Here is a 144179-nt window from a genome sequence, read left to right on the forward strand (position 1 = left end):
TATAAAAATCGATTATAGCACTGCACTCCCTCAAATATGACAGTTATGTCATACATATTAATGGTAAGTGAATAATCTGTCAGTTATCACCCTTGCCAAAGCAACTGCACATACATGAGCACTATTAAAAGCTGTTTCATAACCCACTCATAATAACAGTAACTTAGCACTTTCTTCAGGTATTACCATGATTGCTGAACTTATTTCCCTGCATCTGTGTGAATTCCAGGAACATGGGGATCGGGTGGTCAGACTGAGACATGGCCGATTGCGTTCATATACCAAGGTGGTGTGGCTCAGATCACTGTTTTGACTGGTTCAAATAATTTAACACTGGCGTTAAACACCATTCATTCACTCATTCCCATATATTCCCTGTGGAATGCACACTAAATAGGATCACGGTGATTTTTCCGGAAACAAATGTTATTTGGACATTTTCACGATTAATAAAAGTTTTATCAGACATACCGCACATAGCTGACAATTAATTGGTATATTTGCACATTCATGAAAATGGCAAATGCCGATATAGATTAGCGTATATCGTTGTCTTTACACGTACGTTAACACATTGTAACACACTGATCACGTTCAACTTGCCATAGAATTCTGTACTCAACACAATTGCTCATTAGGTTTCAACTATTTCATATCTTGTGTCATGTGAAATATTCTAAAGATTAAGAAATGTCAATAATCCTTTAAGCGAATGTTTAAAGATTAGGTCCAATCGATTTTCAATACATTTCCTTTCTTAATATTCATGTCGCGTCATGTCTGCGAATTGGACGTCTCCCTGCCAACGGGCAGGTGCGTACTATACAAAGTAGAGTTACTTCCCCGGAAGTGCAGGTTGTACACGCGCTTGTTTAGAAATGGCGTCCACCACAGCACAACAGGCTCAGGATATTATTGATGATAAGACACTAGTCGAAGAGGTAAGTTAACCGACTGGATATTGAATGAGTTATTTATATCTAAACACCAGTATTTAGGTTCCAACCACAGGCCCCTGAAGCAGGATAGGTTCCACCTTACTAGCGATATCTGTCTAATCTAGTGAAGTTCGAATGATGATGTGGGTTCAACTTTGACATTTTTTACTCATGACTAACGTCTGATCTGTGATCACACTGTGACTAGAGATGACAAGGTATCCTCGTTGTAAGGCCATATACTTTTACCGGGTTGCGGTAATTTCGTACTTCAAACGAATCCGTACCCCTAGACACTTCGTACCACTGCCAGCGATAGAAACTAAATTTTTAGTCCACTAGTCCTTATGAGCAAAACCCCTTAAAGATGGCACATTTCTACTAGTCCTCACGATACCTTAACAATAAAACTAGTGCCAATTTCTACCGCTGTCTGGAAATTTCGTACCCCTAAAAATGAGAAATTTTGTACCCTATTTAGTATTTCTATCATCAGCTTGTCTTGTTATTCCATATAACCTGACATACCGTTACCCTATTTTCGAACAGTTAAGATGGCACTGCTGATATTTCGAGTGATGAGTGAATCAAAACTCAAATTCTGCTATATACCGGAAGTTGATGTCTTCAAAATAGAATTCAGCTACTTACCAAGCGAAAGAAAAAAGTCTGATTGCCTTGTCTGTAAACTTCTGCTGCACTTGAGGGACGTAACATATTTCTGAACACCTGATTGTTTAGGTACTTTAGTGGGATTTCCTCGAATGAACAGAGATGTTTTGGCACATTTCTCATCATAATTCTTGCAGGTTGGTTTTAAAACTCAAAAAGTAATTGAAAGTTTGAAACTTATTCACAAAATATGAATATCTGTCAAATTAGTGTGTTCACACTATTTCATTCTTCCTTTTCTTCATGACACAGGCACCAACTTTCTGAATGATGATGGAATGTTCTGATAGGTGTACAGTACTTCACATGAACCCAATGTTGACAGGACGAACGTTATAATGCAACAAATCACTTTCAATAGGGCTGTTAGAAAATATGTCGTTCAAAACCTGATTCTTTTGAGGTAAATTGTAGTAAAGTAAATACCTTAACCAAAATATTGTGAGGAGAAAGGTGGGTGCCTGGGTTGGTGGTGGTGGTGGTCTGAGTGTGTGTGAAACTGCACTTAGATTAGATAAATGGGGGAATTGTGTTTAAACACTTCGTCCACAGACAAATAAAATGTAAAAAATCGATTTGTAATACAGTCTAACATACATGGTTAGACGAGAAGGACATACTATATCCACACGCCTGTACTTAGCACTGATCTTTTGGACTATGACTAGAGGGAATTCTTTCCAATGGATCCAAAACGTGCCCAATAACCAACAAGTAATTATTAATGTTTTGTTAATTTTAGCAGTTATGTACTTTCATATCAAATAATCATGGTAATGAAAATCATGTTTACCACATGTTTACAGCAACTCTGGGATGAACTGGAAAATGAGGAAATACCAGCCGATATTAGAGAGGCACGACTGTTAGCCTTCAAGAAACAATCCCAGGACTATGCCATGATGAGAGACAAGCAACATGGCTCATTCACGTAAGAGCTTATCACTTAAAGTTGTGTTACTAATTTATTGGAAACTAGTAATTTCTCTACCTCTGCATGTTATGTTCCAAAGATTGTCTGTTTTTTCCAGATATTGCTGTAAATGGTCAAGGTTCGTGGTTTTAAGATGGTTTGATGTTTTCAAAATTGTACCCCAGAAACTGTGATCAAAACTGAGAGTGATCTTTGAGATTTTCTGCTGTAGTATTTGCACAAGGACTCTTCTACTTTCATGCTTAATTTAGAACAATTTAAAAAAATGTCCATTTGAATTGGAGATAATTACATATGTACTGTATTTTGAACGGGGGCTGTCCAAGCAGAGCTAAAGGTAATATATGAAGTAAATAGAAATATGGCTTATCTCTTTTACTCCATTTTGTTTTGAAAGAGAGCTGACTGATGAGAAGGCCTTCCTTGAACTGACCACCACAGTAGACCGTTGTGTTGTCCACTTTTACCATGCAGACTTCCGCAGATGTGCAATAATTGACCAACACTTACAGGTAAGATTAGTGTTTACATGTAGTATTTTCTTTAAACCATAAAAAAAATTAAAGCATGCATTCCAACATTAATTCATGCATAATTTAAGAAGCCTGAAAGGTTCATCACAACCACATTTCCGTCTTTCATTTTTTAATGAATATCATTTTTATGGTTTAAAAGACAATATTTACTCCTAAGTGTTAAACATAAATCTAAACCTCTTAGGAAGGTTGATGTTATAATTTGTTAAACACCCTATGGTTTATTTTCTTGTTTACAAATGAGCCTACTATCAGACTATAGACATAAAGCATGTAAAGTAGAAGAAGTGTTCAATTGATATTTTGCTATCACTACTATAATGATCAATAATAATTATCATGATAATTCTCCATGCATTTTCATGTTCTTACAACGTCATGTCAAGACCACTTTCTTTCCAATTAAAACAGCCCACTGTAAACATAAATACATAGGAGAATAAGTGTTCAATTGCCATTTTGCTAATTTCAAACCACTACTATAATCATAATAGTTTCCATATCTTTTTGTGTTCTTACATGTTCAAAACCTTTTTCTTTCAAATAAAAACAAGAATTGGAAAATCCTCCCAAAATAAGGCCAAGGTCGTTTTAAAACGTGTAGTATGAAATATTTTTATTTCTTATTTTTTAATTTTTTATCTGTGGTTGGTTGGTTTGTTGTTTAACGCTGCACTCAGCAATATTCCAGCTATATGTAAATATAGGTCTGTAAATAATCCTGTCTGGGCCAGACAATCCAGTGATTGACATCATGAGCATCGATCCACGCAATTGGGATTGATGACATGCATCAATCAAGTCAGCGAGCTTGACCACCCGATCCCGTTAGTCGCCTTTTACGACAAGCAAAGTCATCTTTTACGGCAAGCATTGGTTGCTGCGACTGATGTCCTTTAATCACCCTATATCTTTATACTCACCGGGCAAACAGTTGTTTGGCATTACCAGACACATGAAGTAATTTGATCTTTTCATTTCTATTCTTGATCCATCACCCCTGTGTAAAGTCATCAGTTTTAACCATGCACATTGTTTTACAGCTTCTGGCCAAGAAGTACTTTGAGACCAAGTTTGCTAAGTTGAATGTTGATGTAGCTAAGTTCCTGGTGGAAAAGTTGAAGATCAGAGTACTTCCAGCTCTTTACTGCTTCAAGAAGGGCATCGTGGTAGACAGGTTAGTGTTCTGCCAAGATAGTGAAAAACGTGTTCCCCTAATACCATATCACAGCATTGGTCATTTTCACAATCTCATTAAAATCAGATCTTAGTTCTTGCTATCACTAAACAAAGATCTGAGGACATCCCATAACGGGTCACTACAGAACTACCTTTCATCGGAACAATCAAAGCGTTGCTGACCAGATCATGAAAATGACAGTCGGAATGTGTTTTCTAATCATTCTACCTTGAAAATGTTTACACAGGGTATTCTGAACGACAGTTACGTCCCGTACGAATGATTCCGTCAAAATTATCATCTGTCTCTCGTTTCCGTGGGATATTTCAGGAATGTTTGTTTGTTCAGTTTTCAAAATTTTAATCGAGCACTGTGTCAACATATTTTTCGTAGTCTGAAATGGATGTCACCAGGTTAAAATGAGTGTCGTAAAGCTCAAGAAAGCTGCTTTCTAATTGTCTGATGTCGACTTCTTGCTAGTAATTTCAGTGGTCGGTCAAAGTTTGCGAGAGGTCGTTCTGGCGTGACCCGTGATGGGATGTCCACAGATCTTTGTTTAGCAGCAGCGATAACTTAGATCTGACTTTAATGAGATTGGTCATTTTCATTACAGTAACTTTATAAAACGTTTTGCTGCATGTGTTGATGTCGAGCTTGTCTATGTCACATGCCTTTATCTGGTTGGAGACTCGCAAGAGTATAACTTTCAGCATGATCAGTTGGGAGATAGTAAACTGGTTTCATTTGCAACTGAAAAACATTGTTGTAAGCTGAGGTTTGATTGGTTGATTCGATTGCATTCATTATCTATTCAATGTTTACAGAATATTATCTTGAATACTTTTTTTATCACTGTTTATTACTCCTTATATTGTGAGTGTGGAGTTCATGTCTTCACTACTGTTTTGTGATTGAGTAGAGTTGTAATGTTCCTCCGAAGTACCAGTGTGTTATATTACACTGAAGACCACCTCTGTGGCCTAGCGGCATTGCGTGCACCAGGAGGGCGGAAAGTCCTAGGTTAGATGCCCAGCCACGTCATATCAAAAGACATTAAAAGATGGACAGAAACACAATTTTATTAGACTCAGGCTTTTGTGCGTGCATGCACACTTCTACTAGTCTGGACTAATGCCGATGTTATAGTGCTTGCCCACTGAGATAACATGCCGCATTTTAACATGAATACCCAACTCAGACACAGTATACGGACACCGAGCCGACCAGTCCTTGTTTTAGCCCTTTAATGCCGAGCCCCAAACAGGGTAACAACAAGTACCGTCTTTTGGTATGATGCGGCCAGGGATCAAACCCTGGACCTTCTGCAGGTGGACTCTCTACCACTAGACCACGGAGGTGGTCCATTTTGTTTGAACTGTCACTCTAGAAACCTTAGTACAGTGTTCCCTCGCTGTTGCGCTCTTCAATATAGCGCTAACATGGTTATAGCGCGGGGTGAAACATGGCTCCCATGAAACAATGTTTTCCCCCATCTTAAAAAAACATCAACTGATCACCGTGATCACAACAAGCTTGGTTCAAACTATGATTTGTCTTTTCCAAAAGGTATGCAGTTGAAGTAATACATTATTTTTTGGTTTAGTCTGTGTTAAATTCCAAGTTGGGTCGCTGTACCTGTAAGACATAAGGATAGTATCATGTTACATTTAGTTACCTAGGGTACCTTTCATTTTTACATTTTTTTGTTGTTACATTAACAGGGTTGTTGGGTTTGAAGAGCTTGGCAGCAGTGATGGGTTTGCAACTGAAGTCTTGGAGAGTCGACTGGGAAAGTCAGGTAACAAGTTCCAGGCATACATACATACATCTCAGTTATTTACAGCTTAATTTGTTTGATAGTTTTTACTTTTGTTTGTCATTGCCCAGTTTTATTAATTATTAATTTAATCTTATGAATAAACTTCATTTGACATCATAATTGAAATCAGTACTTTAAACATTGAATTGAAGGTACCTTGATTTTCACAGTTACATGAATCCCATAGGCGGATCCAGAGGTTGGGTTCTGAGAGATGATTTTGATATTTTGGACCCCTCCCTTTTAAAAATGCTTGATCCGCCCTTGAATCCTATGGATGTTGTGCTTTAAGTGGTATAATTCACACAACCAGCACTGAATGCCACTGTGAGTTATTTTTGATTTTCCTTTGACAGGTGTGGTTGATGTGCCTGAAGACCAGGATATTTCAAAGAAGACCATATTTGGAACCCGGTCAATGGGTAAAAATCATGATGATGATAGCAGCGATGATGACTATTGAGCTTATGGACTGATTTGACGCATTTTATACACATATTTTTTATTATTTATTACATTTACTACTATTAAAGTTGTCTTACACTGTTTCGTTGTTCTTTTATGTGTTAAAGAGTGGACCGGAAAAGAGGGCTCTATTCCTGTGTTGGCAGTGTTTGGTGTTTTAATTATTTACAGAGCATGTACCAAAAAAGCAGGTTATTGGTTCAAAACTGACTGCTGCTCGGCACTAAGGGGATAAAAAAAGGGCTGGTTGGCTTGGAATCAGTAGATTGTGTCTGAGTGGGGATTCCATGTTAAACTGCGGCATGGTATCTCAGTGGTCTAGCACTAAAAGACCGTCATTAGTTTGAACAAGTAGAAGCAGCCGTGACTATCATTGTTCCTTTCTGTCACACACTTGATACACATTGGCCTACATTGAAAGGGGACTAGGCTAGGGTTTATTGTTATTCCTGGCAAATTTAGATCCAGTCCCTCCAAAACAACTTTATATCAACCAATGTTACCAATTAAGTTTTTAATTTACCCTAATGTACATGGAGACAATGTCTAAGTATAGACATGGCACTCTTTACAATGTCAGACCTTGGCTTAAAATTGACACCAGACCATGGATGATGGTTCCCCGGTAATGTCCCTGTTGAAGGCCTGTGCTACAAGGTGTGATTCATTCAGTTTGTCACACTGATTTACCAGTGCTTCAGTTACACGTACACGAAAACATGCGAGACCATTGGCTCTGAACACCATTGGCGTCTGGCTAGAATATGGTGGCCTTTCACGGATTAACTGCATGCAGACAATTTCTATATGTCTGGAGCACGGGTGGCCCAGTCATCTAAGGTGCTGCGATTCACTGTGCAGAGTTGCACATGATTGTGGGTTCGAATCCTGGTTAGCCCCGATTACGTTTCTAGGTTTGTCAGCACCATACCCGTGCTTGTGGGTTTCATCGAAGTGGATGTCTGAGAACCTGCATCACTTCGGGCTTTCCTCCCTCATTAAGCTGACACACCGTGATATAACTGGAATACTGTTAAAAGTGGTGTTAAACCCAACTCACTCCCTCACTCACTCATAGTGCATCAACTTTATGTGGAAGTACATACTTGGAGTTTACAGTGACTGGCCCAAACATTTAACAATTTGGTAAACCAACATGGTGCTGGCCATCAAGGATCGTGATTGGTGAGAATCTGGAAAGCAGCGGATTCTGGCAATTATGGTGCTGCAGTCCATTTCGCCACATGTTTGTCTATTATTCTGTTATCAAATCCTTTTGCTATTATGTACCTCATGGTTTGAGTCCTTTGTGTGCACTACATACACAGGTGTGGTTTCAAACGCTTTAAGCAGGATTACGGCTACATCACTGTGTAGGAAACCAAGATAGAGTGAGTGAGTTTATATTTAAAGTCACATCAGCAGTATTTCAGCCATATCGTGACTATCAAATGTTATACATACTATATAGATGTAAACATGCACTAGAATGAGATGAGATGAGATGTGTGTTAGTATGTACTGCTATGAAGTTAAAGAACACCCGATTCCTTCAGATGTCGTAATAGGGAATAACCACGTGTTCTTTAACTCCTTTTGAGTACATAGTTGTTCTAGCAGTACATGTTTCACGTACACTATATAAAAACGATTTGTAGAGAAGTACAATTGTTTGGGACAAAAATCCAAATACTAGTTATTGAAACTTGGCACTTCTCTATCGATGAAGTGTGACATCCTATTATCATCGCTGATTAGGTGCCTCACTCTGAGAGTGTTTAAGATAAAACAAGATAGCACTTCATTATCAAACAAACAAACGTAATTAACATTAAATGTGGCACAAGCTAATAAATGCTCAACAACTATTTATCACAAAACTTATTACATAACCTGGAACTATCAGATACCTGGCACTAGCTGCTTCAGTCACATATGTTGAGAGTTAACAGATGCTTCGAAGAGTTTGTTTTAGATAAAATATGAAATTCTTTCCACCTCACATTTATTTTTGTAATTGCAATAAAAAATCCAAATATATAATGTTATTGTAGCCTATTGTACAATGAATAAGTTGCCATGGTACTTTTGGTCTCACCTGACTGACAGTCAAGTGAGCTTAATATTTCATTATCCAGCGTCAGCAAGCAGCGAAAGCGTCGGTAAAAATCTTCTGAAAAACGCTGGACACTGGACTAATGAAGTATCTATTATTTTATCGCCTCTGCGTACTCTGACAAATTCCCAAAGTGGCTGTCGCTTTGACATTTTAAGCTGTTGAATGCCGTTGCACTATATGTTTCATTTCACAAGAGAAAAGACCAGAACAGAATTTTATGAACGCAACAGCTGGAAGAGTGAGTGAGTAAATTTCACCCCACTCTGTACAGTATTTCATTTATAACCACATCATGTCAGCTTAATGTGAGAGGATAGCATGTTTTAGACTTTTACCACTGGTGAAACCCACGCGCACGGGTGTTATGCTTTCAAACTGAAAATACCCAACACAAACAATCCTGGGCCCTGTCACCCAAAGCGATCATAGCGCTCAGACGACCGTAACTCCCATACGTTAACATTACTTGCGTCAATCGTAGCGCTAAGGTCACTTTATGGAACAGGACCCAGGTGAGTCTAGGATATTATCCAACAATCGTAGTTCTGTGCATCTATTTGAGGTTCCATGGGTGATTACTAGTATGCCTTCCGTGTCCCAATCAGTTGGAAGAGCAAGGTAAATTCAAGGACTCTTCCGATAAAGTAGTAATGCCTTCTTAATTAAAGAACTGAAATTACACAAATTACTTTTGCTGTTCACCAGAGCTAAATACTCTGTGTATCAGTGTACACAGCTGCTAAAGTAAATTAGACCAGGATTTTCACATGGAATGCATGATCATGGTGATAAGCTAAGGACTAAGTCTCTTATTGTCACTCTTTGGACGACAGGGTCGAAAAATAGTCCAGGTAAGTAATGCATCCAGGTACTGTGCTCAATGGCAACCAGAATGGCGCTTAACGGTGCTCGGCATCCGGCTTACTAAAAGGGGGTTGGCACCCTCAACACGTGTACATACTTACATTGCATCAATCATGAATATCAACACCCTACAAATCGGATGTAATCCTACAACTAGGGAAAACAATATTTGCAAAAACAAACTATATAAAAAGAAAAATAGTTAGCATGATGAATACACATTCAAAAGAAGCGATTGAGGCAATGCATGTCGTTGTGCATACATCGAAGTCGTATTAGCAATAGCAAGAATGGGAGTAGCAAAAGTTACCATTCAAATATGCAAAAATACATTATTTCTGGCTTGTCCCGGTGTTCAAAACGATTTTGACCGGATTTAAACACAACTCTTCACACCGTTTATCAGGGAAAAGGAAGCGCTTGCTGTAAGGAAAACTGATTGCAGCGGGATTTGCGACATTAGTTTGAGGCACCCTGAACTGATCAGATCAGTTGTTTTCACGTGAAGTCACTTCGCACTAAACCGACAATAAGTTTGTTTAGCGCTCCATGGGGTCCGATGTTGAAGAATGTAAAAACTGAGTTTCTCACTTGAAATGAGTGACATCCATGTCAATAGGTTGAAACGAGTTGGAGGCACGTCAACAGGTAGCGTTCCTAACTTCCTTCAATCATTGCTTTGTCAAGTTTGTGGGCGTGGTGGAATGAGAGTGACAGGGTCGGCGAAGGAATTCCAAATAAACGCGAAACATGTTTTTGACATTTCCAAGATATATACGATTCCATTTATTTGGTTAAATATAGTTAGTTATTAGTCTAAATGTGAAGCAAAAACAACAAAACACTTTCCAAGACAGTTCAACTCTCGATTAGCCGACAGCCGTGATGTGAAGGGTCTAGATAGTAGGGTAATGTCTTGACTGTAGGACCCCATCACGGCTCTCGGCTACCTCTTGATATGCACTGGTTTTCTTTTATCTTTTAGTCTTTAAGATGACAGTCTGTGAAGGATATTGATAACCTACTTCATGTATTAATACTGTTATAACTTAATTACTATCTTTACAGCTTCTAAACCAATGAAGTCCCAGAGAAGCAGAGTCTGCTTGATGCCGCCCACCCCGTGCCAGTGGGAAGGTTTGTTTACAGCACTAAAGGGAAACAGGTCACTACAACAAGCTGAGTTATGGATCAAGGAGGATTTGATAACACGCTATGCAGATCATGTTCCAGCACAATGGCAGGTCCTGCTAGAATTTCTGTCTGATCAGGTTGTCTCTGGAAGCTGTGAGAAACTTGTGTTGTAAGTTTGTATTCTGTTTTATGGATCAGTATAGTTCATGTATTGTTTGGATTAGCCTATCACTGACCTAATCAATACTTCATAGTGCCAAACAGTAAAAGTGTCTTTTTCTAAAGTAGGCGAGCTACAACTGAGGTAGGCCCAGTGCTATGAAAGATTTGTGAAACAGTGTCGTGGTCTAAGGATCTGTGGCACTCAGAGTTCTCTCCCTTTGCAACCAAGATCTCAAGCCTCTTCCCAGCGCGTGACACCTTCATTACACTCTCGGTAACAACGCTGCAACCAGTGTGAGACGGCCATTACAAGAATCTTGAATTTTTTTCTCTAGCCCCAAATGTAGTAACATTTATACTTTTGTTTATGTCTTTAGGAATGCCATCATTGTTCATTTTGAAAAGGTTTACGACTGTCAATGTTTTCCAGATGAATTTACTTTGTTGCTTGTATAATCAGATCGGTTCGAGATTGCAGACTGACGGAAAATCACTTAACTTTCCCCTTACATTCTTACTATACCAATCACATGAAAGTTGGAATGAAACAGAAATTCAAATTGACAAACAAAGAAAATAATTAAGCTGGGGTAAGAGTATTTGGAGTCATGATAGTCATCACTTGTTTGTGAACACAACGGTCAGTCGGTCGAGTTCAACTCCAAGGATTGTTCTGGTCATCAATCACTGTGGGGAGTTTTGACTGGTAGCAGCGATAGTAAAAGAGCTCCATGACGAGATATCGCTTTGAGGAGCTTGCCAAGATCTGCTGCTGCTGGTTGATGATGGGTTGGAAATTATTACGAATACATTCGTCTTCTCAATTGTTACGATGTCCTGACAAAGTGACTATCAGTACTTACGTATGAGTAACATGGTGACAAATGTCTCGCTATCACACAAGACCGGCTAAGACTGTGAACCAAAAGAACTCTAGATTAGCTGTGTATTTATGTAAAATATGCAAAATACGTCACCGTTACCCAGTATTTTGAGATGCCCAAAGAACATAAATCACCATCACCAATATATTTTGAAATGTTTGAGTACAAGTTTGCATGAAAAAAATTCAGAAACCCAACAGTAAATTCACCTCACAGTTTTGTTTGTTTCTTGTTGTTATTTGTTTTGTTTGTTATTTAACGCCGAACTATATATATTCCAACTCTGTGACGTCAGTTTGTAATTAATCAAGTCTGGACCAGACAGGTCAGTGATTGATATCATGAGCATCGATCCATGCAATTGGGATATGATGACATGCATCAACGGAGTCAGTGAGCCTGACCACCCGATCCCGTTATTTACCTCTAACGACAAGCATAGTCACCTTTTGCAGCAAGCATGGTTTGCTGAAGACCTATACTGACCCGGATCTTCACGGGTCCACAGGTTGAATACCAAAGAATTTGATCAATACCCACTGCATCTGACAACAAGAAATTCTCGACGCCTAAAAGAACATCCATAACAAACTAAACATCACATCTAATTTATCAGTCTGACATCTTCCCCTAAAATAGACTGAAAAATGTGCTTTTATTGATTAAAAGAAATGATTTGATTGTTCTAAAACTTTTTCAGTAGTACTGTGTTGAGTAACCTCCCCCCTGATCTCCAGAGGAACATCCTGGCTGTTATCTACCAGCATCGGGGGGACATCAACATGGACATTCTCACGCAGTTTGTCCAGCAGGTCAAGACTACACACAACACCATCACCTGGACAACCCTGTTGTGGCGGCTGCTGGCCGAGCATGTTGGCCTTACACACAAAGTGAATCCTACCATGACACTTCCAGGACAAGAAGGTAACTGTGGTAATCTCAAGAAAATCAAATCTTTACCCGATATTGTACCTGTCTGTATTATGATCTTCTTTGTTACTTGTCATCTTTTCCTTCATTTCCAATAAACGTCGCCATACATGCCATGGCTCCCAATAAACACTGCCTTTAGCTTACATGATGTGGCTCCCAATAAACACTGCCATGCATAACATGGCTCCCAATAAACACTGCCATATGTAACATGGCTTCCAATAAACACTGCCATACATTAAATGGCTCCCAGTAAACACTGCCTTACATAAAATGGCTCCCAATAAACACTGCCTTACATAACATAGCTTCCTATAAACACCACCATACATTAAATAGCTCCCAATGAACACTGCCATACATACCATGGCCCCCAATAAACACTGCCTTACATAACATTGCTCCCAATAAACACTGCCATGCATAACATCGCTCCAAATAAAAACTGCCATGCAAACATGGCTCCCAATAAACAGTGTCTTACATAAAATGGCTCCCAATAAACACTGCCATACGTTGTTGGTTTGTTGTTAAACGCGGCACTCAGCAATATTCCAGCTATATGACGGCTCCCAATAAACACTGCCATGCATAACATGGCTCCCACAGCTCACTCACTCACTCACTCACTCACTCTCAAACTTTTAAGCTTTGGGAGTTTACACTTTTGAAACAGCACGTTGATTGGTCGCTGGTATGCTTAGCTTCAACTGAAGACCCCAATGCAACTAGTCCTGCAGAACGTGCTGACAAGATGAAAGAACTACCTGACAGGATGGTAGCCGAGACAGCAGGTGCTCCTGGTGCTCCAGCTGATGAAGGGAGGCAGAAACATGGCCTTGAAGGGAGAGAGGAGGAGAAACCCGATGTCGGAGGAACAGACATTGGTCCAGACTTCATCATCATTCTGGATGAAGATGAAGATGGTTGTGCACCACCAACAGTCAAGAAAATAAAAAGTGAAGATTGTAAGTATGTGTCTTAAAATCATAGGATTTTGGTCTTTTGATGTATCATCCAGGACTATATTAAAAGGATCACACAACCTAAATAAATTTATATTTTCTTGCCTATGTGCACTTTCATTTTGTTCATGGTCTTCCAAACAGTAGCAAAAGTGTCATAATTATGAAAATCACATAAATATCAGTCCCTGTTGCATCGACTAAGTACATGAAGTAATGTTTAATCTGAAGCAATGCAGCAGCCTTGGGTACTACCTGTCACCTGACAGCTGATTGCATCGTGTTCTTGAGAATTCAAAATGATTTGTGTGTATTTGATAGTTTGGTCTTCTATTTATTAGCAGCTGAGGAGGAAAGGAATCCCACAATGATTAGTGATAGAGAGTCTTGTGCCTTGGACCAAGAACTTATGGTAATAAAACTCTTAACTTCCATTGTACTAGTGTTTTGCCAGCTTGATGTAATGGCCTGGCCAGCTAATAACTGTGAACTGTTTTTCTAAAGCTGTCAACAATTCATCTTCCTGAGGCAAGGGAGTTAACTGACTATAAGTCCAGTTTTCATCCTTCCCGAACAAGGCCGGATTTATAGTTTGGCTGGAATAACGAGTCTAGTCCATATAATACTCCAACCAAAATCGCCTAATGAAATCGACATCTGGTTAAAAAACAACATGGCAATTGCCTTACAGATTTCAGTTGATTGCAGGATTTGCAGAGCATGTGTGCGGTCAAACTTGAGCGTCTTGACTTGGTACCTTTTTGTTTGAAGCAAATGCAAGTCTTATGAGAGGTGGAATCTGATTTTTAATAGGAAGTACCTATAGGGGATATAACTTGTAATAGCCTCTGGTGACACTACATTTGATCCAAGAAATTCCTGCCTAGTTCGGCAAGGTGGAAACTGGACTTTTACACTCAGTTAAAACTCTTGCTTTGGGAAGATGACTCCAGTTATACTGGTTCTAATTTCAATAACTAAAGCTTGCACAGACATTTTATCAAAATCTCTTTTTGAACCATTACTTTGTCATTTGTCATCGCGATTGCGGGGTCAGGCTCTCTGAATGTCATCATATCCCAAATACGTGGATTGATGCTCATGATATCAATCACTGGATTGTATGGTCAAGACTCCATTATTTACAGACAGCCGTCATATAGCTGGAATATTGCTGAGTCCTGGGTTAAACAACAAACAAACAATAACTTAGTAATTATGTTCGTTCGTAAGTTTTTGATAGTTGTTGTTACTCTGCTGGAGCTTGGCTTAACAGGGATAAAACAAGGACTGGTTGGTTCAGAGTCAGTATACTGTGTTCATGTTAAACTGCGTCATATTATCTCAGTGTGCTAGCACTATAAAACACAATGTGACTGTAATAATCTTCAATGCAACGGCAAATGTCACCTCACCTCAAGTTTCAGAATAGCATGAGTGATTTGAAGACCACACAAGCATGAAACAGTTGCTTGTTCTTAGAGTATGTGGCTGGTCAAGAATATCCTGTTCTCTGACAACCATTTGTTTTTTCAGGATAATGGTATAAGACTGAGGGAGATGCTTCTGGGGTCTGCGGATGATCGTGTCAGCATTGAGGGGGAACTTCAAACCCTTCTCCGGACACCACCCAACCAGGTATTATATCTTACATTTCGCACCCTGCTGGTTAATTTGTGAGAAAAGTAATTTTATCATAAAACACTGGTATCCAAAGAGATATCACTTCATTGAGATCACGCAATGAAATTGCATCATAATGCTTTGCAGGCTGTTGTGATGTTATCGGTAACAATGTCACGATCAAAGACATCACTTTTCTCTCTGCCACTGAAGCTGGTCAGATCTACTTTTTACACTCAAGGCATTAGTTATTTGTGTTGACAAACTGTCTTGGATGACAAATAGAATCGCACCGTTCTGTCTTTTGATATTTATTGATATCAACACTTGTCAATAAAAGTACAAACTCTATGTCAGCACGTTGGTGAAATTCTCCTTAGTTTGTTATTTGTGCATACTTGACCACCTCCATGGTCTAGTGGTAGAGTGTCCACCCAGAGAGCGGAAGGTCCAGGGTTCGATCCCTGGCTGCATCATACCAAAAGACGTTTAGAAGATGGTACTTATTGTTGCCCTACCTGGCGCTGGGCATTACGGGGATAAAACAAGGACTGGTCGGCTCTGAGTCAGTATACTGTGTCTGAGTGGGGTATTCATGTTAAACTGCAGCGTGGTATCTCAGTGGGCTAGCACTATAAAATCGGCATTATTCCGGACTAGGACAAGCATCTACACACGCACATACATGCATGCACATACATACATGCATGTATAATAATGTTGGAGGTGACATTAAACCCCATTCCACCTCAATTTGTGCCTACTATTCACCTGTGAAGCCATCCCTATGTTTCAGCTGGCAACGCTGTGTCAAGTCAGTGAGTTGACGAATCTGCCAGATCCAATCCTGGCGGTTGTGGGGAGTGTGCTGGTCAAGATGTCCGACAGCGTGACGTACAGATCTTGTGTGGCGCTGCTGGCTGGACTAGTTACCAACAAGGTGAATTTATACAAAGAAATGTTGACTGCTGCTTCCAATGGATCAGTATTTTCCCTCTCCATGAAGATCTGGGTTAGAATTAGTCTTCAGCAACCCATACTTATACCACTGTGAAGGCCTGGCTTAGAATTGGTCCTCAGCAACCCATGCTTGTACCCTTTATAGATCTGTGTTAGAATTGATCTTCAGCAACCCATGGTTGTACTGCTGAGAAAATCCGGGTTAGAATTGGCCTTCAGAAATCCAGTCATAAGAGGTGACTGACAGGATCAGGCAGTCAGGCTTCCTGACTTGGTTGATGCATGTCATCGTATCCCAGTTGCATAGATTGATGCTCATGGTGTGATTCACTGTTTGTTTGATTGGTTGGTCAAGACTCTATTATTTACAGACTGTCGTCATATTCCTGAAATTTTTGAAGTGTGGATTTAACCAACAAACAAACACGATTCTACCTGATTATGATACTTGGTTTATCAGCACTATACTGAAATATATCCCTGCCTGTGAGTTTCACTAAATGGTAAATGTCTAAGTATCACCTACAGGTCAAAGAGGCTTAAACCCAACTCATTCACTGAGCACAACCTTTTGCTCTCTTTTAACAAGTTCAATTTAAACATTTTCACATATCTTTCTTCTTGAGGCATATTCTGTCAATAATTTGCTGACCTGACTGAAGTGAAATGAGATTATTTTTTGGCATGTTGTCAGTCTTGTTGTCTGTTCGTTTTGCATATGGTTGCCATGGAAATCAAACTTGACCTCGAAAAGAAATCGTTTGAGCAACATGAGGTAAAGTTGTCGCTAGTATGGTCAAGGCTGATATAGGAGAACAAGTCCAAGCAGGCTGCAACTGTGAAAGTGGGCAATAGGGACAATTTGACAAGTGTCTCAATTTGACTTACCGTATTCGACCCATTAAGCGCCCCTTCCCCAATAAGCGCCCCCCCAAAAAAAATAAAATTTAAATAGTAATTATTTCGTTTTAAATGAAAATCGTCCGGGAACCGAGGTTTCCGGATATTTGAAGTCCGTATAAGCGGGGCATGACTGTATTCTGTTTCTTTTAGATATTTGTGACTTTGAATATTATGCGCAGAGAAAAATTACACCGTACCCCGTCAGCGAAGTCCGGCAAACGAACAGGTGATGAGAAACTTTGTCAGTACAAATTCGAAATTTGAGATAAAAAATCACCAGACATGTTGATTTACTGTTTAAATTGTATTTTTTGTTCAGCTAGGCATTGTTTTATATCCAGGGATTAAGATTACATTGTGCATTTTCTTGTAAACTAAGCCAGACAAAGCAATCAGCTGTACACACGCTTTCTTGGAATCTACCGGTGATTCGGTCAAGACACACCCAATGATATAACTTTACAGTATTTTAAATGCAAGGATCGGCAAAAGTTGTATCTGAAACTATTTTTTTTATCAGGAATAATATATTCCAATATCTTGTTAATTTATATGCAGCTTTTACTAAACATATTTAAAATAATAATAACCCTAAGCGAAGCAGCTGATCGCTATTGCCGGGTATTATTTTTCACATGGAACCAGTCTGACCAGTCACCGTCAAGGCTCCCGTGCACGTGATCGCGAGAATTACGTGTTGACATAGAATCGTCCAACAAAAACAAATATGACTTTTAACGAATCAAAGTATGGCATTTATGATATATGTATCCATTCTCTGTCAACTAAAGTTTCAAGGCGTCAATAGCTGTAATCTGACCGTGGTTGCTGTTAATAATGGTGAGTTGTGCGATTGTCCGATTGCTTCACACACGATTTCGCCGAAATTAATTAAAACAATATTAAAAGGAATTTTGAATAAAATTAATGAATTAAGTTACAAACATAAGTCCAGATATACAAAGAACACTTTTTATAGTCAGACAGTATAATTACATGAATAATTTGCGAACTTCAGGATGGATTTGTTGACATGGTATTTCTGGTGTTACGTGCTCACACTAATGTCTTTCCATGGGGGAAAAAACATCAAAACTCATTAATTCGTGTATAATGCGAACCCCCTTCTACACAGCTGTGTTTTTTGGAGAAGAAAATACGATATGGCTAACTGATGAATTTACGCCAATTTGACTCTGAATTTGTCTTTTTTTAAGCGCCCTGGGCGCTTAATGGGTCGAATACTGTATGTGTTTGACCCCTTAAAAGGTATGTGACCCTGTGACCCCCTGTAAACCCGACTCTTACCTTGTGAATGTGCTTATTTCCAGAAACTGAAGAAATATACACTTGCCAAACTCTTGTAGACTTGCTTTGGATTTTTCAGACATTTTCTTTTTCATGGTCTGTATGAAGGACAAAGGCTGACATAGTATTGACATAACACCTTGCTATGATTTAGTTGTGGGAATGTCTAAACTTGGTTCCCAGCTACATGCTCCTCTAATATCATGGTACAGTACATGCCATTGGTTCAAACTCCTGTTTGAAATACACATTCGTGTTAAAATAGTTATTCCAAATGAAGAAATTATTTGCTGGGACCGGACTGTGAGATTGATACATCCAGTGTTCTGCCAACTCTACTCTATACTTGCCTTGTTGCCACAGAGTTAATAACACTGGTAGGTGCAATATGTTGCCTGTAACTGCAGACATGTTTTCTTCCCCAAACTGACTGATCAGTAAGTGAGTTTAGTGATTTTCCCATGACTGGAGATCATCCTGGGGAAAGATACTGGCCTCAGACCAAGCACCTGGCCTCAGATGCATTGATGACGATTCCTGTTATAAGGGAATCTGTCATCAAGTTTTTCTTCATAATTTCATCAATGCATTTTTCCTTTGTGGAATGGATGTTGTGTTTCCCCTTGACACAATGGTTGCCCTTGTAGACAAGCTTTCCACCTTCTATTGTCCCATGTTCATTCTGCTGTTCAAGATAAGTACTGTGTAAGGCTTCCCCCTTCTTCAGAACCTCCAATGCTGATTTACAATGATCTGAACCACAGACACATCCAAGTCAGACTTTTGAAAAGTCAGCCATAGCTGAGACACTACAGGTAAAGTATCCATTAACAGTTGTTGCTATGAAGTCATATTGGGAAAGTATTTTGGCACAGCCTTTAGCTTTGCTGTCTCTGTGTGGCAAAGAAGGATATCAGAGCATCCAAGGATCTGTAGATTGTCTGCTCTGCAATATACACCGACAACCACAACCACCTACTTCATGAACCTCTTTGATTTTCAATAATGAATGATCTTTGTTGTTCTAAACTAATCCTGTTAATGTATCCTGGAAGTCTCTCAGGGAGTTGATTTCATTTGCTGCTTGTGAAGTGACCAGGGCCAAACGATGTGCAATACTCACATTAGCATTAGATTCACTCTAAAGAGGTAGCCAGTCACACCTTCACCTGTACCTGTCAGCATTTTTTTTCCATCAGAGCCCAGACCAATGACTTTTTTCTTCCAAAACAGTAAGTGCTTGACCCATGCTTTTACCAGTTGCGGACTTGATTTCAACATTGGTGTCTTATTAATGTGTGGATGCTGCAGATGTCTCTGTATCTATTACTCTAGTCTACACAACTAACTTCTTCTTTATGCCAATGTCTGTGCTCTCATCAGCTAACAGGGTGACCTTATCAGTTTACTGTCCAGTTGCCTGCGAATAACATGGGCCAATGACTTAAGCATATCAACAGCACTTTCGTCTTTCCACTCTTCACTTCGCTCTGGTAGGGACAGTTTAGTTGTGAAAATAGATTTGTCAAACTTGATATTTTGTAATAGCTATGTCCTCTTTTGCCATCCAGTTATTCCTTTTTGCCTTTTAGTGCTACAATAATACCTGATTCCTTATCACTTATAACTTTGTGTTCGGTATGCTTTATGTTGGTTTTGCCTAAATGCAGATTTTCCGCCTCAACTGACATTTTATGGTCAGCTGTAAGAGCATGCCTTTAAAGGAAATTAGAGTTCAATTGTGTCAGCAAATTTGTCTTCTTATGTTTTATAAATATGCAGCAACTCATAGAGTTTGTCTCTAGTGAAACTGCAACCAAGGGAAATCTCACAGCCAGCTTTGTTGGACATTTCTGTGGTTAAATTTCTCAGTTTCAAAGGTGGAACCGTCGGCGTACGAATAATTCTTTTTCAGAGTTTCGTTGCTAGTTTTAGCAGCATCATTCGATTTAGTCTCAGACAATTTTTCTTGCCATGTTTATCCATTGATGGATTTGTGGCTGAAGAGTCATGGTCTCCGTCAACATTTGCCTGTCTGGCAGTGAAAAAAACTCCAAAGTTTACTCTGCCGTTTCCATCCATCTGCTTCGTTGACCGAAATTCTCGATGTTGACTGTTTTCTGTCCTTTTGCGCCCTCGCTGTAGCCTGCAGAGCCCATGAACTAGGGCAGAGGTGAAGTCAGTCTAACTCTCAATGTACTTTAGCTTTCATTAACCATTGACAAACACCTATATAACATACAGCATTCAGCAGAATTAATTTCAGCCAATTGGAAGACCCATTACCAAGAAGTATTCAGTCAGCAAACTTAGACAGTCGATCTTTATGACATATTGATAAGTTTTCATGATAGTTATGTATCATATTTTGAGATAATAACTTTATCACAGAATTTAGATGTGGCTGACCCCCTACAGTAAAAGATATGAGTCAATTCTTATTTATTAGCGGGGATCCCGCGAGCCTGCTGCCTTGGTAGCTGAGACAGCAGGGTTTGACTGTATATCTATTTTGGGTGGTGGGGTAGCCATGCAGTATACACAAGATGGTCAGGTTTCTGTCCCTGCATACGTACATGAGTCCCAAGTCTTGTCACCTGCTGCTATGAGTCTATATTGATAAAGCAATCTAAAACCCTCATGCTCTCACCAGGGCTCGACTTAGTACCAGTGCAACCTATTATGTTACAGTGCATCCTGATATTTATGTCTACATGCACCAAGCGCATGTAAAATAACCCAATCCATAGTTGTCCACACAACATTGATCTTTAATCACACTCAGTATCACTAAACTTAGTTTACCATACTGCATCCCTGTATAAATGTGTGTAATTTGTCATGCTTTCTTGGGCGTGATGTCATCAGACTGTGGGTACTTCAAAATTATGTGCACTTGTTCCTATTATGTTTTAACAACATTACATCATTAATTTATGTAAAATCATAACAGTCATCGGAGATCTGAGATTTATTTATTTAGACTAGTTTATCCATATCGGTTCCTTCAATTGTGCCCTGCTTACTGTTACCATATTTGCCATAATAAGCACCCCGGCCACTTAGAAAATTTTGATGTTGATAATTTCTGTTTTTCAAAACATCTGTATGTATCAGGGATGAGAATTTTCCACAGATTATGTTACGTCAACTCTCACTTTTGTGATACTTGCTATTACAATATATACCAATAAATCAAATAGTCCCTCAGACCCCAGCCAAATTATGAACTGTCATGTTAATTTTTGGTCTTAGTAGGAGGCACTTATGAAGAATACTTACACATTGGTCAAGAGGTTGGTTGACAGATTGCTAATTGAAGCAGGGAGCTTAATATGAAGAATACAGCATATGATTTAGATCTCTGGTAAGAATACAAATGTCACTGCATGATTTCAGGTGAGGAGCTTGGCGCAATCAGCTGCAAGGATGCTGCAGGACACACTGATCTCACTGGCCGAGACTTTTCCTCTTCAACTCCTTGATGCAATAGTAGCGCCATCTGTAGTGCAGGAATTAGGTGGGTCATGATATTGCTCCGGGGTAGAATAGGTCTTCAGCAACCCATGCTTGCCGTAAAAGGCGACTAGGCTTGTCTTAAGAGGCGACTAACTGACTCGCTGACTTGGTTGATGCATGTCATCGTATCCCAATTGGGTGGATCGATGCTCATGATGTCAATCACTGGATTATCTGGTCCAGAGTTGATTATTTACAGACCGCTGTCATATATTGGAATATTGCTGAGTGCGGCGTTAAACAACAAAAAACAAACAAATATGATAATGAGATGTGTATTAGGAAGTGAGTCTGTTGTTTAATGTGCACTCAGTATTATTCCGCTATATCATGGCAGCCTGTAAATAATCAAGTCTAGACCAGTTAATAACAACATGAGAAATAATACTCACAATTGGCGTCACAGAGTCACAGAGCCTGGTCTGAATCCTTTTTGGTTGGCTTATTATCAATGCAGGGGGACAAAGTCATCTGGTCTGTCTCTGCGACCCTGTTTATTTTCGGAGCATAACTTGAAAACTGTGAAAGATTTTTCATCCAAGCCTGGTCCATGTATTAACCAGGACTGAAGTTGTGATTTTTGCTATTGTGATGGGATTTGTCATCATTCAGAAGGATCTTGTATGATTAGGGAAGCTATTCTACCCTTAAATCCCCAAGGAGTGTTTCAGGACTGCATGGTAACCTTGTACTGTATTTTGGTGTCTTACCACACATGCAAGGGGGTCATGTTGTCAAGGATGTTTACAAATAGGGAAAAGGGAGTGAACAATGCTCCAGATATATCATAATGGCCTGTAGGAATCAAGTTTGGGCCGTGGACAACATTGATGGCAATCTCATTAAAATCAGATCTGTTCTTGCTACTGCTAATCAAAGATCTGTAGACATCCCATTATGGGTCACGTCAGAACGACCTTTCATCTGACTAATCAGAGCATCGCGTACCAGATCATGAAAGTGACAGTCGGAATGTGTTTTCTAATCATGCAACCTAGAGTAATGTGACACGGTATATTCCAAACGACAGTTAATCCATACAATCTAGGCCATCTATTGGCCATTCCAGAAGGTTCTTTTGTTCATTTTTCTAATTTTTAATTGAGAATTAGTCATAATATGTTTCGAAGCATAGTCAACAGTCAGAAGTGCCATAAAGCAAAAGGAAACTGCCTTCTGATTGGCTAATGTCGACTTCTTGTCAGTCATTCTATTGGTTGGTCTGACATGACCTGCAGTAGGACATTTGTTTTGAGGTAGCGAGAACCAAGGCCTGTTTTTAATGAGATTTGGTTATTAGCGCCTGATGTCCAAGATCCTGATAATCCTGATTGTTGTAATGTCATGATGTAGTCACATATTGAAGGTGCCAACTCCCTTTAGGTATGCGGGATGCCCAGCCCTCTTAAGTGGTATTCTGGATCCTGCAGTGCAGTATGCACGGATGCAAATTAATTTTTTGAAAATCCATAATATATTTAGGCCCAAGCTTATGAGCATTCATGGTCATGCCTTCTATCTGAAAATCCTGGCCTAATTTACTTTAGCAGCTGTGTATATTGATATGACTCAAGAGTTCTAAAATTGGATGCCACGACTAGGAGTGATCCAAGTCACATGGGTATGATGAAGCAGTCTTATAGTGATCACTCTCCATCAGTGAACAATATCAGTAGCTCTAGATGAAGCTTTTATTTTAATTGAAATATGTTTTTTGAAAAGTATACTTGGAATGATTCCAAATGTTTATCCATCCCAGCTACTGTTAGTTTGTGGACCGCCTCCGTGGTCTAGTGGTATAGCGTCTGCCCGTAGAGCGGAAGATCTGGGGTTCAATCCCCAGCCGCGTCATACCAAAAGATGTTAAAAGATGGTACTTGTTGTTACCCTGTCTGGCGCTCAGCATTAAGGGGCTAAAACAAGGACTGGTCGGCTCGGAGTCAGTATACTGTGTCTGAGTGGGGTATTCATGTTAAACTGCGGCATGGTATATCAGTGTGCTAGCACTATAAATCGGCATCAGTCCAGACTAGTACAAGCAGCCAAACGCACACAAACACACACGGGCATGCACGTCGCTATATAAGTGCAATAATCTTGACGTTAAACCCAATTTCACCTCACCTCACCTGTTAGTTTGTTGACACTGAGGTCTCTTACTCTGTACCCAGGTGCCGCCCAGAGTGAGATTCTGTGTCGTCTGTGTAAAGATTCTCTGTTGCCGAGCCATCATGCCTACCTACTCAGGTAACTCTCTGTCTCTTGGCACATTAAGCATTTAAAGTCCCACTAATAGAATCTGATAGAAAATGTAAGGACTATACAAGGGCTGGTAAAAAGGTTCTAAGCCTAACAAACAAAACCAACAATTGTGAAAGTGTTTTTAATTTTTTTTTTCAACATACTCTCCCTGCTTTTCAAAACACTTCTCATATTGATAGTGAAGCTTTCAATTCCTGTCAGGAAGAAGTTTTCTGAAGCCACCCTGAAAACCCCATTCACTGCAGCTTTGAGGTCATCGTTGTCATCATAGTGCTTTCCATGTAGGTGTTCTTTCCGTTTAGGTAACAGGTGGAAATCACTTGGTGCCAGGTCTGACAAGTATGGAGGGTAGGGCAGCTCTGCAAACCCACATTGTCGCACAGCAGCCTTTGCAAGTTGAGAGATGTGAGAAGAGGCTTTGTCATGAATTAGTAGAACTCCAGCAGTCAGCATTCCTCCACGCTTTTCTTTCATAGAATCTCTTAGGCGGTGAAGCAAATGAGCGTAGTAGGCATCAGTATTCTTCTTTTGACTTCCTAAGTAATTAACACAGATCACACCCTTTGCATCCTAAAATACAGATGCCATAACTTTCCTCAGTGATCTTGAAGTCTTGAATATTTTTGGTGCAAGAGAAATGGAATGGTGCCAGCCTTAAACATAGCTGCATAAAGTTAAATAGTGTTTGGTACTCTCTCTTTTCTGCGTCCATTTGGCCCCCTATCACGTTCAACTGTCTGTCACTAATATACAAACGGCCTCCACAGACTAAATACACTTGCAATGAGCTACTCAAACAATGTACAACATTGACTAGTTCTCTTTCTTATGACCCATAGTTGAAAGTTAGTCAGGCTTAGAACATTTTGACCAGCCCTCGTATATAGCATGTTTGTTATATAGCACTTTTATAAATAACTGTTTGAAATAAGGCAATGTGTCAACAAACAAATGTACATGTGATGCACAACAACATAAAATAAATTACACTGAATCTTGATGCAGAAATCCTCTCGTAACTGTCCCAGGTAAACATGAAATCATCATAAGCAGCTAATTTGTAGGACGTGGGTTGCTTTTCAAGTGCTTAGTTATCCCCGCCCTCCCATGTAATGTAAGCTTGTGTGTAGCAAGCCAGGTTGAAGTGCCCTATGTTTTAGTGACCATCCAGAAACTGGATTTCTGGGTAGATAAACAATCATATACTGTAAATCTTTCATTTTGAAAGGCTCCTTTGAAAGCCAGTATTTCTGGTTAACTCATGTCTAGATTAGTGGGGTCTCACTGTATTTGACCATAAAAGAGATTGAATGTTTATAAAGTAGATTGTGTTAATCAGTTTGTGTAGTAAGAAATGCAGGATATAATGGTTGAAAATAAATGAAAAACTTTGACTTGCAGAAAGTTTGTTCAACAGACAGTGACATTAACAGAGCCTGGACTAACCCTGCTTCATGTTGCTATGGATGCCAAGCCAGACTTGGATGAAGAAGATTCAACAGCCATCTTAGATTGCTTGTCTCGGTCCGCAGACCAGTTCCATAGCAACCTCAAGTTTGGGAAACTGCTGTTGAGTTTCGTTAATAAATATGCCAAACAGGTGAATATGAATGTAATTGTTACACCTAAGAGCTTCCATGTATAGCTAATTCCAAACTAGTACATGTGTTTTGATAAAGTGGCTTGTCGGGAGTGAAATTAAGGTGAGAAAATTGGCTGTTTCAATCAGAAGTAGTTATTGGTGATATCATACCTCTGCCTGACCAACCAGAATCATGGAATAATTTTGTTTTAAGTAATTATACTCCAGCTAGGTGACATGCAACTAGTTAAGATGTGGTAGGGCAGTAGAAAATCAAGTGGGTCTGTTGACACATAATCATCCAGGGATAAAGCATGGATCATTGCCCTTGATGTCAACCACTGGTTTGCCATGTCCAGACTTGACTAATGCAGGCTGCTGTGAAATCCCTGTGGGTACAAGGGCACGTAGTTAGCCAGGTCAGCAGCAGAGATCATTGCCCTTGATGTCAACCACTGGTTTGCCATGTCCAGACTTGACTATATACAGGCTGCTGTGAAATCCTGTGGGTACAACCACACATAGTTAGCCAGGTCAGCAGTGAGGATCATTGCCCTGCTGTGATATAGCTAGAGTATTGCTGACCTATTGGGGATTCTAGGATATAATTGATCCACAGTTCCAGTAAACTCGGCTTGTTGTAAGAGGAGTTGGTTATTAGTCCTTGTGTCATTGTACCCTACTGCTCAGGGCATTCATAATGTCAACCATAGGTTTTAAATGATATAGCTGTCCTCCCTCACTGGAATATTGCTGACTGCGGTGTAAATCAACATTCATGACAGCCAGACACTGTGTGATGACTTCTGGACTTGTGCTTTCAGTGGACTCCGCTGCAAGTGGCCATGATGGGTCATATTTGTGGGCATAACAAGACCTTCTTAAAGAAGACCATCAGTTCCATCTTGAAGAGACTGACCAGATGACCAACCATTTCTACAGCAGTCACTACATTTGTACATATTTTGAAAATAAATAATAATATCACATAAGCATCTTCTTGTTATGTGTTTGGTGTTCCCAACAATGATGTTGCTGAAATATTGCTAAAAGTGGCATGAAGACCAGGTCACTTGCTTACACTTTCCAGTTTCCATTTATTATATCACCAGGGCATGTCCATTGTTTCGGTGTGTCATTAATCTTCCCATCAACCCCATCATCAGAAGGACATGCCACTACACCCCTTCTCTTCAGTGAGTGGGTGTTATTTATGAAGCTAAGTAAATGTGATGGCAAGTATTAGGATTAAGACCCTGCAGTAGGCTCAAGGCTCTGTAGGGGCGGTCAGGTAGCCTAGTGGTTAAAGCGTTCGCTCTTCACGCCGAAGACCCGGGTTCGATTCCCGACATGGGTACAATGTGTGAAGCCCATTTCTGGTGTCCCCCGCCGTGATATTGCTGGAATATTGCTAAAAGCGGGGTAAAACCATACTCAGTCAGTCAGTCAAGGCTCTGTAGGCTTATACCCCAGTTCCAGATGGAATATTAGGATAAGTGGAGTAAAACCATACATCACAGAATGACCATCAGTCAATAATCATTTTTCCGAGGCAAGGGAGTTAACTGACTATGAAAATCCAGTCAAGAAAATCTGATTGATAATCAAAAATCTATATTGTGATAAAACGGGTCTTACTTCGCGAAGTGCATCAAAGCAAGTGAGCACCTTGATTAAAAACATGAAAACATTTGGAAAATATCTGCTGACCCATAATAGTGATGCCATAAAGGGGTAAAGATTTCAGTCGACTGCAGGCTTTGCAAAGCATGTGTACCGTCAACTTGTCGTTGGCGGTATACATGCTTTGCAAATCCTGCAATCGACCGAAATTTACACGACAGTTTACTAACCGAATGTCGATTTCGGTACGCGATTTGATAGGACTACGCATAAACTCGTTAGTCCAGCCAAAATATATCTCCATATTTCCAGCCTAGTTCAGCAAGAGTGGAAACTGGACTTTATGGTCAGTTAACTCCCTTGCCTCGGGAAGATGGCCAATAGTATATAGTTCCACATCACCATACAGTCAGATCTCCTCTATCATAAGAGTTGCATCCTTTTGACGTAACCATTAAGGCCAGACCAATTGTTCCCCGTTTATTATGAGTCCACCGAACGGATTTTTCACTGATTTCAAAAAGAAACGGAAAACAATACAAGAGAAGGCCTCGGTCTGGCGTAAACCAATGTCCCAGAGAGAAATATTGCTGCACATAGGTGGCCTGTAATGGTCAACGACAAAGAATAACTAGTCTCGATTATTCTCCAAAACATTCAAATGGGTGCAAAAGGCATATGGATCGCTGAAATGTGGGGACTTTGTCAACTTGCAGAAACATCAACCCAGTTGAAGTAAATTTAAACCATGGCTCCTTTGTCTTTGACCGTGGTCTAACTAACTGAATTGTTAGTTAAATACCACTTGTCAATGTCGGAATTTCTTTTTTTCCATATCATTTATCTTGATGATAGAACAAAATTTCATGACAAACGTTTGTCGCCAGCGGGATTCGAACGCGCGAAGTCCGAACGGAAGGCTAACGAATGAAGACTTCTGCTACGGGTGAAATTGTATGAAGTTAACAACTAAATATTTACTTACATCAGTACTAATTGCTTATCCGTTTATGAACTGCAAAATATGTTTATGCAATTTGTATTCAGTATGTTAGTCTATGCATTCTAGTATTTGTACAGTACTTGTGATTGGTGACTTTTCGTTTAACGAAACAAACAGAAAGAGGGGGGGGGGGGGGGGGGGGGGAGGTCATATTTCACGTGCTTCACGCTGGGCTGACTCACACAGTGTTCTCACAGTTGGGCATAGAGTTCCTGAATATCTCTCAAAATACCTTTAACAAAACGATGTGTTTTTAAGCATTGTGTTTGGGGATGGTAAATATCCTGTATTAGGAATACACATTGTGTTTAGCGAGCTTTGGTTGAGGGCACTGGAGCCAGGACCAGGTGGTCCTTTGCCCAACACACCACTTCGACCCTTACTTCAACAAGACGGGTGGTAGAATTGGCCCGATTCTATCAATCGGCTGCTCACGCCATGCCCTGAGCATGGATAGTTCTTTCGATATCATATAATTACTGACTTTGGTTACTTTCCGATATGCGTGAGGAAGAAATAGCAGCTGAGCAGAAAAATCAAGAGATGAAAAAAAAATGTTGTAAAAAGCGATTCACAAAAAAGAAAGATGATAGCAGTATTACAAAACTTAACTCGTACCTGTTTACATTTGCACTTTCATCTGTTCAAAAGAATATAAAAGCTGGATACCTTAACATCGGAGTGAATGTATACGTACCAAATCCACTGTGATGCTTCCAATGTCAACAGTTTGGTCATGGGGCTAAGTTTTGCCGTAACAACACGGCACGTTCCCTTTGTGGTGGAGCTTACGAGAGCTCTGAGACAGAAAGACAGACAATAATTTATTTGCGTCGAATACCATCAAGTGTGCTAACTGCAACGGAGAACACTTGGCCTCATCCAAGTCCTACCCCAAACATGAACGTGAAACAAAAATTCAAAAAATAAAACACACAAACAATATTTCTTATTTTGAAGCAAAAACGTTGGTGCCTGCTCCAAATCCGTCAACAGTAAACTGCTCAGCTGCAGTTTCCTCTCGACCTGCTATTTCCCTTGCAGCTCCAGTTGTCAGACCTTCTGTGAGTTCGACTTCATGTCAAACTTCAGTATCTTGGGTGGATAAACTGCTTATCCTTGATGAAAATACTCAGACCTCTCCAGCATTGTTAAATATACCTACATCAGCCTCTCAGACATATGTTGTAACATCACAGCCTTCATTAGACCCAATATCCGAACCAGAATCACAATCTTGTCCGCAAAAGCAAGGAAGCCATTAAAAGAAATATTATTCTTCTACTCTCATTTTACAGAAAATCCATGTTTTCTGCTCCGGTTATCAAAGTGCAATACCATCTAAGAAAATAAATTTATACAAAGGTCAAATATTTTCACAATCCCAGTAACATTTCTAAGGCATTAATTAGTCTGTGTTCACAGTGTAGGCATTAGTGAACACTAAGTAGAGTAGACCACTTGAGTGCAGGGGTGCGTGAAACAGTGTGTACACTAAAACAACAACTTTTGTAGGCATTAGTCACTGTAGGCATTTGTCACTGTAGGCATTAGTAGACATAACCTTCCTCTTAATGCCCCTCTTCAGGCTGTTGCTGTCCGTGTGACCATACACGTTGTATTTAATCTCTGTTCTCTCTGTCCCGCCGTCTTCTTCTCTACATCATGTTGATCCCCAGGCCCTCTATGACCAGCTTCCCAAACCCTGCATCACCATAGGTGATTAGAATGGCCACAACCCCTCATGGGAAAGTACACATACAAGCAATAAGGGGAAAGTACTGGTTTATTTTATTTCCAACAATAATATATGTATTTTTAATGATAATTCCGACACTTATTTACATCCCGGTACAGGTACATACTCCTCCCTTGATCTATCCATTACAGACTCATCTCCATGACGACATGTGTTTAAGTGACCATTTCCGAACCATTCTCAAAGCTATAATTCCCTCTGATGTTCCTCCATCATCAAGGTGGAACTTCACTGAAGCTAACTGGCCTTTATTTGAAAAGAACTTTGATCAACCAAGTTAAGACCTGATCTGTTTACCGATGTTCCTGACCCTGTTTAACTGTTCTCTGATGAACTAAACAAAATAGCTGATGCATGTATTCCAAAGTCCTCTACATGCCCACACATACGTAAACAATGGTTTAATGCTGACTGCAAACAAACCGTCGCCATCTTATGGTACATAATTCGAATAAATTAAAAAATTTAATTGCGAAAACACGGCGTACATTTACACAAATGGCTACAAGGGGGGTATAAACTGTTTAAGTATGCCATACATTGTATATTACTGCAACCCATATCGACGAGATTACCTTTTACAAAACTCACCCATCTATGTTTGTAATGTAAACATTCATAATCTCATAATAACAATATAGTTACAATACAAGCAAACTTATTAGATTTACATTGTACAAATGTAGACAAATAACCGTATACGGTCAAGTCCCGTTAATCCGACATGGTTGGTTGAATATGATTATGTCGGATTAACGAGTATGTCGGATAAACGAAATTAAGTAGTATCAATGTTCGTGATCGAAAATCGGACAACTACACAATATATAACGATACGAACACGTAATAACAAAATGAAATATTCATATTGTTATGTTACATTGTTAGCGGGATAAGTTTTCTAATCATGCAACCTCTAAGGCTTAGCACAAAACTACGGTTACGGGCTGTATGACTGATTTAAAATACGTTTTCTCACTGGCTAATGTACAGGTTGTGGCTTCATAAAGTGAATATACCCGATGCTCCATATAATATGTTTAAATGTGTATTTATCTTTACAGACAATACAAGTTATAAGAATCGCGATTTTAATTTTCTAAAACAGGTACCTAGTTAAAAAGACATACTTCGCCAAAGAACATAAAAAAGCATTACCATGGATTCGATGACTTTTAGTTTTGTTGTGTTTTAAACATTTTTTATTGACATATATGGTCAACGGGATTGGGCAAAAGTTATCCAACTTCGGGGGCCCTTTCCTAATGTATTTGTACAGACATTGATTTTATATGACATACTTATACAGAAATACATACATATTTGTACAGACATTGATTTTATATGACATACTTATACAGAAATACATACATATTTGTACAGACATTGATTTTATATGACATACTTATACAGAAATACATACATATTTGTACAGACATTGATTTTATATGACATACTTATACAGAAATACATACATATTTGTACAGACATTGATTTTATATGACATACTTATACAGAAATACATATCCACATAACCATACACACATACATACACATACTCAAATACATATGCACATAATACATTTTAAAGTAACAAAGATAAATATATTTACACGAGAACATAAACATAATGTTTGCAAGAATAACAGACATACATAAAAATGCCTATATAAACACAATTTACTTGTATAAACACATTAATACATAATACATGCAAGACTACATATAGAACTACACAATCATACATACGCTTATATACAGGGACATATATGCACACATCTACACACTACATACATACACATATACCCTTGTGTACACATACATACATATATACATACACATACACATATTTACACACATACACCAAGATATACATACCCGTAAACATTATGCTTACAGAAGGAGGACAGAGATACCCATGTATTCATATACATGCATGTTTATACACTAATGGCGTAATTAATATTAAGTGGTCGAAGAGCGATATTCTATATTTATGATAAAGAGTTACTCGAATCTATTAGTCGACAGTATATATTTTTTAACGCTGTTGAAGGTGAGGTTATTGTGACTTTCAGCTAGAGATACATCACCGTAGAGAATATTTTTTTATTGTACATGTAGTTCCAGCTTTTATAATGTTAGCGAACATGATATTTCTGGGAATAGTGTAATTGAAACATTCAAGAAAGAAGTGTATGTTGTTTTCACATGGGTTTCCACAAGAGCAGGACAAAGTATCAGATAAATATATTTTGAAGAGATCTGCATTTAGGGAACTGCAAGAATGCCTTAGGCGTGTATGTAAAATATTAGCTCTTCGGTTGCCGGTTGAGAAGTATGGAGGAGGAGCTGCAATGATCGTTCTAATCATAGGTATAGGTTCTACAGATAAATGATGATCTTTACTTTGTTATGCTACATGCGGATTGTACCAGTTCGTTTCTGGCATTGGAATAAACAAATATAATGTTTTGAAGATACTGTATATGTATTTACGCTTTGTAAGCAACACAGAGCTTAAAAACGCACATGCAAACTTTCTTAGAGCAATATAAGTACTTTTGTTTACTTGAATTCCTAGGGGGCACGGGTGGCCCAGTCGTCTAAGGCGCCGCGATTCGCTGTGCAGAGTTGCGTCCCTTGGGCACGCCAGAAACCTATGATTGTGGGTTCGAATCCCGGTTCGCCCCGATTATGTTTCTAGGTTTGTCAGCACCATACCCGTGTTCTTGGGTCTCACCGAAGTGGTAAACGTCTGAGACCTGCATCAATTCGGGCTTTCCTCCCACATTAAGCTGACACGCCATGATATAACGGGAATACTGTTAAAAGCGGCGTTAAACACAACTCACTCACTCACTTGAATTCCTGAACAATTTGTTTTGTGTACATGTTACAGCGGTATAACGTCTGGGTGATGACGACGAATACTTGTTTGGGGGTTCATGGGATTTATTCGGTCTGTTCATATCAGGGATATGGAGATCCCACCCCATTTACTTGTTACCATGAGCATGAGTGTAAGCATATATTATCAGAACAACCATCAGCCGTATATATATTACAGCTACAAATCCCATTTATATGATACAATACACATCAAAATATAACAATATATACATACAAATATTAGCACATAAATACCAACCTCGTCTCAGGGACGCAGGCTCATCCCGTCAATGCCAACAGTATGGCTTTATATGTGCCTCTATGCCTAATAATGAAATGACACAATTAAGTAAACTTTATATAATACGCACACATACATGCTTTCTCTCTCTCCCACACACACACATTCACACACACAGTAATATAAACCTAATATATATATGTACTACATCAGTACATATTTATTAACACTTTCAAAGAACTATGTACATAATCATCAACTAACTCATACAAGACTTAGTGTACTAAAATACTGTACAATATATTATTACATTTATAGCTGTAAGCTATAAATTATTGCTAATGATAAATGCATTCTAACAGATACAGCTTCAAGCTATAAACTATATAAATTACTGAAAGCACCTTATAACAATGTGGTTGCTTAACACTAATTACACTATATTCTAACTGGTTACTCTAGCCATGACTTAATATCACAATGCACACTAATGTATCATGACTTTGAAGAATAAGTAATATATTTACAACATTGCGTATCATGTGGATCAGACTGCAAATTATACTATATAAGAAATATGCAATTAAAATGATAAAAGTGTACTCAACAAGACTAAAATATCAGATCCTAACCTCCTTATGATGAATATAAATACTAAAGAAGTCTAAATTAACTTACCCCAATCAGCGCAGTGCTGTGAATCCTGCAGAGTTGTAACGCAGCAGTGACCAGAGAAGAGAAATATTGAAGTGTTTAAAGCTAAAAACCTGGTCACATGCTACAGAAACAATAGAAAAGGCAATCACTGGCCAAGCTGTGGCTGGACCAGATCACTAAAGACCTTACATAACTTTACCCCGTACTTTACCTAAGGATTAGTAGAGAGTGTTCAGGTTAGTTTAAGGAGCTATTACCATACTTAACTCAATTATTTACCTAAGTTTAAAATACGTAAGTTAAAATACACACTATTTTACATTCTGCTACATACTCAGCAAATTTATTCATGATATATTGGAGATCATTAGCATCATACAGAAGTAGTAAGACACATATGCAACTCAGTAAACAGGCAGTAGGCCGAAAGAGTGAGTGAGTATGGTTTTACGCCGCTTTTAGCAATATTCCAGCAATATCACGGCGGGGTACACCAGAAATGGACTTCACACATTGTACCTCTGTCGGGAATCAAAACCGGGTCTTCGGCGTGACGAGCGAGCGCTTTAACCACGAGGCTACCCGACCGCCCCGTAGGCCGAAAGAAGACGCATTTGCACATCTTGCAATACTAAAATCCCCTCGGAATAGAGAAAGCAATGCAAAATGCAATGTACGACTTCATACCTTCATAAAGATTCCGAAATAAAACCTCAATGTTTCCATCCATTTCATAACAACCAATTTATTCCAAGTTTTCATACACTGTCGAAAATCGCTTGAAAATCTATAAAAATACAAAATAGCATTCATTAATGTCTTTGTGAATATGATCAGTTGTGGAGTAAGATTCAGTAAGACTGTATTTGTTATAAGTGTTCACTTTTTTCGATGACTATAAGCAGTCTTGTATTTCACAAAGAAGTGAAAATATTTGCCAAGTAGCTGATAAAGGAGCATCATTGGATTTTCAGGAGGGGAAGGGTGTTTTTTCTAAAATAAAAATAAAGCCTCTGTTTTACTGAAAAACAAATTACATATGTCATAAAGAAAAGGAACGTGTGCTGAGTCCACTTATATGTACAAAGCTCCGAAGTACGTACTCTTTAGCCCTCATTAGCCCTTCATACGCCAATTAACTTACAAATGTTTATGATTATTATTATTATTATTATTATTATATACTCAACAATAAAAGTTCCCGTGACACCAATATTTTAGTGTTTTTTTCAAACAAGTAAAGTTTGGTTTTCAATATTGTAGTACATGTACAAGTCACAAAAACGCACCTGCTTCAGAAAAGCATGCATTCCATGCAAAAGCTGACTTTTATGCAAGCCCCATGCATTCACTCCCCAAGAATGGGTATAAAAACATGTGCGTTAACGGGATTCCATATGCATTGTTTAGCATCGTGCCGACAACAACCACTCGTGATTTTGCAAGACAATTTAACGTCCACAGAAACGCCATTTGGTGTTTATGGCAACGTTGGCAACAGACGAATGCAGTCAGAGACCATACTCGGAGTGGCAGGCCACGCGTAACCAATAATCGACAAGACAACTGGATTCGAACAACACACCTACGAAATCGATTACAGCCAGCAACAGTGACTGCAAGAAGCATTCCTGGCCTTCGACGAATATCTTCACAAACCGTACGTCGCCGCCCCAGATGTGCAGGGATTGTCGCCAGAAGACCCGCCAGACGTCCCATTTTGACAGGAAACCACCGTCAAGCACGTCTAAAGTGGTGCGGACAGCGTTTATGCTGGACGGCCATGTAGTGGGGACAAGTTCTATTCACTGACGAGTCTCGTTTTCACCTCAGCCACAGCGATGGACGGATTCGAGTGTACCGACGTCGAGGTGAACGTTACGCCAATCATTGTGTCATGGAAGAAGATCGGTCCGGGGGCGGCAGCGTTATGGTATGGGGTGGGATTACAGCAAGACAGAGGATCAATTTGATAGACAGATATCCCACAGGACTTTGTGCGACGCCTGGTCCATTCCATGAGACGAAGGTGTGTTTCTTGCATCGCAACCAGAGGTGGACACACACGCTATTGATTTGTAAATTGACATTTTGGCATGTTCATGTTATTTTTTTTTATGAAATCACACATTTTCTGAAGTCAGTATGGCAAATTAAACCATTTGAACACTTACAGGAGTCTTTTATCTGTTGCAAACCGAAATTGTTTCAGATTTGGTAAAATACATAACTTTGCATTAAATCTTATTCAATGTCACAGGAACTTTTGTTGTTCAGTATATTTATGGTAATATTCTCTTTGGGTTTATGTTTTTTACTGATGACATCAAACATTCCCCATTAGCAATATACTACCAGTTATCTCGCGAAAAAGATATATCTCCTTAAAGCGAGCGATGATAGCGTAAATATCTTTAAAAAAAGGCCCTGCAGTAATATCCTTTGTAGCTTGACTGCCACAAAAGAGATTTAAGAGATCTTCATTTGATAAAAGAGATACATCAGTCAGTCGGTCTTCGGGAGAGTGTAATGGACTGTACACAGATAACAACATCACACGTGGTTAGAAAAATGTTATCATTGCCAGTGTTTCCCATGAACCTGTCATGTATGTGACCATTGTTTCAGTGGTTGCATGGGCTTTTAGTGTTGATCTCTATTTATGGAAAAAAACATAGGTACCCACAGGAATATAAACTGGGTCTCTCAAATGCGTAAATTACTGTTCGAGACATGTTTTAACGTTAACAGATTTCCTACTTTGGAATGATACGCTTCATAGATCTTCTTTTTTGAATTGGTATTGTGGTCATAAGTCTGTCATAGAAGTTTGAAAATAATCGCGAAACAACTCTTTCCATATTAATAAAAAAGCTCTAAAAGAAAACCCAGAGTCGATTGATTGAATGAATTTATTTTTGTGGTTTCAACGGTCTTTGGGGAGAACGTATTTGTCCCGAAACAATTTTACGATCTCGTAGTTCTCCCGTTTGTAACATATATTTTTTAATCATAGATTTAATCATAGATAAAATTCTCCTTCAACCAGACTCGTATCGTTCAAATTTAAGATCAAACACCTCCGCAATATCTATATCTATAAGCTTTAAACTTGTTCTGAATGATTTAAAACTGAATAAAGGAAGATGCTAAATATTGAAAAGTCCCTAAGAATTGGTCCCGTCTGTAACCTTTGTGTTGAAGACGAATTTAATTTATGTTTATTTGCCCTGTATGTAACAAAATAAGAATGGAATATTTACCCGCCTAGTCATTTTGGTGTATATCTGCTGATATCTTTGAATGTCTGCTGTCAAACAAAAGGTATAGCGTTCAACTACAAGTATCTTTAATACATATTCATCATGCTTTTGTGTTACGTCAGTTGGTGTTGTCTTGATACTCCGGATACTGCAATATTTGTAAATATAAATGTTTATCTATGTAACTCACCTGTATATTGGCCAATGGCCTTTCATCCGATAAACCATTGAATTGAAATTTCCCCCAGGTGAAAAACAAAGCAATGATTGACAGGTGATACGTACTATCTCCTGGGATGTTAAACAGGCAATACCTTCTTCTATCATTCTCCCTAATCTTCTACCAGAGCGAGGATCCCACTATGTTGCGCATGCATAGGACGGTTGTGGGACAGTTAGCCCTGGTTCTAGCAGTACTTGGTCTGATCGTTGTTACGATGATGAGAACAAGCACTTTTCAGCTAAACACGCGTGTTCTGTCAGATCTCTCTGGCGGACGAAATGGCATGCATGCAGCTGAAACATTCAGACAACAGAGGGACAGACTGTCCAGTATATTGAACATGGCAAAGCGGGAACTAGCCGTGATGAGCTGTAATATGATAGAGTTAAACACCAAACTCCAAAAGGTATGTATATGGATTACACTGTTCAGTACTGTTTATCGGTCACTTCTGAATTACGGTGTGGGTTGTTGCACATAATATTAATCACTTTTTTCAGCCTGAGATTTGATTCTTCAAATACCGCTGTGATAAGGCTGTGGCGTTAAACAACAAACAAACCATATTAACATTCTTAATCTCGTAAATTTTCCATAGGTAAGTCCTATAGCTACTATAAACAAGTAACTGAATGAAGGTATGGTACGACTTTTCACATATGTCCACAAAGGCAGATAGGATGAAACAATGAGTTGTATGCCAAAACGGAATTTTGAATTTTGAAATTTTGAGGGATTGATTTTAGCCTGCTACACCGGGATCAGAACATTTGTCGGGTTAGACGGAATGTCAGATTACTGAGTCTACTGTATAGACCCTTTACACAGAGTCGATTTAACAATAACTTCCATGTTGTTATAGATCAAATCATTCAGTATTGTGAAAAATACCGCCTATATGACAAATCCGTTCATCATTTACCAAATGTATTAATTCTTGATGTTCATGTTGGTCCACAGTCTCAATGTCAAACAATCATTTTTGTTTAAAATGAAAATATGTCTTGATTAGAGAAAGAATAGATCGTGCTTAGAGTTTGAAACTATCAACCATTTGTCTACAAGTTCCAAAATAAAACACATCTTTCGGTGCACGTACAAAAGAGACATAATCGGCCAGTGGTCTTTTGATACCATTTTCCCAAGGAAAGGGCGTTAACTGACTATGAAAGTCCAGTTTCCACCCTTGCCGAACTAGGATGGAATTATGGAGTAAAGTTATATTTTGGCTGGACCAATGAGTTCACGCACAGTCCAATCATGATCAAAACTGCGTAACGAAATCGACAGCCGGTTCGTAAACTGCCGTCCAAAATTCGGTTGCAGGATTTGCAAAGCATATTTGGAAAGGGTTTTGTCAATTATATTGTTCAATCTTGGAAAATGATCATTGTGTACATGGCTGATCATTGTGTATTAGATTGTACAGGAAAGGATTTCTTAATGCAAGATTTACCTTACAGAATAACAAGGATACACACTTACAATAAATTACATAATTAATTATTCCCCTCACCTCGATTTTGAAATATTTCAATTCAAGAAAACAAAAAGGGTCCTATAGTTTCCTTCCAGTTTGGAACATTTGATGTCAGTCGGGACAACCTTCATATACATTGTACGGCATATAATCTGATATGAGTTCTACTATCTACTTTGGTTTACAACAAACGAAACAATACTATTTTGTTTGTTTGTTTTGTAACGCTGCAGTCAAACATATTCCTAGCTCTATGACGACAGTCTGTAAATAATCGAGTCTAGACCAGACCAGAAACATATATTGTTTTATATTAAAACTATGAGCCTGCATATATTTTTACGAAAAATACCTTCCAAAAATGTAATGTGTGTGGCAAACAATTTCTTTTTCATCTGCCTGAAGCCTAATTATTTATTTCAAGAATTTTCTAAAGGCAATTTTCTTTCTTTTATAAAATCCCTGCAACCCCCTAAAGTTGAAAATACAACAAAACCTGTTTTCATCGATATTCTTTGAAAAACAAGCCTAAAATCCCAAGTATTGCCAGTATCAAAACTAGTCTGCACCAGATAACCCAGTGATTGACATCATGAGCATCGATCTACACAAATGGGAAACGATGACATGCATCAACCAAGTCAGCGACCTGACCACCCGATCCCGTTAGTCGCTTCTTTGTACAAGCATGGATTGCTAAAGACTAATTGTAACCCGGATCTTCACGGGGTGAAACAATGTTAGAAGATGAGCACAAGTATGACGGCCAACAATACATCTCATTCTGAGCAATTTGAAAGAAACTGTTCTTTTCACAAAATTTTAAATATGTATGTGAGAAAATGTAATTGCTTGTTTTCAAATTTGGTGTGAGCTTTTATCAACAAAGAATATCGAAGTCCCTGTCCAGGAGTTCGCTCGTCACGCCGAAGACCCGGGTTCGATTCCCGACATGGGTACAATGTGTGAAGCCCATTTCTGGTGTCCCCCGCCGTGATATTGCTGGAATAGTGCTATAAGCGGCGTAAAGCCATACTCACTCACTCACTCTGTCCAGGAGATTGAAGTACCGTAACATGTTTGTTCCCCGTTGTGACATGTAATTCGTATCATAATCGATGTAACTATCATCAACCAGTGTTTTAAGCCAACTCATTGCTGAGCATTGTTTTAATATTGGCTAGTATTGTGCACAAACCACCAGGAGCAAGTGATGACGTAAGTCCTGGTGGGCTATCATGCAGGAAGTTGAGGAACAGGAAGTTGAGGAACAGTAAGTTCCCATGATCCCCAGCGAGGTGGCCTAGCTTTGGTTATTGGTGGTCTATAGCCCGTGTTTTAAACAGTAGTAAATAATATTGTTATGCCAAAATGTGTTTGACAAATTATTTTTCGATGCAACTTTGTATTCATGACTCAAATGTATACACATCATCTTGTTCTCGTCGCTCTATTGCTGAAATAATGCCGATGCGAGTTAAAGTTTAACTCACTCACTCGTTTATACGCTTGACATATCTTTTGGCCTCTAAGTCAACAAATCAAATGTACATTCATTCTCTCTTCGTCATTTAATACTGACACAAACATTATGAAGCATATGCTCGAAGTATAAACTGCATGTGTATTTACGAATATCCTATATCCACTTTTTCCGTTTCATTCATCAGACCGCGGTATCTGCTGCAGGAGGATGGTGCAAAGAATCAAGTAAATCCGACAGTGGACAACATATGTTTGATAAATTTCTTGCGGAGCAACTATCATTATTATTTCAAAACCAAACTGTCGCAAGTTTTGGTGATGGTCCAGGTGACTACAAGAAATACTTGGACAGAACAGGCAGACTTCGCACCTACGATGCTTTTGATGGCGCTCCCTTCGGACAGGAAACCAGTGGAGGGGTAGTCCGGTTTTTAGATCTGACGGCGCCGCAGTATGGACTTCCGGTATATGATTGGATCATCAGCTTGGAGGTGGCCGAGCATATTCCACCTCAATATGAAGAAAGATATATTGACAATATCGCGAGGCACGCTAATAAAGGACTTGTACTGAGTTGGGCGGTGCCTGGTCAAGGCGGTCTCTCGCACGTCAACAATCGAGCCTTGTCATATGTACGGAGTGTGCTGGCAGATAAGGGTTTTGAAACAGATATGACTGCTAGTAAGGTTCTCAGAGAAAAAGCATCTTTACCATGGTTAAAACAAAATGTGTATGTTTACAGAAGGCGGTTTGATAGTCCACTCGACCCACTTGATGCTTAAATATGTCTTGTATAACACAAATGTGGTGATAAATCACAGTTCACATATAATTGCCAATTTGTAGCTCACCTGACCAAAGCTTACGTGATCAAATGCAGGTTGTTTGTCAATCGACGTCCCTTGTGCATTGTAAACATAGGCTCCGTAACCACTACACCGATGAAGCTGAAAATATGTTCATGAAGTTGGAATCCGATTTTCAATGCGGCCGCAATGGCATACACATGGGAAAACATATAGCCCTTATTTATCTTCAATATGTCATGAAATTTGATATACGGGTATTTGGCAGTTGGGTTCAAATGTAAAATTTAAAATTTTGAATTTTGAGTTTACTTCGCGATGATAATACTCCTCTGTGATAGAAGCCACCGTGAATGTACTGCCCATTACTATTATCGCTCGATTTTATTTTTTCGATATGGCCGCCATATGACAAAAAGAGGAGGCACGAAAAAGCGCAATAAGCTCAGTGGAAATCTTAAATTCTATTCTAATATATTCTGTCAGATCGTGCGCTTTGGTATCTTTATTGCTACTGGTTTTCGCATATATTTCAAACATGTTTGCCAAGACAGAACTGTGAAAGTTTGTGTGCATGATAATGGCTATATGAAATCGAATACATGATGATTAGAATTCCAGTTTGGTGTCGCAGACGATGTTACATATGCAATGTTTTCTCCTTCTACTCAAAATGCATTGAACTTAATGTGATGTAACTTATAATTCGGATATGTTACATTGCTTAATAGTTTCATATTTGTCAAGTATTGCTGTCTGAATGCTTCTTTGAGAGGCATTTAGAAGTTGGAGTACAAAGTAAAGATAAGATATATGGATGAACAACTTGTTTATTACAGCCAGGAGCGACGTTTCGGTGTAGGTTCTAACACTTTACCTACTTGATAACGGTGTTAGAGCCCACACCGAAACGTCGCGCCTAATTATAATAAAGAAATTGTTCATCCATATATCTTATCCTTATTTATCTGAATGCTGACATCAAGGCTGTCGTCTTTAGTGACAGCATGAGCTGTTGAGTACATATCTAGGTGAGCTACAGTGTCGTGGAACTGTATTTTTTTCGTTTTGTAGAGTTGGTATTAAGTTGGTAACACTACACTCTCCTCAATAAAAACCCCTTTAAATGCATGTTTTTATTTGAGTCTGATAAACTGAAATATTAGGCTTCTCAAAGAAGTTATGACAGACAGAGTTGAAACATGTGACTAAGCAGAATTAGGGATTGGTCAAGACGTTCTCCAGTGTAGGCATAGCCAGCGCAATAAGGGTAGCGGCGTATTTTAAACATCTCATGCCAAAATGACGTCATGGAATTTTGACCCTGGATTCTGGGTATAAAAACAGACACGCTATTTGTTTGGCTACCAGTGAATAGGATCATAATCAGAGCGAATCTGAGGATAATAGGATCCTAGTACACCTGAGAAACGTAGCTCTGAACAGGTCATTGCGGCGCCTGAGACTAGTTCCCCGTGATCCACGATTGTACTAAGAAGGGACTGTGTTAAAATACCTTTGGGATGCATCTTGAATTGTATTAAAAGTATCCCTGTGTAACCAGGTCAATATAGGTCCCCAAACTATGCTTAAAGGGATATTTAACTCAAAATTAACATAACGTATATGAAAAGAAACCACACAAAAAACATAATTAAGACACCTTGCACACTTGTATGGATGCAAGTATGAGAAGTACTAGATGAGAATCGTCATAATTCCCGATTCCCTGGAGGATTTAAAAAATAATAATATGAACAATGTTTTGTTAGTACTTGAGTATAGATGGTGAAAAGTTAGGATATGAGTGGAATATTCCTTTGCGACCAAATTGGATGAAATGGTGAGGCTGGTTGACTTGGTTGATTGAGTGTTGACATACCCTGACTTCGTTGTTTATACAACACACGCCGTCTAAACTGAGACATTGTCTCACTTACACATATAACAGGTGTACATAGGTCGACACCTGGAATGAAAACGGACTTCAGACCGTGCACAACAGTCCACCTTTAGTGTTTCAAAAAGCTTCTCAGAAAATTTCAGCGGTGAAACGTGAAGTTTGTTCGAAGGTACCTTGAAGGGCTTTCATGTCACAGTTTGTCTGTTAAAACACACGGGGCCTGATCTGTGGTGCAAAGACATATAAGCATATATTTAAGAATAATAGTAAAATGGATGAGAGTGTGTACTGCAATGAGATTGCTTGAAACAAAATGGGATTAGATCACGTAAATCTTTCGGACTTTGGGATGAATTCTATTATTGAGGAATATTCTTTCTCCTCTCAATTTTGAAAATTTCATTCGGCATTAATACCACGTTTAATAAATATTACATTTGAACAATAGCTTTTTTACATTCTCATAACAAGGCGGATTCAATTACCAGGGTGCTTTGAACCATGACGCCGTAACCTCATAGTATTCCAGAGTGACGTCATGACTTTCTCACAACTGTGAGAATTCAGGTAGAGGGCGACGTCGATGACAGCACCGTCCATGGTAACGTTGCCGATTTCTTCTTGTGGTTTGCGGACCTGCATTGTCCTCTGTGTCGAGGCCCAGAAATGTAATGCCGATAGCGGAAACAACAGTAGCACCAAACTGATTCAAAATATCCGGACAAATACAGGTTTTGGTTACATTCGATTGTAACTTACTTACCCCGATTGTGTGCTGCATACATCACTGTAGAAAAGAACACAACTTTTCAAATTTTGAACATAAACTTGCACAGCAAAAGGGTAAATGCTTGTCAAAGTGATACAAACCGTTGAAATGTATGTGCAGGCGGTCAAAGTCCGCTGTATGTACGGGAATTATCCTGAAAGCTGACTTCATGTCAAACTTAGATAACAGCTGCTTGGCCCAGCTGTTGTACAATCGCCTCGGCCTCGTCAAAGGGAGGTAGGTAACAGAAGAATCTTGCTGATACATATTATCATTATTTGACTGACCATCCGGGAAGGAAAGATGATATATTATCATATTGTTATCCTTAACGGGCCAACCTGCCGATGTAGTAGCATCTTGCTTTTTTGGGGACCAACCTTACCAGCGAAAGGTTGCATGGTAGTAGGGCCGAGCAATCCTACCCAACATTGTCTCTTTGTCAAAATTGTCACTTAACATGTGAACATGGTAGCAGATACGGTAAATTACTAAGCCTGACTGGAGTTGGTGCAAGTGACGTTGGGTTTCTGACGCTGGCTACCGGAACTTCTTGTTACGCGTGGTGGGCGTTGCTTGTTGTGGACTGAGGTTGGATCTGACGATCGCGTGGCCCTGTCCCTTGAATGCAGACATCGGCGGTGGCCCAATGCGTGGTGTTCCCACACTTCGCACATTTACGTGAATATCTCCAGGTTGATCGGTTACATGCACCTTTGTTGAAGTCCGAGCACAGATTATTATCCCCAGCCACGAATTGGGGCTCGGGATATAGGTCCGCCCGTCCGTCCTTCCTTCCTTCCTTCCTTCCTTCCGTCCCTCCGTCCGTTTCTCAATGGGGATTTTTTTCTCCAAAACTATTTATGTCAGAAATGAAATTTCACACACTGCTTTTGCAGGTCATGATCTTAAATGAGTTCAGAAATGGATGTCGTAAATTCAAATTCTACAGAGTTATGACCCTTGCTCCGTGTTTTTCAACTTAGTGCATACTGTGTGAAATGGGGACAAGATTTCTAAGAAAGTACTGGGGTTGCACGAATGAAAGTTTGCATGCTCCTCTAAGAAAATTAGTCCCGTAAAATACCTTTATCAAAGTTACGGCCCTTGATCCATCTTATTTTACTTAGTGCATCGTGTCCCCATGTTTGGAAAGGTACCGTCACTGGGAAACCCCAAATCAGCGCTGAAACCCGTTGATATTGATTTGGCACGGGTCCTCACCACAGATAACCATTGATCCCGGACCATCACCTTGTCTGGTCTCTTACCATTCTGTGCTGGAATTGCCATCTCACATTTGAGAGGTACCGTATTTCCTCTATTAGACGCCCGGGCTTCTATTAATTTCGGACAAGCCTTTGACCCGGCGTCAATTAGAGGCCCGGCTTCTATTAATACCCCCATTTCACTATGACCACGAATGTAATTTAGGTCCCAAAAAGGGATAATTAATTGTATCAATTGATCGACCCGTCGTCTATTAGAGGTCCGGCTTCTATTTTTTGCACTGAACAATTGACCCGGCTTCTATTAGAGACACAGACACATACTGCATAAGATAAGGTACACAGAGGGCGAACAATGTTTGTAAAGGTATTTAGACATATATACGCCTGGAAGGAAGCCGTTCAAGCCCTAAGGGCCAGCGTTTATCTGAGCTGCCCCGCGACCGCACAGGTGGAAACAATACCTTACCTGTGGGTTCGGATCGCAAACTGAACGCCCCTTCGTCATCGTCAACCGAGGGAGATCCGAGGTAGAATAAGTCTGCAGCAACCCATGCTTGCCGTAAAAGGCGACTATGTTGTTTTGGAGTAAGAGGTGACTAACGGGATCGGGTGGTCAGGCTCGCTGACTTGGTTGATCCATGTCATCGTAACCCAATTGCGTGGATCGATGCTCATAATGTCAATCACTGGATTGTTTGATCCAGACTTGATAATTTACAAACTGCCATCATATTGCTAGAATATTGCTGAGTGCGGCGTTAAACAACAAACAAAACAAAACATCGTCGCAACTTCTGACAGTTTATAGCCTTGTGTCCAGATCCTCTCCTATAGTTGGAATGGAAGGAATCCGATGTCATGTTGGTCACATGGATTTGTAACGCAAAAAAATAGCAGCTACAAGATATATGGTCACACCAAGTGTCAGCATACTATATAAAAGGAAAGGGGTGTACCGAGGCCACACTCACTAAGTTCGTTCAATTTAATAGTATACTGACACTGGGTGCTACCATATATTTGTAGCTGCTATTTTGTGCGTTACAAGCCCCTGTGATGTTGGTCGGATATGCCGATTGAGTCCCATTGGCATCCCTGAAAAGTTTTGCAATAGTTTGGAAAGATTACTGATTAGTATGAATACCAGGGTTACTTTCAGGGTCAGGATACTTGGTAACATTGTGATTGTTGTTGTGAAGCAGTCGGAAAATTACTTCCAAGCAGTTTGCGACCAAGAAGTTCATGATCATCAAATAAAAATTGAAGTGAAATAGAGAAAGCGAATGAACCCGGTGCAGTGTTCGACCAGAGTGAGTGATTGAGTGAGTTGGGTTTAACGCCGCTTTTAACAGTATTCCAGTCATATCGCGACGTGTCAGCTTAATGTGGGAGGAAAGCCCGAAGTGAAGTAGGTCTCAGACGTTTACCACTTCGGTGAAACCCACGAGCACGGGTATGGTGCTGACAAACCTAGAAACATAATCGGGGCGAACCGTGATTCGAACCCACAATCATAGGTTTCTGGCGTGCCCAAGGGACGCAACTCTGCACAGCGAATCGCGGCGCCTTAGACGACTTGGCCACCCGTGCCCCCTGTTCGACCAGAAAGTGGATTGCGTGAGAATGATGTCTTAGTGTAACCAGGTGGACACCAAACAGATTCCATTTACATTGGGCGTAAAACGCATAATAACAGTTAAAATAATATGATTGGATCACTGATACTCAGAAATAACACCAGCTGTTCACGAAAAGGGTAGGCATGTCTAAACAAAATGACATTTTCGAAAAATGTCAGATCATAAGTTGGTGTAGGACGTATGGAAACCATATACAGAATAGTTTCAAGAAGTTGGGTTCTGAGGAGAACATTGACAGATGCTTGATCCTGCCTACCGTAAAAATGCATAAATTGGAATCCAAAATGGCTGAAAAGTACATGACGTATGACCTAAGCGAAACAACTAAAGGTGACGGGCATCTAATGATACGATACACTGCCCAAACTGACACATATTGGGTGAGCAGTTGAGGAACATTAGCTTCAAAATAGGTTGTTTTTAATTATTGCTTTTTCATTGTTGTGAGTGAGTATGGTTTTACGCCGCTTTCAGCAATATTCCAGCAATATCACGGCGGGGTACACCAGATATGGGTTTCAAACATTGTACCCATGTTGGGAATCGAACCCGTGTCTTCGACGTGACGAGCGAACGCTTCAACCACTATGCTACCCGACCGCCCCTTTCATTGTTAGCATTGAGAGCTATAACTCTGTATGTACTCAACAATAATAGTCTATATACACAGGGGACAAAATCGGACAACTGACTTACAGGAGGTTTAAAAGCGGTCAAGTTTATGCTTAGAACCCGTTTCTGACAATGGAAAGGATCGTAAAACACAGCACATAAGTCACGAGGTTACAGGGTAGTGCGGCAGAAGGAAAGGTTATCCAGCCCCATTGTCCTTGGCTCTATGGTGTTAAGGATTAGTGCTTTGGCTTCGCCCGCATCTAACTGTACATGGATCCGTTTCATCGGAGAAGACATACATACCCGAAAAGAGCTCAAACTGAAGTGAGAAAACCTTACATCCACTAAGACTGCAAAAACGCATAACCTTTCACCAAAGAAAGCCAAAGAACATAAAAGTGACAGTCATATCATCCACCTAAAACGTGCCGAGCTGCTGAGGAGCTTCATGGTGAACTGTGTCGTTTCAAGTTAACGGTTGTTGAATTATCTGCCCTTAGTCCTGCGACCAATGAATGTCAGAAAATAGCCAGGTTAAATTATGTCACAAAAATTGATTTTTCAACATTTGATTTTTCAGCTTTATAGACCACTATCCCACATGATAAACTTAAGTAAACACTTCATTCCTTGATGGGGCGGTCGGGTAGCCTAGTGGTTAAAGCGTTCGCTCGTCACGCCGAAGACCCAGGTTCGATTCCCTGACGGGATCGGGTGGTCAGGCTCGTTGACTTGGTTGATGCATGTCATCGATCACAATTGCGTGGATCGATGCTCATGAATTAATCGCTGGATTGTCTGGTCCAGACTCGATTAATTACAGACCGCCGTCATATAGCTGGAATATTGCTGAGTGCGGCGTTAAAGAACAAACAAACCAACTAACCAACCAACCATTGGGCTTTTGTTACAGAACGCGGTTATCAAGAATACAGTTACATATCTTTCTTCAGAGGTTCATGTCAATTTGTCAAAATTGAAAGCAAATGCCATCTGAAGTTTACTGAGAAAACAGTATGTGAAATGCTGGACCTCCTCATAGATAACACCTTTGTACAACTTTGTGGTAAGACATTCAGGCAAGAAGTAGGCATCCCTGCATTTCCGTGAACTGGCTGTGCTTTCCTTTGCTAGGTGGGACCAAGTACACGGCCACGGTTGGTTGACACTCGTGTTGACAGTCGTAATAGTTGGCTTATTTCGGAATAATATGATCGGTTATTTGTCATTCCTGCAAAGTTATCGGTTCAACAGTTCATCGATGACATCAGCGAGATCGTAATATCTGGACATTACAGCACAGTAGTGGTTAAGGGATTTCGGAATTTTTTCAGAAATGTTAAGGCTGGGACAGTCAAAATTTAAGAAACATATAAATTGTTCCAGCCTGAGGGCAATGGATGGGATTCATTGTTCCATTTTTGGCTTTTTGGCTTAATGTAAGCTGGACAGGTTGAAAAGGGGAACAAAAGAACATGTATGCAGTTGTTTTCATTTAGCTGTTCAAGTTCCAACATGGAAGAACGTGATCGTTTACGAAAGAGAAGATAGAGAAGGGCGATGATGTCGTTTGATCAAGATTTCAACATTCAAGACCTCAGTAAAGCTTTCAAAAAGTTTTATGGTAGACATGTGGAGGACATCTCGTGTTTTTCAGGTGAACAATTGCCTGTGTTTGTGACGGGTGCCACCGGTGGAGCAGGATACGCTCACAGTTTCGCGAGCACCTGGTATCATCACTATTTGATAATGATTCATAAACACATGCTCATGATATAGTTGGAATGGTAAAATCGACTCTGCTTGGCAGAGATTTCTTATGAACACGGACAGGGTTTTGTCGCTATTAATTGTATGCACTAGTTCCCTTTGGTCCGCATTCTGGTGATTGCGGCTGGAGTTACAGTTGTTACATAAAAGGGCGGAATAAGGAATAATAATATATAAACAGAACTATTACAATAGGGCTCTCACTCTCACCTTTCTACATTATTTAGAAAAATAACAACATCATTCTGGTCATTACTTACCGCATCCTGTGTTTCAGTCCATTGAAGGTCCACTGAAGGTGGCATCTGGCAGCAGCCCTCCGCTTGAACCGATTTTGATAGGAGATGGTTGTTTACACTGAACTACCCATATATTATGACAGTCATTCTTGTGTAAACGCTTTTGTATTGCCTTCTTTGATAGTTTCACTCGTAATGACTGGTTATAAAGTGAAAAATATCCTGTAACGTCTTCCTTCTGTGTCTCTCTATTCTGATGAGACGGGAGTACAAGTTTTACAGGTACGTGGAAAAGTTGATATTTCTGAATTATTACAAATTAAATGTAAACGGTAACTTATTTAATACAATTGATTGTAGTTGGCTGGCCTGAAAAGTGAAACAGAAGGCTCTCTGCTTGCTCAGAACCAGTCACTCCCCACCCGAAACCGTCAATGTGTGATTTTGCATCAACATTTAAATATGTAATGTAGAATATGCAATGAATTTATTGAGAATGTCCAACACATTGTCAGTGGATGCCAAGCTTTGGAACAAACACAGTTTCTAAGCGACACGATGGAGTGGCTTGATCCTTTTTTTACCGTCTTCGCTATGCTTGTGGTTTTGACAGATCTATACATGGTACGACCAAGAATATATATAGAGGGCGTCATGGAAAATGATAAATACAAATTTCTTTGCAATAGGCCAGTATACAGCCTCAAACATATCAAGGCCAACAAGCCTGATCTTGTCCATTGATAAATCCAATGAAATAATTTATATCATTGAATTTCCTGTCCCTTTTGACTCTTAATATAATAGACAAGATTCAGGAAAGATTTGGCAAATAAGCGGACCTTGCTTTCGAAATGTCACGCTTGCATCCCAAGTACCAAGTTGTCCATTGACTCCCCATTGTTCTCGGTGCCTTACGTTTGGTACCTCCCAATCTGTTGACTGACATTGGTTTGCTACCAGGAATACAGCCCTTCTGACAATTTGGGTAAAGCAGAAGGCTACAGTGTTGGGGAGTCTGCACATTCTCCGAAAAGTTGTGGGTGGGTTTGACACGGCAGCGCTTCCTTGGAGAAGTCCCATTCGCTGTCTGGGCTTTGTGCAAAAGGGGCAAGGGCCCTGAGCTGATGATGAGCCTAACCAGTCTGACTGTGCCAGGATCACCCAAACCCTTTTAGCTGCATTTATTTTTATTTTAATCTGTACAAAACTAAGTTTTTCTCTCTCCTGCCGCCAGTAGGACGTCACGTGTTTCCCACCTTTTGTATGGTAGATTGCTCAGACATATGATATACACGCATACAGTATTGGGTTGGCTCGCCCGGTCTGGCCATTCGACAAACTGCAATTGAAGGGTAGCAGTATCAAGGCTGCGACTGGCGTAAAGCGGTGCTACATTTGGAGGACAGGGTTTGGTCACAGATGGTAAGTGTCCCTGATTATTTAACTCCTCAAATACAGGTTTGTAAAAGTTGGAAATTTTATGATTAACCACATCATGCAATGCAAACATCCACGTGAATATGTGTTTGAAACCTCAACATTTGAATTGAACATAATTAAAACAGATTATAACGCCAATAATAATGCCTGCCTATGCGTACAATAGTCTTCACATCAGGGATCAACATTCGTATTCAAACTGTCGATTTAAGAGTTACACATTTTGATGTTTTACGTTCAACAGACGCTACATAGGTGTGAATTCCTCATTCATTTTAGAATCAAATGGCAAATGGTCTTTGTCACCAATGCAAATTATCTGGTAAAATCAAACGAAATACATTACGTGTGTAAACCAACACTGTGCTCGGAAAACTGTACTTGTTCTGGAAACAAGGCAAAATTCAGAATTTACACTGTGTAGCATTTCTCCTATTTTGAGAGATCCATTCGTCTTATTGTTGCAACATTCCAACTGAAAGCAGATTTTTTTTATTGATAGTGATGTTAAAAGTTAAATATTAGTTCATGAATATAACGAGATCTCGCGAGAGCGACACTCAATTCAAGATGCCGGCGCCCAGCGAATGTGTCTTTGGGGTAACTGGTAACTGGTAACTGGTATAACTGGTAAGTAGTATTCAATGCGATAGTATATGTGACGTAATGGAGGTAGGTTGCTAGGGGGATGACGGTTAGACGTTAGTCTGGTTGAGAGTACTGCTGTGTGCGCACGTACATGTATTGTTGTCAAATATATACCCGAATAAACCACCTTGACTCGAAACATGATCGTTGTGTCATCTGGGCCATATTCCACAAAATTCCCCTTTTCTTCAACATTTTCCTGTTCACCCCAGAAACCTACCTCCCTCATGTCACATGTACTATCGCATAGAACAATATTTATATTAGATTGAATGTTATATGTACAGGGATGTTAGTGAATGTGAACTCTTAACTCTTACACTAATCTTGTTCTTTATTGTTATGTTAAGACAAACCATATTCCGATTTAACAGTGAGAATTCCTTTGAGATAGAAAAAACAAGCAAAATATGCTTCAAATTTTCAACAAAAAGGATACTTTTTGGAAGTTAATCCTCATCAGTATTAGCAGATATTCATTAGTAAACCAAATAACAAAAGTTTGTTTGACCGATTGTTAGTTTAAATTCCATACGTATATTGACTACATCTTGGATGTCCCACGTCTTTTGCATAAGATCCCGAATATTACTTTGATTGCTGGTTCACTGTCGGGGATAAGAAAGGAAGATGAGATCTGTCTTACATGTAGAAAACCCTTGCCATAACCATAAGGAATATCCACTGAGAGTAAGGTCAATAGTACGATTTAAAATCTGTCTTGTGTTTATGGATCACTATCAAACACTGACGATCCCAAGAAAGCCTTGATGCGACAGATAAACATATGGCGCCGAAACGAGACACTGTGTGCGTGCACACTGTGTGGTAGCACCACAAAAGAAGTCCAATTTAGACGTCTTCAATTACAACTTGATTGAAAACATACAATGGATTTGATTGCATGTCTTCGGCGCACACCCATGCATTACCTGGCTGGGATTGTCACATGGACAATGCTGTCAAGAAACGATATAACAGGACAATGTAGTATACGGCTTTGTTTGTTGTATAACGTCGCACTACCCAGTATATGACACGCTACCAACCAAGTCACCGTGTCGGACTATCCGATTCATTCAGTTACCTCTTACGACCTGCGGGGCGGTGGGGTAGCCTAGTCGTTAAAGTGTTCTACCCGGCATCCCAACTGGTACAACAATCTCGTACCGGTCTACAAATAAAGTGTTAAATGCCACCCCTCTATGTGTTCCAGACTAATGTCTGTGATAAACACTGTATTTCAAGGCATACTCGAAAATACACTTGATGTGTTTTATAAGTAGACTCCATGTATACCACACATTTCACGCTAAGCTTAACTTAGAATACACTGTCATTGCATATGTTTTCCATCCACTTTATTACTTACAAGTCCCCATGTACTTTTCACAAACCCTCTCTTTAACAATTACAAATAGTGCACGACCTTTATAGGGGTTGATTGGGCTGAGCTCTCTGTGGTGATCATCTGACATCTTATAGACACACCTACTCTTTAAAGGGATTGTTTAGGGTGTGCTCCCTCTGCTGCCTCCAAATAAAATATTCATATTTATTCAACAGCTGTGGGTTTTGGTATTACGCCTCTTTTTAGCATGGGCTAGCGAAAAAGCGAGACACGGAAAGTACACACTGTTCACATATGGGGAATCAAACCCTGGTAGTGGCCGTTATGAACGAACGCTTCAACCACAAGACCATGCAGGTGTCAGTGGGCCTTTTCTGTTGCCTGGCGGTATTTATTAGTGAGTGAGTGAACGTCACATCTGCTCTATCTCAGGCATATATTGAAGAGTTGATAAATACTTGTCACAAAGGACAGTAAAATATATCACAACATGTAAACAAAAAACTAACCATATCAAGTATTAACACATTTATCAATAATTTCACTGTGGATCATCAGCAAGCAAAGCTAGACCTCCTTACTGGCGACCTTGGGGACTTAGTGTACCTTTGCATTCCGCAAGATGTCCCCGTGATGTAAACTCCATTAATTTCTGATGAGTATTTCAAAATTTCCATGCTGCAGGTTAGGTGAAATGGTGTCAAAGAATATTTCGCACACTGAGATACCATGCCATAGTTTAAACATGGTTCCCCACTCAGACATACATACTGACTCCGAGCCAGTCATGTCTTATTCTGTGTCCTTAATACCGAGAGCCAGTCCATGCTACAGAAAGATTGGTAGCACTTGTTTTTCATTTCACATGTATATGGAAACTAAAGCAGCTGATGATATTATTGTCGGTGTCAGTTTTCTGATTTCAGGTACATATGTACGTGAATCTTTTATTATTGTAAATTAATATTAAACCTACAGTTAAAGCCTTAAAGCCGGAGGTTCGATTCTTGACATGGCACAATGCAACATACATTTCAGGTACTAGTACCTGACTGAACACGGTCACGTACTCACCAGTGTTGATCGAGGGTGAGAGTGCTACAGAACACAATTTTGTTTACGGTTGAACATATGCAGTAAGAACTTACACATCATCAGAGAATTTTCACAACCCTGACATATTCAGCTATACATAACTGGCGTACGATCATCTATCTATGATGCATTGAAAGAATATAGAAATTGAAATACATAAGTCAACTCAGTCTTCATCGTCTGATTTTATATGTTCTATGTTACCTTTTGTGTGAATACAATGTAACGCCAGTTAGGGTAAATATATATGAGAATTAATAAAAAACCATCCTTATTCATCACCAGTGATACAATCAGTCTGTAAAACACACGAGTACTTATGAATGTGTCATTGCCTGGCTATGGTTATACCACCCCTCATATAACAGGTCCCGGATGCACACAGTGTTGCCAGTGAGACCACAGAAAGTCCGCGTGCCCGGGAATACATTAAACGAAAATACAAAAGCTGTGCACAGGTAGGGGGTATTTATCTGTTACAGGACTACATGGTCCCGGGTGCATTGCACTGAAGAAAATGTCAGTGGGTTAATTGTAATGGCAACATTTACTATGCATACAATACTAGGATTAGGTGTGTCCCCCTCCATGTCACGACAGAAATATTCACACAATTCCATTACATTTTAGAGCAATGACTATGAATAGCCTTTCACATGTGACATAAAATCGGATTCGAACAAATTCAGGTGACATCTTTGTTTGGAACGAGCATGTTCCAGCATCATTGGTCTAGTGGTTTTTCAGGAAGATGATGTTTACAAGAGGAAATGCAATTCATGCAATGAGGTAATTTAGGAGCATGGTCTAAGTACAAAGCTTTCACTTTAACGTATCGGAAACAATGGTACATATATATACATTTGAACAAAAATGTCTACCGTGGCGGCCATGTTGAAATTCAGATTTGACCCCTTTAACATACTGGGTTGTCATCATTTCAGCTTCATTGGTCCAGTGGTTTCCGATGAGAAACAGGCCACGACATTAACGAGATGAGATCAGGGGATTTTTTTCTCCCTTTCTGATTGTAAACTTATTTAGGAGAAAAATACAGCTTCATTGAAGAGCTACGTTACTTATAGATGTAACCACGCTATAATGAATTTAGATCCAAATATTTATTATGTAAATTTTCAAAAATGTTTACATACCTTAGAAAGTTATGTATCATTTCTGATATGAAGGGTATGCATTGGAATAGTTTATATACGATCATATTATCGGTACTAAAAAGGATGAAATTGGGTTCGCATTGATTTATGTTCATATAAGCTGATCTATGATGCATTGAAAGAATATAGAAATTGAAATACACCATCGGTGCCTCCTGACCTCATTAACCTCATAGAGCAAAGAATCTGGCTAAGCAAAATACTATTACGTAAGTTGATACACTGGCATTAGGTCACCAGTTTGATCACTTGCAGATTCTTCAGAATATTGTGAGAGGGGTAGTGAGATTATTATGATCACACTTCCGGCGGATCATACGAAATATAAATACATTAACATCTTGTACAGATCTCTCTCATCACCCATGGGTTTTAGGCAAATCTTTATGGATGTTTTATAAAAAAAACAAGGGAACGCTTGACCAAAACGAACAGATTGAGGTGTCACAATTCCGTATGTTAACAACGCGAGTAAACCCTGGCACAGTTTGGGCATGCTCCGTATGAGGCTCCCGATGGTGGCTTCTGGAATGCCTAGCCATTCATCTTGGAGAGCTAAATACTGTTTATCGGAGGCTGTCGTACATAGTCTTGGTAACGACGACCTCCGATGTTTAATGGGGCCGAAGTCGAAACTTTTGGAACCCCAGTTTAGCTGTTGGATTTGTGCAACATACATGGATACCTAAGCAGTGTGAGGACTTTTGCCCCGCCCGCAAACGGTCCCGCAACTGGCCTCCACGGTAACGTCATCCAGCCATGGAGGCGAATGGGGTCAGTCCTGTGATCCCAAACGTTATCCCGCACAACTCGATCACAGACCCTCATCATCTGTCATGCTTTTTTATGCTGCTTTGCACGTGACGGTTGTGGAGCTGCTGCCCAACGCGAACCCGACCACCTGGACTCAACATGAAATGACACCATTGGCGTAAATCTAGAAATCCATGCTACCGTACCACCATAAATGAAAACGTCTATGTGTATTTGTCTTTCTGGTGCCTACCAGATGACGACGACTTTTGAGAACCTACGATTTGAGGCGATTACGGCTCATACAGTCACGACGTCTGATGTGAAGAGTGTTTATAGAGATCCCGTAATGCAATGAGTCTTTTTTCGCGACCTCCACGAGGTTTGGTTTTGGGCTCCCCTTCACGAGCGCGTCTTATCACAACGTTCCTGTTTGCCTATAGATCGAGGTTCTACAGTCGTGGCGCCACACTGACCGATATCTGTCTGCTGCAGTATGTGTCGTTAAGGGTTTCCGGACCTAATGCAACTAATTACTGTCCTTTCTGTGCTGAACTCATGTATCGTCATACCATGGTTCCACAATGAAGACACGCCATGGTTGACGATGCACAGGCGATTGGCACGATTTCTGCGATTGGTTGTACTGATTGCAGTGTTAAGTTTACAGTCAGCTGTCGACAATTGAAACGTTCCCATGTTCATGACTTCATGAAGTATGTAATAAAATATAAAACACCACACAAGCACATCACATACGCATACGTACGCATATTCAGATACAAGTCATAAAAAAGAAAAAGGTTATTGACAGAATAGATAAAGTGGCGTCAGCTTTAAGGAACACATGAGGTGGGAAGATCTGTATATGAAAATATGTTTTCCATTACAGATGAAAATACAGTGTATCACATGACGCTTTTTCGAGGAACGAAAAATTCAGGATGAAAACAAATCTGGCATGGATGACTCTGGTGGGAATGAGACAACATCGGCAAAAGATCTGACAGGTAAACCGCATGTAAAAATTCGTATTGTGTGCAGGAAAGCATACACTTACCACCACATATTAGAATTGCAGATATTCAAAGGTTAAAGTCAGTAAGCTTCAAGAGTAAACAGTTTAGTTGAAGAACAATTATGTTCTTGTACGGCTAACAAACACCAGTTAAACGGCAGCCAAATTGTGTGAATCATACTTGAAACTATTGGACCCGTAGAGGTCCGGGTTAGTATAGGTCTTCAGCAACCCATGCTTGCCGTAAAAGGCGACGATGCTTGTCGTAAGAGGCGACTAACGGGATCGGGTGGTCAAGGCTTGCTGACTCGGTTGATGCATGTCATCGTATCCCAATTGCTTGGATCGATGTTCATGATGTATTTTATGGATGCTATTTTCTGTGTCAATAACAAAACTGAGTTCTATCAATGGATGCATTTGCATCTTTATGTATGATTTTTATTTTGCATAAAGTTAATCGCACATATCACAAGAACACCTGTAAACACATTGACATTCCCTTTCCAGGTTCATGTGAGAAGTGTCAGAGTGTTGAAAAGAGGTATGGGGAAATATCCTATGCTCTGAATTTGTTTGTCATTCACACGGAACGCCCTCATATTTGTGCTGGGAAGAGATCTGGACATTTGAGAGAAAAGAAAAAGTTTATTGACAGAATAGGTAAAGTGGTGTCGGCTTTAAGGAACAGTGGAGGTGGGCATCTGTTGGTCCATATTAACGGCCAGGAATCGGGAGATAGATGTCTTGAACAGTTTGATGAGGCAATTACAAAGAGTTTGTCGGATCTCATTGAAGATGGTCAGTTGTATGTAAACATATATAAGCGACAATGGTTGTCAGAGTTGCCTTTGTCTGATTTTCAAAATGACACTGACTTTATTTGGCTTAATGTGGAAAGTGCTCGTGGAGTAGCGACTTTGGATTTCAATACGAAAATAAGAGACGATATTGCCAATGAAAATCCCTCATACGTCGCATTGGCATGTTTACTATCCACAACCAAGGCAAAGAGATCACAAAGTGCAGAAGGCCAGAGTACACAAACTGATACTGTAGGCAGCAGTAGTACTGAACATATCGCAACTTTGTTCAAAAACCCACAGCAATATCACGAAAATAGGAACATAGAAAACAAGGCATTAAAATCTCAGATTTTGGAAAAGATCGGGAAAAGCGACTCTAGTTTCACACATTACATCTGGACGGATCTGAAACTAAAGTATAATGTGACATCCATGTCAAAGGTGGAGAACGGGGGTTCATTTTATGTTGGAATTGCCGAGGAGCAAAAGAAAGACACAGCAGAGTATGTAACCAAAGTGCCGATCATTGAAGGATTTCAATTGACAGTTGACCCGCAAGCCGTAACTAAACTTATACTTCAAAAACTCAAAGATACCGTTACTGTCTTAAAAGATGGTACTTTCCTTGATGCTCCAGATGACCTTATCGAGATAACCTTCCACAAGATACCCAGTGGTTACGTGTTAGAAGTTGCCGTGCGTTATTGTGAAGGACTTGTGTTTTATGACAAAGAGGGACCGAGGGCATACGAAGTGAAAGGCAATGAAATTCGTCGTATGGATAAAGAAGTGTGGTTGCGACGTTTCAGTTTATCTATGAATAACAAAACACTGTGTTTTAAGTGTAAGCAAAGAGAGAACTGATTTCTTTCAAAATGTCAGACAGTGACTCAAGTGTGTCCAGCTCGTACAGCTCTGATGGGCCGTACCTCATGTCGTATGGGAAGACATATGACGCTGATGAACCTGACGAGAATGCAGTCCTTTCAGGTAATAGAAAGTAAAAAGCAGCCCAATGAACAATTGGGATTTGTAGGGTTTGACCGCACTAATCATGACCACCGCCATATCATGAAAACAGACGTGGCGCTTCTAAGATATAAAGCATCAAGCATCTCCCTTTCATAGTTCAAAAGATTTTATTCACGACATTGATCTGTCCTGTCAATGGTCAATGCCATTGGCAGGACTGTTTATTTGTCTTAATGCGCTTGTTTGTTTTTTAAAACACGATGTGCTTGGACATCTCATGAATTTGTTATCCTTAAGTACATATCCTTTATAGCCCTGGGTAACATGTTTTAGACATGGATCCGTCAAGTCATTTTCTATATTTGTTAACTCGAGAAGTATTTACAGGTCAAAGAAACTAGGTACACACTACAGGGCCGTTATTTGAAACGGCCATGATTGATCTACGTATAAAGTCAAGGTCACAGTGAAGGTTGTCGGTAAAGTTTGTTTGGCCTTTTCACAAAAATGGCTTCCTTCATCTTTCCTGTAGGGGTATGTATGACAAGTGACGGAAAGCTTATGACCAACTTTCAATGTGGAGTATTTGCGATATTTCTGTTATATTTAACTTAACCGATGGACTTGCAACTGGAGGTCAAATTCATTCTCAAGGTCACACATTAAAATATTATTAAGTTTATGATAATGCAAGTTGTATTTACTGCAGTCAGATGATATTGAGTACATGTTCTTTGCGTTGGACATTGAAGTGGTAATGTTTTAGTGGCCTTCAGTGAGTGTCAAGGTCACTAGAATGGTCATTTGAAAGATAGTTCATCATATTATATTTATATGTATGACTTGAAATGAGGACCAGCGTTAATAATCTTGGAGTGTCTGAAACCTAGAGTTTTTCTCTAACAGAAATAGTATTGTTAAAACGGAAGTAACTGTACAGTCGCCGTGCTTAGGTCAAAAGCTGTCATTATACCGGGTGGTGTGGTGAGGTAGGCTAGTGGTTAAAACGTTCGCTCATCATGCTGAAAACACGGATTCCCTCACTTCCCACATTTTACAGCCCATTTCTGGTGTGATGCTGTTTGAATGCTACTTAAAGCATACTCACTCTCTCATGTTAAGATTTTGAGAGGCATGGGGCTTTTGGTTAACTAATAGCGACAAGCACTTTCCATATTCATAAGAGGGCTCTGCCAAAGAACAAAGTCGACTGTACGATTCCGACTATATCATGAGCATGCGTTCATGAATCACGGTCAAACAGTGAACATACCAGGTGTTCGCGAGAAGGTGAATGTATCCTGCCATACCTGTTGCTCCCGTCACAAACACATGTGGCAAGACAATTCTTCAACTGAAAAAGCAACAGGAACATATGGTGTCCGATTTGTGACAGCAGCACTATATAGCAGGTCCGACAATAAATGTCAGCATTTGTCACAGTCCAATGACTTCAGTGAGGGACGTGCTTCGTTCCTGAATCCAGCAAACGGTGTTGGAAACAACCATACAAGTCGGCACTGTCAGATAGGTATCCCGTTCATGTCGGGCAAGTAAACAAGTCGCTAGTCAGATTGTAAAAGCAATCGATTCGCTGTTATCTTGATCTTTTAGGTATGGCCAGTCTTCAAGAAACTGTAACCTCGCGACACTTTCGAAATAAACTGACGTCCAAAAGAAACTTTACCAACTGAAAATATAAATTTCAGACAAAGTATACATTTTTTTTCGATGAAGTCTATCTAAAACACATAACCTAAATACAACAATAGTGTATACAGAAAATGTTACATGTTTGCGTGATAACACGCGAAAAAGTGAAAAACACGTGCACCACGGACAACTGCAAATGCACGTGCGGGTAGGTGTATAAAACGATTGCAACGGCAAGTCAGACATCCACAGTGATAAAAAAACACAAAAGAAATGCCACGACTCACAGTCGAACAACGTGAACGATCCTTGGGTATGGTACAGATGGGAGCCACCCACGCCCATATTGCACGAACCTTCGGTTGCTCCCGTTGCTGATGGAAGACATCGTGGTTACCGCCGAAGGGGTGAACGAACGAACGGCGGCGTGTTGCGTGCAGGAGGTCGTACCATATGGTGGAGGGAGTGTCATGGTGTGGGGAGGGGTCTGTGGGCAGGGGAGGACACCGCTGGTCATCGTTGACGGTAACTTGACAGCTCAGCGGTACATGGATAACATTCTTCGTCCAGTTGTCCTACCATTTCTCCAATAGCAACAACGCTAGAGCCCATACAGCCAGAATTGTCACTAACCTTCTCGCAGCCAACAACGTCAACGTCCTGCCGTGGCCTGCACGCTCACCCGACATGTCCCCCACAGAACACCTCTGGGACTTGATGGATCGTCGTGTTCGACAACGACCACACTCTCCAGCCAACCGGCAAGAACTGATCTCGGTCCTCCAAGACAAATGGCGTCAAATCCCACGTGACCTCATCATAAGACTGACTTTTTCTGTGCGTCGAAGAGTTTGTGCGTGTATTGAGGCATTTGGTGGTCACACACGCTACTAATGACTTGTTATTGAACGTGAGCGATTGTTTATGTACTCTGCCTATTGTCCATGATTCTGAAAGCTCGAGTTTTGTACCACACCCAACTTTGGGGGGCTCTGACGTCATTCTCGGTCGCCGTATGATTGTCATTTTCAATGTTGATTATGTTGATATATTGATCTTCTCAATACACTTTACTTCATGTATGTATGTTTTGTTGTTTTTGAGCAAGAGAGATTTCAAACTCTGGTAAAGTTTCTTTTGGACGTCAGTTTAGTTTGTCTGTCCCGGAATTGAATTATGACTATAAACAAGGTCCTCACAGTGGAGCTCTCTGTCAAGCGCTGGGACGGAGCTTGCAACCGCACCAAATTAGGGAGGTCATGCTCTGGTGATATGACAAGGGATTTATATACCCGGAAATCCGATTATCTCGACAATATTTGAGAAAACGCACGTGTCCGGATAAGCGAGGTTGGACTGTACACTAATTTTGCTATATGAAGAAGGCCTTTTCTGCTATGCTGGAGGCCTTGATTATGTTGAGAATGAACTACCTCTTAACCTAGAAGCGAAATGTTTTTGTCGACTTCCGCTTGGACGCTCGCCCAGACGTGTCCTCCCAAGCTCGTGACCAAAACGCCCCCTCTCTAAGTCACTGCCGAGGGAGATTGTCTCCATCCTGGAGCCCTTGCTGGCTTACCGGGTTGGGGACTACTCCCTCAAGACGTCCTTCAAGACCTGCACCTCCACCCTCTCCATCCCTTTTGACTTAGGTCAGAGGAAGAGGCCTCTGGGCAAAGCTACGGCTTAACCCAAGCCTCAGGAGAAACCTACTCCGGCCCCAACCCTTCCTGCACCCCTCCCGGTTCAGAAGGCTAGGCCTCCCAGGAGGAAGAAGTCCCCATCAGCCTCCATCATGAAGATCGAGGAGATCCTTCCCCCGACGGGAAAAGGACCTCCGTGCAACTCTGATAGAGCGAGCTGACGTACTAATGAAGTACTATAAGTCCCACCCTGGCCTCCGCGCTGACCACATTGTGACCCCAACGGAACAGCTCTACGCCACCGAAAGCTCTCGTGCACCACTCGTCCTGGTGCAACACCTTGGAAACGAGATGTTCGAGCATGATATCTCCAACTTCACGGACCTATCACATTTCCTCGTAGATTGCGACACCAAGACCAAAAAGCACTTTGTCGCCCGCACCGCCGCCCTCCTCGTCAAGAGTCTCTTCAAATCCACAAACCCCAGGGAAGAGGATATTGCCAAGAGACTCCTTACAGGGTACCGCCGTTATATCTTCCAGCAACCACACATGCTGGCCTGCTGACCCCGTGCCTTCCACCGCTTGACCCCACCCCCTCCAACCCAAGCCCGATCTTTCCATATTATTACATACTTTTTTATCACCCATTCCCACCCAGCCAAACCCCACCCCTATAGCTTTTTTAAATTAAGTACTGTAAACTTTTACATTTTGGGGGGTTGCACTTCTTTACTTATTCTTTAGGCTTTTTTCCCCCCGGAGTAAAAGTGCAACCCCGTACGCGACATACGCTATAGTGTAATTTATTACACGCGGAAAGCGCACGTTAAATCTTCAATGACCTACCTACCTGCCATGCTGGAGGCCTTGATTATGTTGAGGATGAACTTCCTCTTAACCTAGAAGCGAAATGTTTTGCCAATTATCTCATAAATCCACCAAGAACTGAAACCTTTATAAGACTGACTTTGTCAACCAACAATATCATTGTTATCAAATATTTGATTACATGTCTTTGTCAAGTACTAGATATTTGAAACAAAACATCTATCCTTGTAACATAAAGTATGAAATGCTCCAGCTGTTTATTCAGTATGTATATTTCAATATTTTTTTCATTTTGTTTGTATTATAGTATAAGTCGGGTATCGCTTTTCCTATCACCTTTCTGCTTACCCCAAATATTTGATTTGATTTACGATTTATTTGATTTAATTTATGATTTATTTGAATTGATTGATGATTTCAATACATATTATTTAATAACTACGATACACAGTTACAGTAAAATAATAAATAAGTTATTTGTAAAAAGAAAGTGACCTAAGATTCTATAGTTATCAGGTAATTATATACATATATGTTTCTCTCATCCTCAATTATAAATAATTCGTAAGCCATAGGTTTTTTGGTTTTCATTTCAGAGCATGCATTCCCATTTCAGAGCATGCATTCCCATCAAGCGTATTATCACTGTCTGAACAACATGATATTCTACGTACATTGCACGAAGAATCAGACAAGCCGTGTGAGTAATTCCTTTACTATTCTATATGATAACAATAATTGTACTTGTCATATTAATAATAAAAGCCGCTGCTTATATACTGAACAACAAAAGTTCCTGTGACATTGAATACGATTTAATGCAAAGATAAAAGACTCCTGTAAGTGTTCAAATGGTTTAATTTGCCATACTGACTTCAGAAAATGCGTGATTTCAAAAACAACAACATGAACATGCCAAAATGTCAATTTACAAATCAATAGCGTGTGTGTCCACCTCTGGTTGCGATGCAAGTAACACATCTTCGCCTCATGGAATGGACCTGGCGTTCTGTGGGATATCTGTCCATATCTGCTGGATCATGTTTCGAAGTTCCTGGAGTGTCTGTGTAACACGTGGTTGACGTCGAAGGTGCCGATCCATCTCATCCCACATGTGCTCGATTGGTGAGAGATCAGGGGAGCGAGCCGGCCAAGGGATGACATTCACGTTGTTTTGTTGAAGTGAATCCTGAACAAGTCGAGCAATATGAGGCCGGGCGTTGTCGTGTTGAAAGGTAATGCCTGGGCCATTACTACGCAAAAACGGTAGAACAACAGGGCCGATGATCTCGTCGCGGTAGCGCTGTCCATTGAGATTTCCCTCTACCACTATCAAACGGGTCCTCTGTCTTGCTGTAATCCCACCCCATACCATAACGCTGCCGCCAACGAACCGATCTTCTTCCATGACACAATGATTGACGTAACGTTCACCTCGACGTCGGTTCACCCGAATCCGTCCATCGTTGTTGCTGAGGTGAAAACGAGACTCGTCAGTGAATAGAACTTGTCCCCCCACTGCATGGCCGTCCAGCGTAGACGCTGTCTGCACCAATGTAGACGTGCTTGACGGTGGTTTCCTGTCAAATTAGGACGTCTGGCGGGTCTTCTGGCGACAATCCCTGCATCTCTGAAGCGGCGACATATGGTTTGTGAAGATATTGGTCGAAGGCCATGGATGCTTCTTGCAGTCACTGTTGCTGGCTGGAATCGATTTCGTAGGTGTGTTGTTCGAATCCAGTTGTCTTGTCGATTATTGGTTACGCGTGGCCTGCCACTCCGAGTATGGTCTCTGACTGCATTCGTCTGTTGCCAACGTTGCCATAAACACAAAATGGTGTTTCTGTGGACGTTAAATTGTCTTGCAACATCACGTTGATTCGATCCTGCTTCAAGCATACCATTGGCTCACAGACGCTCATTTTGGGACAGGCGTGGCATTTCGTAATGTTGAATAATTGCGTAATTTTGTTGTTTTTCTGAGTAGTTGTTGTCAGCACGATGCTAAACAATGCACATGGACTCCCGTTAACGCACATGTTTTTATACCCATTCTTGGGTAGTGAAATGCATGGGGCTTGCATAAAAGTCAACTTTTGCATGGAATGCATGCTTTTCTGAAGCAGTTGCGTTTTTGTGACTTGATTCCATACATGTACTACAATATTGAAAACCAAACTTTACTTGTTTGAAAAATACACTAAAATGTTGTTGTCACAGGAACTTTTGTTGTTGAGTATATGTGTGCATCATTACAAAACAAGATTCAAACACACATGAATACTTAAAGTTATGGGTCAACTAGACGGTCCTTGTTTTGCGTGTTTTTCAGCCTTTTGGATCTTTCCTCAAAACGTAAGAAAGCACCTGTCAGACAAGTTTCCTCTGATAAAAAGAAGGCTGGAGGAACTGCTTCAACAAGACTGTGCCATCATCATAGCGGGTCGTAGTTTACTGAACCTGACAGAAGCATCCTGGCAGGGCCGAGTGCCAATGAGTGTCATTTGTGATGTGTGTGTCTTCTCCCCTGCACACCCTCTCATGATCCTCACCTTTACAACTCCAACAAACAGACCCGAGACAGCTGTCAGACACAACTCATCCTTGGCCAGGTCAATCATAAGAGCTATTGTAGGCGAAACGCAGATGAATTTTAATGTCTTTCGTGGCGTTTTGGATGAGAATGTGTGTCAGGCACGTGAGACATTCCTCGAAACAATAAATCATTTTGAGAAAATCTCTCACGTTTTGGGCGCTCTATCTTCCCAAACTCATGACATGTACACAGTACTGAAAGCCTTTCTGAAAGTTCTACATGATAACCAGCTACAACGACAAAGTGACATAGAGGTAACTGCTGTTTGTGTTCAAATGACAAATGTATTATTTAACAGGAAACATCAATACCCAATATGGAGCTAAAAGTTTAATAACATTCAAGATGGTCTCAAGTATAGCTATTACATTTTTTTAATGAAACTCTCACAACTAAGAGTTAAAAAAGCACAGTGGTTAAGACCAGTGGGGAAGGCTATGACTAGAAAAGTGAATAGTTTACCACTTTGAATAGTGAGTTGGGTTAACGCCGCTTTGAACGGTATTCCAGTAATATCACGTCGTGTCAGCTCAGTGTGCAGGTCTCAGGCGTTTTCCACTTTGAAGAAACCCATGAGCACGGATAAGGTGCTGACAAACTCAGAAATGTAATCGGCGCGAACCAGGATTCAAACCAACGATCATAGATTTCTGGTGTTCCTAAGGGACGCAGCTCAACTCGGCGAATTGCGGCGCCTAGGAGAATATGTAACCCACCGCGACTAGCGGGATCGGGTGGTCAGGCTTACTTGGTTTATGCACGTCATCGTATCCCAATTGCGTGGATCGATGCTCGTGATGTCAATCACTGGATTGTCTGGCCCAGACTCGATTATTTACAGACCGCCGCCATATAGATGGAATATTGCTGAAAGCGGATTTAAACAACAAACAAAAAACAAACAAAACAAAAAATCTTGCATTTGAACCCATTATCATAGGTTTCTGCCATGCCAAAGGAACGCAATTCTGCAAAGCAAATTGAGGTAGTCATGTGAAGCTATTAACAATCCTTTCCTCGTGTTATCATTTGTTGCCATTGTAATAATCCTTCAATATCATCACATACTATTAAAACAGTTCTACCATTTCATACAATTGTAATCCAATGGCAATTGCATAAAAACAACCCCACTCATAGAAATCGGTAACTTATATTTATGATTTACTTCTAAATCTACTACAGTCTTTTAATCGAACTCCATTACCTATATATTTTAAGATAATTTAGCATGACAGTAGCTTTATTGTTTTGGTACATTGCTGGTGAGAACTGTAGTCTAATATTCTCGTGCGGATAACTTGACGTGTTGTCGATGGTTCGAGGACTTAGAGTCTACAAGATTTCACTTTATCTACAGAGCCATCGCCATTTAAGAAATAATCTCAAATTGTTTTCTTTTTATATCTTCCCAGAACAAAGAACAAGACAACGAGACAGGTTTGCACACCAATAAATACCAGCAAGATGCAAAGTCGGTCAAACCACTTGTTATATACATCCACTTAGTTCATTTTGCAAAGTCGTAACACTTGACTAATAAACACTCTGGCAGGAGTAAATATGGGTAATTGAAGTTTAAATATTTACAAATATCATTAAAAGCAGCACTTAATAACAGGACGCTTTTTCTTATAACATTTCCATGTTGTATCAGAAAGGACTACAGCGCAGGAAGCGTCTTCTCCAATGATGGCTCCTGAAGACGATACAGCTACGGGAGAAAACAGTCATGTATCAACTCTTCCTGAACGACCAGATGACCAGTCGCCATGTCTAGAGGCATCTGCTACTAGTGCGAACGACAATGGACATGTACCTATTCAAAGACGAGAGGTATCCATTTATTTGTGTATTGGTTTAAGCCTGCTCATGAAGAGGGTTATGAAGGCCAAAAACATTGCTTGCTTACTTTCGTGGCAACTGTGTTTTATATTAATATGTATTTGGTATTATATATAAGATTTAACAACTGAATACTTCTTGTGAACAGACATATTTTGTCAATCCATTACTTTCGTCCATGTGAGCCATGCCAATTTACACTTATCAGAGGGGTCCACAAAGTACGTATTCTGGACTTTCAGATGTTGGACTTCCATTTGTTTAAACCTTGGTGGCTGAGTGGGTTAGGTCACTGATTTTGTGTTTGTGATGCCGATTAGGCAAATCGATGTTGAATCCACACAATAAAAGTTCAAGAATTACTTTACCAAAAAAGTGTTCCCCGATATAACGTATGTGAATACTTGTCCTGACTTATTTAATTGAGCAATATGTTTAATGTTACATGGGGCGAATACACTCTGTGTGTGTTTCTAACATGTCACTGCCTATTTCGTCATTAATGAGCATAAGTGCACAAGCACCGATAGGTCTGTTTGGTTTACTTGCAACTAATGCTTCGGTCAGTGCTTCGGTGACGACAGTCCGTATATCCCTCTGTCGGTAACACTCATATTCAAGATCAAATCCGAGGATCTTTGTATTCTTCAGCTTGCAATACAGAGATCGTCCTTAATGTTGGGTTAGGCATGGCTATGTTTCGTTAGTCGCCGCTATTCGCTGTGCAGGGACGTGCGTGTAACTTAGTAGTTGGTTCTGATCCCAGATACACTCTCAGTTTGATTCTTGGTGTGTCAGCACCGTGCCGTTGTTCGTGGGTTGAACTGAAGTGGTAATCGTCTGAGACCTACAACACTTCAGGTTTTCACCCCACAACATATTGACAAAACTGAAAAACAACGTTTAAAATGAAGTCACTTACATTATATGTGTCTGTTCCGATGTCTCTCTCTGATATAAATCTATGTGGGTACATTTAAATATTTTGTGTGGCCAGTGGAATTTCTGCAATCTGGCAGAAATGGTCAATTTTGTGTTCATCCCAGTGAATGTAAAAAGAATAAGTCGGGCTACTTTCATCCCAATATGATGTCAGGGAATGCAGATGCAATGTGACGGTTACTTTGACACCTTCTTCCTGGGCCAATGTGCACAAAATGATCTTTCCGCTACAATTACAATCTACAATCGAAATTTACAATTGGTGTGAGTCAAATCAACGCTTGGCAAAACATGTAGTACGCATCACAGATATCAGAAAATTGCTATGACAATCCACATTAATATCTTGTCGATAATCTAACATTTCGTGTCCATCCGAGTCTATGCAGACATAATTTTGAAAGATTCTCGCATCTTGCCTTGATCTCTTTGATATTTGTACATGCTACTCTGCGTTAATTTGTTTCTGACTTTGGATGTGTGTTAAAACATTCGTCACCTAATTCATGTCACGCGACAAAATGTATTCCCCTGCATTGAATGTTTTTCTCATTTTCTCCTCTATGCATCTGTGTCTTGTCATTAAACTAACGGTGAGAAGATATTCTGTTGATTTAACTTTACCTATAAGTATTGCCTGTGTATTGTTCAATGAAAAACTACACATTCGATCATTATATGGTCATATTTTGCGTCTATTAACATTCGAGCCATATCGCGATGGGAAATACTAAAATGTAGAGATGTAAAATGTATGTATTGGTACAGGATTAGATGGCTTTTATATGGTAATAACAGATTTTTGTCTCAGTGCCATATATCGGTACACTATCCACATAGATGTATATAACTTCAAAACTGTCTACTACTGGGACTTGCACCGTGTATTGTTACTTAAACTAAGACTTCTGTTGAACCAGTTCCATAAAACGAACACTTACACTTCAGTATGACGATCTTCTAAAGAGAATCGAGCAGCTGGAGCAAAGACAAGAAGGTAAGGATCAGGTTAACCATTATATTTAGGGCCTTTGCTGAAGTAGAAATCTTTTAGTGAATAAGTATTGTTTTACGCAGCGTTTAGCAATATTCCAGCAATATATGGCGACTGGGGACACCAGAGTCAGTGAATGAGTGAGTATGGTTTTACGCCGCTTTTAGCAATATTTCAGCAATACCAGGGCGGGGGACACCAGAAATGGGCTTCACACATGGTACTCATGTGGGGAATCGAACCCGAGCGAACGCTATAACCACTAGGATACACCGCCCCTATAACTTTTTTTAACAAAACGTCGTTCATTAACAGTTGATATGTCATTCAACATCTGCTTTCTTGAGTTTATGTATATATTGTTACTGATGTGGTTTCATTTACAGACATCCTGCAAGAAAAGGTAAACAATTCATACATTTCTTTCTTGTCTTTGTTAAAAAAAAGTGATTTGTTCTGAAGTAGTAACATCATTTAATGTACACATGTTTGGCTTCTCATACTCATATCATCCATATTACAACTAACGTCGAGGAATATTCCCGCAGCTCCAGACCTTGGTGCCTATATTTCACAACTTTTGAGGCAATCAAGCATGCACTTTCTACCGAGATTTCAAAGAGCGTCATCCAACTCAGAAGTTGTTTGATCAAGGTTACAGCATTCAAGGCCTCAGTAAAGCTTTCAAACAGTTTTATGGAAGATATGTGGAGGAGATTTCCAAATTTGACGCATCAGTGGCTGAATGATGTCGAATTCAATTCCCTATTTTAACTTCTACCATGTGTTCCCGTGTTTTATTCAGGTGAACAATTGACTCTGCCTTTGCATGTGTTTGTGACGGGTGCCACCGGTGGTGGAGGATACGCTCATATTTTCCCGATCACCTGGTATTATCACTATTTGAAAATGACTAATTAACACATGTTCATGATATAGTCGGAATCGTACAATCGACTCGTTTTTGGCAGAGATTTCTAATGAATATGGAAATGGTTTTGTTGCTTTTATTTATAGTCCGTTGTATTTCTTCATACAGGAAATGCTGCATCAAGATTACTTGACGGGTGGGTAGACGTACCTATTTTTGATTGGTTACATATTACCACCCCCAAATAAGTATGCATGTGTTGTCAGAACACATGTCAACAAAAACAGACAAAAAGAATTTAAACAAATAAATAACAAGTGACCGTGTCGGAATTGACCCTTGTAATGAGTGAGCACCTTGACTTCAAAGCTACCCTTCCACTGTTTGTTGACAAGAGTATGTTTACATTATTATCTCCCCTTTGCAACACAGTGCACTGAATAATAGTATCAATAACTCATAACTCATCACTGACACGTAATACTTACCTTGACATATGTTGTCTTTCAGATGTACGCCTGTCTCTCTTGATGAGAGTCAGATCCTCCTCATTCTCAAAGTCTGATTCTGGATTCTGTAAGTAATCCAAAGGTCCAAACGTTGATAAAGTAGCCGGCCATGTTGAATCTCTCAGCCGAGAAGAAAACACTAATCCATCTGAGGCTCGACTAACCTGTCGAACTAAATCCTACAGTAATAACGTTTGCTCTATAAGAATAATAAATTAGATTGATTTCAATGGAAACTGTCAATAGAATCGGAACAACATAATCACATTTCGATATATTATCGGACAAGAGGATGATAAAATATTGACTCATAACGGAATTTATGATATATATGGGTGTGTTTGCCGGTAAGATAAAGCCAAAATCATTTATGGAATTATTTATAATACAGGATAATTACCGTCCCAGTACATACGGATGTTAACCTCGGTACAGGAACAAAGGTTTTATTTCCAGATAACTATCAGTTCAACGTATTTTAGATTACAGCAATGGTGTATGGTTGTATTAACTTCTGTGATAACCTGATTGACCAAATAACAGTTGCTGTCGTTCTATATAGCTGAGACTGGATTGCTATATTTGACTCTCTAACTAATGTTTATGACAGTTTTACATTTTCTTTAAGCAACATCTACTTTAACGAGCGACAAGGGCAGAATATCAGATGCCGGAAAAGGGGATAAACGTGAGTTCAGTTTGAGTTTATCAATGAAAACAAACCCTGAAAATACATACCAGCCTTAAGTCTATCTCGAGGGATGAGGCCTCTTAACGTCGCCTTCACATGTTTTGTATATGTATTGCGAGCCTGAAAGCACGTTGAGGGTTGTGAATTATTGCTGAAAATTCCTAAACATTTCACAAATTAAGGTTAATAGTTGTTGATAGATTTTCGACACAGAATACCCTATCTGTCCACTGCTGTCCCTCAAAGGACAAACAAATAAAACTGGTGATACTTACATTGTTTAACAAGTGGGATTTTTCCTTTATAAGGTCCTACAATGTCACTGTGTACGCAATTGTGAGAAATGCATTTTTTGTTTTACCTAGGGGCGACAATGCGACAACGAGACATTTTATTCAAGGTCAAAATATATCGCATTGTCGCCCCATCGAAAATGACTGAAAGAAGTGTAAATGTTTGCGACATGATCGCGTTGTGGCGCATTTTTACGCCTTATTTTACACATTTATGATGGGGCGACAATGCGACATATTTTCACCTTGAAAAATGTCGCTTTGTCGCATTATAGCGGTTTGGTTAATTTTGACACTGTTTTCTTTTATTTTGTAAGGGCGACAACGTGTCAATGTCCCTTCTAGGATTCCATAGAAAACCGTTGTTGATGTGAACATATGTTAGTGAACATTTAATAACAGTCATTTTCACACACACACAAACACACACACACACACACACACACACACACACACACACACACACACACACACACACACACACACACACACACACACACACACACACACACATATATATATATACACAATTCTGTTGTCAATCTCTTACTAATCCAATATTTTAAAGAATATAATTATATGAATATGTATCGAAAATATCACCTTTAAACGTTTACCACTGGTAATTGACTGTATGTATCTAGACACCACACACCCAAACCATACAGTTAGAAATAGAAGGGGTCAACTGTTTTGCTAAGTTTCACTTAAACGTTTGCGGGTAGATTCCTGAAAAAGGCGCTGCTGAAGTATTCGGTTTTTTTACACAATATTGTTGTCAATAATTGTTAATATAGATGATCGTTGTGAAGCTCAAGGTGAACACCTACCTCAGCTGACAAGAAAAGAAATAGATGGAGGCGACCTGGAGTTGGTCAAGTTCAACCGAGAGGCTTCTCTACATGAGGCGTGTCAGGAGGGCAACCTGGATGCCGTGACGCACATCGTGTCCGGGGGACTGGCTGATATCAACTGTAGAGGCAGGCTGGGGAGAACTCCAGTCATAGTGGCAGCAACGGCAGGGCACCTGTCAGTAGTTAACTTCTTGATCAGGCAAGGCTGTGGTATCTTAGAGGTTGATGACAATAATGACACTGTCCTCCATGTTGCCTGTATGAGTGGAAATGTGGATGTGGTTAAATGTATTCTGTCAAGTTATACTATCAACATGGAGAAGAGAGGGCGATATGGATGGACAGCGATAGTCACATCTGCGTATTATGGCTCGAAAAATGTTTTTGACTTCTTTATTAGAAAAGGGTGTGATCTGTCAGTGGTCGATGATGATGGTGACAATATCCTTCACGTGACATGTCTTGGTGGCAATGTCGACATATGCAAGTACCTCCTCTCAAACAATGTAGTTGGAATAGAGAGTAGAGGACAATACAACAGAACACCCGTGATGATAGCAGCTATCGAGGGTCACAGAGAACTGTTTGACTTCCTTGTGAGTAAAGGGTGTGATCTGTCAGTAGTGGATGGGAATGGTGACAACATCCTTCACTTGACATGTCTTGGCGGCAATGTCGACATCTGCAAGTACCTCCTCTCAAAAGACATAGTTGGAATAGAGAGTAGAGGACAATACAACACAACACCCGTGATGACAGCAGCTAGCAAGGGTCACAGAGAACTGTTTGACTTCCTTGTGAGTAAAGAGTGTGATCTGTCAGTAGTGGATGGGGATGGTGACAACATCCTTCATGTGACATGTCTTGGTGGCAATGTCGACATCTGCAAGTACCTACTCTCAAACAATGTAGTTGGAATAGAGAGTAGAGGACAATACAATAGAACACCCGTGATGACAGCAGCTAGCGAGGGTCACGGAGAACTGTTTGACTTCCTTGTGAGAAAAGAGTGTGATCTGTCAGTAGTGGATGGGAATGGAGACAATATCCTTCACGTGGCATGTATTGGTGGCAATGTCGACATCTGCAAGTACCTCCTTTCAAAAGACATAGTTGGCATAGAAAGTAGAGGACAATACAACATGACACCCGTTATGATGGCAGCTAGCGAGGGTCACAGAGAACTGTTTGACTTCCTTGTGAGTAAAGGGTGTGATCTGTCAGTAGTGGATGGGAATGGAGACAACATCCTTCACGTGACCTGTCTTGGTGGCAATGTCGACATCTGCAAGTACCTCCTCTCAAAAGACATAGTTGGAATAGAGAGTAGAGGACAATACAACAGAACACCCGTGATGACAGCAGCTAACATGTGTCACAGAGAACTGTTTGACTTCCTTGTGAGTAAAGGGTGTGATCTGTCAGTAGTGGATGGGAATGGAAACAATATCCTTTACGTGACATGTCTTGGTGGCAATGTCGACATCTGCAAGTACCTCCTCTCAAAATACATAGTTGGAATAGAGAGTAGAGGACAATACAACAGAACACCCGTGATGACAGCAGCTAGCAAGGGTCACAGAGAACTGTTTGACTTCCTTGTGAGTAAAGGGTGTGATCTGTCAGTAGTGGATGGGAAAAGAGACAATATCCTTCACGTGACATGTCTTGGTGGCAATGTCGACATCTGCGAGTACCTCCTCTCAAAAGACATAGTTGGAATAGAGAGTAGAGGACAATACAACAGAACACCCGTGATGACAGCAGCTAACATGTGTCACAGAGAACTGTTTGACTTCCTTGTGAGTAAAGGGTGTGATCTGTCAGTAGTGGATGGGAATGGAAACAATATCCTTTACGTGACATGTCTTGGTGGCAATGTCGACATCTGCAAGTACCTCCTCTCAAAATACATAGTTGGAATAGAGAGTAGAGGACAATACAACAGAACACCCGTGATGACAGCAGCTAGCAAGGGTCACAGAGAACTGTTTGACTTCCTTGTGAGTAAAGGGTGTGATCTGTCAGTAGTGGATGGGAATGGAGATAATATCCTTCACGTGGCATGTATTGGTGGCAATGTCGACATCTACAAGTACCTCCTCTCAAAAGACATAGTCTGAATAGAGAGTAGAGGACAATACAACACAACATCCGTGATGACAGCAGCTAGCAAGGGTCACAGAGAACTATTCGACTTCCTTTTGAGTAAAGGGTCTGATCTGTCAATAGTGGATGGGAATGGAGACAACGTCCTTCACGTGACATGTATTGGTGGCAATGTCGACATATGCAAGTACCTCCTCTCAAAAGACATAGTTGGCATAGAAAGTAGAGGACACTACAACATGACACCCGTGATGACAGCAGCTAGCAAGGGTCACAGAGAACAGTTTGACTTCCTTGTGAGTGAAGAATGTGATCTGTCAGTAGTGGATGGGAATGGAGACAACATCCTTCACGTGACATGTATTGGTGGCAATGTCGACATCTGCAAGTACCTCCTCTCAAAAGACATAGTTGGAATAGAGAGTAGAGGACAATACAACAGAACACCCGTGATGACAGCAGCTAGCAAGGGTCACAGAGAACTGTTTGACTTCCTTGTGAGTAAAGGGTGTGATCTGTCAGTAGTGGATGGGAATGGAGACAACATCCTTCACGTGACATGTATTGGTGGCAATGTCGACATCTGCAAGTACCTCGTCATGAGAGGGATAACTGATGAGATGTGTAAAAAGAACAAACGTGGTGAAAAACCACTGCAATTGGCAGAATCACGTCGCCACAAAGATGTTGTTGGCATTCTGAAATCCGTTCCAAAACGAGAGTGATGCGTAGCTTTTTCAGCAGAAAGAAAACGCAGTAGATGTATGAATATTGGAATGGTCAATACGCTGCATGGCATACATATATGTACTTGAACATGTTTCATCACAGAGAACTGTTCGACTTCCTTATGAGTAAAGGGTCTGATCTGTCAGTAGTGGATGGGAATAGAGACAATATCCTTCACGTGACATATATGTACTTGAACATGTTTTCGTACTGGCCAATAGAGGCATCATTTATTAAACAAATACTGTGAGGTGTGTTTTAAAAGTATGACGCAAAATAGCGTCCGTTAGAAGTGTATATTGGAGGACTTGTTCCCGACCAGAAAAGTATTCAAGATTTGTCACACAGTTAAAGACATGTGACTGACGTTAAAACCCTCTAGCCGATAGCAATATACATAAACGAGATAAACAGTATGAATTTTCCTTGCAACTGTCCTTAAATGTATACAGCTGTTGCCTGGGCCTGTTTTTGGTAAATATCACGTTTGTCTAGTCACCTCAAGTGATCATGCGACAATACTCTTTTCAGGGGTGGACGGGGTGCCATGGGTGGCTCAGTCGTCTAAGGCGCTCAAATCGCTGTGCATAGTTGCGTCCCTTGGACTCTGTACTTGAGTTCCAATCCCTGTTCGCCCCAATTATGTTTCTAGATTTCTCAGCACTATACCCGTGCTCTTCGGTTTCGACAAAGTGGTAAACGCCCGAGACCTGCATCATGTCGGGCATCCCTTCCACACTGAGCTGACACGCTGTGATATAACCGGAATACTGTTCAAAGCGCTCATAAACCCAACTCACTTACTCACTATTTACAGTGGCAATGTGTACATTGCCTTTAAATGGTGTGGAACAATCTTACAACAAACCTAAAACTACTTAAACCCCCATATGACATTTAATAAAAGAGAATTTGGAAAATCCCATTAATGCACATACTTATCTTGAATATCAATGCTGTAAATATACTCTAAAATTTGTCTTCGTTTAAAATATCCAATGCATATTGTTCTATTGCTGCAGTCAGTTGAAGACATGATGAACGTTGATATCAGAGGGCCATTTTCAAAATGATAAAACTTTAAACAAACGAGTAAATATTCTAAATACACCAGTGAAGGTTGTTATACGTATGTACATTTAGATCAATTATTACATTCTGTTTCAATACTAAGTTCCCCTTATTTGAACAACAGAGTTTTGAAATTAATCCTTTGCTTTTGATCAACAAGTTAAGATAAACAATATTTCAAAAGGTCTAATTAAGGCAATACGGTTATGTCAGTCTAACAGTTGCATTGTAAATATAATAACACTTTCTATTCAGGTTAATTGTTTGTCGTATATAAACCGTTCATACGATGGTTGTTGATAGTTTCTTACTTTTATCTTAATATTTTGTGTATCATTTGCAATGTTATTTCTGTATTTTGTACTCTGGGATAGATTATATGTCAAGAATTTTCATTGGATATCATTGAAATCCTCTGAGAATAACGTTATGTTTTAATAGCAGTTGATGATCACTGTGTCAAAATAGAACTGGCACATGACATTAAATCATGCAAGGACTTCTATTTCACCAAATCGCACGAATGGTGCATCATTATATATTGTTTTCTCTAGTTTTACCAAGATCATCATGCTGTTAGAATGTTAGTTTTGTTCCAGGAGATATATCCACCCTTACACATACACATCCCTTCATATATTTTATATTTTCTCTCGTTAACAAATTATTGTGGTGAAATATGGTGAAGGTTTGGTACTCATGTGGTCCCTTCCTTGCTAATCTGATTCTTTATGCATATTTATCCGTATTTCTGAAAATTTCAAAACACGAGAATATGGCCAATAAGTTTAACTTAAGCTTCGATTCGGGTAAAGCGATGATCTCATATCGTTCAGTATGGATCTAATAGCTAATAACTTAAGCTTCAGGTATATCGACGATCAGATATTCAATACTGGTCAAATAGCAATTCCCTTCCCCTCATTTACCCATCTGAAAGAAAACGTTTCATCTGTTTTATATTAATATCAATGCAGAGAGATTCAGAGTGACAAAAATATCCATAAAACTGTAAAACCCATGTTCAAGATACAGTCAGAATCGTACAATGGAATCTGCTTCAACTGTCCCTACAATATTAGTGAATACACTATTGTGTCTTCATGTGGTGCACCATGGAACAAACGCTTTGAATTTTCAAGTTAGCATTGCTTCAAATTTGTAAATATTTCATGTTTTAATTCATAACGTAATGACTATCTCCGTCTATAGTCCATATGCACGCATATAAATAATCATTTCCATTACATTCTAACCATTCCATCTAAAGTCATCACACAAAGAACAGATCAGGTCAGATAAGATCTATTTGTACTTTGCTTATATTTGGGAAGTTATGTGTTATACATGTATACTCTTTCATACTGAAGGGAAGAGTGAACAGTGGCAATGCTGTCACATCAACTTTGGTATCAAAGCCACGACTGCATCTATCTTGGAATGAAACATTACATCTAACATGCTGCGCCTGCTCTGGTGAAATTCAAAACGTTCAGTGTCTTTTGATTTATCTGTGATGTACTATTAAAACCCATATGTACATTGTTTGTTTATCACTGAATCGTCATCTTTTTGCGTAACGATATTAATGTGACTCAAGGCGAATGAAAACGTTTTGATGTTACGTGTACTCATGGAGGCGAAATAAATTAATAATGTTGATACTGTTGAAGTAACAGTCCATCCTTTCCACGCTGTGCGTTTTAAACAGGACATGTACTGCAAAGTTACATGACAGGTAGTGGCAAGTATAATATATGTACACGTCCATAACTGCAATGACAGAATATTTCTGATTGATTATAATGATTTCCACTGCAATAATTGTGGATAACATTCATAAGACAGGTCAGTCTGTGGTTGTACATCGAGGGCTGTGTAGCCTTCTCCAGAGGATAGATAATTACTGAGTGTAGAAACTAACTCCAATTATGGTGGCATTAAGCTACTAAGTGTATGACTTACAGTTTTCATCTCTTATATCCCATTAATTCTGTATTGTTGTATTTTATAGTTGCTTCATGAAAATAAAGATATCAAATAAAATCTATGAATCTGTTCTTGTTACAATGCAGTTGATGTGCAAAATCAAGAACGCTCGGACCCGTCCCCTTCGGCGTCTGTCCGAACCTGGGCCGCATATTAAGTTATCATTCGTTTTGCTTCAACGAAATGTCCTTTAAAGTTTATGGCCGCCCTCTGTTTCATTGCAGTAACTTAGCTGCGAACCATGAAATGATAGTACCAGACGCCATCTTGTTTTCCATCAGATGAGTCAATATTCATTACGTGACATGTCAATACTGATCATGTGACAAGTCTATATTCGAGGTCAGTGTCAGTTACATGATTTGGGGGTCTACATTACAATGTATTGTTTCGTCACATGATGACAGATTAACCAATGGAATTGCAAGATTAATAGAGGAATAACAATTCACAATTTATGACCTGAATGTTAACAGTTTTTAACCCGTGAACGAGAGCAATGGAAATGCAAGTATTTTATAGGCACATGATGAAATAGTATTGACTTTAACGCAGTGGAGTTTGGGTTTCATCCATAAGCGATTGACCTTTTTCAGTCTAGTGGTCATTAGGTGAGTATAGCCTGGCAATTTCAGTTCACCCACATCATTAGCCCATCTTTCTACACATGAAATTATGTTATATCCAGACAATCAATTGATAACGTTAAAAAATTCCAGCTTTTGTAAGTCTTTTCGTTATCAGATTGTGTGGTTAAAGTTGTCATTACCTTGCCACTCCGCTATCTGCTGGTGGATCTCGTCGTCACACACGTGCACGGGGTGAGCGTCTTCATTGGAGTGATGTCTGCACCATCTTCTGTAGGTGTGTATATCCTACTTTCGATGTATGGTTTTTCAGCGTCGCAAATGTATCTGCTTTTCTTGCTGTGTCAATGAAAGGCTTTTATTTCGACGTGTTTCCTTCATCCGCTGGCTATAGTCTTTGGATATGCCAATAATGTGTCCCTTTAACTTCTTTGTTGATTCAGGATTGTTGTCTTGTTTTTACTGTGACAAGAATAGCTTTTTTTCAGAAAATTGTTTATTTTTACATGATGTTTAAGATAGTGTATCAGCTTGTCCCTGAAGACAAACGTTTCTAGTTCTTTAATTTGTTCAGATAAATCTTGAAAATTGTCTTTCATCTCTTTTCGCATTTCATATATATTTCAAAAACAATAAAGTTGAAGTCATGTCGTTGATGGCTGTTCATGTTACGTCGCCATCGTCATGGTAAAGTAAGGAGACTTCGAATCTGTATTCAATCAAATGAGGGATACAATCAAACCTTGTTAGTCCGGACACTTTTAAACCTTCATCAGCACGACAACTCCTCTGAACATTTACATGAGCATACAAAGTGTGATTTCTCAATAAACATGCTCGTTGTGTCCGGACAATTTCACTTGGATCGGTACCTACTGTCTCAATGGGCTTACAGTGAATAACGTTTGTTTTGGGTGTATCATGGCTTGATTAGACAAACCAGTGATTTATATTATGAATATCGTCAACACCATCGGTGTGCGATGACACGCAATCATCCAATTCACCGACATTGAATATCCAACTTTTTAGTCATCAAAGGAGGGCTTGGAATAAATTCTGACAAGGGTTCGCACCATCCACGATTTTTCGGGATATTATTTCTTCCACGTTTTTTTCACTTTTAAGGGCAATGAAGTGTTTCGTCGGATAATTTCAGAAGTGACTTCATTGTCGCAAACCCCCAAGATACATGTATATTTATAGTAAAGGAATGGATATATGTCACAGGGTGAGATATATAACTAGTGGATAGGGGTTGTAATTATTGAATTTGATCACTTTCCATCTTTGGTAATGACTAACTAGTGTCGTTCAAAGTGCCCCCATGCCTAATCTCACATTTACAGTCATGCTATTCAACCTTGTCGTGGATTGGTGTATACGTTTAGAAATAGTTTATACACATTCTCAGTTCTTCAAACAGAGGCGTGGGTGTCTTTTCGTCATTATGATTGAAATACGAAAGGAATCCAATGGGGAGCAAAAGCAAAGAATAATGTTTAGGCTTCTTAGTGACTCATTTTCGATCCAACAACAAAGTTATTCCAACGCAACCCCAAGAGTTTGTTTCAGAGGCGGTGCACGGGCCAATAAACTACTGGAAGTGCCGCTATTTAAGACTTAAGCAGCAAGTGGTTTATTTTACCTACATTTTTTTATCGTATGCTAAAGGACAACGAGTCGTTTATTTATTATGAGATATAAATAGTATGTACAACGTCTTTACAGATGATGATAAGATTTAAGAATATTAATGCCATCCGACCTCGGCAATGTTGGACAAGTCCATTTTATGAACAGGTGGGTTAAGTTTGGTATGTCCGGCATATTCTCACAATCCTTACGTCGATTATCTGTACCTTTCCTCCCAATACCGATTGTCGTATACCTCCCACTTTTGGATGCCATCGTTCGGCCACTGCGTTAATATGCATTACCCAGCTACATCTACTCACGAGACACTTCTCTCTAAAAATAACGTCGTCACATTTACGACGTCATCAAGTTGCGCATCTTCTAATCTCCATGACAGAACAATGTTTTATCCTGAAACTAACCACGCTTCGTTCTCCATTGTTCTTTGCGATTTATCGCGTAGTCGTCTTATATATCAATATACATATATTTAAAAACAGCTGGTTTTATGGGTAGATAGTTCACTTAACATCACCAGTGTTACCTAATCGCAGAGACTTATGACGAATTGTCCGATATCCTAACACTCAAACCCGATGTTGAACTCTCTCACAAAGGCTTCGGAGCATACACTAATCATTCATTCGGCACGGATAATCAGCAATTCCTCAGAGTTCGTTGAATAATCTCAAAAGCAGTTTCAGAAACATGCATTATGCAGTGGCGATACACACCGATATAGCCTGTATCTGAGGAGTGCACAAAACCTGATCACTCACCCTGTTGCAGCAGGACATACTTTGACATATCTCCATTTAACGCAGCTTCGAACAGCATATCATTTTATATCACGACGTGTCAGTATGATGCTTATGGAAAGTGATGAATGTTCTAGACGTTTACTGCTTTGGCTGAAACTTACGAGCACGAGTTTAGTGCTGACAAACTTAAGAACATAATTAAGGCGACCTGAGATTCGAACTAAATATCATAGGTTTCCGACGCTTCCGGGGGGACTACCGGTGTCTCTGTTGTGAAAAGTATGAACCCATCAATATGGATTGTGTTCACTGATACACAGTTGAATACAGTTTAAGTATTAGAAGAGCACTGTGAATTAATATGAGAAAATACTGTATGTTTGCAGCGAGGTAGTAATGAGAAAAGGGATGTATATTTGTAAGCAACGTCATTGCCCACGTGACGTTAAAACATCCCAATTAGAAAAATGGGATGTCCTCAGAGATTCGTCTAGAGGAAGCGAGAACTAAGATCTAATTTTCATTAGATTGAGTAAAGTGTTATAGCTCCAAGAATAAGAGTTATCTCCCTTACATCACAACCACGCCACTGGATCGTGCATTGCCGCGCCTACATGACAGGGTCAACCGTGTTCAAAATGAGGGCACAAATATTTGCGTGCATATATGTGTACATGTATATGTATATGTGTATGAATATGGGTAAATGTTTGTGTGTGTATATGAATGTGTAATGAATATGTGTATGTGTATGCGCGTATTCATTCATTCATTTATACGTATGTACATTTGTGTATGTGTGTATGTACATTTGTGTATGTGTGTGTGCGTATGTTCATTTGGGTATGTGTGTATGTACATGTGTGTATGTGTGTATGTACTTACATTTGTGTATGTGTGTATGTACATTTGTGTATGTGTGTGTGCGTATGTTCATTTGGGTATGTCACATTATTAGTACATTATTGTCACAACAATAACAGCTGTGTACATCACGTTCATTGTAATACAAATGTAACTATGGGCCGATGGCCTACACTTACGAAATAAACCGAATTGAACAGTGAACATTTGGGTACCTGTGTATGTACATGTGTGTATGTGTGTATGTACATGTGTGTATGTGTGTATGTACATGTGTGTATGTGTGTATGTACATGTGTGTATGTGGGTATGTACTTACATTTGTGTATGTGGGTATGTACATTTGTGTATGTGTGTATGTACATTTGTGTATATGTGTGTGTACATTTGTGTATGTGTGTGTGTACATTTGTGCATGTGTATGTGTACATTTGTGTATGTGTATGTGTACATTTGTGTGTGTGCGTATGTACATTTGTGTATGTGTGTATGTACATTTGTGTATGTGTATGTGTACATTTGTGTATATGTGTGTGTACATTGTGTATATGTGTGTGTACATTTGTGTATGTGTATATGTACATTTGTGTATGTGTATGTGTACATTTGTGTATATGTTTGTGTACATTTGTGTATGTGTGTTTGTACATTTGTGTATGTGTGTGTGTACATTTATATATATATATATATATGTGTGTGTGTGTATGTATGTATGTATGGGTGCATGCGTGCCTGTGTGCTCGTGTATGTATGTATGTATGTATGTATGTATGTATGTATGTATGTATGTATGTATGTATGTACATGTATGTATGTACATTTGTGTACGTATACTGAACCACAATGAAGCTGCTGAAAACGCGAGATCGGCAATAAATCGTCGGTTTTTCTGCGACACCCGACAAGCGGATATACTCTACGGGCAATGGTAATGCTTGGTCCGCTCAGTCCCATGTTAGTGAATGAAACAGAACATTGGTGGTGTCCAAAGTGATGAAACGACACCCGGCAAGCGGATATACTCTACGGGCAATGGTAATGCTTGGCCCGCTCAGTCCCATGTTAGTGAATGAAACAGAACATTGGTGGTGTCCAAAGTGATGAAACGACACCCGGCAAGCGGATATACTCTACGGGCAATGGTAATGCTTGGCCCGCTCAGTCCCATGTTAGTGAATGAAACAGAACATTGGTGGTGTCCAAAGTGATGAAACGACACCCGGCAAGCGGATATACTCTACGGGCAATGGTAATGCTTGGCCCGCTCAGTCCCATGTTAGTGAATGAAACAGAACATTGGATTGTGTCCAAAGTGATGAAGCGACAAGCGGATATACTCCACGGGCAATGGTGATGCTTGGCCCGCTCAGTCCCATGTTAGTGAATGAAACAGAACATTGGATTGTGTCCAAAGTGATGAAGCGACAAGCGGATATACTCTACGGGCAATGGTAATGCTTGGCCCTCTCAGTCCCATGTTAGTGAATGAAACAGAACATTGGATTGTGTCCAAAGTGATGAAGCGACAAGCGGATATACTCTACGGGCAATGGTGACGCTTGGCCCGCTCAGTCCCATGTTAGTGAATGAAACAGAACATTGGATTGTGTCCAAAGTGATGAAGCGACAAGCGGATATACTCTACGGGCAATGGTGATGCTTGGCCCGTTCAGTCCCAAAGAATGAAACAGAGACATCTGCCGAATCACTGTTTCATCACTGTCGAATTGTGGTGATTGCAACACCGAATATTGAAAACACTTGGTACTCAGAAATACAATGTAAACCATATCTATTTTCAAAATGCATGCATGAAATCCCGCGTAGTGCAGATTAAAAAATATACACTTGTCTCCGACCCAAATCCATTCAAGCAATGACTGATGCTGGTTTGAACTGAGGCACATCATGTTCATAAGTGGACACAAAAATGAAAGCTTATTGAGCTCAGCACCCCTCGTGGTTTATTCCTCCTGCATGCGTATGCGTGTGCGTGTGCGTATGCGTATGCGTATGTGTATGTGTATTAATATGTGTATGAATTCGCGTATGTATATGTGTAAGTCTATGTGTATTTGTATTTGTAGAATGTATACACGTATGTGTATATATTGTGTGTATGTGTATGTATAAGTGTAGACTTGCGTCTCGCGGGCACGAAAGAAACCTTTGATCGTGAGGTTGAATTCCGTATCGCCCCGATTATATTTCTTGATTTGTCAGCACCAAACCAATGCTCGAGGGTTTCACCAAAACTGTAAACGTTTGAGACCTGCATCACTTTGGGATTTCCACCCACATTAAGCTGACACACCGTGATATAACTGAAATACTGTTCAAAGCGGTGATTAAACCAACACACTCACTCGATTGCCAGATCTTGAGGGAGACAGGTATCGAATTAAGGTCACGAAAGGGATTAAAGTCAGATTGGGACCGACAACCAATGACCTCAGCAAAGATACTTGCGTCAACTGAGCTATTCACTACAACGGGAAGTGAGATAAGTATACGCTGTATGTGTTAATGATCAACAAAACTGACACACTTCTATCACTAAATTTACTTGTGTCAGCTCTTCTCATCAGGTGCAAAATGTTGCATACCGCGAATGGAAATCGTGAATATTTTAATCATGCGGTTCCGATATTTCATGAAACCTACAATACCATGATACTACCGCAAATGTAGTAAATGTATTCTACTGTGATACTTCGTTAAATTCGGGATCCTGAAGTTTCATAGTCTTAAACGACATATGGCAACAGTGGGTGTAAACATTATGTTTCTCACATCGAGAGTGGTCAGACTTGGCAGCGGCGCACCAGGGTTCTACCCTGAGGAACCAGGAACCACTGATGAAATTCTCCCTCCGCTTGCTCCACCTGTACCTCATAGCTTGTGTTGTAGACGTCGGTTGCCAAGGGAACGGGATTACTAAGTCTAAACATGTTCCACACTGGTACAATAAATTTCAGGTATTGACACATTTTATATAAAAAAAGAAGTCATTATATTGTCACTTCTTGAAATTACTGGGTATCGCTATTTCGAGAAATACGGATATATACTAGAACATGTCTCCACCCGGAGTCTTCATCAAGAAGATAGGGTAATCAGGGTAAAATATGTCTCCAATTGTCATTCCTGTCCATAGACTTAAGGTGATTCGGTGGTGATGCTTGGTGCAGTGACTGATTCCGTGTCATCGTGCCTCGATGGTGTGAAATCGTGTCTCACACTTTCAGCCACTGCTGTGCCTGTTCAAGACTCGATAATACCACACCGGGGTGAGCTATGTGTGGTATTACCGACTGCGGCGCGAAACAATATTCACTCACTCATCAACGATCTACTGTTTGATATACTGACCTTGTAACAGGGTACTGAAGGTGAGTTAAATGTTATTAACTCACTGACTCATCAAAGATGTGGAGCCCTTATGGCATTGTGTGAAGAGTATAAATAGTGTCATAAATTTGTTCAGTTGCTGAATTGACTTCATATAAAGAATCAGTGATATGAACCTCATTGATGTTGTTATACACCTAACAATAAAACATATATACAAGGTCATAGTTATCAGACTACCGGGAATTAAGTGTGACATAATAGGAATGATTACTGCTCTTTTTGAGATATGTATTTAATGATATTTGTAATACGAACAAATCGTGATGACACTCCCAGTGGTGTAACGCCGTTGTAATGCTCTGACCCGTTAAAATGAATGCGTGAATTGGGTTTTAGCAATAGTCCAGGATTATCATGGCCGAGGACACCAGTAACGGGCGATTATACATAGTAACAAATCTTTCATATCAGAATTCAAACCATCAACGCAAGAGATTATTCAGCACAGAAACAGATTCCATGTGGCTAAGAAGACAAAATAGTGAGAAAATTGTATGAAGAAATCACAAAAAACATTAAAGACATCAGTTGCAATTGGGTAAGCATAACCTGCGGTAGCACCCATCACTCATCGCTTTCGAGTAGAAAAGTAAGTGCCACTGAGTAAGGAAGTCTGGGTAAAGGTCATAGTATAGGCTGCTACATGTACTAGGACTTACATCTGCGATGACTAGAATCAGCTTATGTATGGACTGGGTGGCATGAGTGCCTCATCCAAAGCAGACACCAATCCTGCAGAGCATGGTAGTGGTGGGTCAGTGGTTTGGACAGATATGCCATGGTGTATGAACTTAACGCAGGCCAAGCTGCCCACAGAGAACATGTATTTAATCAGTATGGTTCTTGGTCTCGAACGCCTGATCAGAGGATCCTAATTCGCTAAAGGGGCACAACTCTCTAATACGACTCACAACTCAACGAAGGTTATCGGAGGTCGATTTGAACTATTATCAACAAACTTTCTGAAAAATAGATTATGAGGACTTTAGAGACAATTTTTCAACTACATGTATAATATAACATGTCAACACCAGTCAATAATCAGTCAAGAAACAGATAGGACATACGGTTATAAATTTGCATACCACTGAACCTTTCTTCGCCCTTCGTTAATCACGTTCTGATACATATCATCGTATTTCTTGGGAACCTAGGATCCCCAGTCTTGTACAACAGAACATCTTCATTGCATTAAACGAATTATACATCACTCTGAGTGACACCACCATCAGCCTATAGCATAAACCATAAATTGTTCATTGATATGGTTATCAAGTGATCCAATCGTGAATATATGTATGAATACTAACATATACTAACAATGTCATTCAAAAATAATCAAACTGACGTGAATGTTAAAACCTGACATTCTACATACTCAACCTACAAGACAGGCTGGTGGAATTAAACGTGTATACGTTCTCCATACTGTGATTTCCATTACTTCATTAGGACCATGTACATTGTGATGAGGGAGGTACATAAACAGCGGTTGAGATACATTATGTCGATGGATAATGTCGGCGGCTCTCGGGGCGAATGAACTGAAATGATAACCGGAATGTACACAACGGCCAAACTATTAAACCATTCGCCGAGGATTTAGATATGTTACGGAAAGTATCTCTTTTACAAAATAATCGTGATTGATGCGACGATTGTAAACTACAGTTAACGACAAATTACCCATGCATATTTACAGCAGAATATTCTGCAAAATAGTTTCGTGTAGGAAGCTGATTGTCCCTGCAGTCTAAATACCTCCCTGGTTAAATATGAAAAACGTTGATCGCAGTACATCTGCTAACACTGTATAAGTGAAACTAATATTCACGAAACGACAAGGAAACGTCCATTAATCTCCCACAACCGGAATAAGACGCACCAACAGTTTGTGTGAAGTGGTCTACAGACGCATTATAATAACCAAAGAAAGTATCGAAGCCTTGGTACGTTAGTGGGCACTCAAAATTACAAGAAACCCATATGCCATCTGAACTGATAGTGTACATGGTGATTGTACAGCTTCAGAATTAAACTTAAATATACTAGCGGAAAAAAGGCATTCTTGTGCACCATAAAAAACACATTTAAATACGACTGCCATAGATTTTTGATAAAAGTCATGCATGATCATGACATGTTTTAACACGTTGTCATAATAACCCATGATGACCTTGAAAAAGCACGTGCATCCCAGTAATAGCATGCACTAACTCCAACGAGTAAGAATTTCGTCACACATTCCCAGCGCACATATCCCTAAATTCAACTTGCAATTTTTCAGAGACGTTCCACTTGTATCATGATCTAAAATGTGAATATCTTGCACAATGCGTTTATGTACGTTCTAATATTGATGAAAAAATCGACAAAAGTACATGGGGCCTACATGGAATGGAAACATTCCACTCATAAGGGCGGTAAGGGATCAGTACCAATGAGTCCACTGATACCTGTGTCTTATTGTAATACAGACACATTCAGTTCAGCAATTAAGCTCCATCAAACATCAGTCCAAACACGTATATAGCTTTTTTATGTTTAAGATTGTATTTGGCAATTATCAATTGCAACACATGACAATGGCAGCATAGTGTTCTATATGTTCTTTGTGCATATATCTCATGAATTGCCATGTTTGGGGTAATGTCTATTGTAAGCTATTTATTGTGCAATTAAAAGTTACAATCGATGTTTCGTATTATGTCTCAATGAAGTGAGAACAAAATAGCATAACAGCAATTTACGGGCTGAATATATCCATTTTCAAAGTTGATTCACCATGTGGTCAGTTTGTCGATGTTTGGAGTCTTCATGCAAGGATTCTGTAATCCAACACCATTTCAGCCTGACCATGCACACTGTTTCCCCTGAATACTCGGCTGTGCAGACCATATACAACTGTGTTAATATCTCTACTTTGAAATAAGGCACATTTAGAGTGACGCAGTCTCAGTACGTATTTCATATTAAATCACTTTCTTGCTGTCTTCACTATCTACGCTCACCTGAGTTATCTGCAACAATGTACACGATTTGTAAGGGACTGATAAAGCATATGTTTATCCATATCTCCACCTTGACCAACATGTTCTGGTATTTGACTGAGCCAAAATGTTAACAACGACTGACGCGTCCATTCCTGTCAGATCACGAGAATATGCAACACCGACTGTCAGATAACGAAAATTTCAGCAATCTTTCGCTGGGGTTTTACGTCAATACTTACATTATACCCACAAAATACAATACATTATTAAGTATACCATGTTGACCAGGTCCTCCATTGAGCCTTTAAATTATGTTGATGTGTTTGTTGTTTATCGTGAAACCCAACAACAGTCCAGCTATAAACCAGCGACCTGCAAATAGTCTGGACCAAAGAAGCCAGTGATTGTTTTATGAGCAATGAACTATGCCGCCATAGTATAATCAGAGACTTTAAAGCAAAGTCACCGAGGCTGCAGACTCGAACTATTTGGTTGCCTCTTATAGGAAGCATGATGTTGTAGGGGGGAATACACAAACCTTGAATCACCACTGGACCAGAACAGATAGGAGGTTGCGTAGAAAGCAATTGGTAATCTAGGGAGTGAATAAGTATCAAGTGTTAAAAAATTCAAGAGGGTCCATTTTTCTATATAATTTGAATTCAGTCACCTCCCTTGATCGGTAACTTTGTACATAAGACGTATGGCCCTTTTTTTTAATTATAGCATAGGTTATTGGATCTCTAATCTAACCTGTAATACACAATCTATGACGCATGATGGCAAAAGGTTCTGTGAACAGCGAACTCAATGTTGTTGTGAAGATGTAAACCTTTCTGGATAGCGGAGAGGGCAACATATAGTCACGGTATGATATGGGTGTGTGAAGATGTAAACCATTCTAGATAGCATTGTCGACAAAAGACCAGGTCCGTGCTGAAGATATATTGTTGCGAAGTCTTCTATCTGTAACCTGTTACTTTCAGTAAGGAAGGGTGGCGACAGTAGAAGTAGCTGTAAGAATTACAAGGTAAGATTTGGTCATTGGGCTCATGTAAATGGAGAAGGAATAGGCCTTCAAGTGTTCACCTTGTATTATTAGAATTCTACGTCAGTGGACAAATCTACATCTTAAACATCTACTTCTCTCATCACACAGTGGCGTTGAACCAAATTCACAAACTGTATCAGTTAAATAGAGACACTGGAAACTGACACTCGTTTATTTTTCATGTGATACAAACACAAAATGAATTTCAACCAACACATTGTTACAGTCTATGTTTTCAAATGAAGTTCAAACAAAATTGTTAAAATTTAATTGATATAACTGAATCGAAGATCAACACCATCCCGGGCTCCAGACGTTGCCAAAGTTTTTGGGGAACGATGCAGGATCAGGAGGAGGGAAAAGGGCGGGGACCATCTGCTTCCGGTAGTCATCAATCCGGGCTCTCAGTTTGTCAACAATGTCCGGCATCTGTGCTGCCAGGTCGTTATGCTCAGTGGGATCCTCTGTAGGTGGAGAAGGAAATGTGATTTAGTGACGGATTTGAGTATTGTGCAGAGATGGCGTGTATGTAGATTTGTTGAAAATAGTTTTTTTATTTATAGGCGTGAATATAGATGGTTGACATGTTTTTTGTCAATACTTTTATGTCTTTCAGTATTATACAAGGTGCAACATAATTGTAGCAAAATAAGTTAGATAAATTAATATATAATTATTTCTGATCAGCACCTACCACGTATGTTGTAGAGACGCACTGGGCTATCGCCCTTATAATATATGATGTTGTCATAAATGTCCCCCGGTGTGCTGTTCTTAGGCTTGTACCAGCCATCAGGTCCCCCTGGGTAGCCCAGTATCAGCTTGTAGTCACCAACCCTGTGAACAAACAATACAACTTAGGATCACTTCTTGCTTCCGCTGTTGTTCATAATATGTATTGTTTAATTCCGTGACATGTCGGAAACACTTTGTAATGAATCTCCATGGTTTAAGACCCGCTGTCGAATTCTGAGATCGCAATTTGATTGGTACAGAGAAATACTTCTCTCAAGTGTTCGTTCTGTGCAGTGGTAAATACTCGCCTCAAGACAGATGTTACAAAATAGTTCTGTAACCTACTACCTAAAATAGTTACCTTATCCCAGCATGTCCTTCCGTTGCAGGTTCAAAGTCGTCAAGATTGTATATAAACTCGGTCCTTGATGACGGAAGGCCATTCCTGATAGATTCCCAGTGGGTTATCCCATCGATTGTCGTCTCTACAACAGGGTTGGATTTTGCTGAAACGTAATCTCGTTTCATAGTAAATAGCTGATATGATTACCCCTTTCAAATTTGAGTCATTGTCTCGCAATGATCGCATTTTTTGTTATTTATTCTTTAGGATATAAAATAAACAATTCCAAGGGGGAAATATAAATAATGTTATGGCCAAGTGCGGGTAGTTAATTCATGAATGTATTGCTGTGAGAGGCTTATTAACATTGCAGGTGTATGCTGGGAATAATAGAGCTGCTGTGTGAGACTATATCTGGGTCCCCGTGAAGATCAGGGTTAGAACTGACCTGTAGTAACCCAAGAGCCGCAAGAGCCGACTGATGGGATGGAGGCACCAGACTAGCTGACTTGGTTGATACTACACCTTGTTATGATCAACCGATGCGAGGGGTATATAGGCGTGGTGTACCCTGTGGGTGAGCCTATATACCCCAAGCCTTCAGGCTCACGCCATGAGCCCCGAGAGATCGGTTAACAACGAATTTATCTTACTGACATTCTTTCATTCTGGTCCATAAAATAGGCCCACAGTGTAACTGAGTTTGCAAAACCCGTACCAGACGCCGCAAATGAACCGATTTACTTCTCTTTACCCAATGCACCTGTTCATTTCAACTCAGCGATACTTATTCGAGATGTGCGAGTTACAATGAGTAACCAATCAGAAGCTGGTAATTTTATGTAAGGTGCGATAAATGTCATTGTACATGTCCCAATTGCGTAGATCAATGCTTGTGGTGTCAGTCTATGGATTGTTTGATTCCAAATTCGCTTATGTACATGCTGCAATCATATAGCTCTACTATTGCTGAGAACAGAGTTTAACAAATAACAAACAAACAAATCCAGTCCTTATTACCAGGAGTGCCACCAGCTGCGGACACCAAGGTGGGATTCCAGTCTACAGCATGCATCATTCTGAAATGATATGGGTCTGCAATTACGCGAGAGTTTGAGATGTTCAATACTGTCTAATCTCTTTAACCAAACATCTTTACCAATTAGGAACACCAATCGCCCATTCTTCTCCTGTAAAATTATAACATTCTTCCCATATATCCTTCACGTTAAACAGATAGTGTCTACGAACCCATTATACGTTGTCTTGGTTTTCTTCAGTCCGGTGCCATACATGAAGGAAGTCCCCCTGGTGCCTCCCTCCCAGATTGTGTGCTTCCCCCCTCTCAGGGGCCAGTTGTTGGCATCATTTTCCAGAGGACCGCCATTCTGATGAGATATAACATTGCTGACATTATTCAGTATTCAGATCTTACTGATCCGCAGTATAATGAAGTGTTATTGAATCCTTGTTCTTCACAATCAATATTATAAAACTATGGCCGCTCGGGTATTTGTGAGTGAGTGAGTTGGGTTTAACGCTGCTTTTAACAGTATTCCAGTTTTATCGCGGCGTGTCAGCTTAATGCGGGAGGAAAGCCCGAAGTGATGTAGGTCTCAGACGTTTACCACTTCGGTGAATGCTGGTATTAGTATGGAAACTGATGATTGACCATGTACTCATAAACGACCTTGGTTGTTTTTCATTTTTCTTTCTTATGGGTCTATACCGTATATGCATTTTAAGTATTTTGGTTGTTGACTCGAGAAGATGACTGTCCTTACATCAGTTGTAAACAGAATGAGTGTGTTTTCAAACAACCCCTTCTCCTTAAGTGCCTTCGTGACGTTCCCAACTGCTTCATCGAGGGCAGACACCATTCCTAAAAAGAGACCATATCAGCATCAATTCGCAATGTAAACATGTGAGCATTTCTGTAGGATTATAACTTACATGTGACAAATGTGTATAGTTTTTCTTTATTATTATATTCAATTGCAAATGGAGATCTTTCTGTTTATATATCACACATTTGGTTGTAGTAATTAGTGATTTATAGGTGATTGTGTAATACAATAATCACTATTTAAACCAAAGTTAAAATATGTTTTTTTTGCAATACGTTTGTTTCAATATTTACCTTGAGAAAATATTTTGAGATTGACTATCTCTGTTACAAAGATCCTATAGTGTATTTTATTTATCTATTCCATCAATTTTGTTCTCTTCATAACAGGGTTCTGGTAGGGTTTAAACGTCGCGTTGAAGATAATTTCACGTATGTGTATGCACGTGCCTGTTGCTGTTTGTACTTGTCCGGATGGCGTGTTTTAGGGTTATCACACTGCGGTGTCTTGCCTTTAAGGTGGATATCTCACTCTGACAAATTATACTGTGATACCGACCAGTCCTTCTTTTACAGAGTCCCAGGATGGTTACAAGTATAATCTGTTGACGTCATTTGATGTGACGCGGTCAGACGGTCGAACCACCGACCTTTCACTTTATCCACGACACCACGGGGGTGGAATAGGGAACATGTCGAAGAATGTATGTGTAATTGCATTTGAAGAAATGGAGGGTACCTGAAAATGTCCTGCGGCCACGGTTTATCACATGAGGGTACATGTTGTAGTACTTTTCGGGAACCTGAATATAAAAAGATAAACAAATAAGAATAAGAATCTACTTGATTATGAATGCAACTGACATGCGTTGTGAGTTTTGCAGTTATTTCCACCGAGATAAAAACATTATTCTTTTTAGAAGTTTTTGATCAAGAACCATTGGCAAAACATACTTTTGAAATTACCAAACATACTGATCTGATTACACTTATCCAATTCGTTGGATTTTAAAATCACAACATATATTTTTGATTAATCTGGTATTATCGCCATGAAAAAATGAATTCATATAGAAATAGCATCTTACAAACATAGTATTTTAAGTAGGTAATAGACTACTTTACCTCAATAGGAGCATGTACATTCTGATAGGGCAGGTACATAAACAGAGGCTGAGAGACGTCGTGTTGGTGGATGATGTCAACAGCTTTCTGGGCGAATGTATACTGAAACAGAAAGACAGAATGAGTACATTAGAAACTGTCGCTCTAACCTCCTCCCTATTAAAATCTGGCAACACTGATGTACTCGCTAAATATATCATGTCAACGACAGGAAAACCAAAACAGATTCCATTGATTGTAAAAGGCCATATAGCTGTGAAAATGATATGAAGGGATCATGAAAATCAGTGATGACACCAGGTGTTCGCGGACAACACCATCTCCGAAAAAAATTTCACTGGTTGTAAAAGTCAAAATAGCGGTGACAATGATGTGAATGGAACACTGAAAACCAGTGATGACACCAGGTGTTCGCGGACAACACCATCTCCGAAAAAGATTTCACTGGTTGTAAAAGTCAAAATAGCGGTGACAATGATGTGAATGGAACACTGAAAACCAGTGATGACACCGGGTGTTCGCGTAAAATGTAAGCATGTTCTGTTCTGCAGGTAACATCCGCCACTCACACTATTTACATAAAAACAGAAAATATATGTTGCCTGATGCCGCACAGCATGCCATGCGCCGGCAGCCTGTAAAACGACATTTCGCGTTACGTTGCAGGCTGACGTCGCATGACAAGAGTACTGCTGTGCTGCGTCATGCAATAAATACTTTCTGCTTTTAAGCAAATTGTATGAATTTCGCGAACACCTTGTGTCGTCACTGTTTTTCAGTGGTCCATTTATATAATATCCACAGCTATTTGCCCTTTACGCCAAGTGAAATCTTTTCGGCAGAAAATCTAGGCTGGTTATTCTCTTGCATTGACAATTTATATTTATATATGTTGTGTGTCATGTTATGGGGCAGTGGGGTAGCTAAGTAATTTAAGCTCTAACCCCGTTCGATTTCCCACATGGGTCACCTGGTCTGACCAACCAATCCAAATTAGTCACCTCTTACAACAAGAGTAGTGTGTTTGGGATCAGGGTTCTACATGGTTATTTGTATTGGTAGAAGATACAACTGGGTAGACCACAAAAACATATCTATCATTGGTCGAACAATTGTCTCGTTTTCATTAAGCAATGTGAACAACATGCTTCACGAGGTCAGACATGCTGCTCCAGAATTTGTGCAAACGTATTGGGTTAAAAAATCAAAAAGTTGGACGTTAAAGAAGTATCGCATTAGCACAGACACACAGCCAGTACCAGTGCATTAAAAAAGTTTGAAATAAATTCATTCTTATGGACAGTATGGTCCAATATGGATATATTTTACTAATTTAACTGTGCAAGTTACTCACAGCTGAATACTCTCCCTTGTAATTCCAAGCGGGAAGTTCGTTATCGCGGTAGTCTAAATAGGCACCTGGAAATACACCATTGGACATTGATATCCACGCAATATGTCCATAAACAATATTTGTTCTCCATCTGATGTGAAGTTATTGCATGCAGCTGAAGCAAACGTTCAAACACACTAATGAATTGTCTACATCATCAGTTCTCAGTAAGTAGGAGAGTGAGTTTTAGTTACGGTCATACCCCAATCACATCACACACACAGGATTCCTTATATTCAAATAAATTGGTCGGACAATTCAGATTTGCTGGTTCGTAAGACGATCCCCACTCAGTTGAACATCGTCATCGTCAAGCAATCTATGACAGATAACATTTATGACACACATGGAGTACAATTAAGATATACGATATATATTTATGCATGACAATCAAAGTGAAAAATTGATATCTTAAGTTCACTGAGTTCATCGGTACCAATTTAGGTATCCACAATGTTCTGCATTAGATCCCACATAGCAGACACCAGCTTTGATAGACAGCGTTAAATATGCAACTTAAGTGACACATGAAACGATAACCTTACATCCAGCAGTGACAATGGCCCCCCATGTGATGATTGTATATGTTTCTGGTTGAATATGCATGAGTTTGTGCCATTAGCAAGTGATTGAGAAGGACATTTCTCTGACTATGGTGTGAAGGCATGCTGATTAGGAAAGTGTTTTTGTCGTATTATGGAAAGAGTTTTGTCGCTTTTATTTAGTTTATTGTTAACAAAGGTGATATTTGGTTTTGTTCTGATCCTGATTGGGTCTGCTATAGAATCCGAATAGATGGGTCTACTATAGAATCCTAATAGATGGGTCTACTATAGAATCCTAATAGATGGGTCTACTATAGAATCCTTATAGATGGGTCCACTATAGAATCCTAATAGATGGGTCTACTATAGAATCCTAATAGAAATTGTTCGGAACTAGTGATTAATTTGACTGTTTTCAAAGGAGTTTATTGACACATTGTTGTTTTGATAGTAAAATACTCGCCCTTGCTATGATTGAAGTAGTCCTCCTCAGCAGCGTAGTAGCCGAAGAACGTATCAAACCCTCTGTACGTAGGTGTGCACTCCCATTTGCAGAAACCCAGGTGCCATCTTGAAAACATCATGAAATTGGTGGGAGGGTGTTGGGATGTGTTAAATAGTAAAAGATCGGATATGATGATATTCGGAACTCGCTAATGTATTAATCAATATGATTATTTGCGAACATAGGCTTGTCTGGTATCAAAGAATCAATTCTTCCATGGTCAAGAATATATAGTGTAAAGTTCATGTTGATTACTCCAGACAAGAAATAATGTTTAAAACCTTCACTCCAATATCCTCACAATCAGTCTCGACACAAGCTGTGTATTATAATACTGCTGGACATACTTGCCGACCATATGGGTGGCGTATCCGAGTTTCTTCAACTCTTGTGGCAGGAAGGTGTAGTTGAGGGGCACACATGCGGGCTGAACATTGCTCAGAACTTTGTGCTGCGATGTGAAATTTATATGTAAGACCCTATTACATCACAACAGACAAGACTTCATTTCACATTGTGTACATTGCGCTCAGGGCTTTGTGGGATCGTGCTTCATCGGGCCACAGTTGGTAGTTAAAACCTGATTCACAAAACCGTATTTGTTGGAGCATCATTAATTGTTTTTGTAATGAAGAGGTAACATCAAAGTAACTTACCTGCATGCCAAGACAAGACGACTTCTATAAATTACACTGTCTGCTTAGCGGGATTGTTCAATACCGCCAGGTTACATTCGATAACATTTAAACAGATTCACAAAACCGTAGTTGTTTCAGCATCGTATATGTTAAATACGTTATGCACAGCTTATGTGTTTTAGAAGGAAGGGGAGACCTTGTATTTTACCTACCTGCATGCCCACCTTGAATGGAAACATTCCACTCATGAAGGCTGTGCGAGACCTGTAAATCATTATTGGAGATTGAGGAGGACGAGGCTGTATCTAACATTGCACAGATTAATATTAACACCGTCGATCGTAGACTATCCAATTCATCTCGAAAGTCCTTCTTTTATTCTAATTATTTACGATCAAGATTCAGAATCCAAAGCAGATCATTCTACATATATATTTTGAAAATGTATATCATAGACTCTTTTGATGCTGTGGTGAAATTATGCAAAGTTAGGATACGATTGTATAATGTAAAAGTTTGAGTGATGTGAAAAATGTACAAATGATATTTACGGGCTGCAATAAGGCTGGACATAGGCGTTCTCAAAGATGATCCCCTCTGTAGCCAGTTTGTCAATGTTCGGAGTCTTCATGTTTGGGTTTCGGAAACCAACATCGTTCCATCCTTGTTGCAATAAAAGGTGACATTATATGGTTTGGATATGTAAACATCATTGAAGTGTACAATGGAATAGTTTTAACAGTATTTTTTTCACGTTTACCTTGGATGTTGGCCCTCTGAGTAACACACTTAACAGCTCACCATAACATTACTCATAGAATACCACTCTGAAAAATACATCATATACTTGACCCGCATAAACGTAAAATAAATATAACAATGGAAACCATCTTCCATGTGAATCTGAAACATTGTGTCAAATATCTCCCCATTCCAGTCATAAGCCTAAAACCGTGTATTTGTGGGGTATTAGGTTTTCGTTTAAGGTATGAAACTATGTACTAGAGGAACACATACTCTCTTACTATTTTATGAAAATATTCATGCAGACAAAAATGTTGTAAAGATGTGTCATATTACCTGTATGATAAACTCATTATCTGGCCTCAGAATAAGAACTAGACGTACGTAGGCACTTTATCTGTGAACAACACATACTTACCCAAATCATCTGCAACTATGAAGACAATATTGGGGCGATCCGTTGCCCCACAGGACATAAGAACCGAGAGGAACACAAGGATGTACTTCTCCTCCATTACAATGGTCATATACACGTGACTACACTACAGAGGCCCTTGTCATATTTATGAGGTGGCCTTCACACGCTTATCAGGTAGACGATAGTGTTATGTGCACAACACGTGTACACCAAAAAGGTATTTAGATTTCAGTTGGCTGAGGTAGGTTTCGGTAACTCGCCATGTCTGATAACGATTAGTTACGAGGCATTTCAACACCGAGGTTGCATTCTTACGCCACATATTTTCCGAAATACAACTGAAGGTCGCCCAGTTCAACTCTCTTTGCATTATATCTATATTATTATACATTGTAAAGTGAAGTGGATTATCGTGTTCACAACATAATCAGAATAATCACAGGACAGTAAGCATTTTTTTCGTTATTTAGTCAACACTTTGCAATCACATGTTGACCCCATATTTCATGTATTTCAACTTTCAAGAAGGACAGAACATATAGAGTAAGTTGGGTGTGATTGTCAAGTTCCGTCAGAACGAGAAATAAAAAGAAGAAGTGAAGTTACGGAAAGGGTTTTGTCACGTTTATTTATAGTTAATATAAGTAAATCGCAGGAACACTAGTTTACGGAGGGGATTACATAAAGGATAATTGACATCACGACGTTCAAGTGAGTAGCTGAGCTACGTATTTCCTGCAGAGAAACAGAGCGAAATTGTATCGATAAAGTACACACGTGTAATGACAACATGCCATTCTTATATCAAAGAAACGACACACACATCAGGTGTTTTATTAGTGTCAATGATTAAGAAGACAAACAAGAAGAAGTGATCAAAGGATAGTTTACGCTTGTTACTGTTAGTACACTCTGTACATGAACTTCACAGCTCAGCTGTAGTATACACATGCTGGAAACTGATATTGGAAGGACGAAGATTCTGTACAGTTTGTGTGTCTGATGTCGTGGAAGACGAATGTCTTGCAGGTGTGTCTTGTATTAGTGAGTGAGTGAGTTTGGTTTTACGCCGCTTTAAGCAATATTCCAGCAATATCACGGCGGGGGACACCAGAAATGAGCTTCACGCATTGTACCCATGTCGGGAATCAAACCTGGGCCTTCGGCGTGACGAGCGAACGCTTTAACCACTAGGCTACTCGACCGCCCCATGTCCTGTTTAAACAATACGTTATGCATGTACTCTAATAACGTACATTCAGCATCAAAATATTCAATATGCTCTGGTCGACAAAAACAGAGATATTACATTCAATCCTAAATTTTCTTCCACAACGGTGCTGCCATAGATATGTTCTGTGTGAAACAGCAGAAGGTACCCTGTTAACTCCTTTGTAAAAAATGCCCGTGACCTAAGTGCTCTGATATACATACTAGTATTTAATCTTGAAGTCATAACAGTCAGGTCACCCATGTGTGTTGCAATAAAAAGGTATATGAAACAACGCCAATCTACTAACTCAATTATTTTGGTAATGTTGTAACATCACAGTCCAGCTATATGACAGGAGCGTGTTACACAGTGGGGTCTGGATCAGACAATTCAGTGATTGATATTATTATCAACCACACACGACCTCGGGGTACGATGACAAGCAATCAACCAGGCCTGATAACCTGGTCCATTGTGTCACCTCGTGCGACTAGCAAAGGTTGATCGAGACCTATTCTAACCCAGAATCCCAACTCAACTGAATTACTGTACACAATGCATGTACACCTCTGTCAAATTCTATATTTCTATTGCATTATACTCTTTGTTTTGGTGATATGGATCACATTATTGTACATCGGTTTTGATAATAATGTGCAGTCACTACCTGTTTGCAAAAGCAGGATTGCGCTCGGTTCATCGCTGAAAATGTGTAATAGTGCAATTACAATGGTTTAGAAAAGGCAACTATGGGACATGATTAAAGAAAAAAAAGAAATGATTCAGTTACATAGCTCTTCTTGATACGTGGACCGCCTCCGTGGTCTAGTGGTATAACGTCCGTTCGGAGAGTGGAAGGTCCGGGATTTGATCCCCGGCCGTTTCATACCAAAAGACGTTAACAGATGGTACTTGTTGGTACCCTGTTCGTGCTCCATATTAACTCTTTTAACTCCAGTCAACCAGAAGCGTTTACTGCGTTCCTAGTAGGGGTTCCCATAGACTCTTGTATGATAGATGAAGCCAACATTTATCAAAGAACATATCTGCTTGTAAAACGTCTTTCCTACTATATGTTATACACCATTTGAAAGGTCTGATCCAATTGTTTATGAATATGAAAGTTATGTTTATCACATTAGTTAAATTATGCATTTACAACTTAATCAAGTTCGTTGTAAATAAAGTGGTTTGCTAACACATTGATAGCGTCCAGATAAATGACCTAGGAAGACAAAATTTGACGATTGTCGGCAAGTATAAGATTTCAGAAAACACACTTATCTTTTTCTTTTTTCTTTTCATTGTTTAAGTATTTGAAAAAGCATTTTAAAGAGAATTATAAATAGTATCTGTCATCGCCCATTTTCCGATTACAGCGACCGTCCGCTCAGTAATGACGAAATACCCCCGTTTTCGAGGCTTCGTATGAATAACACGTTCGTCGATGACTGGCATGTGACACATCGCTAGAGCCTATTCTTTCATCTACACGCTCGTAACATAAGATTTCGTTGGATACAAATTGGTATCTAATGACGCTTTCTTGCCGAAATCTGCTACAAGGTTCGTGATTGGTCAAATTTGAGCACGTGACCTGAGGCAGCCAATGATATTACAGCTATGGTACCGTCCTCGTGTATGAGGAATTTCAGATTTTGACGAGAGATTTTTGTTAAATCGTACTATTCTGAACGTTTAAAGCAGGAAATCGCGCATCTATATTAAAAGTTAGGGCTTCGTGGATGTATCGTGCTAGGTTACGAACTATGACAAAGATTTTCATGCATATATTTTTGCGTTAAACATCGTGTCCTAGCCGAGGCGACGAAAGCCAAGATGTCATTTGATTTTCATTACACGCGATTGCACGAAAAGATGGAAATAATAACTTAGCTGTAAGTTTGAAAACTTTTAGATATTTTTTGTTGATTTTATTTATTACTTTGTATACTATAATTAAAGATTTGCTTGAAACGTCTTTATTTTGCTGTTTGGCATGTTCGATGTGGACCCGTTGTCGAAGTGTGTGTCCGAGAATTTTAATTTCAATAACATTGCGGGAAATAGTGAATAATTTTTTAATCAATCGATAAAAATGATTAATTGAAAATTGCATACGTATTTCAGTCATTGTGAAATGTGATATATTTAGTAAATGAATGATATGACAGGTAGGTTTATAAAATGATATACTATTTTGACCTGACTACGGTTTGGCCGGAAAACCGGCCTACGGTGTCCTGGGATTCGATACTTCTTGGCCGGTCTACCGGCCTACGGTGTTGAAAGAGTTATACAAGGACGGGGTCCGCGCGGAGTCAGTATACTGTGTCTGAGTGGGGTATTCACGTTAAACTGCGGCATTGTATCTCAGTGTGCTAGCACTATAAATCGCCATCAGTCGGAACTAGTACAAGCACCAACACACACACGTGCATGCACGTCGCTAAGTGCAATAATCTTGGATGTTACGTTAAACCCCATTACACCTCGCATCTTTATTCGTGTGTTTGACGGAGAACACTGAATCACTCCTCCATTGTAAAAGGCTGCATTAAATGTAGGCTTTTGTTATTTTTCATCACATATACACTGGCAAAGCAAAACAAGGTAACTTGGCCACAAATTTTAACGGCAGCTCCAGGTATATCGATTATTTGATATCATTCGATAACCATCAAATAGCCAATTCCCTTTCTCTGATTTTCCCACCTGTACTAGAAATAAAGGAGACCAGTGAGACTGCCTCATCTGTTTCATATTTAGATCTATGCATAATAATTCAGAGTGACAAAACACTGTACGAAAGACTGTATGACAAAAGGGATGACTTCAACTTACCAACGGTCAACTTTCCCTTTATATCGAGCAATATTCCTGCAGCTCCAGCCCTTGGTATCTTGAGGTACAATCGAGCATGTTCTTTGTACCAAGATGTCAAAGAGCGTAATTAATACGAGGCTCAGAAGTTGTGTGATCAATATTCATGGCCTCAGTTAAGCTTTCAAAACGTTATATGGTGGACATGTGGAGGACATTTCCAAACTTGACGCATCACTAACAAAATGATGTTCGATGGCATTCCCTCTTTTGACTTCTTCCTTTTTTCCCGTGTTTTCCTTCGATTGAAAAATTGACTTGCCTTTGCATGATTTTGTGATGGGTGCCACTGTTGGGGTAGCATCATATGAGGCAAAACAATGGTGGAACATATACAATTGGAACTAATGAACGAACAATGCATTCGAACGAGTATTACTTTGTTTTAAATCTGTCCATGTTGATATAACATTCTGAATAACGTATTTTTCTATATGTAATAGCTTTCGGAAATGTCTTTGGGACTTAAGGGAATTGAAATTAGCCTTACGGATAAATGAATAGAAAGTACTCCAAAACATTTCATATTTGGTCCAGTAGTTCTTCGAATTCTCGCGGTACGCAAAACAAATCGTACTTGGTACGCAGAATCAACATTCTAAAACAATAATGGTTTACGTGACACATTCCTTTATATATTTTGTGTTTTCTATATTTTTCCATCATTTAACTTCACATTGCACATTTTTATGACTTTGGAACGTGATCGATAGGTTTTCGTCTGTATCCGGCGGGAATTCCAAAGTAGCCTTTGCTTGCCGTTACGGGTAATATGGTCAGGTTCAGTGAATAGGTTTGTTGCTTACAATATCAATAACTGGTCAAGTCTCGAGTATATCCTCTAGTAAACACATGTAACTGAATAAAAATATATGATGTTGATAAAATACAACGACTTTTATATAGTTCGTATTTATATTTACTTAAAAAAATTGTGTTGGAATTACATCGTCACTTGGAGGTCTTATATAACAGAATATATGTGTGCCATCCATTCAGTTTATTCAAAACCCTAATCTTTATTACCTAAAAGTTCCGTTGAGAATGTATGTAAGTATACACGATACACCAATGTAAGACCATACACCAATGTGTTAAAATCTCAATTTTGAAATGAGACACATTTAGAGTGACATTGTTTCAGTGGGTATTTCATATTAAATCACTCTCTTGTTGCCTTTACTATCGACGCTCACCTAAGTCAGCTGCTACAATAAACGATGTCTATACGCTGTGCTGATGGCAGTGATAAGAAACACGGGAACATAGCAAGAACTCAAAACATCGGCACGTCTGCTTGTTCAGCAAAAATGAGACCTCTATGGTCTGTCAACATATACACCATTTTTTCCATCCTAGAAACCGGACTGATAAGGAGACCTAGATCTCCATCTGGACCGACATGTTCTGGTATTTGACATTATCCAACTTAATCAATAAAGTAGGAACGTTTCAACACATTTAATACGATTTAGGGAACGTCGCGATGGCATAGTTTCGTGCAAGAATCTAAAGAATTTAAAACAGTTTTAAACATTCTTTCTTGTCCATTGCCTACTCCTTTGACATACATACCTGTTCGATAACGAAAATATGCAACAACGATTGTTGGCAAGAATTCCTTTCAGATAAAGAAAATATGCTGACATGATTTTTGAATACATCTGCAGTCTTTCGCAAGGGAAAACGTCTAAACATACGTTTTGCTCACACAAAATGAGAGAATTAAGTATGCATGCCGACCAGGTCCTCCACTGAGCCTTCAAACAATGGTGATGTGTTTGTTGTTCAAAAGTCTAGCTATATGCCAGCGACAAATGTTCATCAATGGACTATGCCACCGTAGTACAATAAGAGACATTAATCCTGCCTACTCGGTCTATTTAGTTGCCTCAAAGTTGGAGGGGGAAATACTGTAACCTAGAAACACCACTGGCCAGGACAGATAGGAGGGAAGCATGTTAAACATGATATCCTACACGTTGCCTGAAGGAGACTACATGGAGTGGAGAGTAATTGGTAATCTAGAGAGTGAATGCGTATGCAGTGTTAGAAAATATAGCATGCGAAGGGGAGTTCTTTCCATGATATTGTCATTCAGGAACCTGTCTTGATCGTTGCTTATGATCATTCGTCTTGAATTCCTTAATATGTTCATGAGTCTCTAATATAACCTGGAATACAAAGGGACCCCTTAATATATGACACATGATGGCAAAGCCTCTGTGAACAGCCAACACAATGTTTGGGTTTTGAGGATGTAAACTCTCCAGGATTCTTCTCTCAGCTTAACAGGCCAGGTCCCTGCACAAAGTATATTGTTCAAAAGGGTTCTATCTGTAACCTGTTACTTTCAGCATTGTTACATACTATTTCAGCCAAATGAACTTCAATCCACATATTGTTACAAACTATTCAACCAACATTGTTAAAGTTTAATTGATAAAAATAAATCGAAGATCAACACCATCCCGGGCTCCAGGCGTTCCCAAAGTTTTTAGGGTTAGATGCAGGATCACCATCAGGGAAAAGGGCGGGGACCATCTGCTTCCGGTACTCATCAATCCGGGCTCTCAGTTTGTCAACAATGTCCGGCATCTGTGCTGCCAGGTCGTTATGCTCAGTGGGATCCTCTGTAGGTAGAGAAGGAAATATTTATAAAGTGACGTTCTTGTGTATATGCAGAGATGGCGTGTATATTGACGGGGACATGTTTTTGGATAAAACTTTTCTTATGCCTATCAATGTAAAGCAGGGTGACTCTTCCTTAAAATTGTACAAATTGTTAGAAAATAAATTCCATACATTAGTACATAAATATTTCTGTTCTTCACCCGCGTATGTTGTACAGCTGCACTGGGCTATCGCCCTTATAATATATGGTGGTCTCATATTTATCCCCCGTGTAGTGTTCCTAGGCTTGTGCCAGCCATCAGTTCCCCTGGGTAGCCCAGTATCAGCTTGTAGTCACCAACCCTGTAAACAAAAGATAACCACACAGGATCACTTCCTGCTCCCTCTGTTGTTAATAATATTTATTGTGCCAATATCATGACATGCTGGAAAACATTTTGTAATGAATTTCCATGGTTAAGGTCCAGCTTTTGAAGATTTCGCAATTGATTGGTATAGTGAAATACTTCTCTCAAAAGAACGTTCCATGTGGTGATAAATAATGGGCTAAAGACAGATGTCCCCAAAACGTTCTGTAACCTAATATTTAAAGTATTTACCTTATTGCAGCATGTCCTTCCAATGCAGGTTCAAAGTCGTCAATATTGTATATGAACTCGGTTCTTGACGACGGAAGGCCATTCCTGATAGATTCCCAGTGGGTTGTACCATCGATTGACGCCTCTACAACAGCAATAGATTTTGTTGAGATTATTTTCTTCTGGTTTAAAAGTATACAGATTACATGTTTAGTCCTTTCAAATTTATGTCATCGTCTGACAAAGTTCACATTTTTTCAGCTTTTCTTCGAGATCTTTAATAAACATTTCCAAAGGGGAAAAAACCTAATTTTATGTATATGCACAGACAGTTAACTCATGAATGTATAACTGAGCGAGGCGTATTAACATTGCTGAAAGAAATCACTCTGGAATAATATGTGTTGGCAAATGACAGGGTTACTTAAATTAAAGCGACAGAACCCTTTCCATATTTCAAAAATATCTCTGCCAAAAGCATAGTCGATTTTATAGTTCCGACCATTTTGTGAGCATGCGTCCATGAATCACCATGAAAGTGACAATACCAGGTGTTCGTGAAAAGGTGGCACCCGTCACAAACGCATGCAAACGCAAGTCATACTCGTAGATATATGCTGGGATTAATACGACTTCAAGATCATTCGGTTATTGTTGACGTCTCTGTGATAAGTGTACACATGCATTCCTGCGAGAGATAGGTCCCTTTGAAGATCAGGGTTAGAATTGATCTGCAGCAACCAATGCTTGGATATGCATACATACAGATCCCAATTGCGTACATTGATTCTCGTGATGTCAGTCACTGGATTGCTTGGTCCAGGCTCGATTATTTACAGACTGCAATAATATAGCTGTCATATCGCGGCGTTACAACAAACAAACGATTCTAAGCAGGAAGTCCTTATTACCAGGAGTGCCACCAGCTGCTGGCACCAAGGTTGGATTCCAGTCTACAGCATGAATCATTCTGTAATGACATGGGTTTTTAATTACTTGTAAGAGGTGGAGATCTTCAGAGCCGTTAAGTGCAAATCGTATGGTATAAACAACTTTCCAGATTTGGTATATCGTAACGTCGTCAATGCAAATATCGGATTCAACACTTTGAAAGTGGTGCGTATATAATGTTTATTTGCATTTAAATCTTGTCTATCAATTTGGAAAACTGAAACGAAAACATTGCGAAGTCTCATACAGAGGCTTCATATATGGTCATGTTGGAGGTAATTTCCTCCCTTGATTGCACAACAAGCCCACCCCTCCGTTTAGTTTGCACGCCAGAGAGCAACCTCCGTTTACCACGCCATTTGAATTGAAAAAGACATTATTTTACAATGTTAAACAGTATATAATTCACGTTAAATCAAGGTTGCATGGCACACCCAAACCAGCTATACTCTTCACAAACATGGAATCCGACCCTTGAAGATTCCGTGTTAGAATATAGGTCTTCAGCAACCCATACTTGTCGTAAGAGGCGACCAACGGGGTGGGGTGATCTGGCTCGCTGACTTGGTTGATGTCATCGTATCCCAATTGTTTAGATCGATGCTATGCCTCCTCGTCAACGTTTTGAAGATTCGTTTGGGTTGTTCCCAATACAGACCTTAGAATACGTACCTTTATTTAAGGGCAACAGCGCTAAATTTACATTTTGAGACTGTTTTCTTGGCCATCGTAATTTACATCTTACTGGCTTTACAATCTATCATTATTTGTCATGAGACTTGCACTATAACCCAACATCTTAAGCCTAGAGGAACATTAATCGCCCCTCCATCTCCTTTAAAACAATATCATTCTTCTCATATGTGTCCAACATTAAATTGATTGTCTCAAACCCATTATAGGTTGTCTTGGTTTTCTTCAGCCCGGTGCCATACATGAAGGATGTCCCCCTCGTGCCTCCCTCCCAGATTGTGTGCTTCCCCCCTCTCAGGGGCCAGTTGTTGGCATTATTTCCAAGAGGACCGCCATTCTGGAGAGATTCAGTATACCTCACTAAATGTTCCACAGTGTAGAGAAGTGTAATAGATCTCGAAAATTATTCTGCACAATCAATAACATAAAAACACGGCCGTTCGGGTATTTGTATGATTACCGATGATTGACTATGTACTCATACACGGCCTAGTTCATTCATTTTCCTTTCTCATGGGTCTATACCGTATATGCATTTTAAGTATTTTGGTTGTTGAATCGAGAAGACGACTGTTCTTACATCAGTTGTAAACAGAATGAGTGTGTTTTCAAACAACCCCTTCTCCTTAAGTGCCTTTGTGACGTTCCCAACTGCTTCACATATTTCCTAAAAAGAGACCATATCAGCATCAATTCTTAATGTAATCATGGCAGTATTTCGTTATAGGAGAATAGGTCCGCCTGTATTGTGATGGGTGTATCATGCATTGATATGTCTGGTACCTTTTGCATTTATTTCTACCGAAAGACAAACATTATAATTATTTGAAGTTGTTTTATCTGGATACATTTCAAAGAAAACGATCTAAATTTATGGAACTAATTCCTTCAGCCATGATATCACAACATGCACTCCAGAACACAACAATACCTCTCAGACTGTTTATCTAATCCCGGAATGTCCCTGTTTGCATCCTCTCAGAAGTGGCATGCTTTTTGTATGTGATCTAGTATGAGGCCTATCACTAAGAAAAAACCCACTTTGTATGAACACATTCTTGTGTACAAATAGCATATTTCAAACAGACCAAAAGACTCTGACGTAACATGCCCGTTTTTTCTGGAATTGAAACTTGGTAATAGACTATTTTACCTCAATAGGAGCATGTACATTCTGATAGGGTAGGTACATAAACGGAGGCTGGGAGACTTCGTGTTGGTTGATGATGTAAACAGCTTTCTGAGCGAATGTATACTGAAACAGAGAGTCAGAATGCGTACATCAGATACTCTCGCTCTCAGCACCCCCTGTCCAAAGTCCGGCAACACAATATATTGGATATTTATAAAACGTCAATGCCAGAGAATAAAAAAAACAGATTCCATGAACAGGAATGTATAGTTTATAGCTCATATTGATTACGCCAGGCTAACGCCACGTCAAGCCAACATCCATACAATCAGAAAGCCAATATCGTACGCTACAAAAACTGTATTATAGTGCGCTTGCGGGACATACTTGCCGACCATATGGGTGGCGTATCCGAGTTTCTTCAACTCTTGTGGCAGGAAGGTGTAGTTGAGAGGCACACATGAGGCCTGACTATCGATCAGAACTGCGTGCTGCGATGTAAATTGTGTATGTGAGACCCCGGGGGATCATAACAGACAAGACGACATTCTACATCATATAAATTACACTGTTGGCTTAGAGGGATTGTTCAATACCGCCGGGACACATTCGATAACATTTAAACAGATTCACAGCTTCAGCATCGTATATGTTAAATACGTTATGCTCAGCTTATATGTTTTAGAAGGAAAAAGGAGACCGTGTATTTTACCTACCTGCATGCCCACCTTGAATGGAAACATTCCACTCATGAAGGCTGTGCGAGACCTGTAAATCATTATTGGACCTTGAGGAGGACGAGGCTGTATCTAACATTGCACAGACTAACACCGTCGATCGTGGACATGCTCTCAACAATTTCATCTCTAAACATCCTTCTTTTATAAGAGTTATAATTTTAAAGATTGAGAATTCAAGGCAGATCATTCTACAAATACATTTTGACAATTTACATCTTATATTCATGCATGAACATTTGTTATGTTACGATGACATAAAGGCAGAACATGCAAAGTCTGGATACGATTGTATTATGTACCAGTTTGAGTGATATTAAAATACAAAGGATATTTACGGGCTGCAATAAGGCTGAACATAAGCGCTCTCAAAGATGATCCCCTCTGTAGCCATTCGTTCCATCCTTATTGTAATTGAAGGTGACATGATATGGCTAAGATATTTATACATTATTGAAGTGTACAATTGAACAGTTTTGACAGTATTTGTTTTTTCTATAGGTTAACACACTTCGGTAAAATTATCCTTACCATAAAATCTGCTTATAGAATACCACACGAAAAATAAGACTTCTTTATCTTGAACTACATAAACGTAAGCAAATATAACAATAGAAATCATCTTCCAAGTGAATCTAAAACTATGTGTCAATTATCTCCTCATTCGATTCCAATGCCAAAAACCTTGTGTTTCCACTTGTTGGGTATTCATTTGTTGTATGAATATATATATATATACCAGAAGAAAACATACTTTCTTGGTATTAAATGCAAATATTATTCCGGATAATCAGTTCTCGAGTGCCGATGCATACATCTGTTAGATATGTCATATAAGCCTATATGATAAACTGATCGATGGTTATCTGTCATCAGAATTAGAACCATTAAAGTACAGGGACACTTTATCTGTGATCAAACTACACTCACCTAAATCATCTGCAACTATGAAGACAATGTTGGGGCGTTTCGTTGCCCCACAGGACATAAGAACCGACAGGAACACAAGCATGTACTTCTTCCCCATTACAATGGTGATATAAATGTGGTTACACCACAGAGGCAGTTGTCTTATTTGTCAGGTAGCCTTCGCTCCCTTATCAGGTAGATAAATATACTGGTATGTGAAAAGTGGACATTGACGTGGGTAGGCGCTAAACGTGCACACAAAAAATATTATTTCAGTTTTAATTGGCTCAGATTTCAATAGGTGTTAGTAATACTCTAAGTCTTATTCCTGAACATTTTTCAGCACATGTCATTGTGGATCCACTTGCACCAAGCGATCACAGTTCCACATCTGCAAGCTGGAGGTCATTTCAACACAGAAGTTGTAATCTCACATCATACATTAGTAGGTTGCCCTGTATAAATCTGTTTGCATTAGTCATATATTGTTAAACATTTCAAGGTGAAGAGAGAGAGAGAGAGAGAGAGAGAGAGAGAGCAAGGAGAGAGAGAGAGAGAGAGAGAGAGAGAGAGAGAGAGAGAGAGAGAGAGAGAGAGAGAGAGACTGGATATACTTTGACCTAAAATGTCCCTTGCAAAACACTATCAATATAAACATAATTGAACTCTAGGTACCATATTTATCATAGAACATCAACATCAACTGCCTGCACCAACACCCCTGCTTACCAATTTCTTTTTCTCTTGGCACATACACTGTGTTACTCATGGGCACAAAGAATTTATTGTTGCAGGTTGAAAATGAAGTTCAAATGACACATTTGGTAACGAGTATTTGACAGACATGGAGTTCAGTTTAACTCTGAAACTTCAGCTATTGCAAAAGTATTTGAGGCTTGGTGGAATATCGGGAGGGAGAAAAAGGTTCATTATCTCCTTCCGGTAGTCATCCATCTGGACTGTTAGTTTGTCAACGATGTCCGAAATCTTCGCTGCCAGGTCAGTGTGCTCAATTTGATTCTTTGGAAGTGGAGTAAGTCCTGAATGACTGGATGAGACAACTGCAGGTATGGTATGCAAATATATGGTAACTGTTTAAATTATACTCTACTTTCAACTGTTAATCAAGGTTAGTCCATAATCAACTTTTCTGTCACCAGTCTGCTTCAAATATTGTACGTTAGTTCTCATTTATAGGATGTGCAAGGGATTATCACATATAACATACATGTGTATATGGTGGCCTCATAAATATTCTTCTATGATCAGGCCGCAGGCTTGTCCTCGCAATCAGGTTCACCTTGTTAGCCCGTTATTAGCCTGTACTGTATCAGCGTGCCATGTGAACAAATAATATCACTCAGGAAGGGTTCCTATCCATTGGACACACTGTATATTATCGTTCCTTGTCGTCGTTTGTGTTGTTCAATGTCAAATATTTTGGCAAACAGTTAAATCTTCTTCAGCCATTGTACCATGCGTTGATAAACACTCGGCTAAAGACGGGTGTTACGAAATAGTTTCAGTTTTACTTTTTCCAGCATGTATTTCAACTGCATGTCAACAAGATGGTACCTAACTCGGCACTTGACGTCCTACAGACTTACTGGGATCCGTTTAGCTTGCATGATGACTGGTTTTATACTCGGGCCAGTCTCCAAGTGTACTTCACCATCGAATTTACCTATCTTCCCATCCCACAATTGGTTAAATATTTAATCAAATCTAGAATGGCTTGATGATACAGCGGCAACAACTTCCATGTTGTCTCTCTCGACATAAATCAGTTCCATGGCCACTGCAGTTTCTATACCGAGTGGGGGCACGAGCTGCCCAGCGACGCAATTCGCTGTGAAGAGTTACGTCCCTTGGGCACGCCAGAAACCTATGATTGTGGGTTCGAATCCCGGTTCTCCCCGATTATGTTTCTAGGTTTGTCAGCACCATACCCATGCTCGTAGGTTTCACCGAAGTGGTAAACGTCTAAGACCTGCATCACTTCGGTCTTTTCTCCGACATTAGACTGACATGCTGTGATATAACTGGAATACTGTTAAACGCGGTGTTAAACACAACTCCCTCACTCTATACCAAGTAATTGTATGAAGTCTTCTGCAACGACAATGAAGTTGATTAGGTGTACTGTTTCCTTTTTTGGATTAATTGTAGCTGTTTTATAGGCAACAAGGGGAGAGAGTGGTGTCTTATTCCACATGAGCAATTGGTGGTCTGTAGCAGTTATCCGAGTCAAATCTGTCCGCTTCTCCTTAGGGATAATATTGGAGGTTGCCCACGAGTCAACAAGAAACACTACCGCTATGTTCTCCACTATCTTTCTGCATTTGATAGAATGGATGGTCTCTTGCTCATCACTATCGGTCACTTCCACTTCCAGATACAGTCCTTATTTTCAGCAGTGTCAGACTCTTCTGCAACAGCATTCACTCTCACTACATTTGCTGCAATTCCTCTCTCCCCCCCCCCCCCCCCCCCCCCCCCCCCCTCTCTTCATTTGATGAGTGTCTCAACAGAACTTGCATTCAGCAACCTTTGGTTTATCAGTTGACTGACTGTGTTTTGTTTTATGTTTTATCACATTTCTGCTTGTGACAGCATTTACTACTTCTGCTTCAGGTTTGTATGCATCAAACTGTGTTTTTGCGTTCTCTGCAACTTTGCAAGTTTCAATGCATTTCTCAATGGTAAGGTTTCTCTCATGCAGTAAGAACTGTTGTGTTGACTTGACACGAATACCAAGAACGATTTTGTCTCTGAGTATTGATGGAAGACATGTGGGACAATAGTTGCAAGCCGTAATTTGTGATCTCAGATAAGCATGAAATGTCTCAAATGTGTCACCTTCCTTTTGCTGTTGAACATATATCTTTCATAGTTTCATTCACATCCCCAATTATGACTGATCAAATTTCTCCATGATTTCGTTCAAACTTAAAACCGTTCAAGGTCCCTATAGTGCTTCATCGCCAAGAGCATTTAATAGAGAAGCCACTAAAATTGATAACCAGGACTATAGGTCAGCCAATCACCTGCAATTTGTTCTTAAATAAGCACACAAGCAAACGTGATGGTACATTGTACCAGGTGGTGCCTTTCTATTATGTGTGGCCTCATGTTGGAACTAGATTAGTTTCTGGTGAGACCCTTTTTCAGGATTACCATGCTACAGAAACATAGGGCTATGATAGATCACTTCACACGTATATATTTTAAAACTTTTATGCAAATATTTCTGTAGGTAGCAGTATTCTAATTCAAGGTAAGTGCATCTCTTCTTATTTATTCATAAAGATAAATGTTGTAAACTTAAATTCATCACATTCACATTTGGGGCGGAGTGAGTGAGTGAGTTAATGCTTTACGTCACATCGGCAAAATTTCAGCCATATCGTGACGACATTTGGGGCGGAAGGGGTATCCAAGTGGTTAGCTTCGCTTGTCACACCGAAGGCCCGGTTTCGATTCACCACATTTCAAGCTCATTTCTCTTATCCTGACGTGTGCTGTAATATTGCTACAAACAACAGTTGCGTGTAGTACCTGACCCAACACGACCACTTACTCACACGTTTTCAAGCTATTAATGGTGATTGTGGGAGCTGTGAGAGCTACAAATGAGAGGTCAATAGAACGTACACATTGATAAATGACACATTTATTCTGACAATATTACCAGCTAATCAATACCAGTTGTTTATCGCGAGAACTATATATTTCTACTTGTTGAATATTAAGCCTATACAAAGTACTACTCTGCTTATCCTAAACATTTACATTAGTCTTCTTCCTACAAACCTAAAACATTCTATACTTTGATATTTGCAGTGTAACTTTCTGATTGTAATATCGCTATGTAATAACACTAACATAAAGCTTCTCATTTTATTTATGACTGACGACAAATCAAACGATCAACCAGACATTCCAAATATACTCTGACCCGGTAAGATCCGGGTTAGAATAGGTGTTCCGTAACCCATGCTTGCTGTATAAGGCGAGTGTGCTTGTTGTAAGAGTGACTAACAGGATCGGGTGGTCAGGCTCGCTGATTTTGTTGATGCATGGCTACGTATCCCAATGGCGTTGATCGCTTCTCATGATGTCAAACAAGGGATTGTCTGGTCCAGATTGGATTATTTATAGACCACCGTCATATACTGAGTGCGGTGCTAAATTTTAAAATTTCAATTTTAAAAATGAGGGGATCATCAAATGTAAACGTTAATACCAAGTATAACAAAGATATGTGTCGGCGACAAAACAGCCTATTGTTATAAGGTTACAATGCATGTCACAATCATTGGAAGATTGTAACGAAGAAAATCTTTGGTAGCTTCAAAAGGTCGCACTGTACATAAATAATTACGTGACAGAAACTTTGGGTTTATCAGGGAATCGATAGAGAAAGGACATTTTCCAGGTATCACACGTTGCCGTCGATGAGTTAATAAATCAGCAGAGAGGTAGAATACTTTTTCATCTTTAGAATCCAGGGTGAGTCAGAAAATCTATAGAAAGATGCTCAATCGGTCACGTTGGCTCCGGTATTTTTCCGATTACTACACACATAAGTTCATGGTTAGATCTAACTTTTAACGAATCAAATTGAGGTATTATCACATGTGACAAAGAAAGGTCAGACTCGAACATCTTAAAAAGATACCCTAACGCCACTTGAGTATAGCGGGCCACATCTGTGACGAGTCTAGCCTGTCTTATTAAAAGTATGTGAGTAGGTAACTGTTGTTGAGTCAACCCCAAAACGCAGTTACTACATGGTGGTGTTGCGGGTATCGATCCGTACCTCTCGTGTTAGGAGAAGAACGTTTGTGTTTGTAAAATTTAACACCAAAATCCGATAGTATCAAGTGCCTCACGCAGTATCGCGACACGTGTCATTCCTAATTTTGACACTATCAAGGAAGGACGTTTAATCTCTGTGGAACGATTATTTCTGTCAATCGTATTGATTCTGCTTATCATACAATTGTGATTTATTTGATTTAAGTTGGCGGTCATAACACCTCTTGTCTTACTTCAATATCGGTTGTAATGTGTTCCCAATTCGTTCATTGGGGTGAAAGCGTGATATTTCATAAACAAGGCCCGCATATTTGTCATGTTTTTCCTGAATCTTGTTATTCACATTTGTTTAAAACTTTAAAACTTTCTTCTGACTAATATGCTTCTGACAAATATAATATGTGCATGACGCATGAGGGGCGGTCGGGTAGTCCAATGGTTAAAGAGTTCGCTCGTCACGCCAAAGACCCGGGTTCGATTCCCGACATGGGTACAATGTGTAAAGCCCATTTCTCGTGTCCCCCGCCGTGATATTGCTGGAATATTGCTAAAAGCGGCGAAAAGCTCACCCACTCACTCACTAGATGCATGACTCAGATTCGAGGTACTGACCAGTTATGGGTGTTTTAAGAGAGGAAGTACTTATAAAGTATGTTGTTGTTATATACGTAAGTCCCAAACTGGGTTTTCTTAGGAGATGTGTGTATGGGTACCTATTTGATAGTGAATCATAAACACATGCCAGTGATGTAGTTGGCGGACATTTCATGTGAATATGGAAATGTTTTTGTCGGATTTTTAGATTAAAATAGAAATGCAGCAAAGGGGGTGGGGGTGATCCTGGTACAGACACCAGCGACCCAGAACCCAGCAAGACCTTTTCGGAGAACGTGAAGACTCCCCTGCCTGCAGTCTTCTCAGAGTGTCCCAGATTGTCAGAAGGGCTGTGATCTTGGCAGGAAACGCAAGTACTCTCTCCATTTCAGACAAGTGATTGGGAGGTACCAATTTAAGGCACCTAGAACAATTGTCAGTCTAACAACTTGGTTCCTGGGATGCAAGCGTGACATTTCGTAAGCGAGGTCCGCATATTTACAATGCTTTTCCTGAATCTTGCCAATCACATTAGTGTCCAAACCATGCCCTCCCATTATAATAATTCTAGAATGAAACATTGACACACTGGTAATTAGCTCCTTAACTGCGTAAAACTCGTGCGATGGCTTCGAGATACTGACATAAATCTATGCCTTTTTTCACTGATATGAAATTAAAGAGTTTTGACAGTATGGAAACTGTGACCCATGTAAGGAGTTTAAACGAAAATGCTGCACTTGAGCGTAGACTGCGTCGACACTGCTATCGATTCCCCTGTGGACTATTATCAGAGTCTCCAGATGTACAGTCAACACAACCTTTGGGGTTTTGGGAATTTGTTTACATGGACACACAAGAATTGTTTAATGCGTTATCTTGTAATGCAAACATATCGTAGCTGTGACTGCGTTTATATTGGGAGTGTCTTGAATCAGCTCTTAAAACGATATGAATCATTCCATGATCAGTGTTGTGTAAATTGAAAATTAAAAAAACTCTACACATAAACAGGCTTGGCAGATTTTAATGGTGATGGCAACTATGTTCGCTCATGTTCATTCATATAACTCAAATCAAAGCACAGTAAACCACACATGAACATGAAGTATATCGATAAGGTCACTGTAGTCATTCAGAGTTAGAGAGAAAGTATTCTTTCTGGAAATAACTCATATCGAAAGTGTTGATAAAAGTCAAAAGTTGAAAAACAAAAGCATTGCCACATGTATCGGACAATGTTTTAAACATAGCTGAAATGGTTGCAATTCACACTCAACCTAGCGACGTTATCAAATGTTTTAATTTAATTTAACATTGCAACATAAATAAAACATGGCATTCAGAGGGTTAAATGTGCAGTTTTATTGTCAAGGTGACCTTCAAATATAACGATTAAAGGCTTATACGTCCCTCGGGTAGATAAGGTGCTGGTAATGTAAACAAACAATGAATTGCGCTCTGTAAGACTTCGGCTTGTTGCTCGTATCACTACATTTACAACAAGGACGACGCCATATGCAGACAAGGTGAGATATAGTGATGTTTCTGTTTTCTCTGTATTTGTATATACATAAATTACGTGATTAAAACACTACCAAAAACGCTATTTAAGAAATCGTCCAAGTGGGGATATAATAATTTATTACTCACGAGGAATCAAAAGGAATATTTTTGTCAAATTGAAGTTCTAAATTTATGATTTGTTGAAACATAAGAAAATTATCACTTAAATTTTCTTACCAGATGTGTGTTATGTGCGTGCTGTAGGCATAAGATATAGAACTTAAAGGTTTCCTAACGTGCCAGGTGCACAAAACACAACCTTTTTATTTTCCATCATTTGGAGGAATATTTGGGTGCGCTTCTAAGAAAAGTTCAGATCACTTAGTAATGCTAGTAAGCACTATATCTTGGTTTATTATAACAACACTGGTCTCCACAATAGATTTTACATACATAGTATAACAACAGAATATGTAATGTACTCAAAAAAAAATACTTACATGTAGGTGATATTGATATACATATATGACCGTTCAGGTTAACTTTACACGGCTACGTCATTTGCGGCAAAGGGTTGCGTCAACATCCGCTATGAGAGAAGCAATGCCAAGGTTGTGAAGGATGTCTGACAAGACAATGCCGAACCAACTTCCCGAACCAACTTCCGTCCCTATATTCCCCGCAACAAAAGGAAAATAGAAAAAAAGAAGATATTATTAAGATTACTAACACAGCCTTGCTCCTGAAAAATGAGTTTTAGTAGATAATGTTTTCATGTGTGTGTTTTACACTATTTAACACTCTGTTTTTAGTGAATAACTGGTTGTCTCAGCCCTTGTACACAAGAAAACGTACTATACGAAACCTTCCAAGTACACTACTGCCTAAAAGTTCATTCCCCCAACACGCGTTGAGAACGCGTGTAACACGCATGTGCCACGGGTGCTCAACGGGTTGCACACGGGGTGAGCACCCGTTGGACACGGGTGTGCAACGGGTGTGAATCGCGTGTGCAACCCGTTGCACACGCGTGTGCCACGCGTGTAACACGGGACCGGGTTCCAGTTGAAGTTGACAAATTTATCAAATGAATAGTGAGATAAAACAAAACAGTGAGATGTGAAATTTGAGTTAATGAGCGGCCATTGAGCTGTGTTCACCAGACCGTAAATACAAGGTCGGCCCATCTTAATTAGTGTTCGGTTGCTAGACTTTTATGGCATGAACCATTCCACTAGGGTCCAGTCTAGCCATTGTGGCTAGCCGACAGTAGAACAGTAGTGAATTTAGATGCGAGTTTATTGCTAAGGGAACCCCCGTGTTGACACGATTGTCGCGGGTTGGTAAATGTTCGCCATTAATAAAATAATTGTTTGTGGATTGCGAACATATTCATTTGCCCACACGAGTCATTTCAGTTGATTGCAAATATAACGTTTTTCGTTCGCCAAATTTATGCTTTAGACAGTTCAATTATGACATAGCCGTCACCACTACTAATGTCTCATTATTTCACGTAGGAATATGTCCCATTTTCCCACACCCCACTTTCTGTGTTGTATTTTGAAAAATAAATAAAAGAAGGTTTTGTGTGGGACACTTTTATACTAATTATAAGAGGATGTTGTAAATGAATATGAACAGCCATGCTGTCTGACAGTTGATAAAATTTGAGATCTTCACAATCACCGGGTGTGACCATGTAGACAGAATCTCGTTAGGGTTTGTGATTTTTACATTTGCCCAATGACCATAGTGAGTATTGCTGGGGATACCAAACGTAACAGTTTATTTTTAGAGGTTGTGAGTACCTATACCACGTAGATAGGATATCTTTAGGATTTTAATCCTTCTTTGACATTTTCATAAACTTGGCAAGTGATGATGAATTTTAATATTAATATTAGTATAGTTTATGAAATTGTTAATAAAACTTTAATAAAATTGTGCTTCACTCTCACGAAAAATATATTGTCTGTGAGTAAATTTATTTGTCACGTTACATCGGCATTTTTCAGTGATATTGGGACTACATGAAACATGGCTGATTTTACATTTCTGATACAGGTGCTTGACTGACTGAGTAGTTCATGATCAATAAGATATGTTTAAATCAGTCAAGTTTGCAACAATAGATGAATAAGTTGATACATTTGGACCGCAGTTACCGATTAACAACTTAAGACATAGAGACAGGGAGGAGATATATAACCAAACCTATGATCCTGTTGAGACAGTTGACAGTTAGAACGTTGGATTAAATTACAGTAACTAATTTGAACATTCCCCAGTTATATCATAAAATACATCATAACTCATAACAGTCCGAGAGACAGCTTCCAGCCATATACTAGTATTGAAGGGACAATCGCTTTTGACAGTTTAAAAATAAACTCACCTTAAGGTGCTTGGCAAGTCAAAACTGACCTCCCTGAATATGTTTTTTAGGTTTGACAGCAACTATGCTTGTGGATTTCAGAGATAGACATGATTGGTTAGCTAGATGTTATTACAATAAGCGAAAATGTCTTAAAAGTCCACAGTTGGTTTAATAGTACAAAAAGTGTGTTATAGATCTATCAACGTTTTCTTTTTTTGAACATAATATTTGCACTATATTGCTGTAAGCTGTAAATAATCTAGCCTCCCCATGTACGTAACTTACATATATTTATGTATGGCCAGAACAGCAAATAGAGTTCTGGTAGATAGGTACCTCGGAGATTTAACGTGCGCTTTCCGACTTAAGCCTATCTCGCACACGGGGAAGCACTTGTACTATTAGGGTAAAAAAGCGTAATGATTAAATAAAGAAGTACAACCCCCCAAGATCAAAGGCGCCGCACAGCATTTATTAGATAACAGACGGGGTCGTCCGTTTCGCTTTGAACAACCACCCCACCTGTCTGTAGGAGTTATATAATCGGTGCGCAAATAATTGTGTCAAGTCCACTGCCGGGCTGATGCGGTGTCAGTGTCAGCGATGAACATGAATGCTCAAATTATAGACTTGTAGCACTCACAAGTTGCTTAGCCAAAATATTTGAAAAGTGTATATTCAATTCTCTGATAACAGCAAATATAACCTTAGAAATAGATTCAACATACAAACAATCAAATGTAGAACGCAGTCCTATGCTTATTATCATTTCTTCTGGATATGATCAACCTGCGGAACCCTCTATCCGATGAAGTAACTAATGCTCGCTCATTAAAAGAAATCAAATCCTTAATTAATCGTTCTGATGCAATTATTAATAATTTTGACTTCAAATATTTTCATAGATCATGCCAAATTGTCCACTGTCGCCTTAGACTCGGCTGCAGTGACTTAAACGCTGATAAGTTTAGACGACATGTATCAGACATACCAGACTGCATTTGTGGATATCACCTTGAAGATGCAATTCACTTTTTCTATAACTGTTAAAAAATACGATAATATCAGAAACACTGTGTATTTCTACACACATGGGTATGGTCTAAAAATGATATTATATGGCAGTAGTTAAGCAGTTCTACAAACATGACTCTTCTTAAATCAGTTCATGACATCATTGTCAAAAGCAAAAGGTTTGGGTAGCTTAATTTTATGCATGTAGTAAAGGAAAACTGCATTACCTTATTTTACAGACACCACTTGCTTCAGTGTATTGGCTTCGTGTATTTCATTTGTGCATTTTGTATGTTTATGTTCATCACTCTCTTATATATATCCAGCTGTTGTTAAGTTGTTACCTGGAGAGGTATTACATAAGCAAGTTTTGCTTGTTTACCGATCCAGATTTCTTTTGAAATAAAAATACGTTTAAGCCAACACAGCTAACCGTAAAACACATGATTGTAAACTATTCAAAAAGGGGCACTAATCTCTGGCTTCTTCTCGGGTGTCGGACTCAAACTCATTTATTCTTAGAATAACATGACATACAATTATCTACAATTTTTATTATGTACAATTTAATAAAAATAGGATACGTGGATACTAATACAATTTACCAATTGTATTGTACACATTGTTAAGGAATTTAGATAGGCCTTTTAGATTTCTTACACTGTTAGTGGTCATAATTTTCTTAAATGTTTGGAAACTTAAGATATTGCTTATTTAAGAGTTCATATCGCCGTTGGTGAAAAGCTTCACATCGGAATATATAATGCAATTCATCTCCCACAGCGATAGAATCACAGAGTGGACACTTGTTGTCTTCCCTGGGAATGTTCAGCCATCGACCAGTTTCAACTGGTACTCCTTGGTTAGAAAGTTCTGACTTTTAGTATTGGGAGCAATATTGAATTTGAGAGCAGTAGATGTTTCGCAAATGAAGGTTGATTCTTCAGGTAACACGACCTTTGGATTTCCGCTTGGGCTTACTAGCTGCCGTGAGTCAATTTGCTCGTTAACGCAACCGAGCGTGACAAGAGACTGGGCTACCAGTCTGCAAGGACAGCTAAATAAACTTACGCATTTTTGAAAACTGATTGGTTACCCGTGATCTATGAAGATTTCAACAAAGGGCGCATGGTAATTAATTTCTTCAGCCTAAACAAACAGACAAATAACGGCGAAAGCTCATCGGATGTCGTCATTTGGAAATACCCCTGATTGTTACAGTTTGATAATAAAAAAGTATCCCTGAGTGAAAGCATTTGCGGATTTCGGATTGCGTGGATGATACAATTACTACTCCCTTGTTGTCATCCACATTTTCTGGTATAACCCTACACTTGTGTATTTGTCGTAATTCACTTGCTGCTCAGTTAATGAATTTATAACATGTATACTTAGTTGTAGCACCACTCAGGTTACCCGATAAAGGTTCAAATTTGGTCTTTCTTGTACCTGGGGTAATTATTTAATCTAAATCCAGGTTTGAAGTGAGGTGGAATGTGAGTTATGCACGTCGCAGCCCAGCAAGTGATGTATGATCAGTTGCTTTACTTTTTTTGTAAATCAACTGATCATTCCCAGACATCAAAGGATCAACAGGAAATACGTTGATTGATTAATTACTGTTATCTTGCACAGTGGATATGTCAAAAGTAAGTGTTTACATGTGAAGGTAGGGTTACTAAACCTAGGGAATACTCATATCATGGCGTGAAGTACAGATGTAAAAACAACATACTTTGTTCAAAGGGTAACCGATAATACACTGACTGGTTGTTCATTGTTATCTAACTCAATGTATGTTTTTAAGAACCGTGGACATTATAAAAACAGTTGTCACGTGGGCTTTCTCAGCTAACTTGGCACCTATGTGAAACAATTGAAACAAAATAAGTGATCAGTTAAGAAACAAACACGGGTTATACTATTCGATACATTTAAATAACGTTTAAAAACGATATATTTAAATATTTTAATATATTTCATATATATTCCAAATATTGTTTCCAAATAATTATTATTAAAGTATTTGATTCTCACATAGACATTTTACATCGAATAAGTATTTTTGTACAGCTGCAGACGCAATGGATATTGTTCCTGTATGTTGATATTCCCGGATACATTATAACTTTGGTAGGTTGTTATAATGATATTTGCATTTTGTTTTCATTCATTCGCTGCAGCTTTGAACAGAATCATTCTTGTTCCTTTCCGTTTGGTTGGGAAGTTTTTCGATGCGCGATAGACGGTGTTTTCACAAGTATTTTCTTTTGTAAGCGTGTATATGTTACAGTAAATGTGTAAAATATGATTCACTCAGGCAATTTATTAAATATCTAAATATTTCAGTCATTTCACAAATTGACTGAATAATCCATTCATTTATTTAACCGACTGACTAAATATGATAAAGACGACCAAGAGAGCTTAAACACATCACAATATATTAATTATGCTAAGAAAAGAAGCCAAACAATACAGAACTGTACTTGGTGATGATATAAAACATAAACAAATATTTGGAATTCGTTATCATATTAATAAAGATGGACATATTTTTCAGTTAATTTGTAAAATAAACTGAATATTTAGGCGTTTAATACATTTCCTTAGTGAAATCTGTTTACATTTTGAATGTAAACATATACACACGGTAAAATAAGCAATGTTCAGTGAAATATTTACTCTGTGTTGCAAGTCAAAATAGTGTACACGAAGATCGCACAATTACCAAGCAAGTGACTTATTAAAACTGCATCACCATTACCGATGCTCCCCACAAATATACCTACATTTCAAAAACTGTATTTCATTTTTGTTGATCAGTTATACGTCCTTCTACTTTCAATTAAAATGCGCTTACGAATGGCGAGCACAGGTCGCGAACAAGTCTAGATTTCTGCTATATCATCCGGGTACTCACTGGGAAAATACAGTAATGCACAGGTAACAACTACTCCCGCGGAATTGCTTTAGATCAGTGCTCCTTTGTACGTTGAAATACTATATATTGTGAATGCCAAAATGATGTATCAAGGATCAAGTAGAAGATACATTGACCGTAGCGCTGGGAGTTTATTCAACAGACCGTGAAAATAACACTGCTGTATCTTATTATTTATTTTAGATGACGCAGGCAAAGCTCACTTCTCCTGGCGGCCATTATCAAACGGCCAGCTAAAACCCCGCGCTTACGTCTACAGGTCTCTTCCTGTAGTACGGTAATTAGTATTCTCTCCCTCAAGTGTATCCTCAATGATATAACCCACCCTCATTAATTACATGCTGCTCTTTTCCAGCCTCACGGCTATGGAGCTGTGATAAAGAGTCCAAGTCATCATAAAGTAATTAGGGTCCAATAAAAACAATGCGCCGCCAAACCTCATACATATTATCACTGAAAGTCGTACTACAGACGGTTTATGTCAAATCACAATAAAAGCATTTCAATTGCAATAACATGTTCCAGGACCATGTATTCTCTTAACGCCATCGGATTTAGAAGCAATGGTCGTATAAAACAAAACAGATCTATTTAATCGCAACAGTATTCATGTTATTCCCACAAAATCACATAAAGAAAGGAGACATTAGGAAATACATGTGTATTATCATTTTTCGTCAGGATAACACAATTTTCTCTCCTTGTTACCACCTCCAGGTTCAGCTTAACACGGGTCCTCCTTTGGTCAAAAGTTTGTTCCCCCTCAAATGAGTGTGTCACGCGTTGCACACGAGTGGCGGACGGGGTGCACACCCGTGTGCAACGCGTTGCACACGGGTCTCACACGCGTGACCAACCCGATGCACACTGGTTGCGTAACGCGTTGCCCATGCGTGTAAGGGGAATGAACTTCAAGGCAGTAGTGTAGCTTGGTTGTAAGTCAGGTTGCTATATATTATGCTCACTCTGAACCCCGACGTGATATTGCTGGAATATTGCTACAAGCGGCGTAAAACCATGCTCACTCACTCACTCTTTAAACAAAAATAGCCGAATGTGTTATTAGAGCATGTGTTAATGAACAAGTAGAGATTGCTGCAGAGCACCAATTGTTCAACGCAATGTAATGTTATGTGCAGAGCAAGGAAGTGTAAGCTATGTGAGGTGGGAATGGGTGTTAAGTACAAATTGGTTGTTATTAATATTAATGTAGTTACCTTTGGAAAGCTCAATAAAATAAATAGTGTCTTTACATGGTCAGCACAAGGAAAACCTAGGCAAGAAAACTGGGCCTGTCAGCAAAACTATATGCCCACTATTAGTACCAATAAAATATAATTGATTACAAGTCCTATACAGATAACACAACAAAAGTCATTTTAAAACATGCTTCTGCAGTAAATATCAATATTTCTGGTCAAAATGTTGCTTGGGTTAAATAAAACAAACTGTTTAAATAGTAAACACAAAAATTGTAATGAATCCACTGTAAATAAACTTCAGTTCAAATGTAAAAATTCACGCATTCATTAAGGGATTCCCATTTATCTAGCAGCAAGTTAAGAACACCCAGTTTGGTCAAGACATCTATGAATATTGAGAATTATCTTACATATTGCAATTCGCTATGCAGAGTTGTCTCCCTTGGGCACGCCAGAAACCCATGACAGTGTGTGTGTGTGTGAATCCCGGATCGCCCTGATCTTGTTGTCAGCACAAAACCCTTGCTCGTTGGCTTCACCAAAGTGGTGAACGTTTCAGACCTGACTTTCCTCCCACATCAAGCTGACACGGAATACTATTCAAACTGGCGTTAAACCCAACTCATTCACTCACTCTTGTGTACGGTTCCGTTTGGTTAACTGATGATTGTGTTATGATTGCTTCCAGTTTAGATTTGAAGTATGTTTAGAAGAATGTTACTATATGTTCAACCCAAACATCGTGAAGATATTATGCAACCGTATAATCTTTTAGGAAAATAATTGCTAACTACAGACCAACCTGTTTCCAGAAGCAAACAACATATACGGGTGTATAATATCTGCCGGAAATACTGTCAAAGCAATAAACCATGCAGAACCGTAAACTGCCGCATGAAATGGTATGAATTATACATTACATACAGTCAACTATTTGAAACAATACTGTGCTCAAATATGCACAGCAAGCGCCATACATGTGATTATGAAGACAACTAATTACAAATTGCTCATATCAAACCCGTTGTTTTACATGTGTTGTTTATTGAACAAAGTCATACTTTATAGAAGCCTGGTATCTAATCGTGTTGAACAATATGTTGCAATAGCAATGTGTAGTTGAAAGATTGAGTGCGCATGACAGGCTTGACCTAAATTTCTCCCTGGAACTTTTCTCCGTGGCAGCCTGGATAACATACGATACATTGCAAAGGTAGTGCGCAACAGAGCTGTTCGGGTAAGGGGGATAATCACTCACTCTCGGTGATACAGCTTGAATTAGATACAATGTACAGCATTGCAAGGTCAGTGAGTGATAAAGCTTTATACTACGCCTATAGCTAAAGGAGATAATCGCTCAATGCACAATAGTTTATTCTTACAAAATATAGACAGGTTAACTTTAAAGAAATGAGATATATATTTCCCCTAAACATCTTTAGCTCTTTTAAAAACAAAATGAACAAATTTCATGGGTTATCTGCATTACGAAAATTTCAGAATAGCTAGGAGATTTTGAAGTATCTCTCAAAGCTTATTGCTGGGAAAGAATAGCATCAGCATTTCACGCACATTATTTGTATGTTTCGTTTCGGTAACTGTATGACATGAAATTTCAATGAAACCAACATGTCGACATACATGCTACAAAATTAACAGTTCCCGTATACTTCCCCGCCTTCAGGATGGGGAAGAATAACCTCATGGTTAAAGCGTTCGCTCGTCACACCGAAGACCCGGGTTCGATTCCCCAAATGGATGCAATGTGTAGTGAAATCCCATATTTTCGGAAGGTACCGTTCTCGGTGAAATTGTTTGGATTAATGTGTATCCAGAAAAAAAACAACATTAATTAGTACCGGGTATATATTTGGTGTTTACATCGACGTAATCGTCAAGGAGGAGGGCTTTTCCTGAAAAAAACGAGATGTACAAGGATTGTTGAACTTTCAACAATAAAATTGTATCCTTTATATCGAGCACTGATTGCAGATATTGCATATTTCGTGCTGAACTCGAACGAAAGCGTGCTCGTAATATGCTTGAATTTGCATGTTGCTGCCAGAAACACGTAAGTTATCATGAATAGAATGATGCATTTCGAAATATGTGTATCCGAAATGTATTCGTTCATAAATTTAAGCATCATATACCGCCTATCTAACACTGTGATAGTATATTCAGTGATAGAATTAATGTATCGTAAATCAACTGCATAATATGCACTCTCTTCCATGATTTCTTTTAACTTTCGCTCCATCACGAGTGACTTGCCCTCAAAATTTATACATGACATCGGGCATTGTTTTTCATCCCAAAATAAAATGATGTAAACAGATACGAAAATGTTTAATAACTCACGTGTCAACCATAATATTTGGCAAAATATATGATTCAGAAGGGGCGATGGATAAAACCTTACTTTTCCTTAAAAATAAATTTCTCAACCTAATGACAGTGTACCTTGCAAGACAAAGTAAAATGTCTGCTTTATGCAGACATTTGTCATGAATGTGGAAAGGGTTTTTACTTTCGCTTTTACTTTCAGGAGACCAATTGACTTGCCTTTACATGAGTTTGTGACGGTTACAACCGATGGGCCAGGAACACCTGGTATCAAAACTATTTGATAGTGATGGCAAAATGGTGATGAAAAAATGGTATGAAGGAATTACTAAAAAACAGTGATGACACCAGGTGTTCGCGAAAACGGAAACAATGTCCAGCTCTAACGATAGCACCAACCACTCACACACTTTTCATGAATTAATAGTCAGGAGGTATAAAAACTCCCAGTAAAGTTCATTGTACACGACAGCATCCCGTATCGCATACAATTGACAAATGTCACATTCGAATGCAAATCTACCATAAAAGTTCTGGAATAATGGCGAAACCTTGAACACATGTACACTTACCTCAGAGTTAATGAACCCTAAGTGAACCTAATTCGCGATTACCAGCGTTGTAGCAAACTGAGTCATTATCAACCAAAATGGCATAAACGTAAATGAACCGATCCCTGCGAACCTTGGCCAAAAACAAACCAAGAGTAAGACCCTAAAAAACATCCTTAAGAAGCCCACTCGAAACCAAATGAATTACGTGATAACAAATTGTGAGTCATTGCAGTAGAATCCTAATATACCGAGAACTTTTTCGTAGTGAATCGAGCCGGAACGAACCGCATTGTGGTGAATCAATATCTAATGAATCTAGGTTTTATTTATTCATAATTCACATAAATGTAACTAACTCATCCTCATTAGTCTTATACACCAGGAGAGCCTCTGTGGTTTACAACATATGAGTCATCAACATTTTCGTCGTCACCATCGCTGATACAATCCTGCTATGGGTACCATGAAGGTAGCAGAAGTACCGTACGTTCCCTTGGTCTCAACTTGGGTTGCTGGTGATATATAGCCCGTTTTATGTCTTATGTATAGTGATATCTTTTTATGGTAACACGTTGCCATAAAAGATATATCTTTTGTCGACAGGTTTTATATGGTCTTATTTATCTATCATTAATGTAAAGCGGTCGGGTAGCCTAGTGGTAAAAGCGTTCGCTCGTCACGCCGAAGACCCGGGTTGAAGCCCATTTCTGGTGTCCGCGATATTGCTGGAATATTGCTAAAAACGGCGTAAAACCATACTCACTCACTCACTATCATTAATGTACAACATCTTTTAGTCACGATGCTGAAATACTGCCGATGTGACAATGAATCTTCACTCACTCACTCACCTCTGGAACATTATCCTCAGCGAGTCATCAGTTTGGCAATTGAGAAAATTGTATTCTCTTGAATATTGTGATACACAAAACGTTCAAATGTAGCAACACACATTACAAACAAGACACAGTACCCATAAAACTCGCAACCTTTCAATGAAGTCGATTGCTTGTCGACCATAAATCATCGTATCCAGAGAATCCGTCAACCCAGCCATGGGTTGGGAGTGGGGCGTGTTTTCCCCTTACATAGATGCATGACGCTAAAATGTTCACTGTTGTTTTCTTGTAAAGACAAGACACTGTAGTTGTGACAACATGGCAGTATGATTTAGGGTATCACGAATCAGCTCCGAAAACGCTTTAATTGCAAATACAGTGTTTGCTGTGACACCCTCGGTATCAGGATATATATTGCGGTTTGAAGGAAAATCAAAATAATCACAAATACAATTAGACTTGGCAGAGAGTTATATTGGGATACAATATGTTTTGCTGATATCAGTTTAATCATATAACACTAACCATTAACACTATAAACTACCCTTGAACATAAGAGCAACTATTAAGTATATGTCGTGATTCAGATTTTTTTATGTTTGCTTCAAAGAGGATCTCCCACAAATTGACGTTTGATCAAACGTATCAGTACAATGTACAAGTCAAAAGTGCCTTGGCACGTGCATCGGAATGTGTTTTAAAGTAGCGGAAAATCCTACTGAACCTACATGAACCTACACGTTTTCAAGAGTTTTATTACACAATACATTATAAATAAAACATATGTCAGAGAGCCAAATGCACAGTTTTATTTGTCGGGTGGACTTCAGATATAACAGTTGCCACAGTTCGAAGCCACATGCAAGGTGAGATAATGCGATTATCACATGCAAATGATATGTATAGAAATGACGACAACGAAAAACGTAAACAAACAGATAATTTAAATTACGAGAGACTAAAACAGTCCCCAATACACATTTTGTTAATAGCCAAAGGCTACGACATCGATGTTGTGGCTTCCCTATGGTTTAGAATTAGAATCTACAGGACCTTGAAACGTTATTAAATAAATTCGTCCAAGAAATTTAGAATGATTTAATTCATGGCTGGTGAGGATTGAAAATGGCTATTTGTGGTTAAATAGAAATTCCAAATCTAAAATTTGTGGAAACTTAAGAAATAAACTTGTCTCTCTTTAAAACAATCTCCTATTCATATTAGAAATACTAGTATTATGTTTGCATGCAGTCCACACATATGAGTAAGATTCGAGGTAGTAGTCAGTTTTAGAGGATTTAAGAGAATATTGTGAAACATCTTTATAATTATGTTGTAGTTCTGCATGTGGAAACCTTAACTAACTTTCTTGTGTGATGTGTGTTATATGTGTGATGTGTGTTATGTGTGTGATGTGTGTTATATGTGTGATGTGTGTTATGTGTGTTATATGTGCTACAATAAACGATGTCTATACGCTGTGCTGATGGCAGTGATAAGAAACACGGGAACAGAGCAAGAACTAAAAACATCGGCACGTCTGCTTGTTCAGCAAAAATGAGACCTCTATGGTCTGTCAACATATACACCATTTCTTCCATCCTAGAAACCAGACTGATAAGGAGACCTAGATCTCCATCTGGACCGACATGTTCTGGTATTTGACATAATCCAACTTAATCAATAAAGTAGGAACGTTTCAACACATTTAATACGATTTAGGGAACGTCGCGATGGCATAGTTTCGTGCAAGAATCTAAAGAATTTAAAACAGTTTTAAACATTCTTTCTTGTCCATTGCCTACGCCTTTGACATACATACCTGTCCGATAACGAAAATATGCAACAACGATTGTTGGCAAGAATTCCTTTCAGATAAAGAAAATATGCTGACATGCCTTTTGAATACATCTGCAGTGTTTCGCAAGGGAAAACGTCAAAACATACGTTTGCTCACACAAAAATGAGAGAATTAAGTATGCATGCCGACCAGGTCCTCCACTGAGCCTTCAAACAATGGTGATGTGTTTGTTGTTCAAAAGTCTAGCTATATGCCAGCGACAAATGTTCATCAATGGACTATGCCACCGTAGTACAATAAGAGACATTAATCCTGCCTACTCGGTCTATTTAGTTGCCTCAAAGTTGGAGGGGGAAATACTGTAACCTAGAAACACCACTGGCCAGGACAGATAGGAGGGAAGCAGGGTTAAACATGATATCCTACACGTTGCCTGAAGGAGACTACATGGAGTGGAGAGTAATTGGTAATCTAGAGAGTGAATGCGTATGCAGTGTTAGAAAATATAGCAGGCCATTGAGGAGTTCTTTCCATGATATTGTCATTCAGGAACCTGTCTTGATCGTTGCTTATGATCATTCGTCTTGAATTCCTTAATATGTTCATGAGTCTCTAATATAACCTGGAATACAAAGGGACCCCTTAATATATGACACATGATGGCAAAGCCTCTGTGAACAGCCAACACAATGTTTGGGTTTTGAGGATGTAAACTCTTCAGGATTCTTCTCTCAGCTTAACAGGCCAGGTCCGTGCACAAAGTATATTGTTCAAAAGGGTTCTATCTGTAACCTGTTACTTTCAGCATTGTTACATACTATTTCAGCCAAATGAACTTCAATCCACATATTGTTACAAACTATTCAACCAACATTGTTAAAGTTTAATTGATAAAAATAAATCGAAGATCAACACCATCCCGGGCTCCAGGCGTTCCCAAAGTTTTTAGGGTTAGATGCAGGATCACCATCAGGGAAAAGGGCGGGGATCATCTGCTTCCGGTACTCATCAATCCGGGCTCTCAGTTTGTCAACAATGTCCGGCATCTGTGCTGCCAGGTCGTTATGCTCAGTGGGATCCTCTGTAGGTAGAGAAGGAAATATTTATAAAGTGACGTTCTTGTGTATATGCAGAGATGGCGTGTATATTGATGGGGACATGTTTTTGGATAAAACTTTTCTTATGCCTATCAATGTAAAGCAGGGTGACTCTTCCTTAAAATTGTACAAATTGTTAGAAAATAAATTCCATACATTAGTACATAAATATTTCTGTTCTTCACCCGCGTATGTTGTACAGCTGCACTGGGCTATCGCCCTTATAATATATGGTGGTCTCATATTTATCCCCCGTGTAGTGTTCCTAGGCTTGTGCCAGCCATCAGTTCCCCTGGGTAGCCCAGTATCAGCTTGTAGTCACCAACCCTGTAAACAAAAGATAACCACACAGGATCACTTCCTGCTCCCTCTGTTGTTAATAATATTTATTGTGCCAATATCATGACATGCTGGAAAACATTTTGTAATGAATTTCCATGGTTAAGGTCCAGCTTTTGAAGATTTCGCAATTGATTGGTATAGTGAAATACTTCTCTCAAAAGAACGTTCCATGTGGTGATAAATAATGGGCTAAAGACAGATGTCCCCAAAACGTTCTGTAACCTAATATTTAAAGTATTTACCTTATTGCAGCATGTCCTTCCAATGCAGGTTCAAAGTCGTCAATATTGTATATGAACTCGGTTCTTGACGACGGAAGGCCATTCCTGATAGATTCCCAGTGGGTTGTACCATCGATTGACGCCTCTACAACAGCAATAGATTTTGTTGAGATTATTTTCTTCTGGTTTAAAAGTATACAGATTACATGTTTAGTCCTTTCAAATTTATGTCATCGTCTGACAAAGTTCACATTTTTTCAGCTTTTCTTCGAGATCTTTAATAAACATTTCCAAAGGGGAAAAAAACTAATTTTATGTATATGCACAGACAGTTAACTCATGAATGTATAACTGAGCGAGGCGTATTAACATTGCTGAAAGAAATCACTCTGGAATAATATGTGTTGGCAAATGACAGGGTTACTTAAATTAAAGCGACAGAACCCTTTCCATATTTCAAAAATATCTCTGCCAAAAGCATAGTCGATTTTATAGTTCCGACCATTTTGTGAGCATGCGTCCATGAATCACCATGAAAGTGACAATACCAGGTGTTCGTGAAAAGGTGGCACCCGTCACAAACGCATGCAAACGCAAGTCATACTCGTAGATATATGCTGGGATTAATACGACTTCAAGATCATTCGGTTATTGTTGACGTCTCTGTGATAAGTGTACACATGCATTCCTGCGAGAGATAGGTCCCCTTGAAGATCAGGGTTAGAATTGATCTGCAGCAACCAATTCTTGGATATGCATACATACAGATCCCAATTGCGTACATTGATTCTCGTGATGTCAGTCACTGGATTGCTTGGTCCAGGCTCGATTATTTACAGACTGCAATAATATAGCTGTCATATCGCGGCGTTACAACAAACAAACGATTCTAAGCAGGAAGTCCTTATTGCCAGGAGTGCCACCAGCTGCTGACACCAAGGTGGGATTCCAGTCTACAGCATGAATCATTCTGTAATGACATGGGTTTTTAATTACTCGTAAGAGGTGGAGATCTTCAGAGCCGTTAAGTGCAAATCGTATGGTATAAACAACTTTCCAGATTTGATAGATCGTAACGTCGTCAATGCAAATATCGGATTCAAAACTTTGAAAGTGGTGCGTATATAATGTTTATTTGCATTTAAGTCTTGTCTATCAATTTGGAAAACTGAAACGAAAACATTGCGGAGTCTCATACAGAGGCTTCATATATGGTCATGTTGGAGGTAATTTCCTCCCTTGATTGCACAACAAGCCCACCCCTCCGTTTAGTTTGCACGCCAGAGAGCAACCTCCGTTTACCACGCCATTTGAATTGAAAAAGACATTATTTTACAATGTTAAACAGTATATAATTCACGTTAAATCAAGGTTGCATGGCACACCCAAACCAGCTATACTCTTCACAAACATGGAATCCGACCCTTGAAGATTCCGTGTTAGAATATAGGTCTTCAGCAACCCATACTTGTCGTAAGAGGCGACCAACGGGGTGGGGTGATCTGGCTCGCTGACTTGGTTGATGTCATCGTATCCCAATTGTTTAGATCGATGCTATGCCTCCTCGTCAACGTTTTGAAGATTCGTTTGGGTTGTTCCCAATACAGACCTTAGAATACGTACCTTTATTTAAGGGCAACAGCGCTAAATTTACATTTTGAGACTGTTTTCTTGGCCATCGTAATTTACATCTTACTGGCTTTACAATCTATCATTATTTGTCATGAGACTTGCACTATAACCCAACATCTTAAGCCTAGAGGAACATTAATCGCCCCTCCATCTCCTTTAAAACAATATCATTCTTCTCATATGTGTCCAACATTAAATTGATTGTCTCAAACCCATTATAGGTTGTCTTGGTTTTCTTCAGCCCGGTGCCATACATGAAGGATGTCCCCCTCGTGCCTCCCTCCCAGATTGTGTGCTTCCCCCCTCTCAGGGGCCAGTTGTTGGCATTATTTCCAAGAGGACCGCCATTCTGGAGAGATTCAGTATACCTCACTAAATGTTCCACAGTGTAGAGAAGTGTAATAGATCTCGAAAATTATTCTGCACAATCAATAACATAAAAACACGGCCGTTCGGGTATTTGTATGATTACCGATGATTGACTATGTACTCATACACGGCCTAGTTCATTCATTTTCCTTTCTCATGGGTCTATACCGTATATGCATTTTAAGTATTTTGGTTGTTGAATCGAGAAGACGACTGTTCTTACATCAGTTGTAAACAGAATGAGTGTGTTTTCAAACAACCCCTTCTCCTTAAGTGCCTTTGTGACGTTCCCAACTGCTTCACATATTTCCTAAAAAGAGACCATATCAGCATCAATTCTTAATGTAATCATGGCAGTATTTCGTTATAGGAGAATAGGTCCGCCTGTATTGTGATGGGTGTATCATGCATTGATATGTCTGGTACCTTTTGCAGTTATTTCTACCGAAAGACAAACATTATAATTATTTGAAGTTGTTTTATCTGGATACATTTCAAAGAAAACGATCTAAATTTATGGAACTAATTCCTTCAGCCATGATATCACAACATGCACTCCAGAACACAACAATACCTCTCAGACTGTTTATCTAATCCCGGAATGTCCCTGTTTGCATCCACTCAGAAGTGGCATGCTTTTTGTATGTGATCTAGTATGAGGCCTATCACTAAGAAAAAACCCACTTTGTATGAACAAATTCTTGTGTACAAATAGCATATTTCAAACAGACCAAAAGACTCTGACGTAACATGCCCGTTTTTTCTGGAATTGAAACTTGGTAATAGACTATTTTACCTCAATAGGAGCATGTACATTCTGATAGGGTAGGTACATAAACGGGGGCTGGGAGACTTCGTGTTGGTTGATGATGTAAACAGCTTTCTGAGCGAATGTATACTGAAACAGAGAGTCAGAATGCGTACATCAGATACTCTCGCTCTCAGCACCTCCTGTCCAAAGTCCGGCAACACAATATATTGGATATTTATAAAACGTCAATGCCAGAGAATAAAAAAAACAGATTCCATGAACAGGAATGTATAGTTTATAGCTCATATTGATTACGCCAGGCTAACGCCACGTCAAGCCAACATCCATACAATCAGAAAGCCAATATCGTACGCTACAAAAACTGTATTATAGTGCGCTTGCGGGACATACTTGCCGACCATATGGGTGGCGTATCCGAGTTTCTTCAACTCTTGTGGCAGGAAGGTGTAGTTGAGAGGCACACATGAGGCCTGACTATCGATCAGAACTGCGTGCTGCGATGTAAATTGTGTATGTAAGACCCCGGGGGATCATAACAGACAAGACGACATTCCACATCATATAAATTACACTGTTGGCTTAGAGGGATTGTTCAATACCGCCGGGACACATTCGATAACATTTAAACAGATTCACAGCTTCAGCATCGTATATGTTAAATACGTTATGCTCAGCTTATATGTTTTAGAAGGAAAAAGGAGACCGTGTATTTTACCTACCTGCATGCCCACCTTGAATGGAAACATTCCACTCATGAAGGCTGTGCGAGACCTGTAAATCATTATTGGAGATTGAGGAGGACGAGGCTGTATCTAACATTGCACAGACTAACACCGTCGATCGTGGACATGCTCTCAACAATTTCATCTCTAAACATCCTTCTTTTATAATAGTTGTAATTTTCAAGATTGAGAGTCCAAGGTAGACCATTCTACAAATACATTTTGATAATTTATATGTTATATTCATGCATTAACATTTGATGTTGTCATGACATAAAGGCAGAACATGCAAAGTCTGGATACGATTGTATTATGTACCAGTTTGAGTGATATTAAAATACAAATGATATTTACGGGCTGCAATAAGGCTGGACATAGGCGTTCTCAAAGATGATCCCCTCTGTAGCCAGTTTGTCAATGTTCGGAGTCTTCATGTTTGCGTTTCGGAAACCAACATCGTTCCATCCTTATTGTAATCGAAGGTGACATGATATGACTTAGATGATATACATTATTGAAGTGTACAATGGAATAGATTTAACAGGATCTTTTTCTCTACAGGTTAATTAGTACACTTCGATAAAAATGTGCTTACCATAAACAAACTGTTTATAGAATACCACACTGAAAATAAGACTTCATATATATATGAACAGTGTAAACGTAAACCAACTATAACAACGAAAATCATCTACCATGTGAATCTATAACAATGTGTCAAATATCTCCTCATTCGATTCATTGGCTTAAAAAACCCTGTGTTCACACTTATTAGGCATTCGTTTATTGTATGAATATATAATATACTAGAAGAAAGCATACTTTGGTTTTTAATGCGAATATTATTCGGATAATCATTCCTCGAGATAAGTACTGAATTAATCAAACGAGACAATATTTCATATTTGTGGGTGTGTTAACAGCACGAGACTGATACATAATACTGTCAGGCATAAACGATTCTCGTCATCGTCAATTTAATACCTGCTGATGCATATATATCTGTTAAAATAGATATATCATATAACCTTATATAATGAACTGATTATCTGTCATCAGAATTAGAACCATTAAAAGTACATGGACACTTTATCTGTGAACAAACTACACTCACCTAAATCATCTGCAACTATGAAGACAATGTTGGGGCGTTTCAGGACATAAGAAACGACAGGAACAGAAGCATGTACTTCTTCCCCATTACAATGGTGATATAAATGTGGTTACACCACCGAGGCAGTTGTCTTATCTGTCAGGTGGCCTTCGCTCGCTTATCGGGTAGATAAATATTTAGGTATGTGAAATGTGGACATTAAAGTGGTGGGTAGGAAAGTCGTTCAACACGTGTAAACAAAAACATGAGTTAGATTTCAATTGGCTCAGGAAGGTACTTTCGGGAAAAAATCAATCACATGTCATTCTGGGTCCACTTTCAGCAAGCGATCACAGGTCCGAGTATGTGAAAATGTTTATATTTAAGATATCTATATCGTTGGTTCTTTCATATTTAAAGATCGTAACACAGCTCGTTACAACACGACTTGTTTATTCAAGCTCAAGACTCAACCCCCGTTTCTACAATCGCCGTTACATCCTCACAACCTTTCCAGATATCCTAGCAACAGTTACTTACCATTATTAGAATTTCCCCAGACTGGAACTGTTTACATTCGTTATCACTTTCGGTATCAAGAGTTATAGCCCTTTGACTGTAAATGCTTGTCGCTAACACTCATCCCTACCTAGATCTATCAGTATTTAATTCATATCAAGACACCGTAAAGGTGACTATGCTTGTTGTAAAAGGCGACTAAGGGGATCAGGTGGTCAGGCTCGCTGACTTGGTTGATGCATGTCATCGATCCCAATTGCGTGGGTCGATGCTCATGATATTAATCACTGGATTGTCTGGTCCAGATTCGATTATTTACAGACCGCCGTCACATAGCTGGAATATTGCTGGGTGCGACGTTAAACAACGAACCAACCAACCTACCATGTAACGTTTGACTGTTACTTAAGTACAAGATAGTTAAGAACAAAGTCTATATTTACAACAACTGATTGCAACATTATTTACAAATGCTCAATTTCTGTACAATCCTGATTCAAGGCAATCAAGTTAAAGTTCAAAATCTTGTTGCCAAGCTGGAGCCTGTCTGTGTCTGCGGGAATATCTTATGCGCTGCTGTGCCCCATGAGCAGCTAAAAACACTGTTAAAGTCATCGATGTCAATCGGCAACCCAATCTGTTCACTTCTTGCCTCTCTGCAGGTCACCTCAAGCGAAACATTTCACCAGGATCTCCCGCATTTGTTGACTGTCCCTCTGTAACCTCTGTGTCCTGCGGGGCGGTCGGGTAGCCTAGTGGTGAAAGCGTTCGCTCGTCACGCTGAAGACCCGGGTTCGATTCCCGACATGGGTACAATGTGTGAAGCCCATTTCTGGTGTCCTCCGCCGTGATATTGCTGGAATATTGCTAAAAGCGGCGTAAAACCATACTCACTCACTCACTCTGTGTCCTGCAGGTGCATAGGTCTAGCAACATGTCTCTTTAGAATTCTGTGATTCTCCACCCGAGTGCGCCCTGATCCACCAAGAGGCACACTTGTGTATGTTGTCTCTGTCACCGTGGATGAATTTTACCCATGTCATGATCCAGTGTTGCTGTGTTCCCCGACTTTATTTCCGATACTGCTCGGTAAACTCCGGCGGCCGATATTGTACAGTGTGTGATCATTTGGTGTTAGAGAATTGGTCGCCCAACAACGGTGGTCTCATATATATCCCTCTGTGACATTTTCGTATGCTTGTGCCAGCCATAAGCTTCTCCTGGGTAGCCCATTTACAGCTTCTACTCTCGTAAATATTATCGCCCAATATTACTTCTTATAAATCAACTGTACACTCTGATAACTATTGTTCATAATCGTCGTTTGTATTGTTCAATATCAAGAATTTTGGCAAACGTTTCATTCTTCTTCAATTCTCTGTACCATGTGTTCACATACACTCGGCTACAGACAGTTTCAGTTCTACTTTCTCCAGCATGTACAGCATGTACTTCAGTGACAGGTCTGATATGCCATCAAGATGGTATATTACCCAGCACTTAACGACGGAAAGCAGTCCCATGGCCACTGGCTTATACTATCGAGTGACCTCTCTCCAACAATACTTTTAATATCTGGTATCATCAATGGGTGTTGTAGCTTTGATTTGCCAAGGGGTACTTGACACACTTGTTAAATGGGTCAAAATGCCGGCCCACCATTCGTGCACAACTTGGGTCGGTTTTAACTTTTTAAAACTACTACTACTACTACTACTACTACTACTACTACTACTACTACTACTACTACTACTACTACTACTAATAATAATAATAATTTTGACATAGAGGTCCATACATGGTACGACCCAGAATTTGTAGAGGGCGTCATGGAAAATGATAAACACAAAATTCTTTAAAATAGGCCCGTATACAGCCTCAGACGTATCCAGGCCAACAAACCTGATCTTGTACTTTTTAATAAATCCAATGAAATCATTTATATCATTGAATTTTCTGTCCCTTTTGACAGTAATGTGATTGACAAGATTGAGGAAAAACATGGCAAATATGCAGACCTCGCTTTCGAAATGTCACGCTTGTATCCCAGTTCAAGTTGTCCGACTCCCTTTTGGTACCTCCCAATCTGTTGACTGACATTGGGAGAGTACCCGGGTTTGCAGCCCTTCTGACAATCTGGGTAACCCAGAAGGATGTAGTTTTGGGGAGTCTTCACATTCTCCGAAAAGGTTTTCCGGTGTGTTCGACTAGGCAGCGCTTCCTGGGAGAAGTCCCATTCGCTGTCTGGGCTGCGTGTAGAGGGGGCAAGGGCCCTGAGCTGATGAAGAGCCTAACAAGCCTGACAGGGCAAGGATCACCCAAACCCTTTTCGCTGCATTTAGTTATTTTAATGCATTATAAATTATTTAACTCGAGGACGTCTTATCCCGCAGAAATATTTGCATAAAATACTAATAAAGTATGTTTTCTTCCAGTAAATATAGTCATACAATAAGCGAATACCAAAGTGCGAACACAAGGTTTTGAGCACATGAATGGAATGAGTGAGTATGGTTTTACGCCGCTTTTAGCAATGTTCCAGCAATATCACGGCGGGGGACACCAGAAATGGGTTTCACACATTGTGCCCATGTGGGGAATCGAACCCGGGTCTTTAGCGTGACGAGCGAACGCTTTTACCACTAGTCTACCTCACCGCCCCTAATGAGGAGCTACTGAACACTTAGTTTCAGATTCCCATGGGACATGATTTCCATTGTTATATTTGTTTTACGTTTTTGTTTTTCAAGAATACGAAGTCTTATTTTTTATATGGTATTCTGTAAGCCTTTCCTTATGGTAAGAACAGTTTTTCACCGAAGTGTGTTACTCAGAATGCTATGATGAGAGAAAAAATATGCAATGATGTATATATATCTAAACCATATCATGTCAACTTCCATAACAATAAGGATGGAACGATGTTTATTTCCAAACATAAAGACTCCTAACTTGACAAACTGAGCTGGCTACAAGGGGGTCTTCTTTCAGAGCGCCTCTGTGTCCAGCCTCAGTGCAGCCTGTAAATGTCATTTGTTTATCTATATCACTCAAACGTTGCACAGTCCACCTATATATCATCCCAACATCAAGTTATTGTATGAAGATGATATATATATTGTCAAAATTAATTTGTGGAAAATTCTGCCTTGCTTTCTGAATATTTAACATTTTAACTATCATTAAAGAAGGTATTTTAGAGAGGAACTTGATGAAAGCATGTCCACGATCGACGGCTGTTAGTATATATAAGATATAAATCGTCAAAATGTATTTATAGAATGATCTGCCACGGATTCTCAATCTTGAAAATTGTGAGCATGTCCACGATCGACGGCTGTGAGAACGTGCGATGTTAGATACAGCCTCGTCCTCCTCAATCTCCTATACTGATTTCCAGGTCTCTCGCTGCCTTCATGAGTGGAATGTTTTCATTAAGAAGGGGGCATGGAGATAAGTAAAAGACGAGATATCCTCTTCCTTATGAAACATTTAAGTTGGGCATTAAATTATTTAACAATAAATAAATATGCTTGAATAAATACGGTTCTGTGCATCAGTTTTTAATAGTCATCAAATGTTGTCCGGTGGTGGACGATCTCGCTAAGCCTAGAGTGCAATGTACATAATGTGAAATGTCGGCTTTTCTGTTGTGATGTTATAGGGTCTTACATATAAATTTCACATCGCAGCTCTGAGGTCTGAACGATGTCCAGGCCGCATGTGTGCCACTCAAATGCACCTTCAGAAAATACGCGCGGCACGAATTATGATACAACGGCTTTGTATCGTTAAAGGCGTGAAGTCTATTTTAAACAATGTTTCTCGCCAGGCGTCATCAATATAAACTATACACTCCTGTACATGGAAGAATTGAATCTTGGATACGTTACAAGCAGGGTAGATAAATGCATGTGAATGCATACGGTGTTCGCAAAGAAATGTAATAATTGATAAATGTGCGAGTCCCAATTGTCAGCATATCTGGGGAATTTTCATGTTTCACTATTCCACACAACGCAACACCCTTCTACCATTTGTATGGTGTTATCAAGGAGGCGCCTGGCTTGCTGCAAATTGTAATCTACACCAACGTACAGAGGTTTTCATACGTTCTTCGGGCACTACGGCGCATCGGGGGACTAATCCAATCACAGCAAAAGCAAGGACAAGACACTACACATTAGTTCAATAATCTCCCTTTGACTGCTAACATTTTGTTAGGCACGTTTTCCTCATTGGTGTACAGCTTTCAATACATTATCTCCCTTTAACTCTTCGCAACGGCCTTCCTGACTTATGTTCACACACACACACACACACACATACATGTACATTGGTGGTGTTTGTTGTTTAATGCCGCAATCAGCAGTATTCCAGCTATAAGACGGCGGTCTGTTCATAATTGTCTAGACAATGTGTGACTATTAGCGCAGCGTGTACAAACTGGTGTTTATGTTTATAGCTCAGGTCAACAATAATAACTTCACAGACTGGTTAGTTAATAATAAACATATATGTGTGGTTTACTGTTAAGACATAATCAGATATTACGAGTGCATAAAGCCCTACCCAACATAATATATACATTGCCTTAGGCTAGTAGATGTAGATTTTGTCGCTTCACACTGATTAAGAATAAGAATATAAGGAACTGTGAGACATTCTTTTAAACAATTCTTCCAAATAATGGTCATTTCATTTTCGACTGCTCTTTTTATCAATCATGCTTAAGTTTGCAAATACATAATGTGGTGAAACCATAGAAAATACTCATGAAAAAGTTCATATAACTGAAAGCAATCATTTCTTTCTTTAATAAATCTTCTCACTTCTATGCAAGACTAATATAATATTTGCATGCCGTCCAGACATATGACTCCAATTTGAGGGTTTTAGAGTGGAAATAATTGTGAATGTTGTACTTTGTAAATGAACATGGCATTCTACGGGTTAATTCGCAATAAGAACACGTATTTTGTGAATAAATAATGAATTGCGCATGCGTGTTATAAGGTGTGGGTCTGATGCTCGTGTCACTACCCTTACAACAAGGAAGACGCCACAGGCAGAAGAGGTGGGTTACAGTGAGTTTGCTGATTTCTATATATTTGTATGTACATGTAGGCTTAATGTGTTATAAACATGTATATCAGATCCAATTAAACCTTTAGAAACGATGATTACAGCGTGTGTATTTTTGTGGTTTATTGAAAAGCGATAATTAGATACGCGTGCATTCAGCCCTACTCAATAAACGTTTTAAGCACCAATGTCTAGGACGTCCATGTTGTGGCTTCACTTTAGTTCAGAATCATTATATACGGAACCTCTAATCCGGGTTGATGCAATATTCTCATAAGTTACCTGACTAATGTCTACCAATAGTGGCTAAAGGTAATTAAAAAAACCAAAGGCTGGCGTTTAGTTGAGCCGGCGACATTTTAAACTGACCGCCGACTTGTCAAGGGGATTACCGTTATTGGTCAGCGTGTCAATCTTGAATTGACACGCAACCGGTGACTGTAATCCGAACGGACATCTATTGTCTAAATTATTTTTGTTTTTACAACCTAAGTGAGTTACTGTACTTTATGTGAGATGCCAGCCTTTGTTTTTATATTACCGTTATCCACTATTGGTAGGCATTAGTTAGGTTACCTATGGTACTATTGTATCAACCCGGAACAACACATGAAATAACAAAGGAACTAATGGTGACAATAAATTAAAATCATGTTTTCAAAACTTAACCAATCAGAGTTTGCTATGCGTCCCTTCACTATTTAAGTAGGTGCAGTTTGACCACCAAGTCTCCATAAAAGGCAAACCTATCAAATTCGAAAAATCTGCAATATTTCTTGGAGTTATCCTTGATCAACACCTCACTTGGCGCAAGCATATCGAATATGTGGAAAACAGATGTCAAAAAGACCTGAACGTATTACGGGCAATTTCAGGCACATCTTGGGGCACATCGAGGGACACTCAGCTGGACCTCTACAAAGCTCTTATCAGATCAAAAATTGACTATGGTTGTGAGGCTTTTCACTCAGCATCAAATACTGTCTTGAGGCGACTAGACAGAATACAATACAAAGCCCTAATACTGGCCACAGGCGCAGCGACAGGCACCTCACTAGAAGCACTACAAGTAGAAACGGGAGAACTCCCATTGAAACTAAGACGAGAGCAGGCAATATTATCGTTCTGGGGACGAACATCAAACCCTTTGGTTAAAAAGATATGGCAAGACAAAAACGCTCGAGATGAGGCCCTAGCTCGAAAAAATCCCTCACTAAAGCCATCTGGGATATTAGTACGTGAACTCATTCGAAGTCACAATTGCGATGACATTCAGCCTCCAGAAAGTCACTACAAAGGGTTACACCCTCCCTGGACTTTACAAACTCCCAAAGTTGACACTGCTTTAACATCAGAAGTCACTAAAAGAGAAAACCCAACCCTACTACGTTCAGTAGCTATCACTAAAATTCAAACTACCTGGGACAGCTGGGCCCATATATACACTGATGGATCCAAGAATCCTATCAACAACAGTGCTGGTTACGGGATCCATATCCACAGCTCCAAACCCCAAGCACATTCAGTTCGCTTGCCCGATGGTCAGTCAGTATTCACGGCTGAATTGGAGGCAATTCATCATGCACTCAAACTCATACCGGAACTCCCGGAAGCAAAGGCAGTCGTCCTATCAGACTCGCTAAGTGCACTTCAGGCCATCAGTGGAAGAAACTCAAACTCCAGGCCAAACACAGTCAACAATATTCTATACGAATATACAAAACTATCGGACCAAGGGCAACAGGTGGAGCTGTGTTGGATCCCCTCTCACATAGATATTCATGGAAATGAAAAAGCAGACTCACTGGCGAAGCTAGCTCTAGACAAAGCGGATATACAGCCTATTCCCTTTAGTAAACTAGAGATAAAAAGCAAAATCAAAGCCTCCATAGCAAAAAGATGGCAAACCCAATGGGACGCAAGTAAGATCGGCAGATGGCTATACAAAATTCAACCCAAGGTCCAACAAAAGCCAAACTCATACTCAAATGAAAGGAAAATTGAAACTGCTATCTCACGCCTCAGACTTGGTCACAAAAAGCACTATGACAAGGTTTGTTCATCTTGCAATCAGGCTGAAACCATTGACCACCTGTTACTAGAATGTCAAGACCATGCCCCGGCCCGGGCTAGGTTAAAACAAGAATTGCAGTTAGATCCGCTATCTGTCATAGATCTCCTAAAGCCAAGAGATGCAATAGCGAAGGCCAAACTAACTCTATTTCTGAGAGATGGACAGCTGCTCGAACGTATATAAACAGAGCAGCCAAGGATAAAAATGAAATCATATCAATATAAGAAAATAGAAATCATATCAATGCAAAAACAGAAATTATGTGAACACCGAACTCACAATAGATATGTGAACCCTTCTCACACACAGGAGTCCCAAAGAGGGACAGGTCAGCCGAAATTGCCTAGGCAGAAGGCGACCTCTTAAACACCTAATGCAACAACAACAACACCACCAAGTCACACTGCCCCTGAAAGAAATCCTGGGACGTTAGAAACTCTGATGTCATCATTTGTTCTCAATTCTTCCATTCTATTTTAAGGTAAGACATTTACATGCGTTGTTTCAATGGTTGTTTTCATGCATGAAATGAACATGGAAGAGCTAACAAGACTAGCTCAAATAGTAGGCAAAAATGGAATAATCCTTGGTGACTTTAATGCCCACAGCCCTCTTTGGGAAGACAGGAATGATTCATGCAAATACGGCAAACTGGTAGACAAATGGGTTGAGGACG

The 144179-nt window shown here is 39.5% G+C and overlaps 8 protein-coding genes and 1 long non-coding RNA gene across 13 annotated transcripts in view; 6 read left to right on the plus strand and 3 right to left on the minus strand.

Moving 5' to 3' along the window:
- Positions 1–808: 808 nt before the first annotated feature.
- LOC124112251 (phosducin-like protein 3) lies at positions 809–6625 on the plus strand. The gene is made up of 6 exons (XM_046472268.1): positions 809–941; positions 2417–2541; positions 2942–3056; positions 4124–4257; positions 5982–6058; positions 6436–6625. Exons 1-6 carry the CDS (start codon positions 879–881, stop codon positions 6540–6542), a joined length of 621 nt encoding a protein of 206 aa, XP_046328224.1. The 5' UTR covers positions 809–878; the 3' UTR covers positions 6543–6625.
- Positions 6626–9894: 3269 nt separating this feature from the next.
- LOC124112250 lies at positions 9895–26754 on the plus strand. Of its 3 annotated transcripts, none has more exons than XM_046472264.2 (11): positions 9920–10175; positions 10596–10830; positions 12408–12634; positions 13348–13611; positions 13953–14020; positions 15145–15246; positions 16028–16171; positions 21802–21922; positions 24093–24168; positions 25585–25783; positions 26590–26754. In XM_046472264.2, the coding sequence occupies exons 1-11, from the start codon at positions 10124–10126 to the stop codon at positions 26689–26691; spliced, it is 1590 nt and encodes a 529-aa protein (XP_046328220.1). In that variant the 5' UTR covers positions 9920–10123; the 3' UTR covers positions 26692–26754. The 3 variants fall into 3 exon arrangements, with proteins under 3 accessions (XP_046328223.1, XP_046328220.1, XP_046328219.1); XM_046472263.2 differs by having other exon boundaries at positions 9924–10175; positions 13950–14020; XM_046472267.2 differs by lacking the exons at positions 25585–25783; positions 26590–26754 and adding an exon at positions 24486–25578 and having other exon boundaries at positions 9895–10175; positions 13950–14020.
- Positions 26755–37514: 10760 nt separating this feature from the next.
- LOC124112242 lies at positions 37515–42928 on the plus strand. The gene is made up of 2 exons (XM_046472255.2): positions 37515–37832; positions 40577–42928. The coding sequence occupies exons 1-2, from the start codon at positions 37566–37568 to the stop codon at positions 41171–41173; spliced, it is 864 nt and encodes a 287-aa protein (XP_046328211.2). The 5' UTR covers positions 37515–37565; the 3' UTR covers positions 41174–42928.
- A 7776-nt stretch (positions 42929–50704) lies between these two features.
- On the plus strand, positions 50705–75056 carry LOC124112231 (ankyrin repeat domain-containing protein 17-like). The gene is made up of 13 exons (XM_048386408.1): positions 50705–50790; positions 56723–56840; positions 57359–58644; positions 63370–63453; positions 65086–65603; positions 66765–66789; positions 67007–67185; positions 69085–69133; positions 69517–69533; positions 70170–70197; positions 70512–70577; positions 71139–71198; positions 72292–75056. Exons 3-13 carry the CDS (start codon positions 58530–58532, stop codon positions 74469–74471), a joined length of 3321 nt encoding a protein of 1106 aa, XP_048242365.1. The 5' UTR covers positions 50705–50790; positions 56723–56840; positions 57359–58529; the 3' UTR covers positions 74472–75056.
- On the plus strand, positions 74489–76621 carry LOC125374792 (ankyrin repeat domain-containing protein 17-like). The gene is made up of 2 exons (XM_048386409.1): positions 74489–75258; positions 75370–76621. Exon 1 carries the CDS (start codon positions 74508–74510, stop codon positions 75180–75182), a length of 675 nt encoding a protein of 224 aa, XP_048242366.1. The 5' UTR covers positions 74489–74507; the 3' UTR covers positions 75183–75258; positions 75370–76621.
- A 13087-nt stretch (positions 76622–89708) lies between these two features.
- LOC124127423 (arylsulfatase B-like) lies at positions 89709–108724 on the minus strand. Of its 3 annotated transcripts, none has more exons than XM_046490820.2 (14): positions 97847–98019; positions 97236–97347; positions 96897–96948; positions 96394–96497; positions 96005–96111; positions 94958–95022; positions 93604–93705; positions 93218–93281; positions 92417–92514; positions 91884–92020; positions 91653–91711; positions 90651–90774; positions 90249–90391; positions 89709–90018 (listed from the first exon to the last, which is right to left on the minus strand). In XM_046490820.2, the coding sequence occupies exons 1-14, from the start codon at positions 97953–97955 to the stop codon at positions 89846–89848; spliced, it is 1449 nt and encodes a 482-aa protein (XP_046346776.2). In that variant the 5' UTR covers positions 97956–98019; the 3' UTR covers positions 89709–89845. The 3 variants fall into 3 exon arrangements, with proteins under 3 accessions (XP_046346776.2, XP_048242602.1, XP_048242603.1); XM_048386645.1 differs by having other exon boundaries at positions 90651–90795; XM_048386646.1 differs by lacking the exons at positions 96394–96497; positions 96897–96948; positions 97236–97347; positions 97847–98019 and adding exons at positions 108318–108421; positions 108647–108724 and having other exon boundaries at positions 90651–90795.
- On the minus strand, positions 104262–106992 carry LOC124112248. The gene is made up of 4 exons (XR_007218802.1): positions 106066–106992; positions 105176–105299; positions 104777–104918; positions 104262–104575 (listed from the first exon to the last, which is right to left on the minus strand). It is a non-coding gene; the product is annotated as an uncharacterized LOC124112248 (long non-coding RNA).
- Positions 108725–130671: 21947 nt separating the features above from the next.
- On the minus strand, positions 130672–135929 carry LOC124145792 (arylsulfatase I-like). Its single transcript, XM_048386507.1, has 10 exons — positions 135847–135929; positions 135087–135198; positions 134730–134781; positions 134340–134504; positions 134035–134136; positions 133462–133548; positions 133082–133218; positions 132149–132207; positions 131259–131382; positions 130672–131001 (listed from the first exon to the last, which is right to left on the minus strand). The coding sequence occupies exons 2-10, from the start codon at positions 135164–135166 to the stop codon at positions 130920–130922; spliced, it is 888 nt and encodes a 295-aa protein (XP_048242464.1). The 5' UTR covers positions 135167–135198; positions 135847–135929; the 3' UTR covers positions 130672–130919.
- Positions 135930–141420: 5491 nt separating this feature from the next.
- The window catches only part of LOC124145791, a 14491-nt gene continuing 11732 nt past the window's right edge, over positions 141421–144179 (plus strand). Inside the window, exon 1 of the mRNA XM_048386105.1 lies at positions 141421–141431. The gene's annotated coding sequence lies outside the window, so the exon portion shown is untranslated. The remainder of the gene's footprint in view (positions 141432–144179) is intronic.

This window comes from Haliotis rufescens, unplaced genomic scaffold, assembly GCF_023055435.1.
Source record: "Haliotis rufescens isolate VD_foot unplaced genomic scaffold, xgHalRufe1.0.p SCAF_6, whole genome shotgun sequence".
NCBI classification, from domain to species: Eukaryota; Metazoa; Mollusca; class Gastropoda; order Lepetellida; family Haliotidae; genus Haliotis; species Haliotis rufescens.

Excerpts from the sequence above, each read along its gene's own strand:
- LOC124112250 (XM_046472263.2), top strand. The coding sequence starts at position 10,124 with ATGAGTGACATCCATGTCAATAGGTTGAAACGAGTTGGAGGCACGTCA. Across the intron at positions 14,021-15,144 it reads CCTTGGACCAAGAACTTATG|GATAATGGTATAAGACTGAG; the intron begins GTAATAAAACTC and ends TTGTTTTTTCAG. Across the intron at positions 21,923-24,092 it reads ATCTGTAGTGCAGGAATTAG|GTGCCGCCCAGAGTGAGATT; the intron begins GTGGGTCATGAT and ends CTCTGTACCCAG.
- LOC124112251 (XM_046472268.1), top strand. The coding sequence starts at position 879 with ATGGCGTCCACCACAGCACAACAGGCTCAGGATATTATTGATGATAAG. Across the intron at positions 3,057-4,123 it reads TAATTGACCAACACTTACAG|CTTCTGGCCAAGAAGTACTT; the intron begins GTAAGATTAGTG and ends ATTGTTTTACAG. Across the intron at positions 6,059-6,435 it reads GAGTCGACTGGGAAAGTCAG|GTGTGGTTGATGTGCCTGAA; the intron begins GTAACAAGTTCC and ends TTCCTTTGACAG.
- LOC124112231 (XM_048386408.1), top strand. The coding sequence starts at position 58,530 with ATGTCAGACAGTGACTCAAGTGTGTCCAGCTCGTACAGCTCTGATGGG. Across the intron at positions 63,454-65,085 it reads CGAAGAATCAGACAAGCCGT|CCTTTTGGATCTTTCCTCAA; the intron begins GTGAGTAATTCC and ends CGTGTTTTTCAG. Across the intron at positions 70,578-71,138 it reads AAAGTCTGATTCTGGATTCT|CAACATCTACTTTAACGAGC; the intron begins GTAAGTAATCCA and ends ATTTTCTTTAAG.
- LOC124112242 (XM_046472255.2), top strand. The coding sequence starts at position 37,566 with ATGTTGCGCATGCATAGGACGGTTGTGGGACAGTTAGCCCTGGTTCTA. Across the intron at positions 37,833-40,576 it reads TAAACACCAAACTCCAAAAG|ACCGCGGTATCTGCTGCAGG; the intron begins GTATGTATATGG and ends TTCATTCATCAG.
- LOC124127423 (XM_048386645.1), bottom strand. The coding sequence starts at position 97,955 with ATGACCATTGTAATGGAGGAGAAGTACATCCTTGTGTTCCTCTCGGTT. Across the intron at positions 97,348-97,846 it reads CATAGTTGCAGATGATTTGG|GATGGAACGATGTTGGTTTC; the intron begins GTAAGTATGTGT and ends TATTGCAACAAG. Across the intron at positions 93,706-94,957 it reads ACAAGGGAGAGTATTCAGCT|TATACATTCGCCCAGAAAGC; the intron begins GTGAGTAACTTG and ends TTTCTGTTTCAG.
- LOC125374792 (XM_048386409.1), top strand. The coding sequence starts at position 74,508 with ATGACAGCAGCTAGCAAGGGTCACAGAGAACTATTCGACTTCCTTTTG.
- LOC124145792 (XM_048386507.1), bottom strand. The coding sequence starts at position 135,166 with ATGAAGACTCCGAACATTGACAAACTGGCTACAGAGGGGATCATCTTT. Across the intron at positions 134,137-134,339 it reads ACGATATTGGCTTTCTGATT|TATACATTCGCTCAGAAAGC; the intron begins GTATGGATGTTG and ends TCTCTGTTTCAG. Across the intron at positions 132,208-133,081 it reads ACCAAGACAACCTATAATGG|AATGATTCATGCTGTAGACT; the intron begins GTTTGAGACAAT and ends ATGTCATTACAG.